The following is a 144,179-nucleotide window of genomic DNA, read 5'->3' on the forward strand; positions in this document are numbered from 1 at the left end:
GCTTCCCTTCAAATCCTTCGCCCATGAAGGGGAACAAACATCCAGAGAGAGGGAAGTGCAAACATAACTGAACAGGAGATTGACAAGCACCAGTTCGAAGAAAGGGAGCGGCTTTAGTAGTTCAAGCTCCTCCCTTCGGCTGCACCGATGCTCTCCCGTAATGATGGCTATTGGGATTTGTGGTTCATCTCACTCATCCCATCATCCTTCATGTTTAAATATGGAGACTTGAATCAGGGTTGAGTGTGTTTGCGTATGTGACCCTGCCTCAACAGAACCATGAAAATTGCAGACCACTTTAGTGTAGTGGAGAGCTGCAAATCTCGAGTTCCCCTCTGCGCCCACCTTTCCAGGAGACCGCTGCTCATGTGGGGACGGGAAAGGTAGGGAGCAGCTCCAGGTGTCCTAGCCCTTAATTTCCAGTTGGGGAAAGGGAACCAGCATGGAAAGAGATCCTCACAAGGTCACTTTTATCGAGGGGTGCAAGGAGAAACCTCCTTTACTCTCAACACTGCGATCGGCGGGGGAAGCAACATCCCCAATGAGGCTAGAGTACCCCGTATGGTATGAGAGGCAGGTTCCAGCCTCTAGTTGTGTCAGGGGGTATGGGGCTCCAGCCCCTGATGGGGACAGCACTCACTCACGCTTCTTCACTTGTGGTGGTATGGGTAACTCTGGACAGAGCCTCACACCCAGGCCACTGCTGCATCAACTCCTGCTCCCTCCCATCTGATACTCCACCATCCAAGTCCCAAGTATCCACCTTCTCCTGCCGGGTTCTCGGCAGCCATTCACCTCGTGTCCGACTCTGTACAAGGTTGGGAGTGCTCCGAGCAACAGAAGCCCTCTCCAAACCTTTAAGAAGTCAAGGGCACATTGCTCATGGGCAGCGGAGCAGCAGCTAATCTTGGACGGCCAGGGCCATGCAAGTCAAGCAGTCTACCTTCACCCAGAGCAGTCGTGTGTTTCTCCAAGCCCAACCGTGGGGAGCCGAAGATCCTAGGCTTCCAACGCTTGGGTCATCATGACCCAGATGCACACTGGAGGCTCGCCGATACCTCTCACGGCCACCTCTAGGGCCTGAGAATCATGCCGTCACCTCTGAACCACCGGCACTGTAGGCCTTGAGCCGGCCATGTTATCGGTACCACTTGAGGGGATGGTTAATAATATGATTTGTTAGCAAAGTATGGAAGCCTAGAGATGGAAAATATGTGATAGCAATTCATAACTCTGCCTTTTGTGTGTTACCACTCCACTCCCAATATGCCTTGATGTAAATGGGAATGTTTTCATATTATATTATGTTATATTATATTATGCTATATTATATATTATATTACAATATCATATTTGTATTGTTATATATTATCATTATTATGAAAAATTACAATTACAGTAATTTACAGTAAATGTGATAGGAAACAGGAGTCAAAGAATCAATGTTGTGTTTGATACATAGCATAAGACGTTGATTAAGAACAGAGAAAGGACAATCAGAGGGGAATAACTCGGGCGCCAGTTACAGAGCATCTAACCTTGCCAGACTGTCAGACAGTGGAGGAAATTCCTAAGCCACATAAGGATTAAAACAACTCTCATTGCATTTCTTGTTAATGAATGGAGGAAACCAGAGTATTTTGTAAAACTTGAGACTAAAACACTGTTTGCGAACTGAGAACTGAGAAGATAAATGCTACAAAATTACATCTGAAGGGAGCCACGAAGTGCCCGATCTCAACAGTGCACAAGAAGAAGCAGTTGGTCGCTTGTTGCTGCATGCTGTACGCGCTGCTAATGAGCGTTATGAGGCAGTAATGATAAGCTCATATGACACCGATGTGTTTATTATGTGTTTGGGATACCAAGACAGAATCATGGCTAAATTGCTTCTGAGATGCGGTATCAAATTACGCATGCGAGTCCTTGACGTTGGGAAAATAGCTTCAACTAGTGGTGAAAATGTTTGTCGAGTTATGATAGGTCTCCATACATTTACCGGATGTGACACAGTAACTGTATTTTTGGGAAAAGGAAACGTAAGTGCATTCAAAATCCTGTCTGCCAACATATATACACAGGAAACGTTTTCGCAGCTTTGAGATGAATGTGATCTCTCTGAAGAACTAATGGACAAATTGGAGCAATTCTCGTGTTTACTGTATGCACCAAAATCTTCCATTCATCACGTGACTTACTTGAGATGTCACCTATTCTGCACAAAGATTGGTGCGATAGACAGTCATCAACTTTTACCTTGAAGAGACAGTCTGAAGAAACATGTGAATTATCAAGCTGCTATAAGCAAGAGATGTCTTCTGAATTATCCACAGACACCTAGTTCAATTACGAGAGGGTGGAAGTTGGAAAAGTACGAGGGAGCAGAGCAACTACTAGTGGACTAGATGGAGGGGTAGCCAGCACCTCAGGCTGTGTTAGATCTACTTGCTTGCAACTGGATTAGGAGCTTCAAACTGATAACATGTGTCTGCTGTCTACATGACCTCAAGTGCACTGACGTGCAAACTTCCCACCTGTGAAAATCAAAAAGACGCAGAGAATGATGACCCCTATTCAGAAGAAGAAGATAATGACAACGAATGTGAATGATAACATTGTGTTTATGTTAACTCATGACATACATTGCCTATGTAAGATGTAACAACTAATATTATTTGAAATTGTGAGTGGAAAATATGCATACAATCTATATCAATGTATGAGGAATGTAATGAAGTTGTATTGTTGTTATTTAAAGGACTATATTGTTATTATTGCAATTAATAATCACAATTATTTTGAAATAAGTTAGATTTTTTTTCTACAAATTATGATGAATTTGTATGCTATTTATCAAAAATATGAAACATATTATTTTTTCTGCTAAGGTTGCTCATCCAATATTATCAGACAAAAGGCAAAGAGTCATGACTTGGTAACACAGATTTTCAATCTCTAGGCATCTATACCATGCAAAACAAACATGTTAGAAACCATCCCACCGAGTGGTACCAATGGCCTAAGTTTGGGGACCAGGCTCCTGGCCTACTGTCCGCACACACTCGGCGCACAGCGCAGCCTGTGCCAGCGGTCACCATTGCGGTCTCTGTTCTCTGCTGGTGTTGCTCCCTGCTGCGGCCACTATCACACCACGATTCTGCAATTGGGCACCCCCATCTTGGTCATTGTCTCAGGCGGCCCCTCTCCACCTAGTGGGCCACAGGATGCCAGGGGCAATCAGGATAATGTCAGCCCTCGGCTCTGAAATTAGGCAACTGTCTTTGCACGTTGATTCATCCACAGTTAGGTTGGAACTAATTGTCTGTAATAGGTAAACGCGCCATCGTCCCCATGTATATGTAAATTGATACTTGTATAGCGCACTACTCACCCGCAAGGGTCTCAAGGCACTTGTACGAATACCGCTGTGGACGCTGTGGAACCCATCCTGGCTTTACCTGTGAGGCGTCCACTCCTGGGCACCCCCAAGGTGGAGGCCAGGCATCCTTAGCGTTGTGGGGGCTGTTGTGGAGATTAAGCAAGTTATTGCCCAGAGTTGCAGAGTGGGACTCCATTATTGGAATGGCACCGAGAATTATCAGGTTTGTGGAATTTTTGAGCCCAAGACCCGCCGAGGCGGGGAATTGAACCCTGGTCCCGGGCTAGACCTCTGCATCAGGGTCTGCCGCTCTAATCATTGAGCCACACTTCTCCACCTATGCTGAATATGATTCTGTTATAACATCTGAAAACCTTTATAACTTCAGTTATTTGATGTTTCGTCTCCTGTACTTGCTTATCCCCGTCATTCACTCCGTCTTATATTCTTTGTTTTTTTTCCCCTGTACTTCTTCCATTCTGATGCTGCTTGCATTCTGGACAACACATTACATACAGTTTAAACAAAAAGAAAGTACATTCTATTTATTCGGGTTTCCTGTTCAAACCATGTATTCTAAAATATCCTCTGGATCTCTCAGGCCTGTTAAAAGTTATGGTCTTGTCAAAAACTTAATTTGGGACAAACTGGTCACTTTTTCTCTTTTTGTCAGCAGCAATGAGTACCTACGTCTACTAATAACCAAGCTTTGACAAAGCAAACGGGTCTGGCTTTTTATGTGCTAATGAAGGCTTGAACAAATTCTGTTTGTATCCATTGCACGCACAAACGCTGTTTCCCACATTAAATCCAGATCTATTGGGTTTGCCAATAGTGGGAAAAACAGCGGAAAATGATAGTTTTCTATTTAAAATGTTTCTAGCAGATTCAATATTGAAATTGTAAAACAGGGCGATGAGGATTGACTGCACTTTTCTGATTTAAACAGTCCCTTATGCTTTCCAATCAAAGCACTTCTTTGACTGCAGAATGATACATCAAACAGCCCATAGCTAAGAGAACAGAGAGATATAATGTTCGAAGAGAATTCAAAGCCCACTCTGTGTATATACCATTGATGATAATACAAAAGCAGCCAGATCTGCTACCAACCAGGCCGAGTAAAACATACCCACTAAGAAAAATGACGGCCATGACACCTGGCACCACCTAGTGTTGTGTTCATGTAAGCTGCCTCCATATTAATAAAAAAGGCAAGTTTGTTTTACATGAAAAATCTACGGCACTCATGACCGCCGTGGGATCTCATCCCCTACATAGGGTCAGATTCTGTGGGCACTTCAGTAAGAAGTACTGGAAATCTTTGATTCATGGGTTTCCAGATGTTGACTGTTGCATTGGCTTGTTGGGTTCATAACATGGAAGATCATTAATCGATGATGTCAGGTGGAGTACATGGGTAATGCCTGGTTTCATTCAGATGCCCACATGAGCCAGAAAATCAGGGGCAAAACTAAACTTGAAAGCAACCCCCTGCCAAGTTGAAGGGCCCTCTCAACCAAAGCCATAGCTGTCAAGTTTTCTGATTGCTTATGTGTGCATTTATATGGTTTCAGTTATCGTTTGATGCATTCTACTATCAAATGCGTGACGCTTCGCGATAAATTAATGACGGTAAATTTCTGTTACTGTCATCAGACGTCATACAACAATGAACATAAGCCTAAAACAATCAATCAATCAGAACATTTGTAAAAGCGCACTACTTACCCGTGAGGGTCCCAAGGCGCTGGGGGGGATGCTGCTACTGCTCGAAAAGCCAGGTCTTGAGGAGTCTTCTGAAGTTTAGCAGGTCCTGGGTCTGCCGTAGGAGGATGGGGGGACTGTGGCGAGGGCGAGGTCGGCGGAGCAGAGCTGGTGGTTGGGGGTGTAGAAGCTGAGTCGTCTGTTGAGGTATGCTGGTCCGGTGTTGTGGAGTGCCTTGTGTGCGTGGGTGAGGAGCTTGAAGGTGATCCTCTTGTTGACGGGGAGCCAGTGCAGGTCTCTCAGGTGGGGTGTGATGTGGCTGCGGCAAGGGATGTCAAGGATCAGGCGTGCAGAGGCATTTTGGATGCATTGAAGTCGTTTCAGGAGCTTGGCCGAGGCTCCTGCGTAGAGGGCATTTCCGTAGTCCAACCTGCTGCTGACGAGGGCCTGGGTGACCGTTCTTCTTGTTTCGGTGGGGATCCACCTGTGGATCCACCTGTAGATCTTGCGGAGCATGGGGAGGGTGTTGAAGCAGGAGCACGAGACGACGTTGACCTGCTTTGTCATGGAGAGAGTAGAGTCGAGGAATCCTAGGTTGCGTGCGTGGTCTGTGGGTGTTGGAGCTGTTCCCAATGCGGTCGGCCACCAGGAGTCATCCCAGGCCGAGGGGGTGGATCCCAGGATGAGGACTTCCGTCTTGTCCGAGTTTAGCTTCAGTAGGCTGTTCTTCGTCCACTCGGCAACGGCTTTCATTCCTTTGTGGTGGTTTGTTTTGGCGGTGAGGGGGTCCGTGGTGAGGGAGAGGATCAGCTGGGTGTCGTCGGCGTAGGAGATGATGTTGAGGCCGTGCAGTCGGGCGACGTGGGTGAGCGGTGCCATGTAGATGTTGAACAATGTCGGGCTGAGGGATGAGCCCTGGGGTACGCCGCAGATGATCTTGGTGGCTTTTTAGCGGAAAGGGGGAGGCGGGCACTCTGGGTTCTGCCGGAGAGGAAGGAGGTGGTCCAGACCAGAGCCTTGTCTCAGATCCTAGCATCTTGGAGGCGTGTGCGTAAGGTGCGGTGGCAGACGGTGTCGAAGGCGGCTGACAGGTCCAGGAGGATGAGGGCCGCGGTTTCTCCGTTGTCCAGCAGGGCCCTGATGTTATCGGTGGCGGCAACAAGGGCTGGTTTGGTGCTGTGGTTGCTGCGGAACCCAGAATGGGACGGGTCCAGGATGCTGTTCTCCTCGAGGTAGTGGGTCAGTTGTCTGTTGACGGTCTTCTCGATGACCTTCACCGGGAACGGGAGCAGGGAGATGGGCCGGAAGTTCTTGAGGTCCTTGGGGTCAGCGTTGGGTTTTTTGAGTAAGGCGTTGATCTCGGCGTGCTTCCAGCTATCTGGGAAGGTCGCTGTCTCGAAGGAGATGTTGATGGCTTTCCGGAGGTGGGGTGTGATGGTGGCGCTGGCTTTGTTGAAGATGTGGTGGGGGCATGGGTCTGACGGAGATCCGGAGTGGATTGTGTTCATGATTTTGATGGTGTTGTCGCCGTTTATGTTGGTCCAGGAGAGCAGGGGGTCAGTGCAGATGGTGGCCGTGGGGATGGAGGTCTCACTGGTTGTCGGGACGTTCATGGCATTGAAGCTGTCGTGGATGTCTGGGATCTGCGATGGAAGAAAGTGGCAAGGGATTTGCACAGGTCCTGCGAAGGTGGGATGTCATTGGTGTTGGAGCTGGGGTTGGAGAGTTCCTTCACGATGTTGAAGAGCTCTTTGCTGCTGTGTGCGTTGTTGTCTAGGCGGTCTTTGAAGGAGGCTCTTTTGGCGGATCTGATGAGGTAATGGTGTCTGCAGGTGGCGTTCTTGTGGGCTGCGTAGCTGTCCGGTGTCTGTTCACGGTGCCATTTCTTCTTTAGCTTTCGGCATGTTTGCTTGGAGGCCTGGAGGTCTTCAGTGAACCAGCTGGCTTTCTTGCTGGTGTGTCTGTTGAAGGGTTTCTTGATTGGTGCGAGGGTGTTGGCACAGTCGTCGATCCATTGTCTGAGGTTGCGGGCGGCGGAGTCGGGGTCGGTTGGGTCGGCGGGTGGGCTCCGGGCGAGGGTGGTGGTTAGCTGGTCTTTGGTGACTTTGCTCCAGCAGCGGCGGGGGATCTGTTGGGTGCAGTGGTGCATGGTGGGTTTCCGGAAGGTGAAGTGGATGCAGCGATGGTCGGTCCAGTAGAGTTCGGTGGTGTGGTTGAAGGAAACGTTTGAGCTTACGGAGAAGATGGGGTCAAGCGTGTGGCCTGCGGAGTGGGTGGGCGTTGTGACGAGTTGCCAGAGTCCGAGCTAGACCGGTTGGCGTTGCCAATACTGGTTAGCAGTATCAAGGCTACGTAAAACACCAGTGATTTTGCTGTGAATGATTAAACTCAAATGTGTTTCATTTCTGAGAATATTAGACTGAATTTAGTATTATTAAGTATATGAAAGGCTTAGCTGTCAACTGGTTGCATCAATCACTTGTTCTCCCCTTCACACCACTTTCGTCCACAGTCTGTCATTCTGTTATACATTCACACCCCATTTCTCCCAACATCTCTCTGAAATCATCTATCTGCATATCTCAGATGTAACACAATGTGTTTTAACTCTTTGCATGTACTTAGTTGTCTCAACCCCTCACTGTGTCACTCTGGGGCAGATTTACAAGCCCCTTGTATCGCCATTGCCTCACTTTTTTTGACGCAACAACGGCGCTGCATCTGCTCCACATTTACATGGAAGCAGATGCGTCACTTTTTTACAGGCTGCGTCTGTTTTCACCTGCGTGAAAATCACCTGCGCCGCTTTCAATTTTAATTTATGCAAGGTAGGCGTTCCGTTGGACACGCCTACCTTGAAAAGGCCACAATGGAATTTAAAACTTTTTTTTTGATGCAGCTGGCAATGCGTCAGAATCCCTACGCCGGCCAAACCCAGGGATAGGGATGATGCATTGGCTGTGCCCCAGGGACCACACCAGCTGTAGTAACTTGATTGCAATATACAATCATGTCACGAGGTAAGTATATGCACGTAATGTCACAATTTGTGACTGTGGGAGGCTCGGGCGGAAACAGAAGCGAGGAGGCCTTATGGGGTTAATAGTGGATTTTATTTATGGTGGCGTCTGGGCCAAAACAAGAAAAATGTCAGGGAACCACGTGGTGTCTATCTACATAAAATAAATAAGTACTGTCATATGGCAGAGAATTAGGGTATCCACAGTTGCTTCACCGGGCGCTTCTTTCTTCCTCTAGTCTTCTGGGGCATTCTTAGTCAGCAAGGAGAGGTCCCGAGTAGCTTGTGGTGGGGTAAAACAACAAGAGAGAGAGAGGGGCGGTAAGTATGATGATCTTTCTTCCTGGCTATCCTTTCACCACACCCAAGTGATAGTGTGTGAGGAATAGTGAGGGGAAAGGAATCTCAATGCTGTGAGACAGACCAACTCGCTCTCCCTCTCGTTCTTTCCTTGTGCCCCTTCCCACTTCTATCTTTGGTGAGGTAAGTCTGGGGTTGAGGAATCTTGTGCAGAGGTGAGAAAAAAAATAAATGAAAGAAACAGACAACACGCGTATTTAGTGCGCATTAGACCCGATGGGGAAAAAGGGGGGGTGAGTAGCACTGACTTCCAAACAGCGGATCCTCTACTCTCTCCCTCTTTCTACCTCAGCTTCTCCCTCCCCGAGTCACGTACCGTGTATGGCTGCAACTCTCCTGAGTAGCAGCGGACTGCTCACCTCCTCCGGTGACCACCACTCCTCGGACCAGCTGTCGGGAGACTCCTCGTCTTCTTCGCTGTTTCCCTGGGTGAGGTGGTCGTCCTTACTGCTCCCGTTCACCGCGTTCATCCTCTCAGCACCCTCCTGGACTTCGGTGTTCTCCTTCCGGCGTCCGTCATCCCTCGTCGTTGCTCCTACCGCCTTTTCTCCTCCCTCTCCGCCTCCTGATTGGTTCCCGTCTCATCCCTTCTTCTCCTGTAGGGGAAAACAGTAATCCGTCTTCACTTGTGGCTCCGCTATCCAGTCTCCATTGACGTCATCAAGGTCAGGCAGCAACACGGACCTCCGTGGCGTGTTTGGAGGTAAGGAAGCAGTGTGGGGGGAAACGAGGGTGTCCTCTCACATCCTCCTTCCCTAACTTTCTTGCTAGCAAGGAATCGTTCATGGGGATATCGTGACAGATAGTCTGCATTTGTTTGCTCTTTCCCTTTTCTATGCTGGATGGTGAAACAGAAGGGCTGTAGTGTTAAAAACCATCTTAATATACTGTTGTTGTGTCCTTCATTTTGTGCTAACCACTCTAAAGGGGCATGGTCGGTATATAGCAGAAACTCTCTGCCCTCCAAGTAATAACGCAGTGATTCAATGGCCCACTTGATGGCCAACGCTTCCTTCTCTATGACTGCATATTTTGTTTCTCGGGGAAAAAGTTTATGACTGGTGTATATGATGGGCCTCTCCTGGTTCTGATCATCGGTCTGAGACAATATAGCCCCAAGTCCCTTATCGGAAGCGTCCGTCTGTAACAAAAAGGGTATTTTGGTAGTTTGGGCTTAACATAAAGGGTTTCGAGGTGATGACCTTTTTTAGTTGATGAAAAGCCTGTGTTTCTATTGGGGTAGGTTGACGGAGCACTTTTTCAGTCCGTATATTCCTTTTTAGGAGGTCGGTCAGGGGGGCAGCTATATGGGAAAAGTTTGGGATGAATCGTCTGTAATATCCCAATAAACCCAAAAAGGCCCGGAGGTCCTTTCTGGTTTTAGGGAATGGTTTCTGAGAAATAGCCGCTACCTTTTCCTCTTGTGGTTTGATATGTCCTTCTCCTAGAAGATACCCTAGGTACTTCACAGATCTGGCTGCTAGATGACTTTTGGCAGGGTTGACAGTGAGACCACTGTCGTCCAAGGCACGAAGTACTTGGGTCACATGGTCCAGATGTTCGGTCCAAGAGGAACTATAGATGATTATGTCATCTATATAGGCGGCAGCAAAGGTGTTACAGGGTCTCAGTGCTACATTCATAAGTCGTTGAAATGTTGCTGGGGCCCCGTGCAACCCGAAGGGAAGAACTTTAAACTGATATAGTCCCCCTGGCATAGAAAAAGCGGTTTTCTCTTGATCCTGTTCTCTTAGGGGGACTTGCCAATACCCTTTACAAAGGTCCAAGGTACTAATGTACTGTGCTTGGCCTAATCTCTCTACCATCTCATCAACCCTGGGGAGGGGATAAGCATTGAATCGGGATATTTTGTTGATCTCTCTAAAATCGATGCAGAAGCGGATGGAACCGTCAGGTTTTGGGACGATCACTATGGGGGAGTTCCACTCACTTTTTGATGGTTCTGTAATTCCCATTTGCAGCATTTGTTGGATTTCCTTTTCTATCGCTTCTCGTCGAGATTCAGAAATACGGTACGGGCGCAATCGCACCTTTTTCTCGGGTGGAGTCTGAATTTCGTGCTCTATGAGAGTGGTTTTACCCGGCGTCAAGGAGAACACTTTCTGTAATGGGTATAGGCGGTTCCTTAATTCCTGTTTCTGGAGGTCGGACAACTCTGGATCAATGCTTTGTTCCACTAGGGGTATAGTGGTTCCCATTAAGACGGGTGTAGGCCCTTCCCATTTTTTTAACAGATTAATAAGGAATATCTGGGTGTGGCGTCTGACGGGATCCATATCTAACTTGTAGGTAACCGGGGACACTTTTTCTATGACCTTATAGGGCCCCTGCCATTGCCCTATGAGTTTATGTTCGGAGGTGGGCATCATAATCAACACCATGTCCCCTATGGTCAGGGTTCTTTCCTTAGCCTTTTTGTCATATTGATGCTTCTGGGAGACCTGGGCTTGTTCGAGGTTAGTCCTCACTATGTGTCTGATCTGGCTTAGATGGGCCTGTAGAGTGGCGACATATTCTAAGAGGGGTTTGGACTCGTCCTTCTCTTCTTCCCACCCTTCCTTGGCCATATCCAATAGCGTACGGGGTTGTCTCCCATGTAGAAGTTCAAAAGGGGAGTACCCCAGGCTCTTTTGTTGGTGGCAACGAATGGCAAATAGAGCCAAGGGAAGCATATCCTCCCATGTTCTCGCTTCCAGGTTCAACAGCTTCTTCAGGGTGATTTTTAGTGTTGCATTGTACCGTTCCACTAGACCATCTGTCTGGGGATGGTAAGCGGCGATACGGATTTGTTTAATCTGGAGCTGTTGGCAAACCTGTCTCATCAATTTGGATGTAAATGGGGTACCCTGGTCTGTGATGATTTCTTTCGGGAAACCTACTCGGGAGAAGATGGAAATCATGGCCACCTGGGTCGTGTTGGGGTGCCGTAGGCCACAGCCTCAGGGAAGCGGGTGGCATAGTCTACCAAGACCAACACAGATCGGTACCCACTACGAGAGGGAAGGAGTGGTCCCAGAATATCCATCTCTACCCTAGCAAAGTGTTCATCTATCACTGGTAGGGGTTGGAGAGGGGTGAGGGCGGAATATATCGGCTATTTTTTTGACAAACCGGACATTCTGCACAGTATTTATGAACCTGTTGGTACATCCATGGCCAAAAAAATCTGTCCAATATGGATTTTCCCGTTTTTTCAGCCCCAAAGTGCCCTCCTACTAAATGGCTGTGGGCCAAAAACAACACCTTCTCTCTGAAGGGTTGGGGTACCAGGAGCTGGGTTGGCATTGATTTTCCCCCTTTTCTATAAAGTAACCCACGTTGGATAAAAAACTGAGGACCTACTTGATGGGGGTTTTCTTTTTCTAAGGCTTGATTCCACGCTTCTCGGAGTGTAGGATCCTCTCGTTGGGCTGAATGGAAGTTTTGGTCGTGCTCCCACAGTTCATGACCAGAGTTGCTTAGGACAGGGCGCGTCCAATTCTTCTTCTCTGCTCTCCTCTGTTTGCGGTTTTTACGGGTTTTGCCTTGGTTCCAGTCCGGGTCTACTAGTTGGGAAAAAGGGGCTGTTTCTATCCAGTTATTGTTTTCTTGGTGGTTTTCCTTGAGTAGACTGTCCATATAGGGGTAGTCATTGCCCAAGACTAAAGGTTCGGGAAGGCTTGGAATCAACCCTACTCGGAGGGGTACAGGGATTGCGGTGGGCCGGTGCTGAACAGACACTTCTGTCATAGGATAGTGTTTGCTGTCTCCATGGACGCACTGTATGTTAACGACCCCCGTTACATGCTGAACCCCTCCAGGCACCGCTTGGGGTCTCATGACACTTTGGCGATATCCTGTGTCGATCAGGGCATGTCGCGGTTCCCCATTGACCGTTACTTGTCGATGATACGGGGTGTCTTCCTCTGCGGTTGAAGAGTAAAGAGCTCTGGGGTACCCTACTTCCATTGGTTCTTCTTTATGGGGGCAGGAGCAGGCTATATGACCATAAGCACCGCAGTGAAAACACTGGGGACCGGTAGGGATGGGTGGTCTGGGGAATGGGGTTATGGTTCCTGGTAGAAGGGTTACAGTCTCTGATTTTCTTGGGTTGGAGGATGGTTACGTTGTTCTAGGTGGGGGTCCCCCTGTATGCTTCCATGCCCCTTCTTCAAGTTCTCACCCTTTCTGCAGGTCCTGAGCTCTATGGAATGCGTTGGCTATTTCTACTGCCCTCTCTAGGTTAAGACATGTGTGCTGGCGTACCCACCTTTGGATGGGTGGGTGTAAGGAATTGAGGAATTGCTCCAAATATACTTTTTCCAGAATTTCCTCTTTGCTGGACTGAAGGGGTTTTAACCAGCGTTCAGCCATGTCTTTCACTCGATAGTACAGGGCTCTGGGGGTTTCTTGGGGCCCTTCCTTACTCTGCCTCAGGCGCATTCTATACGTATCCTCATCCACCCCCATTCGTTCCAGAATACTTCTTTTCACCTCTTCAAAGGGAGTGACACTTAGAGGGTTGGCGGCCTGGTAGGCTGCCTGGAGGTACCCTGCAAGAAGCGGAACTAGGTACTGTCCCCACTTTTCCTCGGGCCAGGCAGCCGCTCTGGCCATCCTCTCAAAATTAGAGAGGAAAAAGTCCGGATCCTCACCTGGGACGTATTTTTGCAATACCACTGAGGGAAGAGGTGTGTGACTACGTGGCTGTCCAAGAACCTCGGCTAATCTCCCTATTGCGGATTCTTGGGCTTGACTTTGGTCAGAGATGGCCTTCTGTAGTTTCGCTCGGTCTTCTTCGGCACAGCGAGGAATTTGGCCATAACTTTCTCTAATTTTTCCTGGCCTTCCGCCATTTTGGTCACAATGGCCTCCATTTCCCCCGATCCCACTTCTGACACCACCTGTGGGTGGGTCGGGCGGAAACAGAAGCGAGGAGGCCTTATGGGGTTAATAGTGGATTTTATTTATGGTGGCGTCTGGGCCAAAACAGGAAAAATGTCAGGGAACCACGTGGTGTCTATCTACATAAAATAAATAAGTACTGTCATATGGCAGAGAATTAGGGTATCCACAGTTGCTTCACCCGGCGCTTATTTCTTCCTCTAGTCTTCTGGGTCGTTCTTAGTCAGCAAGGAGAGGTCTCGAGTAGCTTGCAGTGGGGTAAAACAACAAGAGAGAGAGAGGGGCGGTAAGTATGATGATCTTTCTTCCTGGCTATCCTTTCACCACACCCAAGTGATAGTGTGTGAAGAATAGTGAGGGAAAAGGAATCTCAATGCTGTGAGACAGGCCAACTCGCTCTCCCTCTCGTTCTTTCCTTGTGCCCCTTCCCACTTCTATCTTTGGTGAGGTAAGTCTGGGGTTGAGGAATCTTGTGCAGAGGTGAGAAAAAAAAAAACGAAAGAAACAGACAACACGCGTATTTAGTGCCCGATGGGTGAAAAGGGGGGGGGGGGTGAGTATCTCTGACTTCAAAACAGCGGATCCTCTACTCTCTCCCTCTTTCTACCTCAGCTTCTCCCTCCCAGAGTCACATTACGTGTATGGCTGCAACTCTCCTGAGTTGCGGCGGACTGCTCGCCTCCTCCGGTGACCACCACTCCTCGGACCAGCTGTCGGGAGACTCCTCATCTTCTTCGCTGTTTCCCTGGGTGAGGTGGTCGTCCTTCTTACTGCTCCCGTTCACCGCGTTCGTCCTCTCAGCACGCTCCTGGACGTCGGCGTTCTCCTTCCGCCGTCCGGCGTCCCTCGTCATTGCTCCTACCGCCTTTTCTCCTCCCTCTGCGCCTCCTGATTGGTTAAACAGTAGTCCGTCTTCACTTGTGGCTCCGCTACCCAGTCTCCATTGACGTCATCAAGGTCAGGCAGCAACATGGACCTCCATGGCTTGTTTGGAGGTAAGGAAGCAGTTTGGGGGGAAACGGGGGTGTCCCCTCACAGTGGCATTATGTGCTGATGTCACACATACAAGTGGGCACTATGCGTCACATCCAGGGACAATGGGCCAGATTCACAAAAGTAATCTGAGACAAAATCCTATCTTTATGATTTTCAGTATTCACATAAGGCATTCAGGAGCACTAAAGTTAGGATTTTGTCTCAGTTAAACTTGAGTTTTTTGTCTTAAGTTAAACTTAAGACAAGCTTAAGTAAAACTGAGACAAAATCCTAGTCGTAAAGTTAGGATTTTGTCTCAGTTGAACTTAAGTTTGTCTAAAATTTAACTTAAGACCAAAATTTGAGATTAAACTGAGACAAAATCCTAACTTTAGTACTCCTAAATGCCTTCTGTGAATACCGAAAGTCGTAAAGTTAGGATTTTGTATCAGATTACTTTTTCGAATCGGGTCCAATATGTTTGAGTGCAAAGTGACTTTGGGCCATATGTAGGTAGAACCGAATTTACGATTCTGAAATTGCGTTTTTTAGCGAATCGCAATTTCGGAATCGCAAATTCTGATGTAGGTAAATTTCCCTAAAAATCGCAGAATATTATTGCGATTACCCTAATTGCGATTCCTTAATTACGAAATCGCAAATCAGGAATCGCAAAAACGGGAATCTGCAATTCAGGTGCAGAATGATGACATCACACCCAGGAAGTGTGACTGCCCATGCTGCACCTGATTGCCTGCAGCTGTGAGTGAGCCAGTAGCTGTGTCAGAGACTGTGTGGAGAGGAGAACAGTTTTGCACAGCTTTTGGAAACTAGCCAAATGGAGTCCCAGGGCCCTGAGAAGCAGCATGATGAACCAGCAAGGAAGAGGAAACATAAATTCAGTGACAGGGAGCTGGAGGTCCTCAGACAGGAGGTTGTCAGCAGCCATGATCTCCTTTTTGGGAAGAGTTCCCTATGAGTTCCAGAGGCCAGAAAGCGCAAGATATGGAGTGACATCCAAGAGAAAGGAAATGCTATTGGTGTCACACACCACAGTGTCGAGGACCTACGAAAAAGGTGGCATGACATGCGGCAGAGGTCAAAGGAGAGGGTTGCCACAAGACTTGCAGAGGCCAAAAAAAACTGTGGGGGGCCTTCCACTGCAACAGAACCAACGCCCCTGGAGGAGCTGGTGGAGGGCACACTGCAGCCTGAGAGTCTGAGTGGAGTGGCTGACCTGGACAGCTCAGAACACACAGACACCAGACAAGGTAAGATGCATGCAAAAACACCCTGATACATCCCCAACCCACCCCCAACCCCCATAAGGCAACCTGACTGCAACTCCAGTACATGTCACACAGCACACCCAGAAATGCATTATGGGAGATGTAGTCACATGCACTGATAACTGTGCCAGTGAGACACAGCCAGGTGGAAGAGGGAGGACTCCATCATGCAGATAGTGACAAACACAGATAGTACCCATGTGAATTTATTGTGTAAAACGAATGCATTACAAATGCCACACAGGACACAGAACTAATGTGTGCCATTCAATCCACAGCACCACCACCAACACAGGATAGTGAGGCTGAATGCGAGGCAACAGCTGAGATGGAGGACGAGGCAGGCCAAGAGGAGCAGGGCAAAGCCGGAACTGCAGGCACAGCACCATGCAGGCGCCGCAATGTTGTACCACCACTACCACTGTTGGAGGCACAGGCACCAGACACAGCAGAGGAGCAACAGCCAGTGCACAGGCAGCGTGCAGAACAGCACCAACCACAGTCCCCTGAACACTCCAGAGTAGGGAGAGGTATGAGACGCAGGGCACGGCCGTCCACCAGCACTGCTCCTGGTGAAGAGGACACGGTGTTCTCGGGCCTGGAGGGCAGCATGCTCAAGCAACAGCGCCTGCAAGTAAAGGGGATACGGTCAATCCAATGGCAAATGGCTGCACATAACCACAACATGACCGAGTTGCGCGCAGGTGTAATGGCCATGACTGGTGCATTGGAGGGCCTGTGCAGGGAGATCGTGAGGGACAGGGCAGCCCGTCGCCGGGAGAGACATCGCCTACACACACGGCTGGACTATACACCAGGGCAGTCAACCGCCAGTCAACCGCCACATCCCTGCTGGCCAGAAGATTTGTCAGCATGCAGCACGAGATGGCCCACTGCTGCCAGGACGTTGGCAGGGTCCTGGTGCAAGTTACACATGCGGTGGACCAGATGCGCGCAACTGCCACAGGTGGCATAGGCACACTTGGTGCCATGGACACTGATGAACAATCAAGCAGGAGCAGCATCACTCCCCCAATTCCACAGGACAGACGCCGGAGTGCACGCCAGGGCAGAGTGGATGATGACTCCAGGGAGGGCAGTGCGCAGGCACAGCGAGGCTCAACAGGCCGTGCACGGAGGAGGTGAAGGGACACAAGGGACTAATGGCCATGTGTGACGCAACACAGTCAATGATGACTCAGTGGCTGATGGTAGTTAGTGCACTGTGACACAAACAAGTGCATGCAGGGACTATAAAGTCACAATGGATGATACCTTTATTCCTGAAGATAAGGAAATAAACATCCCTGTAAGAAACAAATCAGTCGCATTGTGTCCTCTTTACTCACTTAGAAGTAGTTTTGTGTGATCTCGTCTCGTCTCATGCGTCCCGCAGCAGCACCATCACCACCTGCGGGACCGCGATGTGGTGCTGGTCCATCCTCATCTGATGATTCAGAGTCTGACAGGTCCACTGGGGTTCCTTTTCTGGTAGCGATGTTGTGTAACATAGCACAGGCAACCACAATTTTGCAACATGTCTCAGGGATGTACTGTAGCGCTCCTCCACTCTTATGGAGGCATCGAAAACGGCTCTTTAGGATTCCAAAGGTCCTCTCAATGGCACAGCGTGTGGCTCTGTGTGCACTGTTGTACCTCCTTTCACCTGCAGTAGCTGGATTCAGGTACGGTGTGAGGATGTAGTCTCATACAGCATATGCACTGTCACCTGCGGGGCATAAGCAGATTCAGGGTCAATAGTGTCCTGCCACTGCATCACTCTACTGCCACTGTGTGTGTTTGGCATGCATTTACCTAGCAGGTAGCCCTCTCCAAAGTCACCATTTGTAAGTCTGCGATGTAATGCACAGTGGCGAAACATAAATGAGTTGTGTGTGCTTCCAGAGTATCTGGCCACAATATCAGTGATTATATATTGGGCATTGCACACTACCTGGACGTTCAGGGAATGATATGACTTCCTGTTGCGAAACACATACTCATTATGTGATGGGGGAGAGATTGCGACATGGGTCCCATCTACGCAGCCAATGACATGGGGGAATTGGGCAATTTGATAGAAACCCTGCTTGGTCTGATCTAGTGCCTGTGGTGTGCTAGGAAATTGTATGTGGCGATGCAGCCTCTGTACCATTGCATCCAAGAAAGCGTGGAGGAAGCGTGACAGTGCACTTTGCGAGACACCACCTGCTGTGGCAATGACCCCCTGAAAACTCCCTGATGCCAGGAGGTGCAGTGAGCACAGCACCTGCACATGGGTGGGAATGGAGTGTGCCCTGCGTGTGGGGTGTTAAAGTATGGGTGTCGGCTCCTCTATTAAATCCAGGGTGCTGTGTGGGTGCAGCCTGTAGTTCACATGGATCTCCTCATCGGTCAGTTGGAAGAGGGTGATGCGTGTTCTGTAGATCCTTTCCTGACGTCTCCTTCTCTGCATGGCATTCTTGATTCGCAGCCTCCTGGCTATCACGTACAGCCCAGCCATGGTATGAAGTCCCTGTGGGATTGTGGGCCTGTTTAAATAGGTTGCACTTGGTCACCACCTTGGTGGTAATTGAGAAGTGCTAAACTGCGATTTTTGAGGAATCGCTATTAGTGATTTTTCTGAAAATCTGATTTAGCGAATACGCAATTTGCAATGTCAGTAATTGCGATTTCCGCAAATACTGCGACACAGATTGTGATTCCGCTAAATTATTCGCAAACTGAGCTTTACGCAAAATTGATAATCGCTAACTTAGCGATTCGCTCCTTTTTGCGGCGGACACCTCTCCTACATAGGTGCAGTCAGTTTTGCGATCGCAAACACCAAGATTCTTGCGATTCACAGTGTTTGCGATCGCAAAAGTGTTTCCTACATATGGCCCTTTGTCACCTTTTTACGCTCCAACACATTGGTCCCCATTCAGTAGTCGACGCGTCAGTTAAAACTGATGCATCGCCTTTCATTTTGACGCATTGCTGGAGTTACGTTGGTTTTCATGCAAACTCCAGCAATGCGCCAAAAAACCCTGCGTCATGGTGCGACATATTGTAAATTCAGCGCAGCCATTGGTGGCGCAAGAGTTTCTCACCCAGGCACAAGGAAACTGACGCATCGCTGCTTTAACGTAGCGATGCATCACTTCTTGTAAATCTGGTTCTCTCTCTTTCACACACACACACACACACACCCTCTCTTTCTCCTGTACCTCCTTAACACAAAATGGCCATTACAAATGACACGTCCAACAATTGCTCACTGCGTTCTGCCAAGAGCTACAGATTGAATTATCATGTAGTGGAAACACAGTTATTACTCAAGGACAGGCAATGTGAGAAATTCTTACTGAATTCAGTAAAATTAAACTTCTTAGCTGGGCCCAGCTCAATTTCCATATTCATAGGCATCAAGGGTATTATTGCCATTATGTGGGTACATATTTCGATAAAGTTGACACATATTTACCCGTGAACGTTATATGTTTTTCATGTCTGCAAAACAAAGCTAAGAAATATGATATTTGAGGTAAATAGCCCCAATAGCTCTGGAATGTTTCTGTCCGGCCCCAACCCTGCTCTGCTCCCAAGAATGTCTTTGAAGTCCTGACACTTTCTCTTTCACAGAGAGGACATCCATTACGTACTATCTATTTTGAGAAAAATACACCTTGTGATCATGATGTAAGGTGAGAGAAATACCATTAGAATTCACTTGCACGTGTTAACGCCTAGCAAGCTATTAGCTTTCTCCAGAGCACCATCCACCCAAATGAATACATATAATATATGAACGGGAGCATTGTCTCAAAAAAATATATAAATGCACATTTTTGCACAGTTATGAAAAAGATGGATCAGCTATTGCAAATGAATGATGATTATATGCTCTAATTAATTTAGCAAATGCACAGTATAAGAGGTGTCTCCTAAAAGACATACAAGCCAAAATATCTTATACCACCATCCTTTTCTGTGGCCTGAGCTTAATAATAATAATAACAACAACAATAACTATACTCATAATAATACAAAAGGTATTTTCCCTCTTTCTCCACATTTGCCTTTGTCGTTCTTTTACTTGGACACATATTGTAGTATTATCATTTTTATGAATTACTATTACTTTTTTTTATATAGCACTGCATGTTGCACCACTGTTGTATGTAAGCTATATAAGTGCAAACTTTTGTGTAATTAATGTAGACAATGTTGTTTTATACACTGGAGTACTAAAAATACTGCAATATATGTGCAAGTAAAAGAAAGACAAAGATCAACGAGGAGACAGAAGGAAAATATCCGATATACCCACCCTAAACTAAAATTGCAAACAGCTAGGTACTTGGGGTGAAGGAGAGAACCATAACATATTGTGGGTGGCCGTTTTTTTATTCAAATGCAAGATTGCAAGTCCCACTATGTGCCAGGCAGTAGCATTATTATTGGGCTACTCACTAAAAGGATGCTTAACCCTAACCCAGATGTGGCATGCGTCATCAAAGGATCGCTCCTTACTTATGTTGTGATATGGAGACACTAGTGGGCTCACTGTAACAGTAACAGAAGTTTTATAAGTTTGTACCTATGACCCATCAGATGGTGTGACTGAAGCACTATGCCAATGGGTCTCTTCCATCATGTGGTGGACCTCTGGAAAAGAGGGAAGCCAAACATAAAATGAAACATATTTTCTGGCAGACCCAATATTTTTATTTCAGTTGCCATTTGATGAGATTAAAAGGACAGGAAAGGAATAATTCAACCCTCCTTTTTAAGTTATATGTTTCAGTCCCAAAATAAAACCCAAACTAGGTCTAGGGTTTTCCCCAGGACAAAGGTCCCAACTAAAGACAGACTAGTGTTGCGACCTGAATGTTGAGGATTTCTATATGGTATGTGTTAAGTGGGGAGAATATTGTGCCATGGTAAGAGGTTAAAAAGTTGTTAGACTAAACCAGAATCTAAGGGCAATCATAATGGGGCTATCCACCACTATCTGGACCCACATGTACGGGAGATAGAACACACAGCGATTGCAGTCAAGAAAGTAATCAAACTACATTAAAATAAAGATTATGTCTTGTTTTGCAATGATGGGTGCTGCATATGTAATGTGCTATCGTGACTATGGGACTGATTATGAGTTTGGCGATCCCACCGCTGAGGTTGCGTCAGCGATGTATGCCCCGCCACTGACTAAGCAGTGCACACATCGCATTCCGATGTTGCCGGATTGCTGTTCAAAAGACCAACAGAGCACTGGTGACACCGACAGCCATTTACTGACCACTATGGCATTGGTCGGGGAAAAGTAGCTGTCATAGGGCGGTACAGAGAGGTTTCTCCACCATCTAAATTATGAGATGGCTTTCCGACAAGCCGACCGTTGCAGTGGGACCGGCTGCTTTGTTTCATCAGAAACAAAGGATTTTAGGTGCATACTCACCCATTTCCTTTTCTTTCTTTCCGACGTGGATCCATTCCTCCAGGTCCCCCCCTTCACAACAGCAACTTGACCCCAAAGAAAACGGCCCTTTTGGTGCCGAAATCCAGGTAAGTCTGTTTTGCACTATTTACCTATTGACTAGACCGGGCACATATGGTCCAGACACCAGCAATCGGTAGTAGGTATTTTTTTTAATGTGTCATGCCTATGTGTACATTCAACACTTGTGTAGTCAAAATATAAACACATGCTTTGACAAATATGAAAAACTATTTAACGCTGTCATAAAGATATCACAAATTGCACAATCAAGAAACCCTTCAGTCTAAAAGATAATACACAGCTGTAAAAACAACAACTTAGCCACAAAGGGATATCCATTTAAAAGGATGAATTGCCTTATCCACCAAAGGTGGCATGCTACATCATTGGGCTTCCATGCCATGATACCTAGTCCCAGCACAAGCCACAACCCCCTCTCTGAGAGGGAGGAGCTTAGGGATGTTTTCTTATAAGGGAGGGTATTCTAAATACAACAGTGATGAGCTCAAGCTAATAAGGGTATCAGAGCAAGCGAAAGCAATACTAAAACTAGCTCCAAGGCACACAATAGCCCTTTATTCATGCATCCCTGGGCCATGGTTAAAAACAGGGCACTCTTGAAAAAAACATATATCTGCAGTAAGTGTCAATATGTGGTCGACATGCCTTGTCACTCTCACATAGAGGTGTAGTGGCTTTCTTCAGGACCCATTTGTTAGTTCTGCTGCTCAGTGTGTGTAAATCAAAATAAAGGTTAAAAAATATATACAAAACCATCCAGTGATACTGTGAGCCCCTCATAGATTGGTGGATTCTCTAGTGGTACCTAGAGAGATGCACGGGAGAAATGAAATAATTTGAAGAGCTAGGTCAAACATTTAGACAGCTGCACTTGCTTCAAACTGTGAAGTTAAATATCTAGCGGCAACAAGCAGAAATATCTCACCATGCCATATATCTCTGTCAAAGTATCCAAATAACATTAATCATTGGTAGATTTAATAGAAACACATAGGACACATGAGGAGTACAAATTCTGTCACAAGAGATTGTAAAAGTGGGGCTTAACCGCTTTTTCTGGGAACACACCTCACCTCAACCTGGCATATGGCTCAGGGGGACTCAACCCCCTACAAAAATCACAAGAAGGGACACTTTGTAAAGATACACAACACCCAATGGACCTATAGGGACCCCACAAACATTGAAAGTTATCAAATAAGGCAAACCTTAAACAGGCAGCTGGACCCAATATGCGCACACAACCCAAGTGTTGGTCTAGTGTGCAGGAGGAACCTTGTTTGGCTGAAAAGAGAAAGACAGAGTAAAACTTGCGTGCCCATTCGATCCAGATGTGATATACTTAAAAAGTGCATATACAAACAATCTGCTGACTCAGTAAAGCATGTCAAAGAAACAATGGTTCTGTCGGGTGAAAAAAGCCTCTTTACACCATTTAGCACAAGTCATACGTTATTCAAAATATGCAATCAGTCATAAGCAACACACAAAGCCTGTGGGGTATTCTGAGATTTTTATATATAGATTGCGTCATTCATATATATACCCAAAAACATTTTGAAAGGCCGTCAAAGTACAAAGTGAAATACAATTTGTGACAAGGTGACAAGTGGTGCTCAGTGATATAGTGCCTGATATGTACAAAGTGCTTTAAAACATTGAAAAATTCTGATGGCCAGAAGACAAGTATTTATAGTAGATCTGCGAACTGAATCAGTTAGTTTTTCGCAGGCTCTGTTAACTGGTCCAGGGGATAGTGTCGACATTTCAACCCAGATACTGCACTACTATACAGTCAGTGCGGGTCTTCATCAGGATGGGGACACAGGGTGACGGCCTGTAAGTAGTAAGATTCCTTAGTCAGGTGTATTGTCAAAAAGGAGAAGAAAAGCACCAATGACTCACAGTGCGCACAGTGGTATTAAACTCACCTAAAGAATAATTAATCAGGACAACTCAAGTTGAGCGCGGTTAACTTGCACCATAACCTTCCTATCGGCAGTTAAAGGTTAATGCAGGACGTCTGGTGTACTTCTGTGGGGGGGGAAAGGGTTCGATTTACCACTAAGTAAAATCTTTATATGGCAGGGGGGACGGGGAGGGGGGAAAGGGAAAGGAGGGAGGGAAGGGGAAGGAGGGAGGGGGGAGAGGGGTGAGAGAGGGGGGGTAAGGATTGCTGGAAGAATTTCCAACAACCATATTGCATGCTCACCTTAGCTTAATAGTATTAATCGAAGCACTCCAATCATTAGGTCAATTGTTTCTTGTGTTGGGTCTGTGGGAAAGTAGGATTAGGTTAGGGGGGGAGCCGTATAACTATTTAGGTAAATGAGACTCGGGCGACACTGGCTGCTCACCTTCTATGATTGTCAATGGCTTATGGCAGAATCACGGGCGGCAGGCGTGAGTCCTGGCTCGTCTATGCGGATTGACAGCAGCACTCCGATTGAGCTTGCTGATGTAGCCGAGGAACGCGCCCGTGTACGTTGCGCGTTAGGAGTGATCGCTGGTTACTAGGCAACGGATGACACTGACGCTCGAGCGCATCCTGCGTCATACGTCATTGCTAGGTCGTTAGGCAACTAAGACTCGTGTCTCACTCGCGAGGCGGGAGCAATCTCGGCAAACCATGGGCCACATAGATATGTATTGCGTAATGCGCCTAGGAGTCTACAGTAGGCGATTAATGAACCCGCAAGGTTAAACATTATTACATGTGGTATGTACGATTATCCAGTATCTTAAGGCAACGGATGGTTACTAGGCAACGGATGATGCTGACGCTCGAGCGCGTCCTGCGTCATACGGCGTTGCTAGGTCGTTAGGCAACTAAGACTCATGCCTCACTCGCGAGGTGGGAACAATCTCGGCAAACCATGGGCCACATAGACATGTATTGCGTAATGTGCCTGGGATTATACAGTAGGCGGTTAATGAACCGCAAGGTTAAACATTATTACATGTGGTATGTACGATTATCCAGTCTGTTACGGAGTCTAGAGTTCAAAAACCTCAGTGCATAATTAAAGTGATAATCTTAAAACAATACAATACGTAGAGGAACAGACAAAAGTACCCTTCTGTTTTAACGATTTGTTACTGAATTCACTTATTTAACAATGATTAGGCAGTAAGCATTAAATACACTTTTGGATAATTTCTTCTTCTACAGTGTGTATCCCGTTCTTACTCTTGATTCATTTAAGCAAATTGTTCATGACGAAGGCCCTCCCAAAGGGGTCGACTGTGAGGCAGCTAATGACAATTTAAACAAAATCGTCACCAAGGCCCTGGACATCACAGCCCCAAGTCGCACCCTGTCCAATGCCAGGAGGCTTCAGAAAACTGCTCCTTGGTTTAGCCAAGAATTGCAGGCCATGAAAACGGCCTGTAAGAAACTTGAGAGAGCTTGGCGCCAGAATCTCTGTGCAGATATTAAAATATAATATAAAACAGCACAGAGAGCATATTATAAATCAGTTCGTCTGGCCAAAGCAGAGCATTATCATACCCGTATTATGGAAGCAGGCAATTCCTCCAAGGAACTGTTTCTGATATACAAAGAGATATCCATAGTGGACGCGACCTCCCCCGCTCACAATGATTCTGTGGAAGCGTGCAATAACATTGCACAGTATTTTGCAGGCAAAATCCAGAAAATCTATACTAGTTTCTCTAACCATACAGATTCGGCCACGGACTTCATAGAAAATGACAAACTTGTAAATACACCTGCATGTTTAACCTCTTTTGTAGTTCCTTCTTATGAAATCTTGTCCAAAATGTGCAACAAAATCAAATCGGGATCTCCTAGAGACCCGGCACCCCCGAAAATTTTAGCTGAAGCCTTCCCTGTATTAGAATCTCATTTTAGGCACTTATTACACACCTCCTTTACTACCTCCTGCCTTCCGGAGGAATGGAAACAGGCAATAGTATTACCCATTAAGAAAAAATCAAACATCAGCATGGACATAATGGACAACCTGCGACCTATATCCCTGCTACCTTATGTGGCCAAGTTAGCAGAGAAAATCGCTAACAGTCAACTTATGGAACATCTTGAGACCCATAATGTTCTCCATAAATCTCAGTCGGGTTTTAGAACTGGCTTCTCTACGGAGACAGCTCTCCTGAGGGCCACTGAAACCTTACGTGAGGGAGCAGATAAGGGAAAGACAATGGCCCTCATCATGCTTGATCTCAGTGCCGCTTTTGACACTGTAGCACACTCCATCCTGCTACAGTGTCTAAATAAAGCGGGAGTTACCAACAAGGCACTGGGGTGACTGAGGTCTTTCTTGATTAACAGGACCTTCCAAGTCCAAAGAGGAACTTTCCTCTCTGACAGGGTGATGCTGGAACAGGGGGTTCCTCAGGGCTCCGCCCTGAGTCCCACCCTGTTCAATCTTTACATGGCCCCTCTGGCAGAAGTGGTGCAGTCGTTCGGCGTGGAGCTTGTCTCCTACGCCGACGACACGCAACTCCTCATATCGCTGACCCATGCTCCTTCTAAGGAAGCTGATAACTTCAACGCCTGTATGTCCAAACTGGCTATGTGGATGAATGAACACTGTCTGAAACTTAATGGGACAAAAACAGAGGTCCTCATTATGGGAGGCAATGAGGTTAAATGGACGACAGAGTGGTGGCCCAGCTGTCTGGGTCCTCTGCCCTCGCCTACACGAGAGGCGAAGAACTTAGGTGTATGGGTGGACAATAAACTGTCCTTTGACAGCCACGTAAAGAAGACTGTTGGCAAGTGTTTTGGGGTGATGAAAACCCTCAACCGCACCCTCGACCTGTTACCCATTAACTCCAGGCGTACCATGACGCAGGCATTAATAACGTCCCGTATTGATTACGGCAATGTACTACTCATGGGGACATCAGTGAAAAACATAAAAAAGCTACAGGTTCTACAAAACTCGGCAGCTCGCCTGGTGCTTAGGCTTCCCCGTCGAGCTCCTTCACGTCCCACTCTAGCAGCCCTCCACTGGCTACCGATCAGTAAGAGGATTGTTTTTAAAGCTATGCTCTGGTGCCATAAAATAATTCATCACAGAGCTCCGGCATATATGTCTGATTTGGTGTCTGTGTACGAACCTAACAGATCTCTTAGATCCAAAGGAATGGGTCTACTCAAAACTACCTGCCCCAAAAAAGCTAAAATGGGTGGCAGATCATTCCGCACCTTAGCTGCCAAGCAATGGAACCTCCTGCCTCTAGATATCAGGCTGGAGAGTAATGAAAGCGTATTCAGGAAGAAACTGAAAACTTGCCTCTTTGCTGTGTGAACTGGTTCCTTCCTCTTTTTTTCCTCTACTGCTGCATTCATTCTCCATAGCGCGGGGACACACCGGGAGGTGTTACCAAGCGCTCTACAAACTCCTTTAAACTAAACTAAAACATCAAGGGGTACAGTAACAATTATTTCCATATGTTGTACACGAGTATATACAGTGTTAAAACCAACAAGGATTGGGTGCAGTTTATATGCAATGACAGTAATTCAGATTTCTGGAGGAGCTAGCATAATTACCCAGCTGTATTATTTGGCTCAATATATACAATATATACAATGTTATTGAATAGAGTGTCACAACAACCATGGTTAAGGAATAGGGCAGGTTAGAGTTGCCCCATTTGTTTCGAGGTCTCCTCCATCTCGTTTAACCCATTCTGTACTGAGTTAAGTAGATGGATCCATCTGCACTCCTTATAATTCAAAATCCTCGTAATCGAGCCACCTCTGGCATTGGGGATGATCTTCTCTAGTACCCACCATGTTATGTTGTTAGGAGAGTGGTGGTGTGTCATGTAATGTTCAACCATAGGGGCCCCTTGAACCCTGCATTTTATTCTGCTCATGTGCTGCAGAATCCTGACTTTGACTTTCTCTCACCAGACGTCCTGCATTAACCTTTAACTGCCGAGAGGAAGGTTAAGGTGCAAGTTAACCGCGCTCAACTTTGAGTTGTCCTGATTAATTATTCTTTAGGTGAGTTTAATACCACCGTGCGCACTGTGAGTCATTGGTGCTTTTCTTCTCCTTTTTGACAACACACCTGACTAAGGCATCTTACTACTTACAGGCCGTCACCCCCTGTCCCCGTCCTGATGAAGACCCACACTGACTGTATAGTAGTGCAGTATCTGGGTTAAAACGTCTACACTATCCCCTGGACCAGTTAACAGTGCCTGCGAAAAACGAACTGATTCAGTTCGCAGATCTACTATAAATACTTGTCTTCTGGCCATCAGAATTTTTCAACGTTTTAAAGCACTTTGTACATATCACGCACTATATTACTGAGCACCACTTGTCACCTTGTCACAAATTGTATTTCACTTTGTACTTTGACGGCCTTTCAAAATGTTTTTGGGTATATATATGAATGACGCAATCTATATATAATAAATTTCAGAATACCCCACAGGTTTTGTGTGTTGCTTATGATTGATTGCATATTTTGAATACCGTATGACTTGTGCTAAATGGCGTAAAGAGGCTTTTTTCACCCACAAAGAACCATTATTTCTTTGACATTCTATCGCCCAGGTTCTGAGGGATACTGGGTTACCCCATTGTTACTAAGCTGGACTCAGTAAAGCAGACATAAGTCCTGCATTCTTATTAACTTCTAGCTGAGAGAGGCCCCAAGTCAGGCATTACATTGCTGGAGACAGAGAGATCTCATATTAAAAGGGTCAAGCAGGGCAGTGTGTGCTGTTGAGAAGAGGAATTTCTCACTGAGAGAGTTTGTTCATAGGGCAGTACTAATTGCATAGTTATTAGAGAAGTCAGCCTCAGCTTTGGGCCATGCGGTGTATTCCATCAAGCGAAAGGGATTTCTCAATGTAAAATTAAACAGCAGCCCAAAAGGTGCACTTCAAAGTTTTCATCTATTGCAGACTTCAGCATACGATGCCCTCATGTCCACACACAGGCCCAGTAATAGACTGGGGAATATCTATTTAAACAACCATGGTGAGCTAGCAAGCCTGTAATTGAATTAATGGGACCCACAACAAATCAAACGACAGATGGAGAGTGACACCGAAAGGAATGATAGGCGTGTTGAAAAATAACTGTTGGCAAAGAGCAGTCTTTCATGCCACAGCGGGAGGAAGAGATCACCCGCACAGTGGCTGTAGAATACATATTGGTCCGGCACTACCTCTAGCCGGGACCGTGTATGTGGAAAGACGGTCGATTACTAAGGATTTGCAGTTCTAGAGTCAGCATGTACATATCAATGCAAATACAAATAATGGAGTGTGTTTGTAAGGTAGAGTGCGTCCCTCAGTTGAAAGAGAAAGGTTGTGTCGGACCCAGCTGAAGGCTATTATGTGTGTAAGGGAGTTATCAGGATTCAAGTTGAAAAACGCCCTCCTGTGGTCACATTCATGGAGGATATTGTGCCACCTTAAACATCTAAGACGTTGGCACAAATCATAAGCTGGGGCCAAATAGAAAACTTTTTATTGACACACAAAAAAGAATTGTAGCTTGCCAGAATGTCCACCTTTGGCACCCCTCCAGCCTCCGCCTCCACCCTTTTAAAACCAGGCTTTCTAGGACTTGGCTGAGGCAGGTCAAGAGGCAGGAGGAGACAACACCAACAAGAGGCACAGGTGCATTGGAGCATCCCTCCATCCCCACATAACACTTGGAGTATCTCGAAGAGCAACCCCAACTGGGGGCGAGCAACATAGCATCTTGGTCATAAATTTGAGCAGCTTCTTACTGTCCCCATGCAAACAGAGAGTGCTCAACAGGGGCCTTTTCATTCATTTCTACCTACAAGGGAAATAAACTTCAAGTGCATCAAGAGCTAGCACAATTGTTTTCGCAAAGTTGGATTACATTTCATCTTTGCAGAGAAGGCTACAACTTACAATGAGACCATCTTGACCCATACCAATCTCAGCAGCAAGTCTACCTTTAACCCTCCCGCCCACACAATACCACCAGTGGTGTTAACTGTTGGAAAAGCAGTAGTCAAAGAAGTGGAATCCAGCTTCAGAACCAAACAGAAACCTTTTTACAAACTGCCGAAAGAGGAACTCACAGCCTTGAACAACCTGAGTAATGATGAGTCCACTGTCATAGAAAAACCCACAGATAACTGGGGAGCCACCATTATCATTGACACTGCCAAATACAGAGCGGAATGACGATTGAATAAGAGATGTTCTTATCGTCCTCTTAAATGTGATCTGACCAAGAGAATGTCTACTTCAATTAAGAGCATGGTGGAAGGGGCCAAGGACAGCGGCTGGATTTCTTGAAAAGAAGCTGACTTTCTCATCACTACTAACACAGTTGTCCCTTATTTTGATGTCCTTCACAAAATCCACAAAACGCAGAGACCACCTCCGGGCAGACCAATCATCTCTGGCATCGGTTCCCTGTTAGAGCCCCTTTCCCAGTTTGTAGATTTGTTCCTAAGGCCCCTCATTCGTGAGATGCCTACATACCTCCAGGACAGCAAGGATGTATTTAGTTTTCAGACTGATGTGCCATTTACGATCGTGACTGACTACTCAGTGTTGTTCAGTGCTTAATCACTATATACCAGAGTCCCCCAGGATGAGACCCTGGCCACAATAGAGGCTCTATTTCGAGAGAAGGCCCTGGATACATTCATCCCAGTTTTATTCATCATGGGTTGTGCACGTTTGGCAATGAAACAAATTTCATTCGGTTTGAGGACTGCCTGTACCTCAGACGTCCGTTACTTCCATGGGGAGTACCTTCGCCTCCAGTCTGGTGACTCTCTATATGCATTGTTTGGTGACAGAGCAGGTGGGTGGTACCTGGCATCCCTTATCGCTCCCACATTAACATGTGGAAGTGATACATTGATGACATCTTGGTTATTTGGGGTGATGAATCAGACTCCATCACCATCTTCCACCAGTGGTTGAATGCTCTGAACCCCTTTTTAAAATTTACCTTGGAGATCAGCAAAGAGTGCCTCCTGTTCTTGGAATGACTAATCTTCCCCTCTGCAGATGGCTTTGAGGCAGAACTGTACAAAAAAGCCGATAGCTCACAATGCATTATTACCTTCTATGAGCTACCACCCAAAATCCTTGAGGGATAATCTCCCATTTGAGCAGTTCCTGCACCTTTGGTGGAACTGCTCCTACGTTAAAAAATACAGGGAACATGCAGCTATTCTGTCTGGACATCTACAGAACAGAGAATCTCCATCTCAGCTTATACGGAGAGCATCAAAAAGAGTGCAGAATAGCAACTGTGGACCTCTGTTTGAGATCACCCAACCTGAACAAGCATCAGCAAGATTGACCTGTCTTAACACATTCTGCACTTTGTCCAGTCAGATCAAGAAATCAATCTGTAAGAACTGGCGATCTTCAACAAGGGAGAAAGATCAATCGAACACCCACTATTTTCCCTTCAAGAAGTAGTAACCTCAAGGACAAACTAGTACCTCATAGACTCAAGACATCCAAACTGAAAAGGCAGAATACCCTTTGGGGGCTCCCAGTGGTGAAGGTACATTTTCCCTGCGGATCTTGCACACACACAACTGAAATTCTTATTGGCACTGACAGGCCAAGGGAGCTTAGACAACACACCAATAACCCTGGGCGTAGTACTACGGAGCGTGCGTAGTTTGCGCTACTACGCACTATGCGAATTGCATGTATTACAGTGCAAAAACGCGTAGCGGGCATTTGTTGCTTGCTTGCAGTCCTCAACGTCAAGTTGGCAACCGCGAGCGAGCAAAATTAACATCCTGCCAAGACTTTTTCCTCGTTCGCGATCAGCAACATCAAGTTGCCGATTGCGAGCGTGGAAAATAAACCTCCCGGCGAGATTCTCAACACTCGGGCGTCAGGTTTCTCATTACGAGTGGTTGCAAATGCTCGCGACCGCTCGCGATGAGAAACTACCAGCACGCGTTGAGAAAGCTGCTGCTCAAGTACAAATCTACTCGAGTGGCAGAAAATGATCGCTTGCACTGAGCAAGATGCCGTTTGCAATGATTGCACAGTGCGGACAAACATCCGGCACTGTGCAATCAGTGCGAACAGCATTTCCCTACCACACTACGCAGTTCGCGTAGCGTGCGTAGTGTGAAGTGCACTTCGCGTAGCTACGCGTAGCACTACTATGCAAACTATGCCCAGGGTTACACACCAATTGCAACAGTGACATAGTGATTTAACTGATCTCCTGCCCTTGCAACCTGAGTTTTGTTGGATTGACAACACTCAGGGTAAAGACTCGCATAATGGAACATAAGAGCATCATAAGATCCAAGACACAATCTACAAAACTCACCAATTACTTCCCTGTCAAGGGACATCAGACGTGGGACCTGAGATGGACGGTGCTTGATAAACTCAGCATACCTTCCTCTGTCTCTGACGTCACTAGACTTCTGTTTATTAAGGTACAGAAGTGGGTGCACAGGCTACATAGCAATAGAGCTTGACTATATGATGATATCCCTTGGGCCACCATCCCTTGATACAAGACAGCTTACTTTAGGGAGACATTAATTGACATAGAGTTGATGGCAGTGATGTTTGGGTCACTCTGGGGGTGCCTTGCATCATCATGGGTCCCCCCTCCATTTACAAGTCCCTCTATGTTTCATAATTTTTTTTCGATTTGGCCCCCTTTCTTTTGGACAACACACAAAGCTTTTTTATGCCAATAAAATATTTTATTTGGCCCCACTTTGTTGACATATCCATTTAGGTGATTTATACCAACATCTTAGATGTTTAGTGTGTCAGAATATCCTCTACGAATATGACCACTGGAGGGTGTTTTTTAGCTTTAATCCTAACAACTCTCTTACATATAAATTAGCTTTCAGCTGGGCCCAGCACCACCTTTTTCTGTGAACTGAGGGGCATGCTCCACCTTTTAAATGTGCTCCATTAATTGAATGTGCATAGATCCGTCCATGCTGACTCTAGAACTACAAATCCTGAGTGATCGGGTCATGTGACCGTACATATGCGATGCAGTCCAATAGTAGCTGACCATCTTTCTACACATCGGTCCTGGTTAGAGGTAGTGCCAGACTGGTATTTATATGACAGATACCATGTGGGGAATCTCTTTCTTCCACTGTGGAATGTAGACAGCAGACTTCCCGCCAACAGGTATTTTTCAAAATGCCTATCATTCCTTTCGCCGTCACTCTCCATCTGTCATTTGGTTTGTTGTGGGGCCTGTTAATTCAAATACAGGCTTGCTAGTTCACCGTGGTTGTTTAAATAGATACTCCCCAGTCCATCACTGAACCTGTACGTGAACACAAGGGTATTGTATGCTGGGGTCCGCAATAGATGAATACTTTGAAGTTCACGTTTTGGGCTGGGGCTTCATTTAACATTTAGAAATCCTTTTGGGTTGACGGCATAACCACCCAGCCCAAAGCTGAGGTTGGCATCTCTAATAACTATGCGAATGGTACTGCCCTGTGAACAAACTCTTTCAGTGAGAAATCCCTCTTTTCAACAGCACACTGCCCTGCTGGACCCTTTTAATACGAGATCTCTCTGTCTCTAGCAATATATTGCCTGGCTTGGGGCCTGTCTCAGCTGGACGCCAATAAGGATTCAGGATTAATTTCTGCTTTACTGAGTCAGCAGATTGTTTGTACTTGCACTTTTTAAAGTATATTGCGATTGGATAGAATGGGTAGGCTGCGTTTTCCTCTTTCTTTTTCTCTCTCTATCCTACCAAACAAGATTCCTTCCTGAACACTAAGCCAACACTTGGGTTGTGTGTGCATATAGAGCCCATCCGTCTGTTTGTTTGCCTTGTTTGGTATCTTTCTATGTGTGTGGAATGCCTAGACATCCATTGTGTGTTGTGTATCTGTATAAGGTGTCTCTTCCTATGATTTCTGTAGGGTGGCGAGTCCCCCTGAGCCATATGCCAGGTTGAGGTGAGGCGTGTTCCCGACATCAGTGGGTAAGCCACACTTTTACAATCTCTTGTGCCAGAATTTGGACCCCTGGTGTGTCCTGGGTGATTCTATTAAATGTACCAATGATTAACGTCATTTGGATACCTTGACAGATAGATATGGCATGGTGAGATTATTCCACCCGTTGCCGCTAGATGTTTAGCTTCACAGGTTGAAGCAAGCACACCTGTCTAAATGCTTGGCCTAGCTCTTACAATTATTTAATTTTCTCCCATACGTCTCTCTAGGTACCACCAGTGAGTCCACCAATCTATGACAACCTCACAGGATCACTGGGTACTTTTATATATTTGATACTTAGTTTTCACCTTTATTTTGATTTACACATACTGAGCCACCAACACTAACAAATTGGTCATGAAGAAAGCCACTACACCTCTATGTGAGGGTGACTAGGCTGAAACATGTCAACTACATATTGACACTTACTGCAGATATATGTTTTTTCCACATGCGCCCTTTTTTTAAACCTGGCCCAGGGATGTATGAATAAAGGGGCTATTGCGTACCTTGGAGCTAGATTTAGCATCTCTTCCGTTTACTCTGCTACTCTCATTACCATGAGCTCATCACTGTGGTGTATAGTACAGCGTCCCTTACAAGAAAACATACGAGCTCCTCCCTCTCAGAGAGGGGGCTGTAGCCTGTGCCTTGACTAGGTATCACAACACGAGGAGAATTCCAATGATAAAGCATGGCACATTTGGTGGGTGAGGGAATTTGTTCTTTTAAAGGAATATCACTTTGTGTCTAGGTTGTTGTTTCAACAGTTGTGGATTCTCTTTTAGACCCAGGGGTTTCTTGATTGTGGCACATGTGTGGGACAGAGAACTAACACTTGCAGGTCTTTTAAATCCCCTCAGATCCCCTCTCTTTTTGTGATGAAAAATATCACAAATTGCTCATGAGGTATATGAATGTGCAGAGAAAACCTTTTAAACAGTCTTTTCTGACAGTTAAAAGATAAAAAAAGAGATGGAAGCACTGGGAGAAGGTGTGTGGGTATGACCACTTGACCTGCAAAAATAAGGATTAATGAACACCACAGCAATATACACTGTAAAAAGATAAGCACAAAGATGAGCACCCACTATCTGACTGCGGGACATTCCCCCGATGACACACGGTGGGCTATTTTGGAGGCACACCCTCACATGAGTATGACAGGCTGTTTATAAGAGAACAACAGTGGATATTGTTTGCCCACTAATATTCATGGGCTAAACAATGATATTCAATGGTGCGAAATGCAAAACTGATACCCTTTTTATACCCCCCTGTGGCTCATGAGTCAAGAAACGACTTTTTCTAGTCGTGATTTTGGATGCTTTGTTCTGACCCCTGAAAATATGTGACCCACCAGTGCTTTCTTCTCTTTTTTTTTTACTTTGTACTATCTTAAAAGACCAATTTTTTAAATATTCTCTTCACATTCATATACCTCATAACGCAATTTGTGATATCTCACATCTGTATTACGGTTGACGAGGCTGATCTTTATCATAACATAGAGTTTTAAGTTACGCTATAACTGTATGTAGATACCCACAGGTACATTCTTACACACTTGACTATATTCCTCAATACTTTGAACCTGGGTTTGGCAATTTACCTGCTATATCGATATTTGTTTTGTAACAGTCCCAACGCAGTGGTCACTTTTTGGCTGGGCAATCTAACGGGTCTGTTTAGCGGCCCGCTCATGCGATCGAGAGCTTAAAATGGCACCCGCCCCTAGCCGCATCATGACTGAGATGGCATTCTTGTGTTTCCCTGGCTGCCTGCTCATGCGACCTAGCACCTCCTCCTCATTGTGGACTGGTGCAGGGATACTTATAGATGATCACAGGCTAGCCTCCACACTTCGGGGAGGTGGGCCCGGGTAGGTGTTCCAACTGAATGTGGCTTCGGACATAGTGAGTATGATTAGGACTTCAGAACCACCCTTGGCTAGGGGCGCTACTTGTATATTTGAAATTGGCACACAATGTCAAGAACGGCAATACGTGTTCCTACACGGTTTCCCCCAGGTCTGATCGCAAAAGAAAACTGCTCAATTACCCTTGGAGTAAGCTGTTTCACTTCCCTTCCTTCAGACGTTCCAAAAAGAAGACTAGTCTGCTAAAGACCATTACCAACAGGGCGCCCGTTCTCGGGGCGATCTTGTAGGTTAGCGGTCTAGTGTTTGAAAGACAGTTTGTTTGAACGTGCGCGCGTTCCCTGACCGTGGCGCACTTCAACTGTAGAGATTTGTGAGGAGGCTGTGTCGTTCGCGCCTCTCACAGAGTTTCCTGAAGTATTCGTTGGGAGTGTGAGATAGTTTTTTCTCCGCTGCCTAACAGATTCCGGAGGTGGAGTTTAGCAATCCTCTACCTCAGCTCGTGTCACTTGAACATTCTTGTTTGTTTCCAGCGTGTGGAAATTCACCTGAGTCTCGACCTGCGGCGCCTTTGTGGAAGGATTATCAAGGCAAGAACTTATCTCTGAGAACAAGTCTACGGTCATTCCCCGGTGAGTGACTACTATGAATAAACGCGCCAGTACAGGAGCAGCAGTGCGTAGTGAAGCATAAACGCGCTGCTACAGAGCAGCTGAGCGTAGTGAAGCATTCAACAAGATTGAGACTGTTCAGGCTTCTAGTATTCCACTTCTGTAGAACAAGTTGCAGTCCCCATAGACTTACTTATTCCCTGGATTGGGTGACTGACAGAAATTGCAAGAGAGTACAGATCAGGCTTCAAGCTCCAAGTTTCTATGAGGAACATTCTTCTCCAGTTCAGATATCAGAAAAAGAATCCACTTCATTATCTAGTATGTAAATATATATATATATATATTGCTTACCACCAATTGCCGCAGCAGTAACCCTCAAGCGCAGCAGCAACCATCAAGCACAGCAGCGCCTGCCCAGCGAGGAGTTCATTAAACAGCAACCGAACAGAGAGAGGCTAATCCACAGTAAAAGTCAGGTAAAGGATAGGGCGTAGGGAGTGGGTAGCGAGGGCCTGTTAAGGGGACTTCTCAGTAATCCTCTGTTAATTTCAATTACAGATGCCAGCGTAACCCACTCTAGTCCAGGAGAAGCAGGCATCACAGTGGAGTCTCTCTTTTTATCCAATTCCCCTTTCCCCCTTCTTGCTGGAAGTGAATTTAATTCGCTGTAGCGAGGCAGGGGAGCTGGGAAGTTATCATCAATAGAGTCCAGGTCCTCAGTCCAGCTGCTCCCGTGGCGGAAGGGAATTTCAGGTGCGTGGTACTTTCTTTCGCTTGATCTTGACAGATTGAAGTGCCATCCAACTTATTCCCACCTGAGCGGCATGGCTGAGGGTCTGGATGTTAAAACATTGGCGGTAGTGCTAGAAAGAATTCAGGAACAGTTAAATGTCACCATGGAGGCAAATAAGACTCTCAGTGAGGAGGTCAGGAAGTCTAGTCAGGAAGCGAATTTCCTTAGACAGAGGGTGGAAGAATTTGTTACCGGAGCTAGTGCTGAGTTTAAGGCCCCAAAACCTTTCCATTTCTCGCCCACGCCATCTACATCTGAACTGACCACTCAGGTTATCCATGCCATGTCTCCCACAATACCTTTGGCAGCCCCAGAAAGATTTACAGGGGACCCCCATAAGGCGCAAATTTTCCTCACCCAATGCTCTTTGCATTTTCTTTGCAAGCCAATAGTTTTTAAGGAGGATCAATCCAAGGTGGCCTTTGTACTGTCTTACCTGAGCGGAGATGCGGCAGCCTGGTCTATGCCGCTTGTGAGTTGCAATGACTCAATTCTGTATAACTTTGAGGAATTCAAGGAAGAATTTCTTCGCATTTTTGATCGTCGCACTGTGTCACAAACGACAGACAATGAACTTTTGGATCTGAGACAAGGGAGTCGGGAGTTAGTAGCTTATATTGCCCACTTCAACAAACTAATAGTGGAAACCAAGTGGCCTATGGAAAAGAGGGCGGCAATTTTTTATCGAGGACTGAGAGATGAAATAAAAGATGGGTTGGCACAAATTCCTAGGAGGCCCACAGATGTTTCAGAATTAATGGACCTTGTTCTTCAGATCGACTCGAGACAGAATGAGAGGCGGAGTGAGCGTCGCAAGGAGGTGCGGCCTTTCCTTCCGCGTTTCGATAGAGCAAGGTCTGATCCGGTTAAGTCGTCTGAGACAACTTCGGGGGAAGAACCTATGCAAATTGGGTCAGTTAGGGGCCCATTAACTAAGGAGGAAAGGGAGAGACGACGTAATGGGAAGCTGTGTATGTACTGTGGAACAGCTGGGCATTTTGTCAAGGAATGTCCACGAAAGCCTAAGAACGGCACAGGGCCAAAAGACAAGCCCCACCAGTAGGAGGAGTTGCTCTGGTGGGCGCAGGAGATAAGTCAACTCCAGAGCCACAAATGCTTGCTAATACCCTTCAGTCCGCGGCTCCTCATTTGATTATTCCCTGTGGAATTAAATTTGGAATAAAAGCTACGGAAAACATTTCCGTTATGATTGATTCTGGGGCAACAGGGAATTTCTGCGACATCAAATTTGCCAAATCCTTAGGAATCCAGTTTGTTCGCAAGATCAAGCCAGAACCGGTGCGGGCTGTCGACGGCACAAATCTCTCTTCTGGCCCCATCACTTGGGATACTGAAGAAATCATCGTGGAAGGTCCAGGGAGCCATAGAAGCATTTTAAAGTTTGCTTTGATTGATGCCCCTCAGTTTCAGCTGATATTGGGTTTGCCCTGGCTCACGGAACACAACCCAAGGATTGACTGGGCTAGAAGATCGGTGGAAATGAGCTCAGATTATTGCAAGGAACATTGCTTTCAAGGAGAGGAAACCAATCTCCAGCCCTCCCAAGCAACGTTATTGGCGGAGCCGTCCTTGGTGGTCTGCGCTTTGGAGGTTCCAGCGATTCCCAGTGAATATTTGGATTTGAGAGACGTTTTCGATGAAAAGGAGGCAAATAAATTACCCCCACATAGGGAGTACGATTGTACTATTGAATTGGAACCAGGGCCACTTTTGCCGTGCAGTAGAATCTATGCCCTCTCTAAAGCCGAGAATGTTCATCTGAAGGAGTATCTGGATCAATATTTAGCTAATGGATTCATCCGGCCTTCTCAGTCTCCGGCATCTTCTCCCTTATTTTTCATTCCTAAGAAGGATGGGAAGCTTCGCTCATGCATAGATTATCGCGCCTTGAACCAGGTGACAAAGAAGAACAGATACCCGCTACCACTGATTTCGGAACTTTTGGATCAGGTGAAGGATGCTTGCATATATACTAAGTTGGACCTTCGCGGAGCCTATCATTTGGTCAGAATGGCTGAGGGGCATGAGTGGAAGACTGCTTTCCGGACGCGGTTCGGCCTCTTTGAGTACCAGGTAATGCCATTCGGCCTGTGCAATGCCCCAGCTGCCTTTCAGCATTTTGTAAATGATATCCTTCGAGAATTTCTTGACCGCTTTGCAGTGGTTTATATTGACGACATCCTTGTTTTTTCTGCTAATTTGGAAGAACATGTACAACATGTGCGTGCCATCTTGAAGAAGTTGCGGGATCATCAGCTTTTTGTCAAGTTGGAAAAATGCGTTTTTCACACCACAGAGGTTGAATTTCTGGGATTCATTTTGTCTCCTGAAGGAGTGGCCATGGACGATTCCAAGGTAAAAGCAATAAGAGACTGGCCCCCACCACATAATGTCAAGGAAATACAAAGGTTAATTGGATTTGCTAATTTCTACAGGCGATTCATTTCAAATTTTTCTGAGAAGGTTCGTCCAATCACTCTCCTTTTGAGGAAAAAAGAACCTTTTGTGTGGGGACCAGCGACTGAGGAAGCCTTTCAGTCTTTAAAAAAGGCCTTCATTTCCGCTCCAATCTTGCAGCATCCAAACATTGAAGAACCATTCTACGTGGAGGCGGACGCTTCCGATCAGGCGATTGGAGGAATTCTGTCGCAGAGACATCGAGAGACTGGCCAACTTCATCCAGTTGCTTACAGGTCACGGAAGTTAACAGCGGCTGAAGTCAATTATTCCATTGCTGACAAGGAACTATTGGCAGTGAAGGATGCTTTCCAGGATTGGCGGCATTACTTATTAGGGGCCAAGCATGAAGTAACAGTCTATACAGATCATAGGAATCTGCAGTTCCTGAAGTCTGCTCGAACACTCTCGCCACGACAACTGCGATGGTCATTGTTTTTCGCAGATTACAACTTCGTTTTGACATATAAGCCAGGAACAGACAATGGAAAGGCAGATGCCTTGTCTCGGTTGAATTCAAGTGAGCAAAGAGAAACTTCCCGAGAAGTTCACATAATTCCTGAGGAAAAGATAATTGGTGCAATACTTTACTCAGAATTGGAAGAGAAGATCAGAGATTCAATGTCGCAAGAAGACCTGGCAAGATGAATAAATGAGGACCCAGAGAGAGAAAGCAGAGATGGGAAACCTTATCATCACGGAGTATTGTTCGTCCCACAGGCTGATCTACAAAGAAGAGTCATACAGCATTGTCATGATGATCTTTTGGCTGGCCACAAAGGGGTCACGAAGACCATTGAACTGATAAAACGAGACTTTTGGTGGCCCGGTCTGGAAGCTCAGGTGAGACAGTATGTGGCATCTTGCGCCAGTTGTGTCAAGGGAAAAGCCTTAAGACAGGCCCCACAAGGTTTGCTCCAACCTTTGCCCATAGCACCAGCTCCTTGGCACACAATCTCAATGGATTTTATTGTAGATCTCCCTTCCAGTCAAGGGTTATCCACTATATGGGTGGTGGTAGATCATTTCACCAAGATGGCTCATTTTGTTCCATTGAAATCGCTCCCAACTTCAACTCAACTTTTCACTCTGTTTACTCAGCACATAGTCAAGGCACATGGGATTCCAAAGGTGGTCATATCCGATAGGGGTCCTCAATTCATTTCACGATTCTGGAGAGCCTTCCTAGACAAATTAGGGGTGGATTCTCGTTTGTCCACCAGTTTTCACCCACAGACTGATGGGCAAACGGAGAGGGTAAATCAAGAGCTGGAGCAATATTTGCGCTTGTACTTGATGGATCAGGAGGGAGATTGGCCAGAGTTAATTTGGGCAGCTGAATTTGCATATAATAACGCAGTTCATTCTTCTACTGGATTTTCCCCGTTCTTTTTGAATTCAGGCCGACACCCCAATACCTTAGTGAACAAGTCTGAAAGTCTAGTACCAGCTGTAGAAGAGAAGGTGCGTAAATTACAAGAGACTTATAAGGTAGCAACTCAGAATCTGATTAAGGCAAAGGCAACACAGAAGGTGCAGGCAGACAAGAAAAGAAGGAAGAATCCCGTTTTTGAGCCTGGGGATAAGGTTTGGTTATCTACTCGATACATGCGCCTCAAGGGGAATCGGAAATTCCAGCCTAGATTTGTAGGTCCATATGAGGTAGAAAGGATGATAAACTCAGTTACAGTGAAACTCAAGCTTCCCACTAGTCTAAAAATACATCCAGTGTTCCATGTATCGTTAGTAAAGAAAAACCCCGTGGACATGAGAATGGAGTTGCCTCCAGCTCCAATTCACAGACAGGCTGGAGAAGAATTTGAAGTTAAGAGGATTCTAGACTCAAAATTGAAGAAAGGGGAAGTGTTTTATTTAATTGACTGGAAAGGGTTTGGTCCAGAGAATCGTTCTTGGGAGCCCAGTTCAAATGTCCATGCCCCCAGATTGGTTCGTGAATTTCATAGGACACATCCCAATAAACCAAAGGAGAGAGGAAGGGAGTTCTTGGTGGGGGGTACTGTCAAGAACGGCAATACGTGTTCCTACACGGTTTCCCCCAGGTCTGATCGCAAAAGAAAACTGCTCAATTACCCTTGGAGTAAGCTGTTTCACTTCCCTTCCTTCAGACGTTCCAAAAAGAAGACTAGTCTGCTAAAGACCATTACCAACAGGGCGCCCGTTCTCGGGGCGATCTTGTAGGTTAGCGGTCTAGTGTTTGAAAGACAGTTTGTTTGAACGTGCGCGCGTTCCCTGACCGCGGCGCACTTCAACTGTAGAGATTTGTGAGGAGGCTGTGTCGTTCGCGCCTCTCACAGAGTTTCCTGAAGTATTCGTTGGGAGTGTGAGATAGTTTTTTCTCCGCTGCCTAACAGATTCCGGAGGTGGAGTTTAGCAATCCTCTACCTCAGCTCGTGTCACTTGAACATTCTTGTTTGTTTCCAGCGTGTGGAAATTCACCTGAGTCTCGACCTGCGGCGCCTTTGTGGAAGGATTATCAAGGCAAGAACTTATCTCTGAGAACAAGTCTACGGTCATTCCCCGGTGAGTGACTACTATGAATAAACGCGCCAGTACAGGAGCAGCAGTGCGTAGTGAAGCATAAACGCGCTGCTACAGAGCAGCTGAGCGTAGTGAAGCATTCAACAAGATTGAGACTGTTCAGGCTTCTAGTATTCCACTTCTGTAGAACAAGTTGCAGTCCCCATAGACTTACTTATTCCCTGGATTGGGTGACTGACAGAAATTGCAAGAGAGTACAGATCAGGCTTCAAGCTCCAAGTTTCTATGAGGAACATTCTTCTCCAGTTCAGATATCAGAAAAAGAATCCACTTCATTGTCTAGTATGTAAATATATATATATATATTGCTTACCACCAATTGCCGCAGCAGTAACCCTCAAGCGCAGCAGCAACCATCAAGCACAGCAGCGCCTGCCCAGCGAGGAGTTCATTAAACAGCAACCGAACAGAGAGAGGCTAATCCACAGTAAAAGTCAGGTAAAGGATAGGGCGTAGGGAGTGGGTAGCGAGGGCCTGTTAAGGGGACTTCTCAGTAATCCTCTGTTAATTTCAATTACAGATGCCAGCGTAACCCACTCTAGTCCAGGAGAAGCAGGCATCACAGTGGAGTCTCTCTTTTTATCCAATTCCCCTTTCCCCCTTCTTGCTGGAAGTGAATTTAATTCGCTGTAGCGAGGCAGGGGAGCTGGGAAGTTTTCATCAATAGAGTCCAGGTCCTCAGTCCAGCTGCTCCCGTGGCGGAAGGGAATTTCAGGTGCGTGGTACTTTCTTTCGCTTGATCTTGACACACAAACACCAAACCTTTTTGTTTTACAGGACGCATTTTTAGCGTGCGTCTTCACTCTGATTCGTGGGAGTCAAGTCTGCTACCTTAATTGGGTGAGTTAACCCAGGAAACACACTATGAAATCTTTTGCCTCATTTTTTGGTTGTTGTCTGTCACGTTTATGTTTGTGTTGGTTTACACCGCACTTGTGTGCAATCACTTTATGAGGGGCATGGTTTGCATTGCTATGTATGCCACATCAAATAATTGGCATGAAGATACTTACTATGTGATTAATTTATTCACCTTGTAGGTGAGGTTTTACCTGTATTCCTGAAGGTATCTACAACAATTTAGACAGATACCCTGTGGTTGTTCATCCTTTTCAGACACCTCCACATAAGATTTCAACCACTGTGCTGTGTAGATTAGGAGATGTAGGTCCTGATGAATTGCCACTAGATCTCTACGACATAGACATGAAACACGTTGGCCCACCAGCTTTCATAGATCTTCATTTCTGATGATAGCAACCACATTTTTAATCGAGGAAGGTGGACTCGCTCATTAAAACTTTTTTAGGGGACTGCTTTACCTATTTAAATCTGCACTATCTCACTAACACACACATCAATCACACCAATCTTCACTTGTAGCACCCACATCCAGGCTTCATATATGGAAAAAAGAAAATCTCTCAAGTAAAGAGCCACCTCATGAGTGCCCGTTGGGCATTGCGGCACCAGACCAATGTGAAGCACACCCAATGATGAAGCATGACACCTACCTAGGTGTGTGAGGGTGCTTGCTACTGAAGAGTCACGCTTCCTGCTGAGTTTCCAGGCTAGCACTGACCTGTCTTCTTCAATAGGATCTGCATACCCTTTTGTCTATAGTGAAAGAGCCTACATCACTCGCAGGACCAATGGGATAGTTGTATACAGCCGCGGTCTGTGCAGGTAACAGCGGTGGGGTGGTGGGGATGGGTGGGGGGATCTCGAGGGACGATGCAGAGGAAAAATTAAATAAATAATACATTTTCCCTCGTTATCATCCGTCGGAATCCCACCCCACCCGGCCCCACCACTGTTACCTGCACTGACCACAGCCGGTTGCATCAATACATAATATACAATCATGTAACTGATTGTCTGGTGGTTCAAATGTAGTTAGAAATGTTAGCAGGGTAACGATGTAGGTATCAAACTTGGTAAAGGTGAGGCAACCAGAGAGTTCTATTGGACAATAGAGAAGACAGCACACATTGATCTCGGGAAATCTCTGCTGGATCATACAGACGTTGTGGCAAAAGTACCAAAAAGGTGTCTTGCTTGGCATGGTTGTGCCAACAAAGTACAAATGAATTAGGCTTTGTACAAAAGACACAGAGTCCTATTCAGACAGTGATCGAGATCCTAGGAAATGGAAGAAAGAAGAATGGTAAACTGTTGGCTTGTCACTTAGGTAAAATGGAGAGGGGTAGCAACTCTTCACAAAGAAAGACCTGAGACTATTGTGCAGTTTTCTATATTTATCAAAGTCTTTACAAAGGACTATGCGGTATGTCTAAAACTGACGAGTTTCTGTTTTTTCTTTACAGTTTTCCATGTTATGTGGGCTTGGATCAACCAATCACAGGTCAAGCAGTGTATGGTGTCATTGCTTCTTTAAAAGATGAATTATCACCACGTCTAGATGAGTTTACGGTTTTTTCCCACACTTTCAAACAAGGGACTCTGCTAGTTTCATGTGTAATATTCAATAACATTTGCTTCTGAATTTAAGGATGCATTAATACCTGGAATTCTAAAGAGAATTGGAGCTTGATGTGCTGTGCTAACTGAAGGCTTAAATCAACAACTACAAAATACTGACTATGGTCTGCGCAGTCATATTAAGGAAAGTTGTAAACAAAGTATTTGGGAAGGATCAGAGCAGGATTAAAAAAGGAAGAGAAGACCAATAGAGTAACAACTTGGTAGGCGATCTGCCTACTACATCTTGTGCAGCCGAGGTCCACCTCTGCCAACCCTACAGCAGACAGCCCACCACATTCAAACTGATCTTCCTGCGGCTGCTTAGCATTCCTAACGCACTTTATTTCTGGTAACATAGTAGGAGCACTTTGGTCAGAAATGTAATGCTTGCTTTGGCCTTAACAAAATATCAATGACCTTGATGAGTAAGTAGGTTTTTTCGTTTTAAGTGGGAGGCAGTTGATCATTTTCCATGCACAGATTTACCACAAACCATCGGAAAATGGATCTGAGCAGGGAAAATTCATGTTGGGAGGCTTGGCTTACAAATGGTTGGCCTTGACACTGTAAAGACCTTGTGACCCCTGCCACTGGTTGATCACCGGCTAAGCTGCCTGATACTTCAACAGCCGTCTCTCAGCTGTTCCCACCACCAAATGGGCAGCAGAATCGTGGGCTTGGTAGGGCAGGAGCTCAGTCAATGTGCTGTACTTCGCAAAACCCCAAATAACTCACATAGTTACATCAACTCACTTTTAAACACTAATGCTGAAAAAGCCTTTAATAATGTTGTATTATTAGGTCGAGCCTGCGAGGCATGGTGTATTCAGGTAAGAACTTGAAGCTCCATCCACTCTCCTCCCATATTTTACATTGGCTTGTGTCATTGTCCACTGTAATCTGCAGCTGTTCATTGGTCAATAGGCTTAGTAGTCCCTCCTTAGTACCGCCTTGTCTCATTTTGTAACCTCCCATGGCGACATCCCCTGTTAAGTGTGTTGCTACTCTGTAGATTTTAATTACAGCCTCAGAGCACATCTTTTCAAATAGCTTTGTCCTGGTGTTGCAGGCAGGACATGCTCTCCCCTAACGCTTTAAAAATGTTTTATAGCACAAACGCATTTGCAATGCAATAGGTCTCGCATTTGCAAGAGTTTAAGCTATTGGCAGTGTAAATGACAATGCCTTTTATTTATCTGTTTAAAAAACAACACATAAATTAAAGGCATTGTCATTTACAATGCCAATACCTCAAACTCTCTTAAATGCGACACTTATTGCATTGCAAATGCTTGTTTAGGTCTTGCCTATTTAGTGCGCATGCGCTGCATAGGAGGGGACCTCTTATAATCAATCAGCTTTTTTCCCCAAAAATGTGCACACTTTACATTGCTTTCAATTGCAACGCGTGCACGTTTGGCGTTTCCCTTGCGGGAGCGAGCTCTGGCAACATCTGTTTGTAATTATCTTGCAAACAGATGGTGCCCCTGCTCATTCCCGCAAGGGAAACGCTGTGTGTGTCCAGCTGGCCGTGTCAGTTTTCTTTCCTTTCCTTGTGCTATTTACCTCTGCGAGTGAAAAGGAGCAAAGTCATCTTTAGGCACAAAGAAAGAACACAGACTAATTACGCATTTTCCACAAGACTACAGACACCCCAGTCTCTAAAGAATAAACAAACAACGTGGCATATTATCAAGCCAGGCGTTAAAATTATCGCCGCTTTAGCGGCAGAAAACTGCCGCTAAAACGGCGATAATGGGCTTGATAATATGCTCTATGGAATTCCAATTGAAGCCAATGTTAGCTGTCCTTCACATCTAACATGGGCTTCAATTGGAATTCCATAGAGCATATTATCAAGCCCATTATCGCCGTTTTAGCGGCAGTTTTCTGCCGCTAAAGCGGCGATAATGTTATCACCTGGCTTGATAATATGCCTCAACATTACAGATATTATTGTTTGCTGCGGTGCCTTGTTTTACAATTGCAGGCTGCCAGTTTTTTCACTACAGCCTCTCAATATAACGTACTGTGCACCACGATGCTCCTCTGATTCGTGTCCGGGTAATATTTGTCCTCGGAGTGCACATGAAGCACACACTCTCCGCACCCTGTAGAAACCCTCAACATCCTGTGGTCCTGGGCAAAATAGTTAATCTCCCCGTGCCTAACAAAACCAATGTTCCATCTGTAACACCACTGGTGCTATGCAAAGCGCTCACATACTTTCGGTCGAGTCCGCGCTATATAAAAAACTCCTACAAAATTTTTTATAAACACCAGTGACATTATTACTTATTTGCATCGCCCCCAGTGTCATTTGGAAATTTAAATGTAAAATTCACTGGTAAAGTCACACGGAATCAAGCACACGCTCTTTGCACCCTCCCTCTGCATTGGGAGCTCGGAGAGCAAAGCTCGTGTGACTGTGAGAATCGGCAAGAGGGCAACCTTTGGGCACTTTGCTGATTGCACACCAAGCAGGGAACAATGGGGCAGGTTTTCAACACGGTGCTTCTTACTGCAGATTCTGCTGGAAAATGTTTTAATGCGATCTTGTAAAAACACCAGATGCCCAGCACAGCTTCGTAGCGCTATCTCCGATTACGTGACCCTTCGGGGGACGCGTAGGGCATTGCAGTGCCGGGCCCTATGAGGAACAAATGCCCGATGATGAAGCATGACACCTTTCTGGGGTGTGTGAGGGCTACAAGAGGCAAGATTGGTGCCTCCTCTGTGTGATGGGGTCTTTCTCATACCTACGTCTCTTGTCCTACTCTCTTTTTTCTGCTATAAGGCATGTGGGTGACCTTTGGTGCCCTGCCTTTCGAATAATGTCCTCTTTTTGGTTTAAACATTGTATTAGAGGAGCATGGACACTGGACCGTAATGTGCTCCTCTGTCCCCTCTTCTTTTGTTGATGTAGTTTTGGCACGGCGTTTCTGCTGAGGGACTTTTTTTCTATCTCTCCGTTTCTTTTTCTTTTCCACACACAAGACCTCACCACCGACATTCCGGGTGATTCTCTGGAACCCCCTCTAATGTCTCTGTCTTATTCCCAATTATGGCATGCTGATGGGCATAGGGGTAGAGCCCTTGATAACTTCCCTTTTCTTTTTCTGACTGTGGCCCCCCCTTTTTTTATAAATGTTTATAGTTCTGGTGGTACTATGTAGTTTTATAGTCCCACTGCATACCCCATGCTTCTTTTTCATTAGTCCTGATTCTGGATTTCCAACATGTAGGGGAGATTATATGATAGGTTATTTTTGACCCTCTTGGTTGGCATTACTTTCTACAATCCGGGCCTGGCACCATTTATGCAGGCTCGTGTTGACAGATCTTCTCTCCCTTTTTTTGACAGGGATGAGCATGCGCGAGGGAGTAGTTCCTCTCTCCCTGGGGTTGCACATGCGCCTATAGCTCACTATTGCGCGAGCGCAGCATCTAAGTATGCGGCCTGGCGTCCCCGGAAGTGGGCGCCACCCAGATATCCACACCGAGGCTATTTTAACCGTGCCTCGGGTTTTACTATGTTTTACGGGCAGACGCACGGACAGGGCAGGTATTCTGCAGCCTGCACCTTATATCTCTGTAAGTAAAGGTGGAGAGTCTGTTCAATGGAACGAACACGACAAGCGGCTGTTGCTCTACTTGAGGATAGTCCAGGGAGTTTTATGGGCTTTATCTCTTTCTTTTCTCATTGCTCCCTCACAGTCAGAGATAGTGCGGGGCCTCAGCATCTTTGACCTTCGTAGTCCTCCCCCCGGTAGCACTGGGTAAGCACATTATGTGGAACGTTTGTATACTTTTGGTTTGTGAACCCCGTGATTTTATAATTCACATTTATGGATGGGGATTTACCCAAGATCCGCTTTGTTAAAATCGAACTGTGGTCGAGGGTTCCATAGACCACCCTGATATACTGGCCGCCCACTTGAGTTGGTCGGTTGTACCAGACCGCCTTTTTGTGAATTTTTTATGTGTGGGCACAGACGCCTTTGATTTGGTTCCCCCGCCTTTGAGGTGTATGATACTGGTGGTGTAGGGGTAACGTTTGCTACGTCCCAAGTTTTGGCATGTGTGTCTTTTTATTGTGGCAGGTCGTGCACACGATTGTGGCACACGTTGATGCATCAAGTTGTACTGATGCACACACTGTATGTATTCTATCTTGTGTTTCTTTTCTAGGTATTCATCAGGAGCAGCTGAACGTTTTGCCACCCTGAATGAACAACAGGAAGCTGGCCCGCCCTGACTGATTATGAGGGCATCTTTTTGTTTTCATCACTGTTATCACGTGCACTTCACATATTTTATCTTTGATCCTGAAGAAGCGCCAATGACCTTTTGTGACGACAGGGGTGCAAAACATGTTGATCCATGAGTTACCAAAGGCACATGAAGCCTGCCAGGGCATTTTTTACCCATGGGGTTCTAATTCTAGTTTCTGAAGGTCTGAATCCCGTTCTATCTGTTTGGTTTAGTAACCCCTGATTGAATTTTTATCTTGCACGCACTTTTTCACCCTCTGTACTGGACACACACCCCACACACCCACAGGCACCATCCGGCATTTCTCTTAAAAGATCTCCGATAAAGTGACCCTTCGGGGGACCCGTAGAGCATTGCAGTGCCGGGCCCTCCGAGGAGCAAATGCCCGATGATGAAGCATGACACCATTCTGGGGTGGGTGAGGGCTACAAGAGGCAAGATTGGTGCCTCCTCTGTGTGATGGGGTCTTTCTCATACCTAGGTCTCTTGCCCTACTCTCTTTTTTCTGCTATAAGGCACGTGGGTGACCTTTGGTGCCCTGCCTTTGGAACAGTGTCCTCTTTTTGGTTTAAACATTGTATTAGAGGAGCATGGACACTGGACCATAATGTGCTCCTCGGTCCCCCCTTCTTTAGTTGATGTAGTAAGGATGGATATATACAGCATGAGCTCTTGTGATTAACGTGTCCTGCTGGGCCTACACACAGCAATAGGATGTGGCCTAACGGCTAGAGCGGTGGACCTTGAAGTTGGGGGACCGGGTTCCAGCCTCGGTAGAAACCCTCAACATCCTGTCGTCCTGGGTAAATTAGTTAATCTCCCCGTGCCTAACAAAATCAATGTTCCGTCTGTAACGCCACTGGTGCTCATGTAAAGCGCTCAGATACTTTTGGTCAAATCCGCGCTATATAAAAAACTCCGAAAAATAATGAATAAACACCAGTGACATTATTACTTATTTGCATCGTCCCCAGTCTCATTTGGAAATTTCAATGTAGAATTCACTGTTAAAGTCACACTTAATCAAGCACACGCTCTCCGCACACTCCCTCTGCATTGGGAGCTCGGAGAGCGAAGCTTGTGCGACTGTGAGAATCACCAAGAGGGCAGCCTTTGAACGCTTTGCTGACTGCACACCAAGCGGGTACAATGGGGCAGGTTTTTAACACGGTGCTTCTTACTGCAGATTCCACTGGAAAATGTTTTATTGAGATCTTGTATAAACACCAGATGCCCAGCACAGCTTTGTAGCGCTATAGTTTATACATTACAAAGACCTTGTTTAATATGGTCGTTCAGTTGTACAAATATGCTTACTTGGTCATATATAAGGTGACAAAAATGCTTCTGACACTTCTTTATTATACCTTTTCAGCATGCTGCACACTTCTCTGCAGTAAAGAAAGGAAGGTCCCAGAGCAGGACAACTTATACAAAGTTAATAAATTCAATTCACAACAAAGATGATTGAACAATTGCGTAATAGCACAGTGTTATTTAATCACACTTGGCATAAAACACATTATTGGACATCAATCTTAATCAAAGTGAAGGGTGCCAAAGGATAGGGCAAGGTAGTGAATGGAGTGAGGTAATGGGGTAAGTGACATATAGCGTTTTGGTAACACAAATCGATTGTAAGGCATGAAACTTAATGCCACATAATCAAAATGAAATGAATTCATTAAACATGCATTGATTTACACGACCATGTACATGTATAAGAACACAGTGCCAAATGCACTATTGAGAGTACTGGTAGAGTGGAATGTCGACGTTTCGAATCCTTGACCCAGGTAGGTTGATTGGATCCTTACTAACGGGGTCTTCATCAGGACAAGAGTGTAGGAAGGAAGGAGGGCACCTAAGAAGATATTAATGAATCAATGTTACACATAGGTGGTGAATGGAGTCCCAAGTGGAAACAGTTTTAACAGGGGACTGGGATAGTGAAAGCAATCACTATAATTACCATGTTGGAAAAGTAAACAGAAACTGGCTTGGCGTACAAAGGCGCGAGGGCCGTCAGGCTCCTAATGAAGGTGGAAGCGGGGGTACACCTAAGAAATATATAGAAAAAAGTTTGGGTGTAACTGTGAACCACAAATCAATTAAATGGATTCATCAGAAAATTGAACAGGTAAATCTAACTTACTCAGGAAAAATCGTCCAGGAAGTAGTAATTACTCCTGCTTCACTCGCCGCGGATAAACCATCACGGGAGGACCTGCACACTTCTCTACAGCACAGCTCAAAGACATAGGCAAAGTCAATATCTCTGGCCAAACACACGGTCCCAAAGGTGGGACCTATTGGCTATGCCAATGCTTGTTTTGATAAAGGTATTGGATGGATTTCATAGCTCGTTTTAGGATTTCATTGCAGGCTCTGTACAAAAGGATCTGTATCATGTTGTGTGCTGTCAGTCGCGTGTTTTGACGTTTGTGATTTTGATAAAGGGTTTTCTGAAAGCTGCAGATAAGAAAGGATTACAAAAGGGATATTCACTTTCTCTGCATCCAAATCAGATAATATTTTCTGTGACTTAACCATCCTTTGTGCAAAGCCCTGATTATTAAATGTTACTGAGAGTTTGGATTGGTGTCAAGATACAAATTTAATTGGGCATACATTGTAACACCTGTAGATGTATAGGGATCTATTTAGAAATGGTTTCACACGATGGGATTTTTCGTTTTTGGTCCAATGACATTCGTTATCTTTGGTACTGATAAAAAACAGACCCAGGGTAATTTCATGTACAGAACACAGAAACTGAAAGACGAATATATTAACCGAGGATGTCTTGTCTCTGAGATCATTAAAAGTCCAGGCATAGAAAATGCAAGATGTTTTAGACAACAATATTCTGTGGGATTGAGAAAAGGTTGGAACATTTCGCGTCTTCCTAATTTAAGATAATAATGGATTTTGTTTTGCGCAATCATTTTTTTAATAGAGTCTCTAAGATATAGTTTTTGCTGGCGAAGGAGTGACAGGTTTTAATTACAACACATTTAAGATCCAGGAGGTATGGCCTTTGAAAGCTGATGTAATGGTTAATTCGTTTTTTATTAAATATTTTATTGCAAGCACATACCACAAAAATAAAATAAAAAATAAATCATGCAGACGCATAAACTTTACTCTTGGTGACCATATGCTTGCAATAAAGTCTTGAATAAAAAAAAAAAACAATAACATTACATATCATTTTAACAAGGCAGTTTTTGTTGGTGCCTCCAACTAGCTATAACCCCTTTTCTATTTTTAATGCATTTCACAGAAAAATATGATCCTAATCGTGCAAAGAAAAGGCACTGTTAGTTTTGGATTACTGTTACCTGAGGCTTTAGCAAAGACACTCAACAATGACAAAGAATGGGAAGAAAAAAGAATTGGCAACGTAAAATATTGGCCCACTAGCCCTCGTACTGAAGTGTACTTATTTTTATACGTATATGCATATGTGACGGGTAAAATGCCATCTCTCAAAGTGCCTGAGAGCCACTGGATCAAATGGTCTAACTTGTTGACTCATGCTGTATGCTGTGGGGGTGGAAGTAAAATCTGAATGCGATTTGCAGAGACCAATGGACGAACAGTGCTGACCCAAAGCCCTCCTATGTATTTATATATATATGTATTTTTATTTACTATTTTTTTGTTTACATAGAGCATCCAAATACTCTAAGATGTCTCTATGCCAGACCTAAAAAAAGAGGTTTGAGCATTAGAATAACAATTGCTTTACGTTAGGTTCTACTAGTCCATTAACAAATTAACCACACTGAAGATAGCTGCAGAAGGTGTGGGGAAGGAAATGAATGGTGAACTATTTTTCTCGTTGGTGGAATTTAGGATCGTAATGGATTTTTGGTGATTTTCACAAATACAGCTCACTCTTGGGACGGAATTCAGGCAAAGAAAAGAGGATCTAAAATTCAAATTCTTTGTTGGCTTCCATGAGTTAGAAATTCAGAGGCAATTCATGTTTTTTAGTTGGATTTATGGCCTGTAGGTCACTTGTATTAAATACTTGAGAACTATGTTTAAACCTTTTATGGAATCGTGGTTACATGAGAGGTTGAACCTAGACAGATTTGAAAGAATTATAAAAATATCAGTCAGATGAGAATATTTGAACATGTTTTGGGTTTATTCTCTGCCGGAAGTGGAGGAAGAAATTAGATTCTGCAAGAAACAATCTGCATTTGAACAATCTTTTTCTTTGGCCTCGGGCGTTCGGCTGGTGTGGCAGGTCAGAGTTTTATTTGTCATTTCGAGTAGATTTCATCATTCAAGGCATCAGAGCAGTGAACAGCTTGAAGTCAAAGCAAGTTAAATATAAGGGGTGCATATAGGTCTCCCTAAATCCTCAGTAGATTTTGTGGCAAACAAATGATAAGTGGCAATAAAATCAGGGTCTCGTCTCTCTCTCTCTCCGTGTGTGTGTGTGTGCATGTGGGTGTGTGTGTGCCTGTGTCTGTGTGTGTGTGTGTATATATATCCTGCAGTGCATGCATGTGGGTGGTGTGCAGCCACAGCGTTGGAGGTGCTCGTCGGATGCCCGCAGCCGGGTGTATTCTTATTCAAAGAGCTTCCATTAGTTCGATAACAGCCTGCGCAGGCATCGTAAACAAGGCTGTCGAAGCCGAAACATGTCTGACGCTACATATGGTGATAAATAAACGTATTTTCCTGCACTACACAGAGTGCCATTCTGTTATTGAACTAACGGAAACTCTTTAAAAAAAAATATATATTTGCCAGTAGGTAGTTATAGTTAGGAACTAGTTTTCAGAGGAAAGGCATATTTATGATTGTTTATAAATTTGTCTAGTTGTCCATAGAAAGTTTTTGGGTGATCTGTCAAGCAAGGGCCGAGAAAAAGGGAAGGTAAAAAAAGTGTGTTTCCCATGTTCATGCCCATAGAGATTTTACACACGACTACAGCCCAAACCGCTAAACTGAATTACAAACCAAATTTGGTAGAAATCTAGTTCTTGGTCTAGAAAGAAATCTTTTTGTGATTTTGTGTTTATCCATTCAGTAGTTTTACAGATATTAAAGGAAAAATAAATTTGTTTATCTAGAGTTGTGGACCCTCCGCTAATCTAACCGGTCTGGTGCTGAGATGTTATTGGCTGCCAACACTTCAACTAGGAAGTTTTGGCATCATTTTGAGACTCAGACTCAGCTGAGTTCCCCCCCAAAAAGTTAAAAATAAAGACAAGGGGGCAGGGTAGGACTACCCTGACCCCAAACCCATAGGCCTGATGCTGGCATCTCCCAGGGACCCTGCCAGAGCCAAAAAGCATTATTGAAAACTTTTTGTGGTGAAAATTACAAAGATTTGTGAATCTCAGTGTAAATTTAATTAAAAAAACAAATGCGATGTCCCGTGCATGTTTGTATTTGAGCCGATGGGTGGGCCAGTACTCCGGGGCATATTTTTGTAGGTATTATGGGGAGGGTGGCACATGCGGTCCCTCTCCCCACAGCCAATCTTGGCCCCGGGGACCATCACCTCCCTGGGACAGGCCGATATTCATTATTAATGGCGATGGGGCACGCGGCCCCCTCCTGAGGATCTTAAGCGCCCTGGGGACATCACCTCCCCTGGGCTTCATTAATAAATTGTAGGGGGGTCACGAAGACCTCTCTCCATTGCCCTTAAAGGCCCCAGGGACCCACCACTTACTCGGGGCCCAAATTCTATTTAAAAGGTGAGGAGTCCACATTCAGCTCCGGGGATCACCCCTTCCCCTGGCCATGGCTAAATTTAAACTGGGAGAGGGGCCACATGGCTCCTCTTCCCTGCCATTTTCGGGCCGGGGACCACCACCTTTCCGAGGCAGGCCCTAGCAGCACAAAGGAGGGGGTGCACACAGCCCCTTCCTGGAGCCATTAATGGCCCTGGGGACCGCCACCTCCCAGGGTCGGCTCCCTGTGTCTCAGGTTGCCCAACACCAGGATATAGCTGTTTGCTTTTACTTGGCAGGAGCAGGAAAACAGGTCCGGCTTGCTGGGAGTGGACTTTTCATTTCTCTTCCTGCTCGCTGTAAAGCGGGCTGAAAAACAGACAAAAGGATTGCTCCCACACACCGGAAGCAGCATTTTTGGTTGCTCCCTACATGCGAGAGCAATGCTGGCTTCCAACTGAGGAAGGGAGCCAGCAAGGAGTGAAGGCACATTGCGGCTCCCCCGGTGCTGCAAACAGGGTGCCCTGGGTGGGCTCCAGGGCACCCAGGATCAAGTGGCTGGACCGGGGTTCACGGGCCCCCTGCCCTTCTTTAAAGCACAAATGATCCTTAATTCTTGGGCTTGAGGAAGGCAAGGCAAGTGTGTTTCCTCTGGTATTCCACATTGAACAACAAGTTGAAATCCTTAATGGAGGTAAATGCATTGTTTATCTATGGGAGAGCAATCTGATCAGTAGTAGCTGTGACAAGTGGTTTCTTTCTTGTCATCTCCTAGCTAGAGCAGAGTCCTTAGTTCTCCCTTTTAATTACCCTGAGCATGCAAATGCCCCAAATCATCTGCAAGCTCTGCCCATTTGGTCAGCCCCGTTTTCCTTAGTAGTATGCAAAGATCTTCCTGCCTTTTCCCACGTTGATAGACAGCTTATCAAAAGACCCTCAAGAGCATTTCCCGACAATTTTGGTGACGTGCTCTTGATGCAGCGAAATACAATGCCATTTCCACCAAACAAAGAAGCACTTACTTCTCAAATTTCAGAGTAAGTATCCTTGTTAGATGGAGATTCCCCTATTTGTTGTCTCGTCCTCTTCTCTCGCAAAGATTCATGTTATCACAGATTTGTGGATCAAGACCTTGAGGAGCAATCACATTTTTTGAAATTACATGTACACAAGGTCACTGGAGACATTTGTTTGTTGTCCATTACGCAGGTGCAGGATAGATTATGCACAATACATTTACCCAACCACATAGTACTTACTAATTAGCCAATAAAAGTACTCTTGTTCAGTAGACGTTTTGTGCAAACCTGTGGAATCTTGTTGGATAAAGTGGCAGGTCAGGTTCCATTCTGGCCCAGTCACTCACACAGCTACTGCCACACCCACACAGACACCCACCCACACACCCATGCATCCACTCTCACATACACTCACAGAACCACACAGCCACTCACACAGCAACTCACACAGCCATTCACACACCCATAAAGTCACTCACACACCGACTTATCTACTCATATAACTACTCACAGACCCATACAACCACTCACTCACACACACACATAACCACTGACGCACCCATTCACAGACCCATTCAGCTACTCTCACACCCAAATATAGATCCATACAGCCTAGTTTAATTTACCTTATTTCAGCTAAAGACCATAAAAGTACACACATAAAAGAAACAAGAATACATTACATTTTTGTTCACTTATACAGGGTATATATGGAACTTTAGTGAATCTCAACAAAGTACATAATTACAGACCAATTGCTTATAAATATCCATTAAAACTGTGCATTTAAAAATAGCATAAAAAAAGAAGAGTAAAAACAATACGATAAGACCATACAGAACAATAAAATATTAGAAAAAATCCTAAGAGTGCTTAGGATCATGGGAATGGCTAATCAAAACTAGCGTATAGTTAGAATAAAATAAGGAAATTGATTTTTCTCCACACACACCAGACACTTTCTAGGTATTTGGCAATGGAATAAACAATAATCTGGGACATGTCTGATCTACATATTCTCATAGCTACCTGATACTGTGTAACACCTAAAAAGTGGCATAGAAGGGCTATCCAACGGGAAACAAATTTTTACCCCTACACTATCCAACACTTACCCTACTGTTGTAGTCACTGGAGTTAGAATAGTAATTATTACCCCTATACTATCCAACACTTAGCCTAAATACAATGTAATGGTATGCATTGTAATGGTATGCGTTGTAAAGGTATAATGTGATGTAATGGAATGCGTTGTAAAGGTAGTTTCTGAAAATGCGATGTAAAAGAATGCATTGTAAAGGATGTTGCGATGTAAAAACTGTGTTATAGAGGCATGCATTGTAAATGTATGCGTTGTAACGTCATATATTCCTATCCAACGCATCCACTGTTTGCGGTAATTGGGACAAAATAACAATGGTTGATGATCTGTTTCATCATTCCCCAGCTGTGTGACCCCACCCTTCCCAAGCCTCATTAGGCTCTGGGGACCATGGCATTTAAAAGTGGAGGGGCGCCATGCAACCCCCTCCCTGAGCCTCATTAGGCCTAGCGGTCCCCGGGCTAAGTTCAATGAAAAAAAGAGGAGAGGGATCCTCAGCCCCTTTCCTGAGTCTCATTAGGTCCAGAGGACCCAATCCCATCTGGGCAAAATTCAATTAAAATAGGGGCGGTGGGTCAGGGGGACCCCTCTCCCGAGCCACATTAGGCCACAGGGACCCACTTACCAGGGCAAAATTCAACCAAAAAGAGGGGCAAGTCCATGCGGTTCCCCTCTCCAAGCTTTCTCAGTCCCCAGGAACCCCATCTCTGGGCAGTACCTTAAGTTAAAGGGGAGGGTGCTGCGCGGGCCCTCTCTCCAGCCTTCACAGGCCCTGGGAACCACATACCGTAGGGCACAAATGGGTTCCCTGGGGCCAACCCCAGACACACACACACACACACACACACATATAAACAACAGATTGGGGGCCGGCCCCAGCCAGCTCCTCACAATGGAGCAGGAGCTGACATTGCTCCCGACTGGCAGGAGGAGCTATCTATTTTTGTTTCCTCCGGGCTGGAGCAATATGTGTTCTGTTTCCATACCTGCAGCTAGGTCCTGCTTTCAACATTCCACAGGAAGCCAGCCCCGATACACACCAGGGCACCCACAAACAACACATTGCAGCCACAGAGGCAGCCTCAGGCCCCCGCAGCCCCAACCCTCTCCCCTCATGGTACGAGATCCGGCATCGCTATCTATGCAGAAGTGCAGGCAGGGAAACAGAACAGAAGTCTGCTCCCAGCCAATGGGAACATTTTTAAACCTTCCATCGGGTGGAAGCAGACATACATTTTTGCTACATCTGGTGGGAAAGTTATAAATGCTCCCACCAGGCACGAGCAAACATATGTTTTCTTGCTCACACTGGTGCGGGCAGGCAAACTACTGTGTCCCGGGGGTGCACTCAGTGGGACACAGTTATTGAGGCAACCCCTCGGGATTATGTCTCTGTGGCCTTTAAAAGCTAAGGGAGGAGTTAACACCCCCCTTCCCAAAATGAATACAAGAATAGCCCCCCGGCCCACCCCCTTTTTATTTAAAAAAAATAAGCACAAAGCATGTGCTTGTTTTATTTCAACATTTTGCAGGTCCTCAGTGACTTTGCAGCAAATCTTATTTTTTAAACAGCCTTTTTGGCTCCAGGCGGAGTCACTCTTGGCCCCACCTTCAGGCCAAGGGGTCAAGCTATCCCTACCCTGCCCCCTATATCTGTGTCTTGAGTCCTAAGATGGCTGCCACCACTTCCTGGTTTATGTGATGGCAGCCAGTCAGATCTCAGCATGAGCACTGTCTTATCCGTGGAGCCTGTGCGGGATGAAACATACAAAGTTTTTGAGCATTCATTGCTCAAAAACTACTAAACTAATTTAAACCAAGTCACAAACTGCACTCTTCCTGGACCAAGATCTAGCTTTCTGCCAAATTTGGTGTAAATCCGATCGCAAGTTGGGCTGTAGCTTTGTCTAAAGTTCCTATGGAACTATGAATGTGGAAAATCTGTTTTAGGGCACCCCTTGTTTTATCAGCCCCCGCTTGATGGATCGACTCAAAACTTTCCATGCCCACACTAACTAACATGTATCATTTTTTTGTAAAGTCTCGTGGATATTCATCAAACGACACCAAAGTTATTAGCAACACAAAAAAGGCAAAGGTTCTGAAGAAAACAAACCACAGAAATGTATCAATTATAGTTAGCAGGGTTAACGCAGACTATAACTTGCGTCCCACCGTGCACTGCTTATGACCTCACATATGACATCATTCATGATATGTTCTATGACATTTATGAGATCACTGATGATATCTCAAATACCATCATTTGAGTACTTTGTGGTGTATTCCTCATGTCTTCTCATTGTGTGTTTTTTTACTTCGAAACGTTAACGTTGTCACTGACAAATTCACCTAACTATAAAGTTACTTTGTGTGTATATTGAACAAATGGTGATTGTCGGCAGAACACACTGAAGGGTAAGAGTACACGAAGGAACACTTCAAGTCCCAGCATGCCGTTTCATTAATATCACCGGAGCCAGCCCACCAGGGGGCAGAGGATTGCAATTTTAAATCAGGTGACTTGATGCCCTCGTGAAATCTGCCGAACACTAAAGTACCAGCCCGTGATCAAGGTGCAGGAGCACCGAAACGCGTAGGGCTTTCTGAAGAAATTTGGAAAAAAATGCCGGTTTTGCTTCATTAAAGGACTCTGTTACCATCGATGGGGTCCTGCTTGGTTATTGAGTGCCTCTCCAAGCAAGGGATAGAAACAGTTGGAGGACATAATAACGGCCAGTCCTTGGCTGTGGAGATTGCACCGCCATCAGAATGTAAGATGGGCCGCTGCGAGATACTGGAATCTCAGCATAGCGGAATAACAAGTTCATAGCGCTATTGGAAACCGGAATCCTTTCCAAAGACCCACTGGAGGGAATAAAAATTGTACAAATGGTGATTGTCGGCAGAACCCACTGAAGGGTAAGAGTACACGAGGGAACACTTCAAGTCCCAGCATACCGTTTCATTAATATCACCGGAGCCAGCCCACCAGGGGGCAGGGGATTGCAATTTTAAATCAGGTGACTTGACGCCCTCGTGAAATCTGCCGAACACTAAAGTACCAGCCCGTGATCAAAGTGCAGGAGCACCGAAACGCATAGGGCTTTCTGAAGAAATTTGGAAAAGAAATGCCGGTTTTGCTTCATTAAAGGACTCTGTTACCATCGACGGGGTCCTGCTTGGTTATTGAGTGCTTCTCCAAGCAAGGGATAGAAACAGTTGGAGGATATATCTATATCTATATGTATATATATATATATATATATATATATATATATATTCACTTAAAAAACCATAGGTTTCACACATGTTATAGTTAGCTGTACATTTCACTCGTAAAAAACCAATGAAATTCCACGTTATAGTTAGATCAGGTAACTATAACTTGCGCGACCGCAATCCACAATGTGTAATTTCAGATGTCATCATTGATGTCATGAGTGATGTCACTGACCATGTCATGAGTGATGTACTATGTGACGTCATCAGCAGTTTATTGTGGGCGCGCAAGTTATATTTACCTGATCTAACTATAACGTGGAATTTCATTGGTTTTTTACGAGTGAAATGTACAGCTAACTATAACATGTGTGAAACCTATGGTTTTTTAAGTGAATATAGATATATATATAGATATATACCACAAGGAATCGTCTCACAACTTGCACACGTCCACGCACAAGAGACGAACACGGACCCAGGAGTAAGTGCTAGTTTCTTTAATTAGTCCAATACAGCACCACCGCAATGACGCGTTTCGGCCTAGCAGAGGCCTTTATCATATATATATTCACTTAAAAAACCATAGGTTTCACACATGTTATAGTTAGCTGTACATTTCACTCGTAAAAAAACAATGAAATTCCACGTTGTGGATTGCGGTCGCGCAAGTTATAGTTACCTGATCTAACTATAACGTGGAATTTCATTGGTTTTTTACGAGTGAAATGTACAGCTAACTATAACATGTGTGAAACCTATGGTTTTTTAAGTGAATTTGCAAGGTTTTGTAAATGATAATTCCTAACTATAACGTGTGTGAAACCTATGGTTTTTTCAGTGAATTTGTACGGTTTTTTAAATGCTAACTTATGTATTTATTTATTTATTTATTTTCTGGTTTTTCACTATTCACCGAGCACCCACGTTGCGCAGTCCATGCCGTGCGCGCCTCGCCTTTTTTTACGCAGTAACATTTGTTTTTTTCTCCCTTGTGGGTCCTTTAATTTATTTAATAAATGTGATTGTTACTTCTTTTTTTTTGCCGTGCGCGTACGGTAAGCTTACCGTACGCGTACCCCGTGATTTTTTTTAAAAATTATTAAATTTGTTTTTCGTACTTTTGGGTCCTTCTTGGACCCCCTGACAAACACTAGGGGGTCTGCAACTCTCTTCGTTGCCCACGTTTCACGTTCCCCACCTTTGTTTCTCAGTGCGAGAGACAGAAAATGGCGGCCGACACTTCCTGATTTCGACCGATTCGAATGTTTACAGTCATGTAACCACCAATCAGAATTGAGCTCGCGCACGGCACCTTACGCGTACGGTAAGCGCACGGAGCGCGCTTACAGATATATATATTGATTTGAATGCTATTTCCTCAGGATCTACTGAACAGATTTACACCAGACCTACAAAAGGCACATCATTGACCTGAGGACTACCTCTCTGCCAAATTTCAAGTAATTCTGTTCAGCCGTTCGGGCTGTAGCTGTGTCTAAAGGTCCTATGGAAAAATGCATAGGGAAAACGCGTTTTGGGACCCCCCTTTTTTCTCTGCCCCCGCTTGACGAATCCCCCCGAGACTTTCAGGGTAGGAGCGGAGCGTAGCGCCCCATTAGTTTTGAAAATTTCGCGAGGATTCGTCGACCGGCGCCAAAGTTATTCCAAATAGAATGTTGCGGATTTCCTATGGAAACACGGTCCTAACTATAACTATCTACTGGCGACCGCCAGTAGATAATATATATATATCCAGGACGTGCAATTTAGCATAAATGGGAGCAACCGGAACAGCACGCTTTCCCTACCAAGCCTTTGAAAAAGAAGTCTTACCTTCGAAACACGTCAGGCATAATAGAGGAACTGCTTTTAATGGACATTTGCGTGTGTGATTACATCCATACCATTGATGAGCTTGATGCTTATAATGTGCTCGAGTGCTTCTCGCCGATGGGAAACTGGTGTTTGGAATATATATATATATATATATATATATATATATATATATATATATATATATATACACTATATCTCACACAGTGGCGGGGTTGCCACTGTGCAGTTATGGTTCAGCCACAAATTCCAGTGAAAAGCTATGTTTTTGACTTGCCTTATCTTTTGAACCTATGGATGAACTTGCACCAAATCTGGCAACCTCTTGCCATACTCATTTTGATTTATGAAGCCATACAAGGCCACCCTGCGTGGCTTTGAGTGGCCTCATAAATCATGAGGAAGGTGACTCAGAGCAAATTGCTGCATGGTCATACTCTGCATTCGGGAGGCATTCCATGGATGTTGCGGTTGCTTTTCCCACTCAGAAACTATGGAATTTGATGCTGCCTCAGATTTACAAAGTGATATGGACCTGGGAAGGTGACAAATCCATGTGCCTCCAGCGGTGAGGCGTAACAAGGAGGAATGTGTTTATTTCTCCTCGTTTTTTCCTCTTTCTATGTTTGCTGCTCTATGGGGCATATTCTCAAGGAGCTATCGCGAGTTAACAACACTTTATCGCAGCCAAACTCGTGATAAAGTTACCGCCCCATTTACAATCTGGTGCTAACAGCCCATATCACCAGTTTTCCGGCGATAGCACCCTAAAAAAACATGGCCACAGATGACCCCGGCAACTATCGCTAATGAGATGCAGAGTAGGCGTTCCCGTGCAGAAAGTCGCGACAACACCACTCCACAACATTCTCAATGACCAGCCAGATCAGGGATAAGATCACAAACATGCGATAAGGCGCATTAGTAGCAGGAATATAACACTTGCCCTGACCTGGAGCAAAGTCGGACAACAACCAGCACCAGACAAGGGAGCACAGCCCATTGCCAAACATGAACAACAGATGCCCCCGGGCAACTGAACATGCAGCCTGGAGACCCAATAGGGCAACAATGCACACATCAGGACACGACAGCACAACTTACTCTGGCAACCTGGGTCAGCCATGCACATAAGCCATCAACTGCATGGCACCTCAGCCACACAATAGCAGATTGTGGGAAGAGGTGGGGACCAGGCATGTGGGAAGGAGGCACGTGACCGATGAATGAGAATGTACACAATGCCAAGTGTGGCGTGGAAGCGATGGCCAGACTGCAGTATGCAGACCACACACATATCCATGTCGACATACACCGCAACCATGTCACCCCAGCCAGTGGGGAAGATCCTGGAAATGTAGCTTGTTACGTCCCCCCCTGTAAGCGTGAGCGGAGTGGGCTGGCCGGGCATACGCCAGGCCAGCGTAGGGGTGTGAATAAAAAGCATGTAGCTCTGGGTGTGGTCCTCTTCCAGAATGCCCAATGTCTCTGCCAGGGCGGCACCCCTCACCCCGCCACGAGGCCGACACCGTCGCCGTGAGCGGTGTTGCCTGTATTCCTGTGCACCTGCTGCACCCCGGGCCGCAGGTCCCCGTACCAGTCCTGCCAGGCCCGGCGCACCCAGGCCTCAATGGACACCTGCCGACACCGGCATGTGTCGAAGAGGGCCCACCACGTGCCGGTGCAAGCTCCAAGCCTGAGTGCCGCGAACCTGGCAGCCTCCTCAGACCATCACGGCCTCCGTGACACAGGCCCGCAGTACTCCCTTCTTGTTGACGTACTCCACCGGCATGCACAGTGGACAAGTAGGTCACACATTTGGAACTGAGTCTTGATTACACTATGGCAGAGAACATCAATTATGGCTGATTTTATCTCTCTATACTCCCTTCGATGTGGTGCCACCAAGTCTGTGCATAGCATTCCATCCACACGTGTCCATGGGCCCACACGGACTACTGCCCTCTGGCCACGCTGCGTTAGAGTCAGTTGCACATGTGGGACTGAGTCTTGATTTGTCAATGGCAGAGTACATATCATTGCAGGCAAGGAGAGGTGTGAGAGGAAGATGCATTTCAGTCAGGAGGAAAAAAGGATCATCGTTACGGAGGTGATCTAACACTACCGACAAATGCCCTGGTGTCACTATCTCTGTGCATCGCAAGACAACGACACGTGGTTGTGGGCCCTTGCTGATTGCTGCCTCTGGCCAACACTGCGTTCGAGTAGGTCACACATTTCGAACTCAGTCTTGATTTATGTATGGCTGACTTGATGTCATTGTACAGGCCTCATCGCAGACTGCATCCCTTTTCAGCCCCGGTGCCACTAAGTCTGTTCCCCGAGACCCATGGACACTTTCTGGTTGAACTTTGGTGGCGACTGAGTCCATGGACTTGGGGTTGTCGTCATTATCATGTCGGTGATGCTGACTTTGTGGCAAATACGATGCAGTGGCATTCCACTCCTCCATTTGCTGCTTCCGGACAGCTTCCACCCTCTGCTTCATGCCTTGGAGGACACCTTCCACTGTCCCCCACAACCCTCCGCCACGTTCACCTCGGACATCGATGAGGACCCGCTCAGCTCACATGGCCCATCTCACAGCACCGCAAGTCACCGTCCCATGGCGGGGTGCCTGTGCCGGCCGCAGTGCATCCGGGGCCACTAACTGTGTGCAGCTCAAGTCAGGGACCCTGTCTTCTGAGATACTGGATGGCCTCTGAGATGGTGGCCTTGGGATCATCGACGCCATGTGTCTGTGGCCCTGCACTGTCCGCTGCCTCTGGCCTTAACTGCGTTACACCAGGGCTCACACATCAAATTGAGTCCTGAGCGGCCAGGATGACGCATCACCGCAGGAGGCACACACCGCCACCGCCAGGTCCACCTCCAACCGCCAACCGCAATAGTCAAAACAGTCGTACTGGCAGACTAACTGAGTTGCTCACACCTATGGTGGATGCCATCATCTGCCTGATACCCTGCTTGGCACTCCGGGTGCCCCAACCTCATAGCACTGCAACTCACAAACACATCTGTTTGCATATTGGGTGACCTCTGTACTTGCTCGGGCTACCTCCATGATGCTCTGCAGTTGTCTCTGTTATGCTGGTTTTCCTGTTTCTGTTTTACTACTGTTCACTGTTCAAGTATTTGCCAGCACCAACAACTGGCGTACACTCACCCTACACACATCCAGCACAGGCATCACTGTACATGTGGCCCTGCCAATAAAGGGACCGCGCGCACGTGCCCATGGCCAGTTCCACGAACTATCTGCGTTTATCCTTGTGTTCATAATGTATGCATGAGGACCCTGGGCACGACAACATTACATTGTGTTGTATACAGCGGACGCCATAATATCACCACAGGCAGCGTGTTAGACCTTAGACATGTAGCTTTATCGTCACCCACTCAATACGTTAGAGGAGCGTACTGGGCCGTCGTACGCAGGTCCAGCGTGGGTGTGTGAATGATAATTGCGTGCCTCTGGGCGTGGTTCAGTACTGTAAATGTGCACATGCATGTGTCTCTGTCACAGTGTGGGTCTCCTTGGTGTGGTGTAGGTGGTCCCTGAGGGGAATTAGACAACCACACATGTGGTCTGTTGGAAATACTCCACTCCCACACCGGTAAGGGTTGGTGGTAACGGAGTATTTCCGGGGGACACACAGTGGTAGCTTGGCTCGAGTGGTCAGGAATCAGGCACCGTGCTAAGCATACGACATACCCATACAATAACCATGCGTGCATCCGTTCCAAAAACGACTCTACACCGTAAAAATTATGAAAATATCTCTGCTTTATCTTCTTTTTCTCTTAGTTGCTGATTAGATAAATAATAACACAATCACAATATACAAGCTTTTTAAATAGTGCAGGTCAAATAAATACTGGCTTAATGATTCAATAAATAGGGGTGATCATAAATAAGGAAGGTATAAATATAAGTGCAATACATACAGGCAATTAAATATTCTGAGGCAATAAATACTGTAAACCAATAAATATTGTGCATCAATAAATACTGTGGACCAATAAATACAGTGAAGCAATAAATAGGTTAAATACAATAAATACAGTGCCCCCAATAAATAATTAAAAGCTGACAGTGACACTCATAGAATCAGATCACATTTGAATTCCTATGGGCTAATTTGGCCCAGGCACAGCTTGTGGGGATGTGGAAGGATTGAGGGTGTCTACTCCCTGGCTTGGACAAGGCTGAGGCCTAAACTGAGGTAGATCAAGGGGGGAATACCAGAGACCTGGCTCTCTCACTCTACACAACCCCTCTAAATTAGTCTCAGCTCACCCCTGGCACAGTCCAGCTGGTTCCAGCACCTCTCTAACCCCTAGAGTAGTCTCTTAGGATTCCACAGGGCCTTTGGCGCCCTCTACTCCACTTACTGCCCTTTTTCCGATGCTCCGACGCCGCTGGAGTCGGGTCGACGCCGTGCGGCGGTTCCGGTTCGATGTCGGCGGCCTCGGCACAATGTCAGTTCTTGATGACGCCGGCAGGCGGTTCCGGTTCGATGTCGGCGGCCTCGGCTCGATCTCGACCTCCGATTCGATGGCGTCGGGCAGTCTTGGCTCGATGTCGACTTCGGGCGGCTCCGGTCCGACGGCGACCTCTGTTTCGATGATGTCGGCCGGCCTTGACTCGATGTCGACTTCCGGCGGCTCCGGAGTGCGATCTCCACTCCCGACCTCCGGTGCTCCTCTTCTCAGGTTTCCAGCGACTCCGGAGTGCGACCTCCACTCCCGACCTCCGGCACGATTCTCTCAGGTTCCGGCGACTCCGGAGTGCGATCTCCACTCCCGACCTCCGGCACACTTCACCTCGGTCTCCGGCGACTCCGGAGGGCGGACTTCACTCCCCCGTTGACGCCGCTCACTCGACCTTGGGTGACTTCCTCCTCGACCTCTGGGACTCCTCACGACCTCCGTCGGTGCCCTTTCTCGATCTCTGGCGGCTCCGGGTACAACGTCTGCTTTTCCAGTCAGCGCCGCTTCTCCTTCTCGGGCTCCAGGTCTCCAGGCTACTCGACGTCCGGCTCCAGGGAAACCAGTAAACAGGTCAGGTACTTGCTTTCTTGACTTCTAAGGCCTGTTCCTGCTGTCCAGGTCCTTAAGATGGTTTTTCTTGCTTCTTCCCACACAGGGCTCCAGGCTGGGCTCAGTCAGTAGGGACTAGTATCACGGGTGGGTTTATGGACCCCACTCCAGGCACAAGTTTCCACCCCTGCTGCCTCACTCCTTCCTCCTTCAGGTTTCTGCTGCTCTCTCTTCACCAGTCAGGTGCCAACTGCCAGCTCCAACTGCCAACTCTCTGTCTTAGCTTCCCAACATTCTAAACCGCCTCCAACTGTCACAGGGTTCTGGAATGTTCTGGAATGTGCTGGTAGGTTCCAGTGGATGCTGGTGATGTCACAGGTGGCCACCATTTTGTGCTCCAGGCCCTCAGACAGAAGTTTCAGGGGTAGATAAAATGGCTCCCTGAATCTGCATCAATACTACAAAAACGAAAACAAATGAGGGAAAAAGGGCCAAGTCCTACATAACCCCCTTCCAGCCAAAAGCCAGGGTAGACCGATCAATGCCTTGATGGTCTTCCCTGCTTGGGGCGAGAAAAGGTGGACGCCGGCCCGCAACGGCAGGAGCTCCCGCAAGTTCTCCTCCGCTCTGGAACCCAATGGTTCCCTAACAAGCCTCCCTGGACCAACAAAACCACCCCACTGGGGCTCCCCAGCTAGTTGTGGCCAGGACCGGCCCCTGGGCCGTCCAGATGTCTCTGGCCCGGGTGATCTCGCGGAGTGGGGGGCAGTAGCCCCAGGCCTGTAGTGCCCGTTGACCACTCCGGTCCTCCTCCTTGCAGTCCTAAACTGCCTCTGGACCTTCCTCCTGGGGTTCACACCCTTAGGCTGACCAGCCTTCAGGGGCGAGGCTCTCCTCCCCCTAACTCTCCTTCTGGGGTTCCTCACCCTACCCTGCGAGGCACCCTCAGACCACCACTTCCTCCTCAGTCTAGGGCCTTGACCCCTCAACTGATCCTTCAACCTAGGGTCTAAACTCTTAGGCTGAGTCGGTGCCCGAGGCGAGACCTTCCTCCCTCTGCACCCCCTTCCAGATTTCAGCACCCTCCTAACGGGAAAAGTACCCCTGGAAGTCAATTTCGGGGGGACCCGGTGAACAGAGGCCCCACCCGCCAGGTCAGGCAACCCCTGAGCCTGGCATCCCAGCCCAGGACCTAAACCCTGAAACTGGGCCAACCCCAGAACCTCAGGCGCGCTGGTTACAGTCGCCCTGGGTCCTCCTGACACTAGGGGCTCCCCTGCACTGGAGGGCACATCGGGACAGCCTAGGCTCCCAACCTGGGGCTCCCTTGTGGAACTCTCCAGGCCCTGAGACTTCGGTTGGGGCACCTCGGGACACCTCCCCGTCTCACGCCTTCCTACAGATAGGTCGTGAGGCCCTACAACCCTCTCTCCCTGGGACCTAGCTGGGCTATCTGCCACTTCTCTCACCTCGCTGGGTTGGGAGATCCCTGCACTACCCCCTTCAGGTTCCCACCCCAATGCCTCCTCAGACACCCTGGTGATGTCATCCTGGGGTAAATAAACTTCTAGCTCCTGTGGAGCTTCCGGTATGCTGCCACCAGTGTCCTCGCTGGACACACTCATCTGGAGGGCACGCAGCTCCAACTCCTTCATCCGAAGCTCGTGCGCCATCCTTCTCCCCTCCATCTCTTTCTCCAGCCTTGCTAAGTCCCATGTGAGCTGTCTTTTCTCCCTCCGGTCTGTTAACTCCACTTTAGACAAGCCACCGCTAGAGGCACTGCTGCCCTTCCTGGAGAGTGTCCTGGGCCCCGCTGACAGGTTCCCCACCTCAGGTTGGTACAAACCAGCTCCCTCACTGTCGGGCTCTCTATCCCTGTCCTCCTCCTCAGCCTTGCTTTCTCGGCGTGCCTCCCCCCAAGCCCTTAAGCTGGTTTGGAGTGCACCCTTCTTTGCTCCTGGGGGACAATACACCCCCTCCCGCTGGCAAAACTCCCTGAGTTGGGCCACAGTGTACGTTTCTAAATTCTCCAGTACAAACTCCATCTTGCCCACTCAGGTCAGAGGACAGTTATTTGCAGTAACAATGCAGGGGGGTACCTTTAATAATACCTCCTCCCACCACCAGAGTAAATTTGGAAAAAACAAAAACCCACAATTAGGAAGGCCGCTTTGAGAAAACTCCCGGTGTAGGCCTATGGACTACCCACAGTTATTGTTGAGTATACGTAGGCACAGCTCTATCCCACCACTGAACACCAATTAATGTTGGAAATACTCCACTCCCACACCGGTAAGGGTTGGTGGTAACGGAGTATTTCCGGGGGACACACAGTGGTAGCTTGGCTCGAGTGGTCAGGAATCAGGCACCGTGCTAAGCATACGACATACCCATACAATAACCATGCGTGCATCCGTTCCAAAAACGACTCCACACCGTAAAAATTATGAAAATATCTCTGCTTTATCTTCTTTTTCTCTTAGTTGCTGATTTGATAAATAATAACACAATCACAATATACAAGCTTTTTAAATAGTGCAGGTCAAATAAATACTGGCTTAATGATTCAATAAATAGGGGTGATCATAAATAAGGAAGGTATAAATATAAGTGCAATACATACAGGCAATTAAATATTCTGAGGCAATAAATACTGTAAACCAATACATATTGTGCATCAATAAATACTGTGGACCAATAAATACAGTGAAGCAATAAATAGGTTAAATACAATAAATACAGTGCCCCCAATAAATAATTAAAAGCTGACAGTGACACTCATAGAATCAGATCACATTTGAATTCCTATGGGCTAATTTGGCCCAGGCACAGCTTGTGGGGATGTGGAAGGATTGAGGGTGTCTACTGCCTGGCTTGGACAAGGCTGAGGCCTAAACTGAGGTAGATCAAGGGGGGAATACCAGAGACCTGGCTCTCTCACTCTACACAACCCCTCTAAATTAGTTTCAGCTCACCCCTGGCACAGTCCAGCTGGTTCCAGCACCTCTCTAACCCCTAGAGTAGTCTCTTAGGATTCCACAGGGCCTTTGGCGCCCTCTACTCCACTTACTGCCCTTTTTCCGATGCTCCGACGCCGCTGGAGTCGGGTCGACGCCGTGCGGCGGTTCCGGTTCGATGTCGGCGGCCTCGGCACAATGTCAGTTCTTGACGACGCCGTGCGGCGGTTCCGGTTCGATGTCAGCGGCCTCGGCTCGATCTCGACCTCCGATTCGATGGCGTCGGGCAGTCTTGGCTCGATGTCGACTTCGGGCGGCTCCGGTCCGACGGCGACCTCTGTTTCGATGACGTCGGCCGGCCTTGACTCGATGTCGACTTCCGGCGGCTCCGGAGTGCGATCTCCACTCCCGACCTCCGGTGCTCCTCTCCTCAGGTTTCCGGCGACTCCGGAGTGCGACCTCCACTCCCGACCTCCGGCACGATTCTCTCAGGTTCCGGCGACTCCGGAGTGCGATCTCCACTCCCGACCTCCGGCACACTTCACCTCGGTCTCCGGCGACTCCGGAGGGCGGACTTCACTCCCCCGTTGACGCCGCTCACTCGACCTTGGGTGACTTCCTCCTCGACCTCTGGGACTCCTCACGACCTCCGTCGGTGCCCTTTCTCGATCTCTGGCGGCTCCGGGTACAACGTCTGCTTTTCCAGTCAGTGCCGCTTCTCCACCTCGGGCTCCAGGTCTCCAGGCTACTCGACGTCCGGCTCCAGGGAAACCAGTAAACAGGTCAGGTACTTGCTTTCTTGACTTCTAAGGCCTGTTCCTGCTGTCCAGGTCCTTAAGATGGTTTTTCTTGCTTCTTCCCACACAGGGCTCCAGGCTGGGCTCAGTCAGTAGGGACTAGTATCACGGGTGGGTTTATGGACCCCACTCCAGGCACAAGTTTCCACCCCTGCTGCCTCACTCCTTCCTCCTTCAGGTTTCTGCTGCTCTCTCTTCACCAGTCAGGTGCCAACTGCCAGCTCCAACTGCCTACTCTCTGTCTTAGCTTCCCAACATTCTAAACCGCCTCCAACTGTCACAGGGTTCTGGAATGTTCTGGAAGGTGCTGGTAGGTTCCAGTGGATGCTGGTGATGTCACAGGTGGCCACCATTTTGTGCTCCAGGCCCTCAGACAGAAGTTTCAGGGGTAGATAAAATGGCTCCCTGAATCTGCATCAATACTACAAAAACGAAAACAAATGAGGGAAAAAGGGCCAAGTCCTACATGGTCTAGTTCATGTTCCATTGGTTTGGGCCCCACCTGCACCTGTTCGGCCACCTCCTTTTGTCATTCTGACACCTGGCACTGGAATGTGATGTGTGCCTAGGTGACGTGTTGGGAGCCAGCCGTGGTGGAGGGTGCTTCCTGCTGTGTGGTCTGTGCAGGGGCCGGGGTCTCCTCTGTGTGGCTTGGCTGCCCTGCTCCTGGGGGTGGGTTGCCTAAGATGTCCATGGGCTGTTGCAGGGCATCGGTGCCGATGGTGGGGTGGTCCTCTCCAGCATCTCTGATGGGTAGTCTGGTCTGCTCTGCTGGAGGTGTTGTTTGTCCCTCTGCAATGTGAAGGGGAGATGCATGTTGGCATTGTGTTGACATGTATGTTGGCGCATTGTCCTTGTTTACATGCAGACTGTATAACTATGTACATTTTGACTGTTTGGGAGGTGCTGGATTTTGATGCGGGACAGTGGACATTTGAACTACATGACGGATGTGGGTTTGTATGTGTACATTTCCTTCTCACAGTTTCTTGCTCTGTTAGATGTGGGTGGCCTGTTTCAGCGCATGAGCGCAGCCAGTTGTGTCCTCTGTTCTGCAGTGTCAGTGTTGCACTTTGTGCCACATTGTCGTCAATGTGGATGTGCTGTTATTGCTATGTGTGTGTGCTGCTGTGTGCCACGGGGATGAGGGACATGTTCCAGAGTCATTGTGGGTGTGCAGTGTGCTACACATCGTTTTGCATGTATGCCATTGTGCCCATCTCCCCCCGTCCCCCAGTCCCTGGGCGTTACTCACCCTGTTGATGTTGTGTCAGGTCCTCTCGAGCTGTGTCCTGACTCCCACCTCCTTGCAGCATCTCCACACTGATGACTGTGGCCTCAGTTTCCTCGAGCTCCTCCTGTGGCGCAGGACTCCCACCTCCTGTTGCCGTTGCTGCCTTCCTGTTGGCAGTGGGTTTGTGCTTGGTTTGGCTTTTCACATCATGCCAGTGCCTCTTGTCCTCCTCCATTGACCTCCTGGACACTCCAACTGCATTCACGGTGGTCTAATTGTGTGTCAGTTGATGGTAGTATTCTGTCACCTTCATGACGCTGATCTGTGTTTCCAGCGGACTGCACCCCGTCTTCCTCTCACTCTTCTCCTTGGCCTTCCCAAACCCCGTTGCTCCTTGCTGGTGGTTTGTGGGGCTTGTGGGGTTCGCGTTGGCCTCTGCACTCGGTTCGGGTGCATCCATGGTGCTACGCAGTTGCTTTTTATCTCCCTTTTATTTCCGTGGCTTTTATGGCGCATTTTCCTGCATGACGCGTGGGAATTTGTATTTTCTAGTGTAAATTTGCCTCGAAATAGTTTTTTTTGTATTTTTACTGTGCCCCCCTTTGGTTCTTTTTGTTGATGGCAAGTCAAATCATGACATTTCCCTTCCATCCTGCCCTCCAGTGATCCCATTGCTAATACCTTACTTGTTTGCTATCAGTGCTGTAGCATTTACTATGACATCAACAAGGCTTACAAACCTGCACTCTCCCACAACCCATTCCCAGAGGTTTAAGGCCAAAAGATTGCATCTTACTCACAGAAATAGGTGATTTTATGGCCGAAATGTAATTTGTGAGCAGGACAATGAACGTCTCTGGGTTGTGATCGAAAGGGGATCATCTCAAATTGTTTTAGGTGTGAGGAAAGAATGAAAACAGGGGCAGAGTTTAAGTGGGTGACAAGAATGACAGAATAGCTGGGTCTATAACCACGACAGAGTGGGTGAGCAGGGCTGAAGAAAATAGATGAACAAACTGTGAAGTTCATGAAAATTATGTTTCTGGAAGTAAAAGTCCCAGACAAGCCGTGGAGGGACATTGACACTTTTGCTGTGTCAGCCACTTGACCACTTAGGTACCTTAATGGCATATGATGAAAGAGTATCTCCAGTCGCCAGTAGGTAGTTATAGTTACAACCTAGTTTTCATAGGATAAGCATTTTTTGATTTGCTAATAACTTTGGCGTCGGTTGACGAATCTTTGCGAAATTCTCCAAAAACAAAGTCTATGCAGGTCAGCTCCTAACCTGAAAGGTTGGAGGTGATTCGTCAAGCGGGGGCTGAGAAAAAAGGGGGGTCCCAAAGCGCGTTTTCCCCATGTTAACTTCCATAGGAAATTTTGCGACAAGCTACAGCCCGAACTGCTGAACGGAAGTGCCCCAAATTTGGCAAAAAGACAGAGCTTGGTTCAGAAAGAGACCTTTTTTTAAATGGTGTAAATCCGTTCAGTAGTTGCTGAGAAATTAGAAAAATAAAAGTTTCTATAACTGGGCGGAGCCTAAGTCCCTTGCACGAGCTTCAATGTGATTGGCTGTCAACACACCAAACCAGGAAGTGTTGGCAGCCATCTTGTGACTCGGTAGAAGCGAGTCACCAGAAAACAGAGAAACAAAGGTATAAAACAAGAGAAGGGGGCAGGGTAGAAACACCCTGGCCCCATAGGCCTACTCAGGGGGTTTCAGAAGGATCCTTAGGGCCAAAGAAAGCCTTTTAAAAAAAAAAGGCACAATTTGCGCTGGGGTCGCGGGTTCCTGCGTTTTATTTTAATGAGACCCCGGGGTGGGCCAGGTCCCCGGGGCATTTCTTAAAAAATATTAGCGGGGGCTCGCTGGGACTGCGGGGGCCCATTTGGGTCCCCGCAGACCCGGGGCTTCACTCATGTTGGGAGGGGTGTTGCGTGGCCCCCCCCCCGGAGTACTCCGTGTACTTATTACTTTGGCGTCGTTTGACGAATCTTTACTAACTTTTCCAAACAGTTTCTCTTTTTTGATCAGCTCCTATCTTGAAAGTTTAGGGGGGTATTGAGGACGTACAAGGTTGGATGTTGATTGAAAGCAAGTTTATTGCGAGATATTTGCACCTACGACCGGGGCTATCCAGCTGTTAAGACATATTACAGGATGATTGGTCAAGGGGGGGCTGAGAAAGTGTTTTCTCATTGCATTTTCCATAGGAAACTTTAGACAAGGCTACAGGTCAAACTTCTGAAATGAATTACACAAAATGTGGCAGGGAGAAAGGTCTTGGTCCAGAAAGCGCGCTTTTATTGAAATGGTGTAAATCCGTTGAGTAGTTTTTGAGATATTAAAGGAAAAACAGTGTCTAACTCCTGAACACGAGCTTGCCTCTGATTGGCTGTTAACACTTCAAACCAGGAAGTGTTGTCTGATTGGCTGCTAGCACTTCAAACCAGGAAGTGTTAGCAGCCATCTTGTGCCTCGCATTGAGTGAAAATATAAAAGAAAGGTTCTGGGGGCAATTTAATATACCGGAGCTCTGTCTGTGCGAGATACCCCTTTCACACTTCGTCTCCCCAGGTAACATACCCCTTTCCCCCATCAACAGCATACCTCCAACAACATTCTTGGGCCCGCAAGTCTCCCTCTGCGAGCCACTTGTCGGCTTACAGTTATTCGGGTGCGAGTTCTCGGGTCCACAGATTATCTGTGAAGCCAGGACTGGAAATATACCACAGGTCTCTCTGTGCGAGATGCGCTCTTCACGCTCCCTCTCCCCACATCACTGCTCCGCAGCTATCCCTTTGGAAGCCGATAGCCCGCACCTTTCCCTATACCAGTTGGCCTGCAGGTGTTCCTCTGCGAGCTGGTCTGCAGCTCTCCCTCTGCGAACTGATGGGCTGTGGTTCCCCCTCAATGAGCCTGCCAGTCGGCTCGCAGTTCTTCATCTACGAGCCAGCCCGCCGGCTCGTAAGTCTCTGAAAACAGATGAAGTGGAGGCAACGATCATGCAGGTCGGACACCCAACACTGCTTCGACATCCCCCAGCAGGAACTCCTTGTCCTCCATCCCCCCTCACCCCTACCCCCCACAAACAAATGTGACGGTCACGTTAGGGAATCAGGAACGTGAAAAATTGGGTAATGCCGTTTAATTATTAATAAGAAGATGCTTGTGAGGTTGGACAAATAAGAATCTTAGTCATGTATGGATTTACATAAAAAATTTTTATTAAAACAAAACAACAACTAAAACTATGTGCAGCCATGTCGTGTCATCGCTGGACCATTTGTGAATCACAGCCTGCAAGACAAAAAGGAAGATAAGATGGTGCGTCATGCGTCCAGCAAATGAGAAAGAGAAAGAGATTGAGGGAGAGAGAGAAACAAAGAAAGAGTGAGAAAGAGAGGAAGACAAAGAAAGAGAGAAAGAGTGAGAGAGAAAGAGTGAAACAGTGAGAGAGAGAGGAAGAGAGAGAGAAAGAGTGAGAGAGGAAGAGAGAGAGAGAAGAGTGAGAGAGAGGAAGAGAGACAAAGAGTGAGAGAGAGGAGAGAAAGAGTGAGAGAAAGAAAGACAGAGAAAGAGTGAGAGAGAGGAAGACAGAGAAAGAGAGAAAGAGTGAGAGAGAGAAAGAGAGAAGGAGCAAGATGCAAGGAAAAGAGAGAGAGAAAAACAGTGTGAGAGAGAAGTAGAGAGAGAGAGAGAAAGAGTGAGAGAGAGGAAGAGAGAGAGAGAAAGAGTGGAAGAGAGAGAGAAAAAAAAGAATGAAAGAGAGGAAGAGACAGAGAAAGAGAGAAAGTGTGAGAGAGAGAAAGGAAGAGATGGAGAGGGAGAGGAAGTGTTGACACTGGAAAAAAACTTCGCAGCTCACCTTTGTGCCACCGGTGTGTCTCCAACCACGTGCCGGGACATAGTGCACCCTCAAGTTTAGTCATCTGAAAGATAGTTTAGGATTAGTAATTGCAGAGTACATACAACTGCACACGCCTAATTCTCTGTTTTGGCAATGCGCATTCAGGCTGCTGCAGCCCATCCACTCCCACTGCTGTGAGGTGTCTGTGCACTCTTATGCACCCAGGCTGCTGCACACTATCCACTCCCACCGCCCAGAGGTGACTGCCCGCTGCTACAGAAAGAAATCTCTTTGCTCACCTTCTGCCACTGTCGTGTGTGTAAGAGGGTGCACCACATGCCGAAGCAACTTTCTCAGGCGTTGTCAGGATGGCCACGCATCATCGCAGGTTCTACACGCGTTCAGCTGTGGTGGTGTTGGGGGGGACGTCGATTCGTGAATCACAGCCTGTTAGATAAAAAGCAAGATGAGATTGTGTGTCATGCATCCATCAAAGGAGAGAGAGAGAGAAAGAAAGAGTGAGAGGAAGAGAGAGAGAAAAAGAAACAAAGAGTGAGAGGAAGACAGCAAGAATGAGAGAAACAGTGGGAGTGAGAGGAAGAGAGAGGGAAAAAGAAAGAAAGAGTGAGAGGAAGACAGAGAGAAAGAGTGAGTGAGATGACAAGAGAGAAACAGTGAGAGAGAGGAAGAGAGAGAAAGAGTGAGAGAGAGGTAGAGAGAGAGAACGAGTGAGAGAGAGGAAGAGAGAGAGAGAAAGAGTGAGAGAAAGGAAGAGAGAGAGCAAAAGAGTGAGAGTGAGGAAGAGAGAGAGAGAAAGATTGAGAGAGAGGAAGACAGAGAAAGAGAGAAAGAGAGAAGGAGTGAGATACAAAGAAGAGAGAAAGAGAGAAACAGTGTAGTAGAGGAAGAGAGAGAGAAACAGTGTGAGAAAGAGGAAGAGAGAGAGAGAAAGAGTGAGAGAGAGGAAGAGAGAGAAAGAAGGAATGAGAGAGAGAGGAAGGGACAGAGAAAGAGTGTGAGATTGAGAAAGGAAGAGATAGAGAGTGAGAGAGAGAGAGAAAGAGTGTGAGTGACAGAAAGGAAGAGATAGAGAGGGAGAGTGAGTGTTGACACTGTGGAGAAAATCCTCACAGCTCACCTTTCTGCCACCACTGTGTCTCCAACCACGTGCCGGGATATAGGACAGCCTTCAAGCTTAGTCATCTGAAGCATAGTATGGAATCAGTAATGGATGAGAACATACAACTGCGCACATGCCTAAATCACTGTCCTGCCTTTGTGTATCCAGGCTAGTGTACCCCATCCACTTCCACTGCCCAGAGGTGTCTACCTGCTGCTGTACACCCAGGCTGCTGCACCCCATCCACTCCCACTGCCCAGAGGTGTATGACAGCCGCTGCGCACCCAGGCTGTTGCACCCCATGCACTCCAACTGCACGGAGGGGACTGCCTGCCGCTGTGCACCCAGGCTGCTGCACCCCACCCACTCCCACTGCCCGGAGGTGACTGCCCACCGCTGTGCAAACAAGTCTCTCTGCTCACCTTCCGCCACCGGCATGTGTCAAAGAGGGTCCACCACGTGCCGAAGCAACCTCCTCACCCATTGTGTACATGCGGCGCAGCCGAGCTCACAATTCCGGTTGAGTGTTGATTGCAGGATGGCCATGCATCATCGCAGGCCTGCTAGACAAAACGCAAGATAAGGTTGTGCGTCATGCATCCATCAAAGGAGAGAGAAAGAGAGATAGAGAGAGAGAGAAAGAGTGAGAGGAAGACAGAGAGAAAAAGAAAGAAAGAGTGAGAGGAACACAGAGAGAAAGAGTGAAAGAGTGAGAGAGACAAAGAGAGAGAGAAACAGTGGGAGAAAGGAAGAGAGAGAGAAAGAGTGTAAGTAATAGGAGGAGAGAGAGAAAGAGAGAAACAGTGTGAGAGGAAGAGAGAGAGAAAGAGTGTGAAGGAGGGAAAGGAAGACATGAAAAGGGACAGTGAGTGCCCATACTGTGGACAAAACCCTCACAGCTCACCTTTATGCCACCAATGTGTCTCCAACCACGTGCCGGGACCTAGTGGAGCCCTCAAACTCCCACATCTGAAATATAGTACAGAATTAGTAATGGCAGAGTATATACGACTGCGTACGCCTAAATCGCTGTGCCACCTTTGTGCATCCATGCTGCTGCACCCCATCCACTTCCGCCGCCCAGACGTATTTGTCCACCGCTGCACACCCAAGCCTCACTGCTCACCTTTTCACAGACAGGGCACCCTCCACATCATGCAGCCGCGCGCCGCAGGCCTACAAGTCTTACATTTGGTGCTGCGTCTTGATTTTTCCATGGCAGAGGATATACTAGTGCACCTATCATCATCGCAGGTTGCACACCCGCTCAGTCCTTGCGGTGCCACTAACTCAGTGACCAGTGAGGCCCCCCTGTTCGATGGCTCAGGCCTACATGAGGTGTCCGGACCACCGGGATGGGCCATCACAGTGCATGCGGTAGGAGCAACTCTAAAATGGCGTAGAGCACGTGCGCCCGGTCTTAATTATTGGTAGGGTCACATGTCCTGTGACGCCTGTGCTGGATGGGTGTGGTGTGGGTGTATACCAGCCATGAGGGAGTGGCGGTGACATTCTGACAACTAGACCTGGGACCAGCAGATCACTACAATGAAAATCTGGGTTGTGTATAGGGGTGGGCGGAATTTGCGGAATTAACCTTCGCAAATTATCGCGAAAATGTTTAAAATTATCGCAAACAAGCAGAAATATCGCGAAGATGCGGAAGTTTTTTTCCGGCATGTTCGCGAGATTTTCTGCATGGTTGCGGGTCGCCAACTTACCCATGTGGTTGCTTGCGGGCGCGGCCATCTTGTTTTGAGTTGTTCTCGCGGTGCATGATCGCGAGAAGAAAGACGTGATCGCGCGACGCATGACGTCACTGCGGGCGCGAACTGTCGCGAGACAGCGCAAATGGCTAAAAACAATACAACATCTCATGGAGAACGCGACCGGATCAAGAAAACTTGTCGGCGAACGCAGGGATTCAGGTAAGGCGATCGCGCGCGCGCGAGAATGTATTATTTTACAGCGCGAGCAAGAAACAAATTTTCGCCAAGCTGCGGAAACCGGAATTTTTGACATTTTCGCGCTCTCCGCGGAACGCAAAAATGTCAAATTATCGCAATTTCCGCGAACGGAACGAAATTTTCGCCCAGGCCTAGTTGTGTAGAGTTGTTGTCCTACCCTGTAAGCGTAAGCAGAGTGGGCTGGCCTGGCGTATGTCAGTCCTGCGTGAGGCTGTGAAGAATGACTCCGGAGCTATGGGCGTGACTCCATCGTGAGGTGTATGAGGATTAAACTGATGTCCCTGCCAGATTGGGCTAGATCACGCACAATTGGGCTATATTTTTCCCGGTTGTGCAGTAAAATTTTGGTTTGTGCTAGTTGCCAGATTATAAATATATATACAGAGCTCCAGCAAACTAGTATGTTAAAGCGTTTTATTAGACAAATTTTAACTTGGCAGCCTGCATTCACCGCCTGCTTGATAATGTCCCTGCCCCTCCTTCCTTAAAGTAGCAATATTGGGCTACTTTGGGCTACTTTTTGGTTGGCTTTGGGCTAGAGAATGCTTAAAACATCTGGCAACACTCATGCGGGTGTTCTTGTTGTAGTGCTGCCGTCACCCGGGTCGCAAGCTTCAATGTGTCACTCTGTGAGCCAAGTCCCACAATATGGCCAACATGGAAGGTACGGGGAATCACTGACCCTACATTGATCCATATTTCCACAAAAGAAAGATGGTGGACATGACACATCTGTGTGGATGTGAATATTTATTGCACATTCAGTGGAGCATTGCAGCTGTAGCAATACAGGGCCATGCAAAGACCAAATTTCTGTTTTTGGGACATGGAGGGCAGCCAATTAGAGACAAGCTTGTTGTCGGAGTTAGGCTGCGCCAACATACGTACCTATACAATCACTCCGCCAATCCCCCCGCACTTATAAATTCACTATACACTCTCCTTGCAGTACTCTAATCATCCAGTCTCTACGTACGTACTTGTACAATGACTGAGACAAAGTTACGTAACTAAAGTTTTCTCCCACTTTCAATGGTAGGTTGATTGCATACACTGTCCAGAGCACAATGTAATGTGGTAGAGCCCAGGGACAGCATGTTGCATAAATAATGAACACACAGACACAGATAGATAGTGGAACTGGGTACGGGCACGTGCAAGCAACTCCCTTTTATTACCAGGGTCACATGTCCAGTGAGTTCTGTGCTGGATGCGTGTGGGGTGAGTGTAAGTCAGCCCTCCGGGAATGGTTGGTACTGGCAACAAGTACAACAGTAATCATTGGATCAGACACAGAGAATCAATCATAAAGGGTCAATGATTTGTGCTGCACTAAGATAGGGGCACCAGATGTGAAATAATACACAAAAGATTCTATCGTAAAGGGTCCAAGACTTGTGGTACACTAAGGTAGGGGCACCAGATGTGAAATTATTCACAAAATATTGTATCATAAAGGGTCCATGAGTTGTGCTGCACTGAGATAGGGGCATTAGAAGCATTCCGCGTGTGCACAGCCAGCGATGATGCGTGGTCTGGGCGGGCTACACTGGGAGCAATGGCTCTTACCTACTGGACTGCGTCATCTGCAATTGTGACTCGATGTGAATTGTGAGCCCTGCTATCCGCAATGTAGATGGAAGGCAGTAGTCAGCATAGACATCGAGGAATGATTTTTGTCACTTCCTCTTGACAAAATCCATGGACATAGAGTACAATTCTGTCTGCAATTAATAAATCATGTCTCAATGTAAATTGTGAGCTCTGCTCACCGCAGTGTAGGTAACAAAAGATGAAATGTGTATGGAATACATTGTCGAAATGTGTAGGTTTCGTGGACTTTATAGTTAGGATTCTAAAATTAATTAATCAAGACTGAATTTGAATTGTGAGCCCTGCTTACGACAGTGTAGGTCAGAGGCAGCGGTCAGCAAAGGCCCACAGCCATGTAGCGTTGACTTTAGCTGCAGAGATTGGGAGCATTTGGCTTTCTTTACCGATTATAGTCTCTTACACAATTTGCATCAGTACTAACCTTGAATTGTGAGCCCTGCTGACTTCAGTGTAGACCGAAGGCAGTAGTCAGCACAGACATCGAGGAATGTTTTTTGTGACTTCCTCTTGAGAAAATCCAATGACATAGAGTGCAGTTCACTCTGCACTAAATAAATCAAAACTGAATTTGAACTGTGAGCTTTGCTGTCCGCTGTGTAGACTGCCATTCATTTGGACTTGCAAGATGAATTTGGTCATTGTACTAAAGCTATAATTGATATAAAAAAAATCTTGAAGCAAGGATACCAAAATGATGACTTGTGATGCTGTGAGTTAGTGGCACCTGAGGCAACCAGTGTGTGCGCACCTTGCAATGATGCATGGTCCGGGCGGGCTGCACTGGTAGCAATGTCTTTTGTCTAATTAATTCTGCCTTAATAAGGCTACGTGGCGATGACTTGTGGTGCACTGAGTTAGTGACACCTGAAGCAACCAGCGTGTGCGCAACCTGCGATGATTCGTGGTCCGGGCGGGCCGCACTGATAGCAATGTCTTTTGTCTAATGAATTCTGCCTCAGTAAGGCCATGTGGCAGTGACTTGTGGTGTACTGAGTTAGTGGCACCTGTAGCACTCAGTGTGTGCACACCCTGCGATGATGCGTGGTCCGGGCGGGCCGCACTGGTACCAATGTCTTTTGTCTAATGAATTCTGCCTCAGTAAGGCCACATGGCGGTGACTTGTGGTGCACTGAGTTAGTGGCACCTGAAGCACTCAGCGTGTGCGCACCCTGCGATGATGTGTGGTCCGGACGGGCCGCACTGGTAGCAATGTCTTGTGTCTAATGATTTCTGCCTTAATAAGGCCACGTGGCATTGACTTGTGGTGCACTGAGTTAGTGGTACCTCTGGCGCTCAGCGTGTACGCAGCCTGCGATGATGCGTGGTCTGGGCAGGCCGCACTGGGAGCAATGTGTCTTGCCTACTGGACTGCGTCATCTGCAACCGCGACTCCATCTGAATTGTGAGCTCTGCTGTCCACAGTGTAGATTAAAGGTAGTAGTGTGTACAGACGTACCTCTGTGGTGCTGTGCCACTGTGTTTGCAAGGGGCCTGTGTCAAGGAGGCCCGCGGTCATGGCGGCAGCCACATGGCAGGGTGAGGGCAGCCGCTCTGGTAGACGTGTTGGCCTTCACACAAGTGAACCACGCCAAGAGCCCCAGCCTATTTATTCACACTTCTAAGCTGGAGTGGCGTACGTTGGACCAGCCCACTGCACTTCCACTTACAGGGGATGACGACACTGGTACATGACCGAGATCTTCCTGTATTAGACTGGAAGCAACCTCCTGAGGCGGAAAGCCGGGAGCGCTTGTTCATTTTTAATCAGAATTTGAATCTTGTGTATTAACTTACTTGTGTGGTGTTCCCTCTCCTTCCACTCGCTGCGGAGCCAGAAGCGAGTTGCGCCGCCATTGTTTTGGGATTCCCTGGGCTGAAGACACGCCCATTAGCGCCAGGCCACACCCCCCTTCTTGCCCTATTTCCATCATGTGCCTGGCCTGGCCGCGCAGCGGACGTGCGCCGAAGGCGCGCCCAAGGCAAGCCAGTCTGCGCCCGTCCGCGTCCAGCCGGGGACAGGGGCCACCCCCCCTGATTCTTCCCTCAGAACGCAATATAACTCCGCCGCCCTTGTCTCATTGAAACCCCCCACGAAGGACAGTTGCCTTCACATATATCATCCCCTCAATCTTCCCCTCTATTGCCAGCATTGCAATGCTAACTTAAAATCTGGTCAATCTAAACAGCTACAGCAAAATTTCACCCTATTGCTTCTAAACTGCAGGTCTATGTCAAAACACAAAGTAGAAATCTCACTTCTTCTAGACGAACTATCCCCTGATGCTCTTTTCCTAACCGAGACTTGGTTAACACCAGACTGTGACCCAGACGTAATTCAAACCATGCCATCTGGCTATCAAATTGAACGCCGAGACCGCATATGCGGGAAAGGAGGAGGCCTCGCCATTATCCATAAGTCCATCTTTCAATGCCACTGCACCTCTGACCCAATCCCGGATTGCGAAAGTCTGTCCTTTTGCCTCAAGCTCACTTCCAACGACAGCTTAACAGGGGCTCTTATATATCGCCCGCCAGGCCCACTGAACCTTTTTCCCTCCTCTTTACCCTCGTTCGCTGCAGACATGGCCATGTCCTCCTCGAATTTCACGCTATTGGGTGACTTCAATATCCATTTTGATGTTAGCACCAACTGCACTGCCAACGAGCTCGTCTCTAGTCTAGCCGCGATCCAATTACGACAACTGATAAAGCTACCGACTCATGATAAAGGTCACCTGCTTGACCCAGTTTTTACCAACTGCTCCACTCTAACAGTTGGTTCCGTCACCCCCCTACCATGGACGGATCATCATTTGATCCTCCTTAACTGGTCGACATGGAAAGCCCCGTTGCCCCCCTCCCACTACAAGGAAGATGAGAAATTGGTCGAAACTTCCGCCAGAGTTGTGGTTTAGCCTTCTCTCTAACTCCAAACCCACCCTTTCCGAAAATCCTGAACAAAATAGCACAACTTTTAACAAATGGCTAGAGGACTCTATTGATACCATCCTCCCCGTAAGAAAGACTATGCTAAAAAGAGCCAGAGAAACCGCCCCCTGGTACTCAGACAAACTCAGGGAACTGAAACGACAGTGCAGGAAAATGGAGAGAAAGTGGCGCCTGGGATACGCCTTTATCGATAAAGAAAGATACAGAGAAAATATTAGAGCTTACAAAACAGAAATAATTTCTGCCCAATCCATATACTACAACGAGAAAATCATGGCAGCTAAGTCCAAACCCAAAGAAATTTATCAGGTAGTCAAAATCCTTTCCAAAATCCCCTCACTTACAACCACAACCCACGTCTCTACCTCCCGTTGCAATGAATTAGCTGAGTTCTTCTTTCAAAAAATAAATATAATATATTCCTCATTCACAACCCCTAACTCAGAAGTTGTCACATCACAACCCACAAATGCCATTGAACACCCTACGCTAGTTCACCTGAATGAATTTCCATTATTAGATCTGGAATCACTCAAATCTTTTGTTCTCCAGGTAAAATCTGGTTCTCCCCTTGATCCTGCACCCCCTAAAATGATGAATATGGCCAACTCTATCATTCTTCCCACCCTCCTGGATTTACTCAACAGCTCCATTTTATCAGGGATGGTACCTCCCGCCTGGAAACAAGCAATGGTGAAAGCTTTGTTAAAAAAACGAATCTCAACCCATCAGACCCTAATAATTACCGTCCAATTTCCCTGCTACCATGGGCAAGTAAAATTTTGCAAAAGTTCATTAACCGCCATCTTACCAACTATCTTGAGGAGAACCGCCTACTGGACGCCACCCAAACTGGGTTTCGCCCTAGACACGGCACAGAAACAGCGCTGTTAGCCGTTACGGAAGAAGCCAGGAGGATCTTGGATCGAGGAGGGACAGTGGCAGTGGTCTTCCTCGATCTAAGCGCGGCATTCGACACAGTATGCCACAAAACCCTGCTATCCCGACTATTTGATCTTGGCATTTCAGGAAATGTCCTCGATTGGCTGAGTTCATTTCTCAGCAACAGAACCTTTCAGGTCTTTGATGGCGATTCTTACTCCACAAGCCGACTCCTAAACTGCGGCGTGCCCCAGGGCTCTTCACTGAGTCCCACGCTGTTTAATGTGTACATGAGGCCACTGGCAGGGGTCGTCCAAAAATACGGTATCAAAATTATATCGTATGCGGACGACACACAGCTGGTGGTCTCCCTGACACAGAAAAGCAATGCGCTTCCCCAATCTAATCTGGTAGCATGCATGGAGGATGTCATCCTTAAAACTCAACGGTGATAAGACCGAGATAATGATTCTCGGCCCCTCTCCTCTCACCTCTCATGACCAGCTATGGCCCGCAAGTCTAGGACCAATGCCAATACCGAAAGAAGATATAAAAAGCCTAGGAGTATGGTTAGATAACAAACTCACACTAAATACTCAGGCAACGAAAACAGCTGCAACCTGCTTCGGGATTATCCGAATGTTGAAAAAAATCCTGCCAATATTACCCTTTGAAGCCAAGCAGGTGGTTATTCAAGGCCTTGTACAATCTAGGCTGGATTTAAACAATGCTCTATACTTAGGAGCCCCAGAGTATGTGTTGGAAAAACTGCAGAGAACACAGAATTGTGCTGCCCGCACTCTTCTCCAGATCCCTCGCAGACAGTCAGTCAAGGCAGGGATCAGATCTCTCCACTGGCTCCCAGTCAGAGAGAGAATAAAGTTCAAAGCCCTCTGCATATCGCATCAAGCATTTCATAGAGTAAGCCCGGAGATCAATCACTCACTTCTCTCCCCTTACTGTCCCGGTAAAACCCTTCGTTCCACCAATGCTTTTTTCGCCGTAGTCCCAAGGATTAAAAGAGCTAGAGTAGGTGGTAGATCCTTTTCTCTGAATGCTGCCAAACTCTGGAACTCTCTTCCCTTTTCACTTAGATCCAACCCCACCCTCTGTCACTTCCACAAAGAACTGAAAACATTTTTATTCAGAAACTAATCTTCTCCTGCCCCCTCTCACATATCCTCCCTGTTCTCTCCCGGCCCCTCCTCAGAGTTTCCTTCCACTACCAGCGCTTGGACACCCGCGTGCAGCAGGCGCGCTCTATAAAAACCCCTCACTTCACTTCACTTCACTTCCTCACTGCCTGAGGTAACATGATTGCGTTCACTGTCCACAACACTACAAGCACAAGCAGTATATGTACACATGGAGAGGTTTGTGCTCTGTATAGTGAGGTCTGTCCAGCACATCACGGCTACACTTGGTATTGTGTGCATTATTATTGGTGGGTGACTTGCGTCCCTCACACATGTTTGGTTGCCACATCTCACAACATTCAGCTATTGTGTGGTTGAGGGGCCGTGCCATTTTTGGAAGGTTCACTGTACTGTTGTGCGCTGCCTCAGTGGTGGGGTGGTGGTCCGGGGGGAGGTCCTGAGGGTGGTGGCAGTGGGTTTTGTGGCCTTCTTGGGTGTGGGAGGTGCATGATCAGTAACTCTATGACATGAGTTGGTCTTCAGATGTGATTCTGGGCTGGGTTGGGCTCCCTTTCACACTGTAGGTAGTCGTCCTACTTTACACCAGTAAAAGGCACATGTTACATTCCTACTGCTAACGCAGCCTATTGCCTGTTTTATTATTATTATTAGCGTTAGTTGTTGCTCTCATTTGTGGTGATTTGTTTTTGCGAAAGCTATTGCTGGAAAGCAGGCGATATCGGTTGTTTTCACCAGGTTGAGAATGGAATGATAATTTAAAATCACTGAAAAAAACATAGGTTTAATGAACATTATAATTAGAAATTATAATTTAAAAAACCTTTGAAATTCACTAAAAAAAACAGGTTCCAGGGATGTTATAGTTACAAATTATAATTTTAAAAACCTTTGAAATTCACTGAAAAAACCATAGGTTTCAGGGACGTTATAGTTACAAATTAGCATTTCAAAAACCTTTGAAATTCACTGAAAAAACAATAGGTTTCAGGGACGTAATAGTTAGTTGCACATTTCACTCGTACAAAACCATAGAAATTCGTCCGTTATAGTTAGTTGAGCTAACTATAACTCACGTCCCCGCCATGCACTGCTGATGACGTCACATATTACATCATTCATGACATGGCCAGTGACATCACTGATGACATCACTGATGACATCTCACAAGACTCAATTCAATATCCTGCCAATTCATAGACGATTTATTTATCATATGGAAAGGCTCAGAAAGAGATGCACAAGAGTTCATTAAGAAATTGCAAGTGAATGATTTGAATCTTAAATTCACAAGCACAATCAGTGCATTAAGTGTGAACTTTTTCGATCTTACAGTATTCATAAAAGATGGAAAACTTGAGACAAAGCTGTTCAGGAAACCTACAGCTGCAAATACACTTTTACACGCAACAAGTTTCCATCCCAGAAATCTGACCAAAAGCGTCCCATAAGGGGAGTTCCTGAGAACGATAAGAAACTGTAGTTCCAAGGAAGAGACAAGTAAAGAATTGAAGTGCCTGAAAACCCGGTTTAAAGCTAGAGGGTATTCAGATGACTGTATATCAGCAGCATTATACAAAGCTAATAAGAAGACCAAGGAAGAAATCTATTTTAATAAAAGCAAAACCAAGGAAAAGCTGGAGATAGAAAATACAAATCAATGCAGGATGATCACAACTTTCAGTAGGCAGGCAGAAAAGGTATGAAGCATTCTCAACAAACACTGGCATATAATTAGGAATGATCCTATACTACGTAAATTAGTTCAACGTCGACCACAAATAACATTCAGACGGGTAAAATCACTCAAACAGTCACTTGTGAGGAACATGGTGACAAAATCAAAAGCAGGGAGTGTAACTTCAAATTGGCTAATTGAAAAGAAAGGCTTCTTGAAATGCACAAAGTGCAGAGCATGCACTTTAGGTAAAAATACATCAACATATACCTCAGGTTTATCGAGAAAAATAAAGAAAATAAAAGGGGAATACACATGAAAGACGGAGTTTGCTGTCTATGTGCTTCAGTGTCCTTGTGGCCTGAGGTACGTGGGCAGTACAATCCTGCCTGTGCATAATTGTATTTTGGAGCACCTCAGGGCAATAAAAAATGGATACAGGTCATATCCAGTGGCCCGCCACTTTGAAAAGTCCCACAATATATGTGAAAAAGGATTAACATATTTTGTAATAGATGCAATCCCTCTGAATGTAAGAGGAGGTAATAGGGAGAAACAATTACGCAAGTTAGAGTCATGTTACATCATAGAACTCGACACAAAGACCCCACAAGGGCTGAATATGGAGGAGGACTTCTATACTTCTATATAAATGAACGACCGCTCTACCTCTCAAATCATGGTTTTTATTATTTTGAAACACAATTCACATTTTTTCACTTTATTTAAGGATGACAGTGAATATGTATATTTATTGCACACTTGGGCTGAAATGAATAGACAATGGGTCATCTATGGATTTTTTATTGTATGAATTTAGTATACGGGAACAATGAACAGCATATTTAAGTTGATTATTAAGAAACAATGCCTTGACCTCACCCTAATAAATTCTTAGATGTGTGATTTCTATGCCCACTTGGGCAAGAGTTTGACATATAAATATAGGGTTGTTAACGGAAATGAGGATCTGGCCATCGTTACCGATACGACTGTAATTCTTAATTGTCAAAAGTATTTAGCTTGTAAACAAGTAAAGTGTACACATCATGACCAGTATGTGTTCTCAAGCGGATATATCTAAGATGGTGTTTTATGGGCCCACTGGGGCAGAATTTGTAGGTTTCAGTAATGAGATTGTAACCGGAAATCAATACAAGAACAGAATGTATAAAATACTATCTGTATTCTGGACGGCGTATTGGTACTAATTCAATTCCAATAAGTTTGACAGGTGTGGCAATAAGCCAAGCACGGCATGCTTGAATGAATTTAAAAGCTTTAAGCAAACCTTGTCAAGAATTTGGTATATGCAGAAAATTTAGGTCTTTTGAAACTACAATTCTGTCATCCATGCTAGTCACTTTTTAGTTTATCACATGTCACGGAACAGAAAATGTGTTAAAAGAGAAGGCAAAACTTTATTGAATCGTTGGTGAGCAAGCCTGCAGGTCAGGTGAAAAGCGTTCAATAGCGGCTGACGAATAAAGAACTTGAGCTCTACACATGGCGTCGTCATCCTTAGTTTGCGAGGTTGCTGAATTATATATATATGTCCCTAGGGTTTGAACCTCCTGGCAGCCTTTTTGGGGGAATGGTTGGGAGGGTTCTACTTTTTTTGTATTTTTCATATTTTTTTGCCTCCTCCACTTGTAAATGGAGTACAAGTTCCTGCTTATTGTGAGAAGGGTGGGAAGAGCTTTCTGTTGCTGGATCCTTTCTGCGCACTTGCAAATTCCTGAAAGAGGCGGCCTTGTACTCCTTGATGGGCCACCTCATAATTATGTGTTTTCGATCACTTGTGACATCACTCACACATGGAAGCGCCTGGAAGGGATTCCCTAGCCCTCTAAGGTTGATCAAATGATCAAGCTAGGTGGCAGAGCTTTAGAAGGAGCGTAAGGACACCCATTACTGCCTGCCCTATTTGTCCGTTGGCCATATCCACCAGTTCAAGACACTTTTTTTCTATTTTTTCTGTTGCTGGGAAGGAGGTTGGATAAAAGGCGGAGCAGCCCATCCCTCCAGCAGAAGAGACAAATCAGGATATGGGAATTGGGTGGATATGGACTATGATTGTTTCTGATGCCTCCCCTCCCAGTACCCACCGCTAGATGTAGTTTCATACAATTGCTTTTTCTGCCAAGGGTTCGCTGTCTAGGAAGAGGATTGTAAGAAGATACTGTGCATCTGTGCCAGACATTTTTTTTTGGCTAAAAAAAATCCCCATAGTCTATCATTTCTTTTTGGAAAACAGACACAGTTGTGCCTCGGCAAGTCGCTGGACATTGTTCGGTTTTTTGGCGGGGCTAAGGCAAAATCTGTACTTTCCCAGACTAATTCACTACTAATCCTTTTTTGGTGTCGGAGTAACATGCTACTCTCTGAAAAGTGCCACAACACCTCATCAGGGGTAGCAAGTGCTATATAAATGCAATTACAGTACAATACAATAGTTAGTTAAGATCCAGTATGCCAATTTTCATGTTGGTCTGTGCAAGAGAAAAAGATTAAATGGGATGAAAAAAGATGTGTTTTCTTATTTTGGCTCCCAAATGAAATTGTGCTTGCTCCTACAACCCAGACCGCTGAGCGAATTTACACCAAACTTATCATGACAGTAGAACTTTACTTAGAAACATGCTTTTCACTGGTTTGGTGTACATCCATAAGTAGTTTCAGAGATATAATCCTTAAAAAAGGTAGGCTTGAAAGGGTTGACACTTTTATATGTCCCTGCCATTTAAAATCAAGAGTTAAAAAATTGAGACTCCTGTCATCCCCATTTGAATTTTTTTTAGCATTTTTGATTGGCTAGAGATGACCTGAGAATCATTTTGAAACTTGTGGTTATAAACAAAATCACAATTTTACGCTGTGGAAAAAAAAATCTACAGGCAAGGGGGCGCCATGAAAGGTGCTTGACACAAGGGGTGGACTGGGGGCAGGTAAATAGTAACCCTGGGCGCGACACTACGCTTCGCCCACGTAGTGTACGTAGCTCTGCCTGCTTCGCAGTTTTCGAAGTAGGCGAAGCAGGCAGCGCCTACGCACACGCGAGGGCGAAGCGTAGCTGCCTGCCACCCACCACCCGCCTCCCACCCGCCCTACTTTTAAAAGCTAAAATTAATTTGTAATAAAGCAAATTAAAGGCACTTACCTGACGCGCGTCGTCTCCCGGGGCTCCCTCTTCCTGGTTTTCAATTATCCTGACAAATGCGCATGCGCGGTCGCCCGCGCATGCGCATTTCTCGCAAGAAATGCGCATGCGTGGGCGGCCGCGCATGCGCATTTGTCAGGAAAATTGAAAACCAGGAAGAGGGAGCCCCAGGAGACGCCGCGCGTCAGGTAAGTGCCTTTAATTTGCTTTATTACAAATTAATTTTATCTTTTAAAAGTAGGGTGGGTGGGTAGCGGGTGGCGAGTAGTGGGGCTACGCGAAGCGCGTAGTGTGCGTAGATTCGGGCACACTACGTGCTGCTTCACGTAGCCCCACTACGCCCACTACGCCCACCCTTAGTAAATAGACATAATATCGAAAAACAAATATCGACTGGACAGAATATCGAGTTTTTAATATAGAATGGACAGAATATCGAATTGCCAAAATATAGTGGTGAAGAATATCGAAAATCAGGTAAGAAAGATCGATTTAAATAATATAGAAGTAAGTAATATCGACAGTCATAATATAGTAGTTAAAAATATTGAATTTTTTTATAGTGTTTTAAGTGTTAGTATATGTGTTAAAAGTATGTATGAATATTGGAATGCATGTTAGAATATTTTTAAAGTAATGAATTTTATGTTATTTCATTTTTGTGTAATATAATTCCGTAGCGGGTTGTGGGTTTATAGGGGAGTAGGGTGGGAAGTAATTTAATGATAGTACACTAAATAATAATTTATAGGAATTATTAATTATTTTTAATTTAATTTTGCGTTTTACTTCTGTAGCGGGTTGTGGGTTTATAGGGGAATAGGGTGGGAAGTAATTTGATTGTTATTAGTTAATTATTAATTAGTATTGAAAATTAATTGGTTGTTGATTAATTATTAATTGGTAAATAATTTGTATTAATTGGTAATTAATTTGTATTAATTGTTTAATTGATAATTATGTTAATTGTATTCATTTAATATTTGTAGCGAGTAGTGGGTTTATAGGGGAATATGGTGGGAAGTAATATAATTCTAAAAAATTAATTATTTAAATAATTTGTGTATATTGATAATTAATATATTAATAATTAATTATTAATTGGTATTATTTGCATTTATTAATGTTTGTTATAGAAAAATAATTGGTTGTTAATTAATTATTAATAGGTAATTAATTAATCAAATATGTATTGGTATTTATAATTTATTAATTATTAAATATTGTGTGATTGGTAATTAATTTTAAAATAAAATTTGTGGTATTAATAATTCATTTATTTATAATAAAATATTATTTTATTATTTTCCCTACTATTGCACTCACTGGAGTGGGAATAGTAAATTTTACCCTCCCGCTATCCAACGCTTTCCCTACTGTTGCATTCTCTGGAGTGGGAATAGTAAATTTTTACCCTCCCACTATCCAACGCTTTCCCTACTGTTGCACTCTCTGGAGTGGGATTAGTAATTTTTAGCCCTACTCTATCCAATGCTTTCCCTACTGTTGCACTCACTGGAGTGGGAATAGTAATTTTTATCCCTACGCTATCCAACGCTTTCCCTACTGTTGCACTCACTGGAGTGTGAATAGTAAATTTTACCCTCCCGCTATCCAACGCTTTCCCTACTGTTGCACTCTCTGGAGTGGGATTAGTAATTTTTAGCCCTACTCTATCCAATGCTTTCCCTACTGTTGCACTCTTTGGCATGGGAATAGTAATTTTTACCCCTACGCTATCCAACGCTTTCCCTACTGTTGCACTCACTGGAGTTGGAATAGTAAATTTTACCCTCCCGCTATCCAACGCTTTCCCTACTGTTGCACTCTCTGGAGTGGGAATAGTAATTTTTACCCCTACGCTATCCAATGCTTTCCCTACTGTTGCACTCACTGGAGTGGGAATAGTAATGTTTACCCCTACGCTATCCAACGCTTTCCCTACTGTTGCACTCACTGGAGTGGGAATAGTAAATTTTAGCCTCCCGCTATCCAACGCTTTCCCTACTGTTGCACTCTCTGGAGTGGGAATAGTAATTTTTACCCCTACGCTATCCAATGCTTTCCCTATTATTGCACTCTCTGGAGTGGGAATAGTCATTTTTACCCTCCCGCTATCCAACGCTTTCCCTACTGTTGCATTCTCTGGAGTGGGAATAGTAATTTTGACCCTCCCGCTATCCAACGCTTTCCCTACTATTGCACTTACTGGAGTGGTAATAGTAAATTTTACCCGCCTGCTATCCTACGCAGAAAATATTGAATATTTTTTATAAATATTACGTTAATATATATGTATAAAAATTCTTTTTTACTTACATTAATTATTTATTAATTTTAATGTTATTTAAGTATTTTTAAGTATGTGTCAGTTAATTATATGTATTATTTCATTCATTTTACATTACTTTTAAGACATTTAAAAAATTCGATATTTTGACTAACTATATTTTTAACAACGATATTTTGGATACTATATTTTTGTACTTACCTGTTTGGAGATAGGGATTCGATATTTTGGCATTCTATATTTTGGCATCGATATTTTTGTATGTCTATATTTTGGTAGTCAATATTATGTCAGTGATCCCTGGGGGCAATCAGATATGTTGGAAAAGGTCCAAAACACCCCCCAAAGAACAGATTGAAGACATGAAAATCACAATTCAGCAGAGGCAATTTTGTGAAAAGCAAAAAGGAATCACTTTGAGCTGAACATCAATGATTTTTTTAAACATATGTTTATTGACATTTAGCTGGAAATAAACATACAGTAAGCAGAATTGTAAATCTGCGAGGTCTGTTAAACAATATGCTTGTGCACTCAGGATGGAGCAATATAATTGAATAAATCATATAGCATATTCTCCCAGGAATAGTCCCATGTGGGCTGAATTGACAAGAGCTTGATTATACTATACCCCTGCATATGCCCAGGACCTCCCCAAGATATAGCTGTTCAACCAATCTAAGCAGGTAAGGATGAGTGTTACACCTCAGTTAGCCTACAAAACCCTGGGATTAAGGGAGGTGCTTTGGGTCGGGATAATGCCATTCTGATCTCTATGGACCAGTGCTGTCATATGGGGCAACAGCCGAGGGGCCAGGACTTCACCAAGAATCTTGGAGTCCATATTGAGCTTGAACAGGGGCCAGAACGTGGGATTTGGGGCCCCAACAACCTTGTTCTTAGACAAAATTACCACAGTGGCGCTTCTTGTGGTTTCGGGCAGAACGCCCAGCCTTAATGATTCTGCATAGAGCACCTCCAGTTTTGGGGCTAACTGACCCGCAGATGTAAAATAAAACTCCACAGGGAGTCCACATGGTGCCGGGGTTTTGCCTGTGGCTATTTCTTTGTTGGCATGCCGAATCTCCTCTACCGTCACTGTGCTCCCTATGTCCTCCTGGGCCCAATAGTGCAGCATCCAGAGTGGTAGCCAGTCTGGGGAAATCTCTCTGTAGTGCCTCTGGGAGAAGCTCCGGGTAACGATATACCACCTCATAGTAGGTCCTAAATGCATCATTAATGGCTGCTGAGGAGTAAATCCAGGCACCATCAGCAGCTTAGATCTGGGTGATAAGTGCGCCTCTAATCTCTAGTCTAATAAGCTAGGCAGGGAGTCTCTCTGATTGACCCTCCTCTGCATGAGCTTGTGCAACATGGTGCAGATAGTCAAGACAGCATAGGTCTTTAGTGCAGTGTTATATTCCTCCCTTGCCTCAAGGATGCTCCAGAGAGCCACTGGATCTGGGCATTATCTAATCTGTGGAGCTTGTCATCCAGTGCTCATAGTTTCCCATCTAGTTCCTTCCTGATTTCTACCGATTGATCCAGGTAGTGTCAGCAAACCACTACTTGAAACACCTCCCATTTCACTTGGCCAGTGATCGCCTAGCCCTGGTTAAGATCAAAGTACCCTGTGATAGCATTTTGTAGGGAGTCTTCATAGCAGGTGTCCTCAAGGGCCTTTGGGTTAAGGCACCAAACGAAAATTACCGGGTAATCATTAAGTGGCATACATCCCAGAAGCAGTGGGCGGTGGTTAGATAGGGTGGGACCAAGATATTCAGAGTGCTTCGTGTATTGGCTTAACTCTGCTTTTTAATCTGTATGTTCAACCTCTGGCTGGAGTAGCCAAGAGCAGAGGGCTGAACATGGTCTCTTACGCCGATGACACACAGTTGGTGGTGGCTCTTTCAAGCGACCCTGAGCGGGATGCCACGAGATTTCAGGGTGATCTCGTGGCAGTCGCTGAATGGATGACCACCAACTGTCTCCAACTGAATGCTAACAAGTCGGAGGTGTTGTTGGTGGGAAAGAACCGAGACCGTTGGAACGAGTTCTGGTGGCCTAAGAGTTTAGGCACCGACCCTGCCCCAAAACCTGTAGTGAAGAACTTGGGGGTTTGGATGGATGCTTCCCTCAACTTTCAGACCCAAACCAAAAAGGTGGCTGGAACCTGCATTGGTCTGCTTCGTGGACTCAAACCCATTTTGTTGTTTTTTATGCCCCACCTAGGCAGATCATTATCCAGGCTCTGATTATGTCAAGACTTGATTACGCCAGTTCATTGTATCAGGGAGCCAATAAGTCTGAGATACAAAGGCTACAGAGAGTCCAGAATGCAGCCGCTAGAGCTCTACTCGGCCTGCGCAGAGCATGCTCAGTGACATGCACCATTCGTCGTCTTCACTAGTTGCTGGTCGCTAGGCGTATTGAGTTCAAGGCACTCTGTATAGCCTTTAAAATCTTGAAAGGTGAATCTCTGGAAATCTTAACTGATTTACCTCTTCCCTACACTCCCACGCGTCTGCTCCGCTCTATGGGACAATGCCTGGTAGTGGTCCCTTGCGTGAGCAGGGTTCGTGCAGGAGGTCATTCCTTTAGGAGTAGAGCTGCCACCCTTTGGAACTCTTTGCCAGCCTACATCCGGGGAATCACCAACTACCTTCAATTAAGAAAAGCTATCAAAACCTTTCTCTTTCCCCTTCCGTAGGCCTTCCTGTTGCTGTTCTGTGCGTTGTCATCTCTCTGCCTTTTAGCGCCGGGAAGCCTCTTCGCTGGGGCAGCTGTCACGCTCTATATATTCATATAACATAACATAACATATAAATCTGTCCATCTGAATATGTAATATGGGAGTGAAAGGAATAGTATTTCTCTACTCCGTGTTGGGCCACAAGATGTCGGCAAGGTCCTAGTGTTGTAGGCAGTCACGGAGGCCTGTAGCCACTCTAAGTGCCTGAGCCCCAGGTAGAGGGTGGGTAGAACGATCCTACAAGATGTGACACAATTGAAGTCCTTTCCCAGGAGCAGATCATCCATCACTAATTGCGCAGTGGCACAGAAAGAGATTGGAAGAAAGCAACCTGGTCCTGCTTTGGGTGCAAGCTACTCCCTAGAGTGATTTTTCTACCCAACAATATGCCTTTGACCAAAATATACCTCCTATATTCATCTGTGGACTGGTGTTCCAACTCGAATGGTGTCCCAGCTTGAAACCACACCAAGGCCCTGGTCAAAAGCAGAGTAGAAGGTGGCATACAGCTGGCCTCTCCTTCGGCGCCTCAATCGCCCCACCTCCACCCCAGGAAAGTGGGCTTCTTGCAACACTGTGATGTGTAAACCCCTGCGCCTAAGCAATCTGTGGATGTTATGATGTTTGATTGGGACCCCATCACCCGGATGTTCCATGTCACAATCATGAGACCCTGATGTCCTGTGGCCATCTATATAGGCAGTACTTGCACCCCATGCAGTCGACCCTAAACCAATTCCACGTCCGCACCCCCCACCAGAGCACCCACTGCAGTCTCTGAGACAAACACCCAACTTCAAATTCCCCAACCCAAGAGCAGCTCAGCAACGGCTGGCCACCCAAACATATAGTAAAAGAACATTGTCATAGGCATGATTCCCCCAGATTCATGCCAAGTGTAGAGTGGGAGGCAAAGGTAGGCTGAGTCCTCCATTCCTGCTCCAACCCAGGTGGAGTTTGTCATCCAGGCACAAACCATGACCCTGTATTGGTCCTTCAAGAAATCCCTTTAAGAACATTTCCAGGCCAACAACCAAGTCACTCGCCGAAAGTTCCACTGTCATGTCTGAGGCGGACAAACATCTGAGGTAGCAGGAGGAAGGCGACAGAGGCAGAAACCACTGGTATCATACCGCTCCCAGGTGTGGAGGGTTAGGAGACAAGCAGAACCTAACTAACCACCTCGTCCGAGCTGTACTACAGCAGTTCAGGTCTTCCGAAGTCTGCTGGGTCACATCTGGAGGTCCTCCACCATTGATCGCCGATCCCTCAGCAGACTGCTGTTCCAAAGGGGAGCCAAGTTCTGAGTCAGACACAAGAGACATCATGATCTCTTCCACAGCCTGAAGGCCAGCAGTCCTGTCCCTCTGGAGCCTGTTCGGTTTCTTGAGGGTCACCCTGCAGTATGCACCCCAAGAGCTCTTCCTGGCTCTGCACCCGGTCTGACTCCCCGAGGCCTGAGGAACTAACAAAGCCGATCCCAATCTATAAGCATCCAGCCATTCCCACACCTTTTTGGGATCATCACAGAAGTGCGTGGTGCCAGCCAACATTATTTGCAATTTGGCTGAGAACATCGGCAAGTACTGTAAACCCTCTTCCCGGAGTGCTCTCTTCACCTTCAAGAAGGAGGCCCTTTTGGTTTGCACGGCAGCAGTGAAGTCCAGGAACAGCTATATTTTCCCATTGCCGATGGTGAATGGGCTGTCTGTTCATGCCCTCTGTGGTATCCCATCCCTGTTTCTAAAGTGAAGCAATTGGGTCACCACAGGCCAGGGAAAGCACCCCGGTGCCGTTGGCCAAGCCGGTACTCTGTGAGCTCACTCCAGGGCAAAGAATGGCGAAAGGTGATTCAGGGCAAATCCATCTGCAACTATTGCTCTAGTTAGGACATCATGTCCCCAACCTCAGTATCTTCGGAGAGCCTCAAAATTCACACATTGTTCTTACAGTTTCGGACCTCAGCATCCTTGGCACTGTGTTCTAGGATGCGTATTCTGTCGCTCAGTTCAGTCATTTGTTGGGTCAGGACCTGGTGGTCTGGTTGCAACTCCCCCACCGCATTCTCCACATCTTTCACCCTATTTGCCAATTTGTGGTGGTCAGCAGTCCAAGGCCAACAAAGACAGCACTAATATACTGTTGAAGGTTAGATTTAGTATCCGCAATGGCTGCAATGATCCTATTCGGTTGCAGCTGTATGGGAGTTAGTAGGGGCTTAGTAGGGAAGGCATGGCACCGCGGCCAGGGCGACTGACTCTGGAATCTGGGGGTCCCGGTTCGATCCCCAGCGCCGGCAGCAGATTAGCCCAGCACCATGTGACTCTGGGCAATAGCTTGCTTAATCTTCCCGACGGCCCCCAGCGCCTAGAGACCCTTACGGGTGATTGTTCGCGCTTTACAAATGTGGATTATTACAAATGTGGATTATTATCAGTGTCCACAGTCGTTGGTTGGGAAATATTCTCTGCTTCAGAATGAGCGCCTGGAGTTTTAGTCCTAGGTTTCCCCAAAGTGGTAGAGGTGTCTCTTATGGTCAACGGATCTGCAGCTGAAAGGGCAGGGCCTGCAGGACTCTCAACTCTAGCAGGACCATCATGGTAGTCTACCACTGTGCTCAAGTATCCAAGAGCGACCATTGTTATAGTCTAGGGCAATCAACCCCACAGCCAGCAGTCCAGGAGCCAGGGGGTCCAGCACACACCATCAGTAATCAAATGTGGCAGGATTACACCAAACTAACTCCACCAGGTGTTGCAGGATCATACAGTTGCGTGAGCCACAGGCATCAGGTGGCTTTTTAGGCAGGCCTACAGCCACCAGTTGTAATCACACTATACATACCTCATGTAACATCTTGAGGGATATGAGGCCCAGCAATGAGGTAACCAGGGCAGACCCCGCCAGGTAGCACCACAGTGTCAGAGTGAGTTGAGGGCAATATATAGTCACTGGGTTAATAGGTGATCCCAGCTGGACACTACAATTCCAGTCACCAGTAGCAATATCCTCTCTACGCAGTATATCAAAGCTACAATGCAGGCCTCCACAAGCACCAGAAACCGTCCCAAAACTTCAACCCAGGCCCCACTTGGCCGCCAAACAGGACCTCAGAGTTACGCTGGCTGCAATACCCTCAGAGGCCACGTGGTATCCAGGCAAAAGCAAGGGAGCACAGGAAGACAAGAGAGTCAGGTGACCCCACTACCAAAGGCCAGTGCTGGGCACCGATACATGCCATGAAAGACTCACTTGCACCATTCCAGACTCCAGACCCCCCTGTGAGGGCACCTAAACCCTTCTCCTTACCTGTGATGGCACCGCAGCAATATGTAGAAGGCTGGGGGCACAACCTTGTCTTCCAAGCCCCCTTAGCATAGGTATGTCCTTCAGCAGGTGCCTCAGTATCCAGAAGGCACAACCAGTTCTCTCCACATTGGAGAACTATAGCCAGGGTGAATAGCCTCATGCGGGGACGCCATGTAGCAGTCCAAGCGGCTGGCACTTAGCACTCCAGTGCACTCCCGGCGATGCCGCCAAGCATTCTTCCGGCCAGGTCAGGGCTCCCAAACCTTCACAGGGCCCAGCCGTGGCCAACAGTCACATGGATATTGTGGGGAGAGGGGTACGCTTTCAATACTAATAGTTCTCTCTGGGGCCCGCAATCTGCAAGCGCGAACAGCAGCTCATGCCGCGGCGATCTTCCGCCATTTGCCATAGGTCAGGCCGTCGATCTTCCGGCTCACAGGGGTTCGGTCGGCAGGGGCCCACCGCCTCACTTGAGTCACGGGGGCTAAGAAGGGATCCCCAGCAATGTCACCCCTTACCTTTGGCCCATAGCCCATCACTGCCGTTTTCTGTGCACTCCCGGGCCTCCAATCATCTAGTGGGCGTGCCCAGTGGCAGCCTTTCTAGCCTTCCGGGTGTCTGTGGGCAGGAAATTACCCTGCAACACAGGGGAATCAGCTTTGGGGGCAACAGTGGTTAGTCCTCACCTAGTTTGGGGGCCACATGTGTCTGCACATGGTAGGTTGGGTGCAGGGCAAGCATTGCCCGCCCCCATGGCTGGGTGCCAATTTACGCTGTAAAGGGCCAAAGGCAATGCCCAATGAGTGGTAGCCAAACTCAGTAAGTTGCATGTAGGTAAGGCTCTGCTGCTAACCCTCGCTGTGCACATCTGAAAGCCATGTACTGCTGGGGTTGTAAATTATGCACATAATAAAAAAACATGAAATTCACAAAAAAGAAACACAGCTAAAAAATGAGTCATAGTTCTGGCTCAACTGCCCAAAAAACACTGAAAATCACCACTTATGGTCAGGAACACCCCCAACACATACCATACCTAGCATTGTGTGACATGCTCAAACGCTGACCATGCAGAAATACAAGAAAAACTAAGACAACAACATGGTGGACAGTGCAAGTTATGGTATGCATTGTGTGTTATGAACCTTAACTGGGGAATTTTGGTGGCTTTATTCAGTTGAGTCAGAACCATAACTCAGTTTTTAACACCGAAAAAATCAGGTGGTGAATCGTAGGGAGATGGCACCTCAGAGAAGTACAAAAGAACTGTGTTTGTAACTATGAAATGAAGGAATGTTGTTCTAAAGTGGTAGGGAGACACAGCCCCACTCACTAAAATGTAGTCTGAGACAACATAACAATATGCAATTTAACGCTAACACATACTGTCAATAAAAATAAGAGATTAACAGTTGTCTTTTTCTTTGTTTAGTCTTTTTATGTGTCTTTTTCTTGTTCGATTGTTGTAATCTTTTAGCTTCACAAGTCAATACGTGTTTTGTCGCATACAGGGAAATATCCCGCAACTTCCTCAGGGCTACACTCTTCTTCCAAAGCTCCTTATAATCAGTTTTAAATCTGTCCCGCTTTTTTAGTACCATAGACAAATATTTCTCTTTCTCATAGACTCAGTATAATTTCAAATACAAAATGCTATTGTGTGAATCCATCAATAACTTGCTTCATATACAAGGTAAACCACTCAGGTGTGTACCCATTCCCAGTACAGTGTGTCAGTTTCAGGAGCGGTGTGCAGCGAGTGCGCTGTGTCTCAAGCGCATTGAGGCTCTCCTAATTTACGCGCACAAGACTATAACCAGTAAAATAGTCCTCTTTTGGTGTAAATCCGTTCAGTAGTTTTTGAGATATTTAAGTTTAAAAATATAGATATGCGGGGACGAGAGTCCTTACAGTGGACTCACGGATCCTACTGAAATTTGATTGGCTACTAACACTTCAACCAGGAAGTGTTGGCAGCCATCATGGGAATCTGCTTGAAGCCCGGGGGCCACCATCCCCCCGGGGCTCTAACTTTAATTAATGAAGCGGCTGCACAGACCCTTCCAGCTTTGGGGACCTCCACCTTGCCAGGGCTTTTGTGACATTAAATGCGACCACCATGTACCAGGGCAAAGTAAAAAAAAAAGAGGGGGTCCATGCAGTCCTAGGGACCACCCCCCCCCCGGTCATCTCCTGCTGCTATGTCCTGGGTGCCCACCCCCAGGACATAGCTATTTGCTATGGCATGGCAGGAGCTTTACCGCTCCCCACTAAGCCATAGCAAACTGTGCTCCGCTTTCAGCAAGCAAGAGCATTTTGTTCTCGCTTGCTCAAAGCGAAGCACAATTGCTTTGACAGAGAGGGAGCTGCATGTGTAGCAGCTCCCTCTTTGTCAAAGCAATGCCAGGTACCGCAGGAGTCGAGGAGCCGGAAGGGACCACAGGGGCCTGGCGCTCCTCCTGCAGTATCATTATTTTTAAGTGGGTGCCTCCACCATTCTGCAAATGCGCCTAGTGGTGCACTGCTGCTTAAAGGATGAAGTCCCCTTGGCTGCAGAGGGTCATTGGGGGCCAACAAGCCCTCCTGTTACCTCCAGTAAGTCCCACACCGCAGGAATGCGGAGAGATCTTTGGAGATCACACCCCTTTCTCCACCTCCCCGAAAATGTGCTTCCTGATGCACTGCTGGTTGGGGGATGAAGTCCCCATGGCTCCAGAGGGTCCTTTGCGGCCTACTACCCTTCGTGTTAGCTCCAGTAATTCCCACACTGTGAGATTGCTGATAGGTCTTCTGAGGCCACGCCTCCTTTCTCTACCACTCTGCAAACGGGCCAACTAACCCTCCTGTTACCTCCAGTAAGTCCACCACGGCGGGACTGCTGAGAGGTTGTCGGAGGCCCTCCTCCTTTCTCCACCACTTTGCAAATGAGCCTCCTGGTGCACTGCTGGTTAGGGAATGAAGTCCTCTTTGCTCCCGAGGGTCCTTGGGGGCCAACTACCCCTCCTGTTACCTCCAGTAAGTTCCACAGAGCAAAATTGCAGTGAGGATTTCGGAGGCCACGCCCTCTTTCTCCACCATTCTGCAAACACACCTCCTGGTGCAATACTGCTTGGGGTATGAAGTTCTCTTGAATGCTGAGGGACCTTTTGGGCCCAGAAGCACTCCTGTTAACTCCAGCAAGTCCCATTCAGTGGGATTCCTGAGAGCTGGTCATAGACCCAGCCCTCTTTCTCCCCCACTATGCAAATGTGACTACCATTTAAACAAGCATTTGCAATCCAACAGGTCTCACATTTGGAAGAGTTAGAGCTATTGGCGTTGTAAATGGCAATGTCTTATACATATGTGTTTTAGTTTGGAGTGCAGTGCGTGTATGTGATGTGGAGTGGAATTATGTGGGTTGTATTGGAATTGTGTGGTGTGGAGTGGATTTGTGTAGTGGAACTATGTGGCATGGTGGATATGTAGGAGTGAGAGCTACAAAGAATAGACGGAAAGGAAAAGAGAGGGATATGTAGTTTGTGCTGGAAGTGGAGAATGAACTCAAGACAGAGGAGCAGAGAGTGTGTGAGAAAGAGAAAAAGAAGGGGAGAGAAGGCGAGAGACACATAAAGAGGAAGAACCTGTGTATGCAGAAGACACCCCAAGAAGAGGAGAAGAGCGTGTGATTGGGGGACGGAAACTTTGAAAAGGCACGGGAAAGAAACTGTGCTTAGTATGTGTGAGCAGGCAGTATAGAGCAGAGATAGGAATTTTGAGGATTGACAGGGGTCGGAGGGATTGCGAGATGAAAGGGGGTGAAGCAGTAGACAGTTTTGTTTTCAAATGTATCTCTTTAAGTTACCATTCCTGACTGTAAAAAACTTTCATTTTTCACAAGTGGACTGAGACCACAGATTGGAGAGCCTTTAAAATGTTGCCAGGTATTGGGTCAAGAGGACACACTCAAATTAGTGGGCGTTGGTGGAGGTTGAAAAGGGACACTGATTTTATACGAAGGTTTGAGAGGCAAGGAGAAATCTCCAATATGTGTGACCTGTAGAGAATATATTTATTTGTAAAAAATATGATGCAAAGAGCTGATTTTCTGAAAGTACTGTACTGCAAAGCGCTTTTCTGTTTGTATAACGGTGTCCTACATCATAGTTTGGCAAGTTAACAGCTTTCTCAGAATTCTGAAGATCATGCAAACAGATGCACAACAGTCAAGATGTGTGCCGAATTCTTTTAATGAATAGTAAAGCAAATGTTCATATTGCTTTACAATAAGTCAACAACTCTGTATGGTTTTAATAAAATCTACTTTTAAGAAGTATATATGCTGGTTTTGGCACATGGGGAAAATTATTCTGCTAACATTGCGGAATTAACGCATTTGTTTAGGCAGTGACACACATATACTGATTTTCATGCATACTCTTTCCAAGCGCAAAAACTGGAGAATATTTTGACAGTAATTATTCACATGCACACACTCTCAATTTTGAGCGTTTGAGACTCGGGACACACCACGTATGACGAGGAAGAGAAGACAAAATCCCAGAGTTAAGGAACAGATTAAATTGGAATCTACACGGCAACTATACACTTAATGAGCAGCCTTGTACTTTGAGAGAGAGACAAATTTATAATAAAGGAAATTATTTCCCTATAAGAGCCTCGGAATCCCTTGAAGCAGATTTCTGAGGAGTCATGTGTACAACAGATGCACCAAAGTGCTCAGATTGAATATTCTTTCAGAGGCACCCAGTGTGGACCTCTAATCTTGATACAGACTACACGCAACCGACTGGATTCAATTGTGCGGATCTCCTTACTGCCTCCGCTGCTTTAAATTAAAGAAATTGAGTGGTCCTGATGAAGTTGGACTCAAGTCTAATAATCCACTGAAACGTGCGTCGGCCTGATTTACTTTCCAGCTGGCTGCATAACCTTGGAATACAAGTGAAGGATTTTCACCAAGAGTTATCTAGTGCAAGCCTTGCTAGCTGGAACACTATGTATGGGATGTGTATATGAGTATGATTGTGATGTGGTGACTGTATGTGAGGTTGTATAACTGTGCTTTTGTAGGGGGTTTTATACATTTGCCGATTAACTATATGTTGAATATTGCATTTTTTTGGTTTTTCGTGTACACTGTATTCATATTGGTCTTTTGTTGAATTCTGCATGATTTGCACTATGTATTGTAATACGACAAGTTCATGACTTGTATTTTAAAGAAAAACTCAAATGAATTTTTTTTTACCAGCAGCATAATTAAATTATAAAAATTAAAAGAAAAGGAGTTATACCACACTTGAAGTCATGCATTGCATGTGTATCTAGTAACGTTACTACAAAGGAACAGCCCGTGTGAGCTATTAGCCAGTGTTAAAACATTAGTTGGTCGAGTAGGAGGTTTTTTCTAAATTATTGTTGTTTGATTCCCCTTTCTCCCAGACCATATAAAGCATCACCTAAGGGGTACCTTCGACCTTATGTGTCACACTCTCACCAAGACCACTTACTTGATATGGCAATAGTAACATGTATGCTGAAATGTGTCCCCCTACTAGTAGTGCTGGAGTTCAGAAACAAGTGAAAAAGTGTCCATCCCGCCTGCAACGCACGCTGGGAATGGAAGTTCCGCAATGATGTTGGTCAATAATCATATATTAGCAAGCATATGTTAACCCTATTTATATAACTGTGCATATAGAGGGTCGGCAGTAAAAGTCAAGCTCTGTTTTCTAATACTGCAGTGATTTTATTTGATGCCGCACCTAACACTACGGCAGCTCTTGATATTACGCAAACAAATGTGAATCCTCCACCCTTAAAAAAATCAAGCAAGGCAAGGCAAAGCCTGCAGTTCCATAATAACAAACCTGCCAAACTTAACAACAAGTTTAACTTACTGCTGACTGAAAAAGTGCAGTGCCGATTCATTTGAGGGCTGCCCGGTGCAGTCAATGCTCCTATCTGGATCATGTTGTCAATAGGCATCACAAGGTCCCTGAGAGCATGTGAGGCTGAGCAGTGATCTTAGTGTAAAACAAAACACTCCACCTCTCAGCTGCCTGGCTCGATGAAAAAGGAGATGAGAAAGAACCTCCTAGTCTCATATACTAAATTAGGTTTTGCACTCGTGAAAAACTGGGATGCATACACCTCCATCAAGGATTACAGCTAACTTTTCACTGTGGCAATGCGGAGAAAACACACTTGCTTAGCCTTGACCACATGAAGAAGGTTAGGCTGATTAATAAGTTGCAAAGGTTTTGCTCTTGAGAAAAGCAGGGATGCAAACACCTCTATCAAGGATTACAGCTAACTTTTCACAGTGAAAATGCAGAGAAAGCACACTTGCTTAGCCTTGACCATGAACACGAAGTTAGGCTGATTAATACGTTACACACTCACTTATACAGTGACTCACACACCCACCTATTTGCCTACAGTCACTTACACACCCACCCACTCACCCATATAGTCTTTCAATGCAGCCACTCGCTTACCCACACACACTCACACAACCACACAACCATTTACATTCTCACATCCATACAAGCACTCCCCATCCGTTCACTCTCCCATACAGCCATTCACACAGACACTTGCTAATACAGCCACTCACACACCAACTCATTTAACCAATCAGCCACTGACTCACACATACATCCACTTACAAACTGAGTCACTCACTCATACAACCATTCAGATACCCACTCACTCACCCATACAACCACTGACACATCACTCACTCACCAATATAGCCACTCACACAGCATCTCAACTCCCACACAGCTACTCACATATCCACTTATACACCCATACAGCCACTAACACACCCATACACACAAGGAGACAGTCACAAAGCTAATCATACAATATATGTTAGAAGCATTATCACTCAGTAGTAGTGCACCTAGTATACTAATCTAACTATTGCAGTAGATTAGTATATATGTTTAACACCCATAAACTCTTAAAAACACTCACTTGATGTCATCAGTGATGTCATTTGAGATGTCATCACTGAATATTGACTAAATGATGTATTGCTTGAGTAACAACAATAATTGCAATTAAACCATTTTAAGAACAAAACAGTATATCAAACATTATCACATTCCTATAATTAGCAGGCACCTATAAAACAAGGCTAATATTACTGGCCATACCATATTCATAGACCCATTTGTAAGCTTCTGTGTAAAATAACCATATAAATATCCTCAACAATGTATCATTACATTCATAGTTATGCATTACAATACAATCACCCTTATAAATCAATATCTAAATCATCTATGAAATCTATTAAAACATAGACTGGATCATTATACATGAAAGTGCAGAAGTGCAGTAAACATTAATTCCATTGTGCAAACAAGCTGTCAAAGTGCATCTGTATCTTCCAATATGCAGACAGATTATAAAGGTGCACCAGTATCTTTATTATTTGAGTTTTTAATAGATTACCACAGCAGCGTAGACAATAAATCTTTCTAGAGTCCATAATGTGCGAAAATAAGCAGTTAAAATATATTCCTGTATTCATTATTTCTCTTAAAATCGTTTAATTTAATTATATTATGCCTTAAGCAATCAATCCCAAACATTTTTCAACAGCAGTTAAAAACGTTATTAATTGACATAGAAGCGGAATCGACTCACCAGATAGACTTAAAATAGGAGCCTGATGTGCCGATCTTACCCCAAACTTCAACAACAAAGGTTTTATGCAAAGTATTTTAAGCAAATGTAGGCACACACATACTATATGCAATAAAGACTCAGGTGGCCAACCACAAAATCTACAGTTGGTACTAGGCCACTGCTGAATCCAAGTTGGCGAGCTCTCCTTATTTGAGTTTAATCAATTACATTTTTAAAAGCGTTTTTTTTTATTGAAGCTGAAAAGTGGGCATTGAAGTATGGCTGAATATGCAGAAACTGATATGAGTTAATAACAGTCCATGCATGAGTTTTTGCCTCTAAGACAGTTTTGTATGCATTAAAAGAGTTAATTTTGATTTGTTTTTTTAGGATTAATTTATAATTAGGCATAATCAATTCATTGAGCCCGACCTGTAAGCCAATTTCATGTAAACAAGTTGAAATATAGTATCTCCAGCTAGCAATATAAACAGATTTAGTTATTTCAAGCCAACAGTTGTTCGCTAAAGAGGCTGGGTTGGACAAAAACATAGCGTACATACATTTCAAAAACGCCACTTGCGACACAATACACTATCTTTGGAGACAAAACTCTAATCCTATTTCTTATTTCAGCTTGACCCACGGACCTGGGGATCCCCAGTGTTGCCCATAAGCCTTGATTACTAATAACGTCACATCTTTCCCCCTGGTAATCGATGAGCCGTATGTTATAGTAGGCTGGAGCTTTGCTCTCATGACTTTAAGGAGATGTGCATATGACTGGCAAGTCAGTGATTTATGCAGGCATTTAAAAGCATGAATTAAGGTTACAGTTTTTGCCCTTAGATCCTTATAATGATTTTAAACCACACTGTATTATCAAATAAAATACCTAAATATCTATAGGTTTTTACAACTTCAACCGGCCCGCCTCTGGCCCTCCATGAATTAGTCTTTCATTTTGCTGGAACAATTTTCATAATTATAGTTTTTTCACATTCAATTCCAGGCCATTCATAAATATATAATCGTCAAAAGCATCTATCAATCTTACCTACAGGGGTTTGACTTAACAGAATAGTATCATCTTCATATTGAAGACAACTAATTTGCACCTCACCTAATCTTGAAGAATGGGCATTAACAGAATCCAAGTGCTGCAGAAGATCTGATAAAGATAGATTAAAAGGGCAAGGAGCAAGGACACAAACTTGCTTTAAGCCATTATAGGTTTTAATTTTTTGTGATAAAGTGCCACCATCACCCAGCCTAACCTGAACCCTGACCATGTCATGAGTGAGGTCATAAGCAGTGCATTGTGGGGGCGAAAAGTTTTAGTTAGCTCAGGTAACTATAACTGCTGAATTTCACTGGATTTGTAAAAGGGAAATGTGAACCTAACTATAACGTCCCTGTAACCTTTGGTTTTTTCAAAGAATCTATATATAAATATATATATATATATATATATATATATATATATATATATATATATATATATATATATATATATATATATATATGCACACATGCATATATATACGATCGCCAGTAGGTAGTTATAGTTAGGACTTATTCTCCATAGGAAATCCGCAACATTCTCTTCCCAATAACTTTAGCGCTGGTTGACGAATCTTCGCGAAATTTTCAAAACCTTTGGCCAGCTCTGTTCCGCTGCTATCCTGAAAGTCTCGGGGTGATTCATCTAGCGGGGGCCGAGAAAAAAGGGGGGTCCCAAAACATGTTTTCCCATGCAATTTTCCATAGGAAAATTTAGTCGCAGCTACAGCCGAACTGCTGAACGGAATTACACCAAATTTGGCAAAAAGGTAGCCCTTGGTTCAGAGTCATGCCTTAAAGTTAAATGGTGTAAATCCGTTCAGTAGTTTTTAAAATTTTAATGGAAAAAGAAATATATCTAGGCGGAGCCTAACCACACATCTCATCATGAGATCTGATTGGCTGTAAGCACTTCATTCAAGAAGTGTTGGCAGCCATCTTGGGACCAATATACATGATAGCACCTCATTACAATGAATTGCAGCCAATAGAAGGTTTAAAGACTTTTGTTACATTATAAATCATTTGTTGATGGTACCATACTCATTTTAGGAATTGTGGTGTGTTCTAAGGTGATTTTACCATGTGAAAAAGCCTTCTGCTGGGATATCATGAATCATGTTTGAGAGAAAACTATTTTCTCATGCTTTTCCCACAGAGGTTTGAAAGGTGATCTATAAGCTAAACTGAGAGCATATATTTGTAAATTCACATAATCTTTCTCAGTCATGTGAGAATGAAGGCTGACATTCTCAGTAAAACATGTACATCCAACAAGGGCAGAGACTGTCAGTTGATTCCTTTGTGTTCTACTGCAGCTTCCCAGAGTGCTAACAGTCCTACTTATGACAAATGTATTGCACACCTGAAACCATCTTGATTGGAATAAAGTGGTAACTGTTAAAACATTTAATTTAAAAAGGAACAAAATGAGGGGGTTCATTTGCCATAGAAAGTATGATTAGTGCTGCAGAAAGAAAAATTAGGGCACATTTAGAGTGACTTCTCAAATCCTCTTCTCATTCATTAAACAAATCTGACAGGCAGACTGAAACATGCACTTTCAATACCAGCAGCAGACTTCCCTGGTGAGCAGTAGCTTCACTACAGTGATCTAATGAGCAACTAGAGTGCTAACATGCAGAATGTATGGCAAATGTGTGACACATCTGAATGCCTTCTTGATGGAACCAAAGTAAAAAACTGAAAGTATTTCCTACTGAGGAGACTGCAGTAAATGAGGAAATTAGGAAACTTCATAACAAATAAGTCTCCCAAGATGGCCACCAGAGACAAAAGAGCCCAAATGTAGCACAAATATCACCCAGGTGTAGCCCAAGTATAGCTCAATGACAGAATGTCCCAGAGTGTTCTTAAGAACAACTAGAGCGCTTACTGTCTTACTTATGACAAAAGTATGGCACACCTGAAGCCATCTTGATTGGAATAAACTGGTAACACTTAAAACATTTAATTTAAAAAGGAACCCAATGAGGGGGTTCATTTTGCCATAGAAATTTTGATTAGTGCTGAAGAAAGAAAAATGAGGGCACATTTTGAGTGACTTCTCAAATCGTCTTCTAATTCATTAAAAAATTCTGACATGCAGACTGAAACATGCACTTTTAATACCAGCAGCAGACTTCCGTGGTGAGCAGTAGCTTTACTACAGTGATATAATGAGCAACTAGAGTGCTAACATTCAGAATTTATGGCAAATGTGTGACATATCTGAATACTTTCTTGATGGAATCAAAGTAAAAAACTGAAAGCATTTCCGACTGAGGAGACTGCAGTAAATGAGGAAATTAGGAAACTTCATAATAAATAAATCTCCCAAGATGGCCAACAGAGACAAAAGAGCCCAAATGTAGCACACATATCACCCAGATGTAGCCCACATGTAGCCCAATGACAGAAGTTTGCAAAACACTTTTTATTTTTTGTGTTTTTGAAGTTTTGTATAGTGCAGACTTGTCAGGTATTGGGGAGTTTTACATGAGCGTTGGATCATCACACAAGAACAAATTCATTTTGGTTGTAGATATGGGGAGATTAAGTGATTTGACCAGAATCACAGAATGTCGAGCAGAAGCAGAAACTCCAACCTGGTTTCCCAGTTGCAAAGTCTGCAGCTCTGGAAGTAACACCACATACTCTCCCCTAAGTGCAACATGTAATCAAGTGGTCAACTGGATAAAAAAACATAAAGATAACAAATAATTTAAAAGTGCTTTGTCGCTATTTGAAAACTCAGAAAATATTTCCTCATTTTTGTTTTTTAGTGCACTAACCATAATTTTGATGCAAATAAGACCCTCTCATATATGTAATTTCTAAAGGAAATGCTCTAGGTATTGCAGTTCTGATTACATCAAGATGACGTCAGGCGTTCCACACTTTTGTAATAAATATAGAATGTTAGCAATCTAGTTGTTCATTAGGATACTGTTGAGAGGCAGAGGCCCGGGGCACGGACTCTGAAAATTGAAGGCAGGTAGGAAGGTGCAGAGGCAATAATTTGAGCACACTGGGCAGGCAGGAAGGGCAGTGGCAGCACAACAGACTATGGGGGGCAGTGGAAAGGGGGGCAGGGGCAACAAACCAACAATACAGGACTGGCAAGAGAGGCTGTGGCAATATAATAGACCATTGTGGGTAGAAGGAAGAGGCAGTGGTAGTACAACCATACATGCCAACAGACCCGATTCAGCCAGGAAACATCCAATGTTTTTAAACCCAAATGGGCTTTATTTGATCTGTCTCCTGTCTACAATCGCCTCTTTTTCAATGTAAGTCAAAGGGGAATATCCATACCCCAGTTGTTTTTCAAAATCTCCCTCTTACCAAGGTCAAAATGTTAGCAAGTATGGTACATTGGATCATGGAAGGCAGGAGGAATTGGGGTAGGGACATGAACTCAGATAACAGAAGACAGGAGGGACATGGAGAGGTGCACCAAACTGACCCTACAGGGCAGGCAACAGGGTTTGCAGCAGCACAATACACGACACAGGGCATGCGGGACGGGAGTGCAGCACAACAATCCATAGAAGCAATAGGGAGGGGACAGGACCATGCACATGGACAACAGAGAACAGAGGGGAAAGAGGCAATGGTAGCTAGCTGACCATAATGGACAGACAGGAGAGAAAGCTGCAGCATAACAGATCATAAAGGGCAGGAGGGACAGATCAGGGGCATTACAATGGAACAGACAAGCCAGGGGGAGGGAATAGGGGTCTGCGCATGGAAACAGAGGGCTGAGGGCAAGGGGGCAGGGCAGGAGCAGCAAGATGACCATGGAGGTCAGGCAGGATGGGCACTAGAAGCAAGAGACACTATGGAGAGCAAAAGTGAGACTATGATGGCATACACACAGACCATGGAGGGAAGGTGGGAGGGGCCGTGGCAGCACAGAAGACCATGCATGGCAAGCGGGAGGGTTAGTGGCAGCACAATGGCTATGATGGGCAAGAAGGAGGGTGCAGAGGCATGCACAAAGGACCATGGAGGATAGAAGGGAGGGTCAGGACCTGGACACAGACAAGAGAGTTCAGGGGAAGGTGCCTCACAACAGACCACGCGGGGCAGGCAGGAGGAGCATTTGCAGCACAACAGACCAGGGAGGGCAGAAGGGTGTGGCAGTAAAATGGACCATGGAGGACAGGAGGAAGGGGATAGGGGCATGGAATGTGGACAGGCAGGGTGGAGGTGGCAGGGACAGGTCACAGTCATCTGACAATGCTAGGCAGGTGGGAGGGGAGTGGTAGCTCAACAGAACACTCAGAGTAGATAGGAGTGGCAGGTCCATGGAACATGGTGGGCAAAAAGGATGGAGCTGGGGCATGCACAAAGACATCGGAGGGCAGGGGGAAGGAGAATAGGGGCAGCAAACTAAGCACAGAGGCTAAGCAGGAGGTCAATGATGGGGCATAGAATTGGGCAATGGAGGGCAGGAGGAGTGGACTGGTACATAATGCTAAATGGAGGGCAGTGGCAGCACATCAGACCATGCATGGCAGGAGGGAGGAGGCTAGTCCATGGATTCATACAACAGAGGATAGGGAGGAGGTGGATGGGGCAGCAAGCTAACTGTTCAGAGAAGGCGGGAAGGCCAGTGGCAGAACAACGGCCACACAGGGCTGTAATAAGGGAGCAGGGACATGGACTTGGACAATGGATGGCTAGGAGGAGGGAAGGCAGGAGCAGGAAGCTTGGGTGGGGGCAGCACAATGCCAGGCCCTGCTTCCAACCCCCCACCATCCATTGTGATATGCATCTTACTTAACGTTAAAAAAAAAAGAAATTTGCTAAAAAAAACAAAGATTACAGGGACGGTATAGTTAGACTCAGATTTCACTCATACACAACCAGTGAAATTCAGCAGTTATAGTTACCTGAGCTAACTATAACTTACGCCCCCGCAATGTACTGCTAATGACCTCAGACATTACATCATTCATGACATGGTCAGTTACATCACTCATGACATCACTCATAACATCTCAAATGAGCTGTGAATGGAATGGAACTATAATCGCTAGAATTTTATTTAGGCATAGTGTGTGCATATTAACACCCTTTTTTTTCCTTTTCTTTGTGTAAGAACCATTATAATATGCATTGTTTATGTTGATGTTTGCAATTCTAAGTATGTTTATTATGAATAAGTCACGTTGACGAACATACAGGTATGGCGGTCACGGGGCAAGATATGCTGAAATGACATTGTGTGCATATTAACACTTGTTTTCTTTTCTTTATTGTATCAATTCCTGAATTTTCACATCGTGACCAGGCCATTATGGCCACCAGCTTTTTGGATTAAAGTAATGCACTGCTGATGACGTCACATATTACATCACTCATGACATGGTCAGTGACATCACTGATAACATCACTGATGACATCTCAAATGACATCACTGATGACATCATCTACGTGATCATCAGATGCACCTCCTCACACCCTAAAATACAGACTACCATTCTCGAAACCATAGACACACCAATACTAGTACAGCTACAATATTTTGGTCACTATGCATGCAGACCTCTAGCTACATAGCTTTGATACAGTCTTTTAAATACTCAGTTAGTACCTATGCAGTCTAGGAATCCTTCTGTCTGTCCCATGCACTTCTCCATTCAACCATCCAGCACTATCTACGTATCCTATCACTCTGCCAATACCTAAGCACTAATAAATTTAGCATGCACTCTCTGTGCAGCACTGAAATTTCTCCAGTTTTTAGTCATATACTTAAGGAATGGCCTAGCCACTAACACAAGTGCAGGTACAATATTTTGTACACTATGCATGCAGACCTCTAACCAGCTACATACTATTGATACACTCTTTTAAATACCCAGTTAGTACCTATGCAGTCTAGGAATCCATCTGTCTGTCCCATGCACTTCTCCATTCACCCATCCAGCACTAGCTACGTATCCTATCACTCCACCAATACCAAAGCACTTATAAATTCAGCACGCACTTTCTTTGCAACACTGACATTACTCCAGTTATTAGTCATATACTTAAGGAATGACGTAGTCAAAAACACAAGTGCAGGTACAATATTTTGTACACTATGCATGCAAACCTCTAACCAGCTACAAACTATTGATACGCTCTTCTAAATACCCAGTTAGTACCTTTGCAGTGTAGGAATCCTCCTGTTTGTCCCATGCATTTGTCCAATCACCCATCCAGCACTATCTACTTATCCTATTACTCCACCAATACCTAAGCACTTATAAATTCACTATACACTCTGTTTGTAATACTGTAATTATTCTAGTACTAGTTATGAACTTATGGAATGGCCTAGCTACTAACACAAGTACATCTATAATATTTTGTGCACTATCCAAGCAGACCTCTAATTAGCTACATACTATTGATACACTCTTCTAAATACCCAGTTAGTACTCATGCAGTGTAGGAATCATCCAGTCTGTCCCATACAGTTCTTTAATCACTTATCTACCACTATCTACTTATCCTATCACTCCACCAATATGTAAGCACTTATAAATGAAGTGTTCACTCTGTTTACAGCACTGTCATCATTCCAGTTACTAGTGGTATTCTTATAAAATGACCTAGGCACCAACACAAGTACACATAAAATATTCTGTGCATAATCCCTACAAATCTCTAAGCAGATACATACTATTGGTCCACTCCATTAAATACTGAAGTAGTACCCATGCAGCGTATGATTCCTCCAGTCAGTCTCATGCAATTCTTCAATCACCCATCCAGCACTATGTTCTTATTGTATCAGTCTGCCAATACCTAAGCACTTATGGGGCAGATACACAAGCACCCTGCGCCACCAGTACGTCACTTTTTGTAACATAGTGATGGCGCCAGGCACTCCTTCATATTTACAAGGAGAGGAAAAACCACCCTGCGTGGTTTTTCCTCTCCTTGTAAATACGACCCCTTCATACACAGAACTTTGCGTTGAAGGGGCGTCCCGTAGGTGTTGCTGTGGGTGTTCCCACGCAACACCCATATTACAAGACACATCTCCAGATTTATGAGAAATCGTAAATCTGGAGATGTGTGTGAATGCTGCGCCATCCTAGAGCTGGTGTAGCAAGGCGCAACGAGGAGAATTGTTTTCATTTCTCCTCTTTTTTTCCTCTTTCAATGCATGCTTCATTCCACAGCATACATTGACAGAGGAAAATGCCTTTACTGATTGTTTTTGTGCAGGAAGGTGTCCCTTCCTGCACAAAAACAATCTCCACACGACACAGACATCCTTGCACCATGCCTGTGTCACCGCATGGCTGCAGTTTGTGCAGCAGTGCAGGGGAAGCACAGAGTTGCAACATATTCATGTACATATGTCACATCCCTGTGCTTCGGAAGTGCCACAGTGCAGTGCTTGCAGTGTCACGCTGCAGTACTTCCTCATAAATCTTCACCTATAAATTCACTATACACTACAAATGCTTTCTTTCAGTCAATCATGCTGTTTACATATATTCAACCAAACTTTCACACATTACCTTGCAATTATGTTTTTTTCTTTAACCAGATAAGGTAGTTCGGATAAGAACTTTTTTTTCCTTCTTTTTTCTTTTGTATTTTTTTTTTTTTTTTTAACAATTTTGTATTTTTTGGGGTGTCTTTTCAAAAAATGAACGAAAAAATACAGAGTACCATATTTGAAACCATTGACACACCAATACCAGTTACTACATACCCACTCACTGATTCCTAAGTCTACACACACAACTACCAATTCAACAACAGAATCACTTATACATGCAGTCACTAATTAATAGAACACTATCAAATGCACTTATTCACATATATAGACATTGACACATCAGCAGTCATCTTAGTCGGTTATGCTGTCATCTTACTCACTCTTGAAACAAATTGATCACACTTACATTTACTCACTTACACAATTATACACACAGCACCTCATTTATTCAAACACATAGTAACTCATAGTTAATATGTTTAAAAAATCACCATTACAATTATACACTCATTCACATAGTTACTCTCACAATCACTGACTCTTATATCTACTTCAAATCCAATTGGCCGCAATCTGCTCGTCTTACCAGCAAGTTGCCCCAAGGAATTATGGTCCATGTAGTGGCGACGGCGAGTACGCCTGTGCCACAGTGTTAGAAGAAAGTAAGTGTCGCATTAGCCATCCCTGGACACGTGTTTCGAGGTAGTTGCCTCTCGTCAGCAGGGACTAGGTGAGTGTAAGGGGGTGCCGCGTAGACTGCCAAAAACGTATTAACAGGTAACGTACCACTCATGGCGCGCAGGTGCTGGTCCAGGGCTCGTCAGCCCAATGGCTCAAGGGAGCCTTAATACAACAAATCCAATTGGCCGCACTCTGCTCGTCTTACCAGCAAGTTGCCCCAAGGAACTATGGTCCATGTAGTGGCGACGGCGAGTACGCCAGCGCCACAGTGTTAGAAGAAAGTAAGTGTCGCATTACCCATCCCTGGACACGTGTTTCGAGGTAGTTGCCTCTCGTCAGCAGGGACTAGGTGAGTGTAAGGGGGTGCCGCGTAGACTGCCAAAAACGTATTAACAGGTAACGTACCACTCATGGCGCGCAGGTGCTGGTCCAGGGCTCGTCAGCCCAATGGCTCAAGGGAGCCTTAATACAACAAATCCAATTGGCCGCACTCTGCTCGTCTTACCAGCAAGTTGCCTCAAGGAACTATGGTCCATGTAGTGGCGACGGCGAGTACGCCTCTGCAACAGTGTTAGAAGAAATTAAGTGTCGCATTAGCCATTCCTGGACATGTGTTTCGAGGTAGTTGCCTCTCGTCAGGAGGGATTAGGTGAGTGTAAGGCGGGTGCCGCATAGACTGCCAAAAACGTATTAACAGGTAACGTACCACTCATGGCGTGCAGGTGCTGGACCAGGGCTCGTCAGCCCAATGGCTCAAGGGAGCCTTAATACAACAAATCCAATTGACCGCACTCTGCTCGTCTTACCAGCAAGTTGCCCCAAGGAACTATGGTCCATGTAGTGGCGACGGCGAGTACGCCTGTGCCACAGTGTTAGAAGAAAGTAAGTGTCGCATTAGCCATCCCTGGACATGTGTTTCGAGGTAGTTGCCTCTCGTCAGCAGGGAGTAGGTGAGTGTAAGACTGCCAAAAACGTATTAACAGGTAACGTACCACTCATGGCGCGCAGGTGCTGGTCCAGGGCTCATCAGCCCAATGGCTCAAGGGAGCCTTAATACAACAAATCCAATTGGCTGCACTCTGCTCCTCTTACCAGCAAGTTGCCCCAAGGAACTATGGTCCATGTAGTGGCGACGGCGAGTACGCCAGTGACACAGTGTTAGAAGAAAGTAAGTGTCGCATTAGCCATCCCGGACACGTGTTTCGAAGTAGTTGCCTCTCGTCAGCAGGGAGTAGGTGAGTGTAAGGGGGTGCATCTTAGACTGCCAAAAATGTATTAACAGGTAACGTACCACTCATGGCGCGCAGGTGCTGATCCAGGGCTCGTCCGCCCAATGGCTCAAGGAAGCCTTAATACAACAAATCCAATTGGCCGCACTCTGCTCGTCTTACCAGCAAGTTGCCCCAAGGAACTATGGTCCATGTAGTGGCGACGGCGAGTACGCCTGTGCTACAGTGTTAGAAGAAAGTAAGTGTCGCATTAGCCATTCCTGGACATGTGTTTCGAGGTAGTTGCCTCTCGTCAGCAGGGAGTAGGTGAGTGTAAGGGGGTGCCACGTAGACTGCCAAAAACGTATTAACAGGTAATGTACCACTCATGGCGCGCAGGTGCTGGTCCAGGGCTCGTCAGCCCAATGGCTCAATGGAGCCTTAATACAACAAATCCAATTGGCCGCACTCTGCTCGTCTTACCAGCAAGTTGCCCCAAGGAACTATGGTCCATGTAGTGGCGGAGGCGAGTACGCCTGTGCCACAGTGTTAGAAGAAAGTAAGTGTCTCATTAGCCATCCCTGGACACGTGTTTCGAGGTAGTTGCCTCTCATCAGCAGGGAGTAGGTGAGTGTAAGGGGGTGCCGCGTAGACTGCCAAAAATGTATTAACAGGTAACGTACCACTCATGGCGCGCAGGTGCTGGTCCAGGGCTCGTCAGCCCAATGGCTCAAGGGAGCCTTAATACAACAAATCCAACTGGCCGCACTCTGCTCGTCTTACCAGCAAGTTGCCCCAAGGAACTATGGTCCATGTAGTGGCGACGGCGAGTACGCCTGTGCCACAGTGTTAGAAGAAAGTAAGTGTTGCATTAGCCATCCCTGGACACGTGTTTCGAGGTAGTTGCCTCTCGTCAGCAGGGAGTAGGTGAGTGTAAGGGGGTGCTGCGTAGACTGCCAAAAACGTATTAACAGGTAACGTACCACTCATGGAGCGCAGGTGCTGGTCCAGGGCTCGTCAGCCCAATTATACTTATTTATACTTATTTATATGCACCAACTTTCACATACAATGCCTTTTATTTTTTTACTTTGTTGAAGATGTACAACTAAAACATATGTTCGCTTACCAACACACAAATAAATACACTCAGTCACCCAAACAACTGTTTCCACATGCATTCTTAAACCTATACACCTGGCCAATCAACCATTCACACATATATGCATAGAGTTACACACACCCCATCCAAATACACACAAACTCAGTGTCCCATACAAATACTCACCCAACTATTCAATAACTAATATACATACTCATGTAGTTAGTGACCAACTGATTCAGCATGTTATACAACAACAGAGACAGTGATGCACACATTCACATAGTTTAGTTACTAATCCATGTATTAAGTGAGACACTTTTAATTACTCACTTAAACAGACAGTCAGACAGCTACTAAATCCTCCATCCAGACAGTTATATATCCACTCAATCTTCAATACAGATTGGTATATATATAATACATATTTAAATTTCAAACTAAACCACATTCACTGGATGATGTGATCAGTGATGTCATCAGTGATGTCATTTGAGATATCATTTGAGATGTCATCAGTGATGTCATCAGTGATGTCACTGACCATGTCATGAATGATGCAATATGTGACATCATCAGCAGTGCATTGCGGGCGCACGAGTTATAGTTAGCAAAACTAACTAAAACGGAGGAATTTCTATGGTTTTGTACGAGTGAAATGTCTAGCTAACTATAACACCCCTGAAACCTATGGTTTTTTCTGTGAATATATATTATCTACTGGCGGTCGCCAGTAGATAGTTATAGTTAGGACCGTGTTTCCATCGGAAATCTGAAAATTCTATTTTGAATAACTTTGGCACCGGTTGACGAATCCTCGCGAAATGTTCAAAACTAATGGGGCGCTCCGCTCAGCTCCTACCCTGAAAGTCTCGGGGGGATTCGTCAAGCGGGGGCCAAGAAAAAAGGGGGGCCCAAAACGCGTTTTCCCCACGCATTTTCCCATAAGACCTTTAGTAGAAGGTACAGCCCGAACGGCTGAACAGAATTACTTGAAATTTGGCAAAGAGGTAGTCCTCAGGTCAGGGATGTGCCTTTTGCATATATGGTGTCAATCTGTTGAGTAGTTCCTGAGAAAATTGCAGTTAAAAGCACATACATATCTATAGCCGCACACCGTGCGCACACCGTACGCGCACGGTGCGCGCACCCTAACGTGCGCGAGCGTAATTCTGATTGGTGGATTCATGACAGTCAACATTCGAATCGGTCGAAATCAGGAAGTGTCGGCCACCATTTTGTGTGTTGTGTGTGTGACAGGGAAAAAGAAAGGTGGAGAACGTGAAAAGGGGGCAGGGTAGAGAATTCCTGACACCCTAGCCTTTGTCAGGGGGTCCCTGAAGGACCCTTAAGGGTGAAAAAAACATTTTATTTCAAAAAATCGCGGGGTGCGCGCACCCCCAGCCGCCATTTTAAGTTTTAGAGGTAGAAGAGAGCTAAAAACACAAGTGGAGAACGTGAAAAGGGGGCAGGGTAGAGAGTCCCTGACCCCCTAGGCCTTGTCAGGGGGACCATGAAAGACCTCTTGTGTGTCAAAAAAATTAAAATTAAAAAAATATCGCGGGGTGCGCGCACGGTGCGCATATGGTGCGCGCACGGTGGCAAAAAAAACATTAAAAAATAGATTAAAAAATCAAGTTTAAGTGTTTAGATGTTGGTTGGCTCTAAAAAGTGCCGTTGTGTTAATTGAGTGTTTTTTTGTACCTACAAGTAAGTACCGATGCAGAGTCTAAAGTTCAAGAGGAAGACTCTGTTGCCTTCATCTGTGAAATGAACACCGTCTCCTCTATAAATGCCTTTTATGTTGTAACGCAAGTTGTTGTGGTATATAGAACCCGCACCATAGTCTCTGAGGAAAGCAGAAACAGACTTATTGACGTGCTTTCTTGCTTTGTCAACCTGTGGACAATATTGGTTGGACCAGTTCCACTTTTGCCTTTGGCATATATTAGAATATACAAAGGTAGATTGTGGAAAAAGTGACATCAATTGCACAAAGGTGTCCTTAACAAGCATTTCCAGACCTACCCCAGTTAATGTGCCTAGGTCATTTCCACCACAGTGCACAATTATAAGGTCAGGCTGTGGAAGATGTAGAAAGAATTTCACCAAAGGCATTAATTGGTGCCACTTTAACCCTCTCTGACCAATCCATTTAATGTCTACATTTGGCAAAGCCAGGTCCTTCAAAATACCTCTTTTTTCTGCATACTTTTCACTCCAGAAGACATAGCTATGACCTACAATCCACACTGTGAACATCTTTCAAGGAGATCTGGATGCACTCAGAAGGTGTCTTTCAGTAGAATGGCAATATGAAAAGAAAGATAGTTGTAAAATGGAGGCTTACAAACTTTTTTTTAATAAAAAGAGCTCATTGGCTGTTTCAGACCATTCTACACTAACAACTAGGCTGTATGTTTAAATTTTTAAAAGCATGTTTTGTATTGGTTCAGAAAAATGTGTTCCCACAGAACATTACTATGGATTTGCTGTTAGGTTTGAAAAGTCAAGCACTCTTGCTCTTTGGATTAGAAACATTGTGTGCTGAACTTCTGACCTCTCTGCCCACACCAGTGTTCCATGACCTGTTGCTATGGTAGGAGGCAGAAGTCATGTGGGGGGTAGGGATCATTTGGAAAGGGTTGAAATTTGCAACCAATAGAAATGTGTGTTTCCATTTGAAAAAAATGTGGGAAGCACTGTGATTTGAAGTTAACATGTATATGTGTGAAAAAAGAGAGGGAAACATTGCCATTTACTGGTTCTGCTGAGAGGTGTACAGCTTAGAGATTCTGGCTCTGATAATCTGCTGTGTGAATGCCACATTTCTTCCTCAACCAACTACTTTTAAAGGTGAGTTATGAATTTGAGAGTGGATGTATGAGGTGCATTATGATGTAAAAAATAGAAATGAGATTCTTTTTTTAAAGTTGTGTTTTACATTTTATGTTTTGGAAGATATTTGACTGCCTTTAACTTGTCAGATATTATGGAGTATGTCTTCACCATAAGTAAAGGTGTACTGGTATCACCCAGGAATATTGTTTTCTGCCTAGAATCACACCATGAGTCTGTGTGCACACAGGAATTTGTTGTCAGAGATTTAATTTGTGGTGGTGTGGTTCTGTAAGACTTGCATTCGTAGGAAAGGGGCAGCTTGTTTTCTTGAGGTGTGATGGCTAGCTTTCAGCACAAATCAATATCTCACAAAAGAGAGGCAAAGGCTAACACATTTGAAAACAACAGGGTAGATTTTCCTTACAGTCCTGCAATGGGTGAGGTATATCCTACATGTTCAAAACTCAAATTAACCCTTACCACACATGTACTCTTACATACATCTGTGCAGTCTTCATGCAGTTGTGCAAGCGTCTATGCAGATCTCTCTTGCACCTGACAATACACAGTCTCTAGAAGCATGCTCTTATCACAAAGGCAGTAGCTTCTCCTGCACTCCCATGCTAAGTATTCAGCACTGTGTGGTATTTTAGATAGTAGTGTGTAACGCTAACACATTCAATGTCACCAAGGCTCATTTCCTTTGCTCTAGTCTAATCACTCACTCAGCTTCCACATGCTCATGGTCTCAAGTAGCTGTTAGGACATGTGCTCTTTTCTGCCTCTCTAAACTATAAGGAAAATGTGTCAGGCTCTTACAGTAATTATCACTTGTAAAACCACAGCGGTAAATGTGCTTTGGAATTGCCAATGAAAAATCGTTTTCTGCCTGGAATCACACCATGAGTCTGTGTGCACACAGGAAATAGTTGTCAGAGATTTAATTTGTGGTGGTCTGGTTCTGTAAGACTTGCATTCGTAGGAAAGGGGCAGCTTGTTTTCTTGAACTGTGATGGTTTGCATTCAGCAGAAATCACTATCTCACAAATGAGAGGCAAATGCTAACACATTTGAAAACAACAGGGTAGATTTTCCTTCCACACCTGCCATGGGTGAGGTAGATCCTACATGTTCAAAACTGCAATTAACCCTTACCCCACATGTACTCTTACATACATCTGTGCAGTCTTCATGCAGTTCTGCAAGTGTCCATGCAGATCTCTCTTGCACCTGACAATACACAGTCTCCAGAATCACGCTCTTATCACACAGGCAGTAGCTTCTCCTGCACTCCCATGCTAAGTATTCAGCACTGTGTGGTATTTTAGATAGTAGTGTGTAACGCTACCACATTCAACATCACCAATGCTCATTTCCTTTGCTCTAGTCTAATCACTCACTCAGCTTCCACATGCTCATGGTCTCAAGTAGCTGTTAGGACATGTGCTCTTTTCTGCCTCTCTAAACTATAAGGAAAATGTGTCAGGCTCTTACAGTAATTATCACTTGTAAAACCACAGCGGTAAATGTGCTTTGGAATTGCCAATGAAAAATCGTTTTCTGCCTGGAATCACACCATGAGTCTGTGTGCACACAGGAAATAGTTGTCAGAGATTTAATTCGTGGTGGTCTGGTTCTGTAAGACTTGCATTCGTAGGAAAGGGGCAGCTTGTTTTCTTGAACTGTGATGGTTTGCATTCAGCAGAAATCACTATCTCACAAATGAGAGGCAAATGCTAACACATTTGAAAACAACAGGGTAGATTTTCCTTCCACACCTGCCATGGGTGAGGTAGATCCTACATGTTCAAAACTGCAATTAACCCTTACCCCACATGTACTCTTACATACATCTGTGCAGTCTTCATGCAGTTCTGCAAGTGTCCATGCAGATCTCTCTTGCACCTGACAATACACAGTCTCCAGAATCACGCTCTTATCACACAGGCAGTAGCATCTCCTGCACTCCCATGCTAAGTATTCAGCACTGTGTGGTATTTTAGATAGTAGTGTGTAACGCTACCACATTCAACATCACCAATGCTCATTTCCTTTGCTCTAGTCTAATCACTCACTCAGCTTCCACATGCTCATGGTCTCAAGTAGCTGTTAGGACATGTGCTCTTTTCTGCCTCTCTAAACTATAAGGAAAATGTGTCAGGCTCTTACAGTAATTATCACTTGTAAAACCACAGCGGTAAATGTGCTTTGGAATTGCCAATGAAAAATCGTTTTCTGCCTGGAATCACACCATGAGTCTGTGTGCACACAGGAAATAGTTGTCAGAGATTTAATTCGTGGTGGTCTGGTTCTGTAAGACTTGCATTCGTAGGAAAGGGGCAGCTTGTTTTCTTGAACTGTGATGGTTTGCATTCAGCAGAAATCACTATCTCACAAATGAGAGGCAAATGCTAACACATTTGAAAACAACAGGGTAGATTTTCCTTCCACTCCTTCCAGGGGTGAGGTAGATCCTACATGTTCAAAACTGCAATTAACCCTTACCCCACATGTACTCTTACATACATCTGTGCAGTCTTCATGCAGTTCTGCAAGCGTCCATGCTGATCTCTCTTGCACCTGACAATACACAGTCTCCAGAAACATACTTTTAGCACACAGGCAGCTGCTTCTCCTGCACTCCCATGCTAAGTATTCAGCACTGTGTGGTATTTCAGATAGCAGTGTGTTACGCTAACACATTCAATGTCACCAAGGCTCATTTCCTTTGCTCTAGTCTAATCACTCACCCAGGTTCCACATGCTCATGCTCTCAAGTAGCTGTAAGGACATGTGCTCTTTTCTGCCTCTCTAAACTATAAGGAAAATGTGTCAGGCTCTTACAGTAATTATCACTTGCAAAACCACAGCGGTAAATGTGCTTTGAAATTACCAAAGAAAATTCGTATTCTGCCTAGAATCACACCATGAGTCTGTGTGCACACAGGAATTTGTTGTCAGAGATTTAATTCATGTTGGCCTGGTTCTGTAAGACTTGCATTCGTAGGAAAGGGGCAGCTTGTTTTCTTGAACTGTGATGGTTTGCATTCAGCAGAAATCACTATCTCACAAATGAGAGGCAAATGCTTACACATTTGAAAACAACAGGGTAGATTTTCCTTCCACTCCTGCCATGGGTGAGGTAGATCCTACATGTTCAAAACTGCAATTAACCCTTACCCCACATGTACTCTTACATACAACTCTGCAGTCTTCATGCTGTTGTGCATGCGTCCATGCAGATCTCTCTTGCACCTGACAATACACAGTCTCCAGAAGCATGCTCTTAGCACACAGGCAGTAGCTTCTTCTGCACTCCCATGCTAAGTATTCAGCACTGTGTGGTATTTCAGATAGTAGTGTGTAACGCTACGACATTCAACATCACCAAGGCTCATATCTTTTGGTCTAGTCTAATCACTCACTCCGGTTCCACATGCTCATGCTCTCAATTAGCTGTTAGGACATGTGCTCTTTTCTGCCTCTCTAAACTATAAGGAAAATGTGTCAGGCTCTTACAGTAATTATCACTTGCTCAACCACAGTAGTAAATGTGCTTTGAAATTGCCAATCAAATATTGTTTTCTGCCTAGAATCACACCATGAGTCTGTGTGCACACAGGAATTGTTGTCAGAGATTTAATTTGTGTAGCTTTTATTGTGTAAGACTTGCAGTCGTAGGAAAGGGATGGCTCATATGATATGTTTTGAAAAGCTCATAAAAAATATAGTAATATATATAAATTACATAAAGGTATTTTTTTTTAAATTTCTTTCAGGTATTGCTGAACAAGACTGAAATAAATTAAAGATGCCTATAAAATCAAGAAAGAGAAAAGAACAGCAACAACATCTATATTTGAAGACAACTGGACAAAAAAATTAGTTGAAGAATCTCATGTTGGAAAAAAGAAAAAGCCTTCTGGTAAGCAGACTAAGGATTTTTTTTAAAATATCCTCGAGCAAAGAAAAAATGTAAAAAATATATCCACTGGAAATAGTGTTTCAAGTAGAAAACAACAAGACAATCGACAGAATATACTAAATGCTAATGTACAAACAGAAGTAAGAAAGAATGACTTAAAAAGAAAAATAGATTTTAAAAACATTTGTAGAAAAATGTTTGAGAGAAGAGTGATGTTCAATTTGCTAAAGGATGTGAAAAAATATAGGAAGAAAGCCAAATTTTATAAAAAAAAGAAACATATTGAAACAATTGTTGCCAAGGCTTTGGAGTTAAAAAGGAAACTATTCATTTTAATTTTGAAGAGGATCCGTACATTAGATAAATGCGTGAATGTAATGAAGTCAAAAAGCTAAAGAAAAAGAGAAGTGAAAAAAAACAACTTTTGTAAAGTGTTCTTAGGAGAATGGTAGCTTAGTTCAAGTACTGAACCATTTTTTAATGAAGAGAGTTATCTTCAAAGTAATAGTTTGCTGCATGCAGTTGACACCAGTGGTCGAGCATATGAAGTTAAGGATGGTTGTGTAATGGAAAAGGAGAAAATGGTTCCAAGAAATGAGGAAGAAATGTTAGCTGATGAGGTTATGGGGAGACGTAGTGAAGCCCCAGTGTACACTTGGAATTGTAGTAGTATTTGTACTGTATGACAGGAATCTATTGATAATTTTCGTGACTTTCTAAGAGAATATAGTAAAAAAAAGTGTTAAACAGAAGAATAAGGTGCTTCAAAGACTAGATCCATGCAGAGTGAGAGAGAATACTGGTTTGCAAGGACATTCTCTGGCTTGTCTTTCTAGGAAAGTTTGTCAAAGTGTTTTTCACCATTTTAGGATGCTGGCAGTTCATCATACTGAAATGAGAAAGTTTGTGAGAAGATTGTATTTTGCTAAAAGTCCAGCACTAAAGTTACATGAGTTGAATAGTGCTCTGTTCCGTGGATCTGTAACAGATGTGAAGAAGGTTTGTGAGGATATTGAGTTTTGTTACTTTGGTCCAGAGCAAGAAAGTGCAGGAAATGACACAGTTATTGAAGAAAATGTGGAAGAGAATGTAGAACCCACTGTTAGTAAAACATTTGAAGATCAAATGACAACATTTACTATCATCTCTAATGAAAGACCAAATATTTGGTGTATTTGTTGCCGCAAAAGCCATTACAAAAATCAAACAAGGAATGATGATCTCTATAAAAAAAGTGAAAAACAAAATAATTCTAAGTGGAAGGATTTTGCTACATATTTGTTTCTGGAAAATTGTTTTGATTTAGGTGAAGATCAGCGTATTTGTAAATACTGTTATAACAAGTTAGAAGAAAATAAAATGCCTGCTAGAGCTGTACATAATAATTTAGAATTGGTTGATATTCCTGTAGAACTTAGTGATTTAAATACGTATGAGTCTATACTCATTCAATGTGTCCATCCGTTTCAGACTATAGTTCGTATGGAGCCCAAAACAGGCAAATTACCTCCTTCAGATTTACAAAGAGGTTTAAAAGGAAGAGTTGTCTATTTGTCATTGGATTTGAAAAAAAATATTGAAACAATTGATGCAGATAGTTTGGAAACTGAACCATTAGTTATTCTGGTTAATGGTGTACCTACAAAGAATAAGAAAATTTGGCAGGAGCTGGTGGATGTACGAAAAGTACAAAGAGCAAATTTATATTTGAAAAGAAATATTAAATGGTATGAATCAATTTATATAGATGAAGAGGAAGAAGATTTACTAGCAAACACAGGAATACCAACTGGGCAAATTGAAAAAGTGGATAAGTCAAAAGAAGAAGAAATTTATGAACATTTCAGCATACATCCTCTTCATTCTAAAGAAGTTATGGGAAACACTATTGATCTCTTTCTGATGAAAAAAGCAAAAGGAACTCCCGTGAGTGTATGGGAGGAGAGCTTGGAAGCTCGTTGTTTTCCCCAGCTGTTTCCTACAGGAAAAGGTGGACGATATGATGAACGTCCAGTACAGATTCCTGCTTCTGAGTATCGGACTACAAGATTATATGCAGAAGATCCAAGATTTCGCCAAAGTATTCCTTATTTGTTCCATCTTTTATTTGAAAGTGACTTATCAGCACTATCTTATGCAGTAAATCACATTTTGAAAACTGGAGTACATCTACATAATGTGTCTGCAAAGGATTTTCTGAACAAAGTGCAACAGCGAGATGATCATTTGGAATCACAATTGATTAATCTGATGGCTTGTCAGCGTGGGACTAATGAATATTGGTACCAACGCCATGGAGAATTTAAATGTATGTTACAGAATTTAGGAACTCCAACATGGTTCCTTACCCTAAGCTGTGCAGAGTACGCTTGGGATGATTTACTGGATTTTCTTCGAGAGGCAAATTCAAATATTGAAAACATCCAATACAAGACAGCAGGAGAATTGTGCTCATTGGATCCGGTTAATGTTTGCAGATATTTTAATCATAGATTTGAGGCTATGATGTCCTTCATCAGCAATAAAAAAAATCCACCCCTTGGAGAAGTTGTGTATTTCTTTTGGAGAAAAGAGTACCAAGCAAGAGGTGCTTCTCATATTCATATGCTGGATCAAGGATGCCCAAAAATTTGGAACAGATTCTGATGATGCAATTTTATCTTTCATTAAAGGATATGCAACATGTGCTATACCTAAAAGCACAGAAGAAAAAAACTTAAAAGAGCAAGTTTTACTTTTCCAAAGTCATCGGTGTGGAAAATACTGTCGACGAAAGTACAAGAGTAAAGATAAATTCTACACAAAATGTCGATTTGGATTTCCACAATCTGTTCTTTCAAAAGGAAGAGTAAACAGTTTTATGTCAGCTGTGCGACATACTATTACAAGAAAATCGACTAAGAATACCTACAACCTAAGAAGAAAAGAAGAGTCAAAATATATAAATGACTACAACCCAGTTATTTTATCCATGTGGAATGCTAACATGGATATTCAGTATGTAGCTGACAATTCTATTGTTGTTGCTCGGTATGTCACATCTTACATCACTAAATCTGAGAAAACGGAATTGAAAGAAATGTGGGAAGAGATTTCTCACGAGAAGACTGTCAGTAAAAAGCTATACCGTTTCAGTTTAAAGATGTTATCGCATCGAAAATTGGATCCTACGAATGCTCAGATAGATTATCATCTGCAAGTCTGTACTCCAAATCCAGAAGAATAATTTGGGTAAGTTTAGGCCTTGCAGGAATGCGAAATCGGGTACTGAAATCTATTCGAGAAATTGAATATTTAGCAGAGTACGAACCTGAAAGTACAGACATTTTAAGAACAAACATGTTGGACACATATTACCCAAAGCGAAGTCATCATCTTGAGAACATGTGTCTCTATGAAGTGCTGCAGAACTACATTTATAAACGGAATGCCACAGAAGACATCAACAATGGGAAATATAAAGTCATTGGTGAGGAAGGATGTTTGGTAAAACAAACAAAAGGAAGTTTGATTAATCACAGAAAGCTGTGTTGCGACACTACTGACAAGACGGAATTTTACCACTTAGCACTTTTACAGTTGTTTAAACCATGGCGCTCAGAGGATGAATTACTTGGACATTTTCAAAGCTATGAAGATTCCTTTAATGCATGCAAAGATACCATCGAATGCAGTACTTTCACAACTTATGTACAAATGTTAAATGAAGAAATTGAAAAAGAAGCAACAATTGCAGCTGAAGTAGCTAGAGACAGTTCTCAAGACAGTCAAAGCTCTGGGACACTCAGTCAAGATCCCCTAGGACAACCAATCGTAGAAAATGAAGCTGCTATAGCCATGACTGAAGTGGAAACAGCTATGAATCAAGCTCGGGAAGATTTAATAAACTTACCAAGTTTGGAACAGCAACTGAATTATGAACAACAACAAATTTATGAGGAAGTTAGAAAACAAATTGATCATGGATTACTACATGATAATAAAGAGTGCTCATGCACATCATTTGAACCAATCAGAATGTATGTGAGTGGACAAGCTGGAACTGGAAAAAGTTTCTTGATTAAAGTAATTAGAAGCTACCTACAGAAAAAAACTGATTCAACTTTGTCTTGTGTTGTTACTGCTCCAACTGGGTTAGCAGCATATAACAGTTTACTCAAAATGTCCAGCAAGATGAAGGGGTAGAAATAGAATATATGTTTGGTCTCTCTTATAAATGGGAACATAGTTGTGAAAACTGTTGTGAAAACTGTTTGATCACATGCAGCTCTAATGTTGATTCTGAAAGGTTCATATATTTAACATTACCAGAGAGTAAATCAGTGACTTTTAGTAAATTAGTTAAAGATGCAAATCACAACATGGAATCTTCTCAATGTAAATCAGACATGTTATCAACGTTATTTTTAAATAAATATGGACAGTATGTAATTTTAATGATGCAACGTTGTAGAGCTGATGGAACAAAATTGGACACTTTAATAAAGAAGTTTACAGGACATCAATTATCAATATCTGGAAAAACTTTTGTTGCAGTTGCAATAATTTTCCATGATGGACCTTCTATAACTTCGGGTCATTACACAGTTCATCTAAAATGTGAAAAAGGCTGGACACTGTGTAATGATTCTCAATTGATTGTCAAGCAATGTTTGCCTACAGAATTACCAAATTCCTACTTAATTTTTCTAAAACCAAAATTTTAGATACAAATTGCAGCATCTGAACAAACCATTATTTCGATTTTATTGGATTACCATTGGTTATTTCACCAGAAAAGAATTTAAAAATTACCATTTGGCCTCATGGAAAGGTAAAAATTTCTATTGTGGACTTCTTTGACAGATATTATTTTGGTGTATGTGCTTAAGCAACAAGATTTACAGACGTTATTTATTGCAAATAGTTATTGTTCTTAGAAGATATTTTTAATATATATGTTACATTTCTATCAAGGTATGTTTTACTGAGAAGAGATTCAGGGCTTTTTTTAAACAATCTTTCAGATTGTTAATTTTTTTGCCCGCTGTTAAGTGATGAATGCAATTGATTTCACAATTTGCAGTAAAATTCAATATATTCTGAAAACAGCAAAAAAAGGGCAAAAAATTACTTTGTTAAATATGAAAATATGTGTACTGTATTCTAAAATGTATTGTTAAATATTAATACTTTTTTCTTTTTTTTCAGATCGAGAAAGAAAATTTAGGAAATGTAATCCTTTTTTCTAGCAATTAAAAAAACCCATTTATTTATAATTAAGTTATTTTGTTGGTCAGGTAAGTTTGAAATATCTGTATTTCTCACCCCTTCACTTTCATGCTCCCTTTTCTTCACTTCTCCTCACTCTGCTTTTCTCATTCCCCTTCTCTCTGTCTTCTTCCTTTACTGCTCTTTCGTAACTCCCTCACTCCTTCTCTACTACTCCCCTAGGTTTACTGCCTCCATCACTACTTTTTCGACCATGTATCTCTCCATGTCTCCATGTATCTCAGTCATTCTAACTGCCTTACTCCTTCTCAGTTCCTTGCTCTCTGTCTCTGTTTCTCTCTCTCTCCCTTTGTCTGTCTTACCCTTAATTTCCATTACATCTCACGGGGCAGATTATCAAGGCCTCAGCGCCACCACTACGTCACTTTTCATAACGTACTGGTGGTGCAGGGAGCTCCTTCATATTTACAAGGAGAGGAAAAGCCACCCTGCGTGACTTTTCCTCTCCACATAAATACAGCCACTTCACACGCAGCAGTGTGTGTTGAAGGGGCAATCCATGGGTGTTGTTGTGGGTGTTCCCACGCAACACACAAAGAACTAGACACATCTCCAGGTTTACGAGAAATCGTAACTCTGGAGATGCGTGTGAATGCTAAGCCACCCTAGAGTTGGTGTTGCGAGGCACAACGAGGAGAAATGTTTTTATTTCTCCTAGTTTTTTCCTCTTTTAGTACGTCCTCCATTCTACAGCACACATTGAAAGAGGAAAAAGCCTCTTGTGATTGTTTTTGTGCAGGAAGGTGTCCCTTCCTGCGCAAGAACAATCTCCCCACCATGCAGGCATCCTTGTAACATGGTGCAAGGGAGCCTGCCCTGGCGCATGGCTGCAGTTTGTAGGCCTGCGCAGGGGAAGCATAGAGATGCGACAAAAGAATCTTTAAAAAAATAGAATTAAAAAAAAAGTTTAAGTGTTTGGGTGTTGGTTGGCTCTAAAAAGAGCCATTGTGTTAATTGAGTGTTTTTTGGTACCTATAAGTAAGTATCGATCCAGTGTCTAAAGATCAAGAGGAAGACTCTGTTCCCTTCATCTGTGAAATGTACTCTTGCTCTTTGGATTAGAAACATTATGTGCTGAACTTCTGACGTCTCTGCACACACAACTGTTACATGATCTAATGCTATGCTAGCAGGCAGAAGTCATGTTGGGGGCAGAAATGATTTAGAAAGGGTTAAAATATGCAAAAAAAAGAAATGTGTGTTTCCATTTAAAAAAAAGGTGGAGAACGTGAAAAGGGGGCAGGGTACAGAGTTCCTGACCCCCTACCTTTTGACAGGAGGTCCTTGAAGGACCATGAAGGGTGAAAAAAACATTTTATTTTATTTAAAAAAACAAGGGGTGCGCGTACCGTGCGGGGAATTTTTTTTTACAAAAATTATAAAAACAAAAAACATTTTTAGATGTTAAGTGGCTCTAAAAAGAGCCGTTGTGTTAATTGAGGGACAGAGGAAGGAAAGAATGGCAAAAATTATAAGGTTTCGCACGTATGCTGCTGTATCTTGATATCTATTAGGGGAATGCTGGTCTCCCCCAAAGCAAGAAGATCATTACACGTATTGCACCGTATATGCACCCTCTCAAACAGAGGGTGAATGTCCAGAGGAGCAGAAGAAGGTGAAGCTGCCACCGCAGAGGAAGTGCTCGGCTGAGCTGCCGATGATGTACTCGGCTGAGCTGCTGCGGATGTGCTCGGCTGAGCTGCAGGAGGGTTTTCTCTAGCAGCTCGAGCATAAGCCACAGGATGTACATCCCTAATGTGCCTGATCATAGTGAAGATACTAAAAGAGTATTTCTTATTAGGATCTCCTCTTGATAAGACACGTCTACAAAGAGTGCAGGTGAGTTTGGGAGCATTGACTTTCTTCTGCCCCTCTGGAAATGTAAAATATTGCCAGATAAAAGAATCTTTCTGTTTCCTCTGTCTCTGTCTCACAAGAGTCTCCTGCTCACTCCCAGAAGATGACTGCTGCTCTGCCATTGTATCACAAAAACAGTTCAGCTCCTTCTCCCAGGGGATCAGAAGAAATAATGAGGGGAGTGGGAGTGGTGTTGGAAGTTTCTGGAACTGAAACTACTTTAAACCAATGAAAAGTGTTGTTTCTTGATCACATGACCTACCGTGCGAGCCCAGTACGCTTACGGTGCGCGCACGGTACACGCATGCATGCGTGTACGTAAGACGCGTGCATGCGCGTACGGAGCACGCGTGTACGACGCACGCGCGCCTGCGCATTCGGAGCACATGCGAATGCGCGTACAGAGCACGCGCGTACAGAGCACGCGCGCATGCGCAAAAAGAACACGCGTGCATGCGCGTACAGAGCACGCGCGTACGCATCACAGATGAAGTACGCATGCGTACGTAAATCACGTACGCATGCGCACACGGAGCACGTACGCATGCAAACCACGTGCGCGCACCGTACGCGTACCGTACCGTGCGCGCACCGTAAGCGTACGGTGCGCGCATGGTCAAAAACCCTTACAAAAAAAACAATGTTTAGAGGTTTGTAGAAGATATTAACTATGCTGTTCAACTATATCTAAAAAAAAAATTAAAAAGGTGAGCCCTTCCATATTGCAGGATGCAGTAAATCTATAATTATATACATAGGTAGCATATTGTAAAATAAATAAATAAATAAATTATATAATAGTACATTCATAAATTAGCATTTAAAAAACCTTTGAAATTCACAGAAAAAAACATAGGTTTCACACACGTTATAGTTAGGAATTAGCATTTAAAAAACCTTGCAAATTCACTGAAAAAACCATAGGTTTCACACACGTTATAGTTAGGAATTAGCATTTAAAAAACCTTGCAAATTCACTGATAAACCATAGGTTTCACACACGTTATAGTTAGCTGGACATTTCACTTGTACAAAACCAATGAAATTCCCCCGTTATAGTTAGTTCAGCTAACTATAACTCGCGCGCCTGCAATCCCCTACTGATGACGTCACATATTACATCACTCATGACATGGTCAGTGACATCACTCATGACATCACTGATGACATCTCAAATGACATCACTCATGACATCACTGATGACATCATCCATGTAATAAATTAGTGCATCTTCTCACACCCTAATATAACCTTTGATACACCGACTCAAAATTACAGAGTTCAATTTTCAAAACCATACATACTCCAATACCAATAACTACATACCCACTTATTAACTGTTAGGTCTACATACACCTCCACTCATTCATCTGTACAGTCACTCATATTTAAAGTCACTCCATACAAGACTATCATATGCATTTATACACGTATATAGACACTCACACACCACCAATCAACCATTGAGGTACTGACACACCTAGTCAGTCGTACAAGTAATTAAACACAGTCCAATTTACTCACCTATACAGTTAAACACACTCAAATTCACTTACTCATAAAAATAGTAACACATTCTTACACTCTTATAGAATCATTGATACAAGCAAATAATCATCCGTACAGTCACTGTCACAATCACACACTCTCACATCTACCCACTTATATACTCTTACACGCATATATACTGCCTTTCACATATGTAGTTAGTCACACATGTACCACTGAGATATACATTCAATCCCTAACACACCCATACATACACTCACCCAACCATACAGTCCATCACAGATGCACTCTTAAAACCATGCACCCATAGAATCACCCACTCACACATCTAGTCACACAGTCACACACACCCTACCCACACAAAAACACTCAGGAACCCATACAGATACTCAGATAAGCAATCAATAACTCATATAGACACTCATATAGCTATTCCCAAAACCATGCAGCCACTTATACACCAACATAAAGACACAAACAGACATTTACACAGTTTAGTCAGAAGTCTGCAGTAAGATACATTTAATGACTCACTTATAGAGTCACTTACGCACCACAGAAAATCATCCATTTACACACTTGTACACCCACTTATTCTTCAACAGGCCTTTCCCTTTAAATATTAAACATATTAAAATTGTTCAGAAACACATACTCAATGGATGATGTCATCAGTGATGTCATGAGTGATGTCATTTGAGATGTCATCAGTGATGTCATGAGTGATGTCACTGACCATGTCATGAGTGATGTAATATGTGACGTCATCAGCAGTGGATTGCGGGCACGAGAGTTAGAGTAATATGAACTAACTATGACGGGGGAATTTCATTGGTTTTGTACGAGTGAAATGTCCAGCTAACTATAACGTGTGTGAAACCTATGGTTTTTTCAGTGAATATATACTCAGGATACTCTTGAAGGTGACAGTACACTTTACAAATATACATAACATAAAAAATGTTATTTAGAAATTTTAATTGTTTTAGGTTTATTAAAAGTATATTTTTTAACCTTTTATGGGTTGTTACTTTAAAAAATGTGTATCATTTTAATGAGTTACATATTAATATACCATATATTTTAATACTGGGTTGTTGGGTATGCTAAGGAGTAGGGTGTGTGTTAATTTTATATATTATCTACTGGCGGTCGCCAGTAGATAGCTATAGTTAGGACCGAGTTCCCATAGGAAATCTGAAAATTCTATTTTGAATAACTTTGGCGCCGGTTGATGAATCCTCGCAAAATTTTCAAAACTGATTGGGGCGCTCCGCTCAGCTCCTACCCTGAAAGTCTCGGGGTGATTCGTCAAGTGGGGGCTGAGAAAAAAGGGGGGTCCCAAAACGCATCTTCCCCATGCATTTTCCCATAGGACCTTTAGTCGAAGGTACAGCCTGAACGGCGGAACAGAATTACTTGAAATTTGGCAAAGAGGTAGTCCTCAGGTCAGGCATTTGCCTTTTGCATATATGGTGTCAATCTGTTCAGTACTTCCTGAGAAAATTGCAGTTAAAAGTACATAAATATCTATATGCGCGCACTGTGCGCGCACGGTGCCGTGCGCGAGCGTTATTCTAATTGGTGGTTAGATCTCAGTCAACATTCAAATCGGTCGAAATCAGGAAGTGTCGGACGCCATTTTGTGTGTGACAGTGAAAAAGAAAGGTGGAGAACGTGAAAAGGGGGCAGGGTAGAGAGTTCCTGACCCCCTAGCCTTTGTCAGGGGGTCCCTGAAGGACCCCGAAGGGTGAAAAAAACATTTTTTTTTTTTTTTTAAATCGCGGGGTGCGTGCACGGTGAAAAACCTTTAAAAAAAAATGAAAGTATAACTCGCGTGACCGCAATCCACTGCTGATGACGTCACATATTACATCACTGATGACATCATACAGTGAATATGTGTCTTTCTGTAAAATAAATATTTTATATATATGTATATCTAAAGGTTAATGGAAGAATAAACGGTTAAATAAGTGTCTAAATGGATGGTTTTTTTTTTTAATTAATTGTATAACTGACTTATTAACAGTATCTTAGTGAATACAGTGATGTAATATGTGACGTCATCAGCAGTGGATTGCGGTCGCGCGAGTTATAGTTACCTGAACTAACTATAACGGGGGAATTTTAATGGTTATTTATGAGTGAAATATCCAGAGAAGTAGCAGCAGATCAAGCATTTCTCGCTATTAAAGCATGATTAAGACATATTAAAAACATTCATGAAAACAGTAAAAGCATCTTTTTGGTAGAAATAGGTGGACAATGGGAGGCAGGTGGGGCAGTGAGGAATCCACGGGCAGATACTGTAGCCACCAGAAAAAGTGTTACTGAAGGTAAGTAACTTGCTATTCTGATGGATACTTCTGCCTGTTGATTCCTCACCTTTTGAAAAGAATCCTCAAGCCCTACCTCACCCAGAGGAGGGTGTCCACCTGACTAGAACAAAAAATCTTGCAAAACAGATCGAGCAAAATGGCCATCCCTCCTAACCTTCGAATCCAATAATAATCGAATAATTTTTAGTCGAAATTATATCGAGAATAATACTTTAAAAATACTTTTACTAATAAATTTAGACAAACACTTAAAGGAAAACTTTTATTTATAATTCATTTAAAGATATTTCATACTTTACAAACTACGCCTAAGTCGCGACCCCAGCGCGACTTTTCAAAATGGCTACCGGAATGTGCGCAGCCATTGTGTAGGGTGCGCGAAGTGTGCACGACTTCTGTATAATATTTTTTTTTCAAAAAAGAATGAATATAGTTTTCCTAACTAAAAATTATTCACAATTTTTTTTAATATATATATGTGTATATATATATATATATATATTTATATCACAGGAGAGACCACTCGATTCAGAATGACCCAAGGACACAGCGGGGATTCTTTCAGGAGTCCTTTATTCACCCATTGCGCGGCGTTATGCATTTCGGCCAGAGCGGCCTTCCTCAGACGCCATTGCAACTAGAGGGTACCGTCTCCCTCCTTCATTTATTATTGCGGTGCTCCCATTGGTGGGAGAGCAGCTGGTCCTGTTCAACTGACGGCAGCTGTGATCACATGCGAGACCGCAACTCCCAGAATGCACTGACATGGCAAATGCGTTGACAGGAAGGTAAGTTCAACTTTTGTGCTGCAATTCCGTGTGAAGGGGGGGCTGTGTAGTTGCAGGAACCCTCCTAAAATAAAAGTGTCAAGGCTCCCTCGGGTCCCCAACGCCCCAGCCTCAAGTTCAGAACAAATCGGGCCGAAGAGAGCACTGCAGTGAGTCCTCTCTCCCGTGCAGTCACGGTCTGCCTTCTGACAGCAGCCTTAGGCTTGATCCGTTCTCGTGGCGGTCCCGGTAAACACCAATCCCTTGGTAGCCACAACAAAGATGCCAGTAATATCCGGGACTCTTGATAGGGCGGGTCCTTGTACCGCACTTCTGGCTTGTGCAGAAAATATCACAGGAGAGACCACTCGATTCAGAATGACCCAAGGACACAGCGGGGATTCTTTCAGGAGTCCTTTATTCACCCATTGCGCAGCGTTATGCATTTCGGCCAGAGCGGCCTTCCTCAGACGCCATTGCAACTAGAGGGTACCGTCTCCCTCCTTCATTTATTATTGCGGTGCTCCCATTGGTGGGAGAGCAGCTGGTCCTGTTCAACTGACGGCAGCTGTGATCACATGCGAGACCGCAACTCCCAGAATGCACTGACATGGCAAATGCGTTGACAGGAAGGTAAGTTCAACTTTTGTGCTGCAATTCCGTGTGAAGGGGGGGCTGTGTAGTTGCAGGAACCCTCCTAAAATAAAAGTGTCAAGGCTCCCTCGGGTCCCCAACGCCCCAGCCTCAAGTTCAGAACAAATCGGGCCGAAGAGAGCACTGCAGTGAGTCCTCTCTCCCGTGCAGTCACGGTCTGCCTTCTGACAGCAGCCTTAGGCTTGATCCGTTCTCGTGGCGGTCCCGGTAAACACCAATCCCTTGGTAGCCACAACAAAGATGCCAGTTATATATATATAGAAAATAAAAAAACATAGGATTGAGGTACATTAGAATTACAAATTTTCATTCAAAAAACCTTTGAAATTCACTGGAAAAACCATGGGTTTCAGGCACGTTATAGTTAGAAATTAGCATTTAAAAAAACATAGAAATTCACTGAAAAAACCATAGGTTTCAGGCACGTTATAGTTAGCAATTAGCATTTAAAAAACATAGAAATTAACTGAAAAAACCATAGGTTTCGGGAATGTTATAGTTAGTTGGACATTTCACTTGTATAAAACCATAGAAATTCCGGCGTTATAGTTAGTTCAGCTAACTATAACTCGCGCCCCGCAATGCTCTGCTGATGACGTCACTTATTACATCATTCATGACATGGTCAGTGACATCACTGATGATATCACTGATGACATCTCAAATGACATCACTGATGACATCATCCACGTGAAAATCTGATGCACCTCCTCACACCTGAATATAAACTTTGATACACCCACTCTAAAATACAGACTACCATTTTTGAAAAAATAGACACATCAATAACAGTTACTAAACATGCACTGACTGATTCCTAGGTCTACATACATACATCCACTCATTCACCCATATAGGCACTCATACATGCAGTCACTGATCTATACAACACTATCATATGCACTCATACACTTATACAGACACTCACACACTGCCACATATCCAGAGTTACTCACACACTTAGTCAGTCATGCAAAGAATCACTCATCCTTCGATTTACTCACCTATACAGTTATACAGACACAACCTCACTTATTCATACAGATACTAACACATAATTACTCTCTTATAGAATCACTGATACAAATACACACTCATCCATGCAGCCACTCTCACAATTACTGACTCTCACATATAGTTATTTATATACACCATCACTCACATATACTGCCTTTTACATATGTAGTTACTTGCACATGTACCACTGAGACATCCATTCACTCACCAACACACCCATACACACACTCACCTACCCATACAGCTGTTTCCACGTGCACACTTGAACCCATACACCCAGTGAATCAGCCACTCACACATCTATGCACAGAGTCACACACCTCCCACCCACCCACACACACACTCAGGCAGCCCTACAAATACTCAGGCAAGCAATCAATAACCCATATGTACAGTCATGCAGCTACTCACCAACCCATGCAGCAGCTTACACAACAACAGACAGACTGATACAGACTTTCACACAGTTTAGTCACTAACCCATGAATTCAGAAAGACACATTTAATCACTCACTTATACAGTCAGTCACACACCTACTAAATCCTCCATACAGACAATTATACACCCACTCATTCCTCAATACAGCTTGGCATATATGTAAAACAAAATGTAACTTTACAGAAACACACAGTCACCGGATTATGTCATCAGTGATGTCATCAGTGATTTCATTTGAGTTGGCATCAGTGATGTCATCAGTAATGTCACTGACCATGTCATGAATGATGTAATATGTGACGTCATCAGCAGTGCATTGCGGGGCGCGAGTTATAATTAGCTGAACTAACTATAACGCCGGAATTTGTACACATTCTGGTCCCTGTCACAGACTCATGTACACACTCACAAACTCACTCAAACACTCATACACCCATTCACATAACCACCTATAAACTAATACTTCCAGTCACATACCCAATCAGATACTCATGCTCCCACTTACAGAATCACTTGGAGACTGATGTACCCATGTACAGACCCACTCAAAGACTCACACACCTACTTAGAGACCCCGTCATAGACTCATGCACAGTCTCATGTCCACTTAGAGACTCTTACACCCAGTCACAGACCCACCTAGGTAGTCATGTACCCACTCACAGACCCACTCAGATACTCATACACCCGCTTACAGACTCACTTGGAGAGTCATGCAACCATGTACAGACCCTTTCAGAGACTCACACACTCACTTACAGATCCACTCACAGATGGATGTATGTACTCACAGGCCCACTGGACACTCATGCGCCCACTGACAGACCGATTGAGACACTCATACACCCACTCACACACCCATACAGTCACTCATACACTCTGTCACAGATCCTGTCAGAGAGTTATGCACTAAGTCACACACTCATATACTCAGAGACTCTCACACCCACTCATAGATCCACTCAGATGTACACACATCCACTCACTCACCCACTCAAAGACTTACACATCTACTCACACAACCACCCAGGCACTTTCCCTCCTAGTTACAGACCCACTCAGACACGCATGTTGTACCCGTTCACTAACTGACTCAGCGACTTATGCTCATACCCACAGACCCATTAGGGCACTCGTACGCTGACTCATAGATTCACTTAGACATTCATACACCCACTCACAGACCCACTCAGAGACTTATGCACCCAGTCACTCATACACTCAGAGACCCCTGCACCCACTCACAGGTGTACTCAGTGACCCATGCACCCATTCATAGAACCAGTCAGATACTCACCCTGCTAGTCATAGACCCACTGAGAAACTTATGCACTGATTTACATACACACTCAGACACTTGTGCACCCACTCACTCACCCACTGAGACATGCACTTAGACACTTATGTATCCACTCACAGATTCAGTCAGACAATCATATTTAATTAGACATGTTAACAGTAATGTCCCTGATCAAGTCATGAGTGATGTAATATATGAGGTCATAAGCAGTGCATTGCGGGCGTGCAAGTTATAGTTAGCTCATCTAACTATAACTGCTGAATTTCTCTGGTTTTGTACGAGTGAAATGTCAGCCTAACTATAACATCGCTGTAACCTTTGTTTATTTTAATGATTTTTAAAGTTTTTTTAATTCTATTTTCTAACAATAACATCACTGCAACCTTTGGTTATTCAGTGAAAATATATATATATATATATATATATATTTCTCCAAAAGTTCCCCAGATATGAGGCCGCACTCCTTGGCAGGTAGGTGTCACCACTTTTATTGCAAAAACGGATTGCTTCTCACCCCCAATATTGCACCCTGGCCTGACGCGTTTCAGGGAATCCTTCCCTTTCCTCAGAGGCCAAACACGGACATACAGTGTGCTGCTACAAACTCCCCTGCTTGCTTCCTTTTAAATGGCCTCAAGTGTGCCACTTCAGAGATCCGATTTTTCAACATTGCCTGCTGGGATTTGTAGTCAATTGCACCAATCACGACCCTCCAGTGGGTTGGGTGCTCATGTCATATTTCAGGGGCCAATCGTAGCTCTCCATTGAGCCTGGGTAGGACTCAGTCCGTTTTAAATCTCAATACCTGCCACGCCGATCACGGAGACATAATTCCTCCGCGCAGACCCTTCATACAGTGCATGGGCGGTGCGTCGCCTCCACGGCCTGGAAGCGCCGCGTGTGAATTTCTCCAAAAGTTCCCCAGATATGAGGCCGCACTCCTTGGCAGGTAGGTGTCACCACTTTTATTGCAAAAACGGATTGCTTCTCACCCCCAATATTGCCCCCTGGCCTGACGCGTTTCAGGGAATCCTTCCCTTTCCTCAGAGGCCAAACACGGACATACAGTGTGCTGCTACAAACTCCCCTGCTTGCTTCCTTTTAAAAGGCCTCAAGTGTGCCACTTCAGAGATCCGATTTTTCAACATTGCCTGCTGGGATTTGTAGTCAATTGCACCAATCACGACCCTCCAGTGGGTTGGGTGCTCGTGTCATATTTCAGGGGCCAATCATAGCTCTCCATTGAGCCTGGGTAGGACTCAGTCCATTTTAAATCTCAATACCTGCCACGCCGATCACGGAGACATAATTCCTCCGCGCAGACCCTTCATACAGTGCATGGGCGGTGCGTCGCCTCCATGGCCTGGAAGCGCCGCGTGTGAACTTCTCCAAAAGTTCCCCAGATATGAGGCCGCACTCCTTGGCAGGTAGGTGTCACCACTTTTATTGCAAAAACGGATTGCTTCTCACCCCCAATATTGCCCCCTGGCCTGACGCGTTTCAGGGAATCCTTCCCTTTCCTCAGAGGCCAAACACGGACATCCAGTGTGCTGCTACAAACTCCCCTGCTTGCTTCTTTTTAAATGGCCTCAAGTGTGCCACTTCAGAGATCCGATTTTTCAACATTGCCTGCTGGGATTTGTAGTCAATTGCACCAATCACGACCCTCCAGTGGGTTGGGTGCTCGTGTCATATTTCAGGGGCCAATCATAGCTCTCCATTGAGCCTGGGTAGGACTCAGTCCGTTTTAAATCTCAATACCTGCCACGCCGATCACGGAGACATAATTCCTCCGCGCAGACCCTTCATGCAGTGCATGGGCGGTGCGTCGCCTCCACGGCCTGGAAGCGCCGCGTGTGAATTTCTCCAAAAGTTCCCCAGATATGAGGCCGCACTCCTTGGCAGGTAGGTGTCACCACTTTTATTGCAAAAACGGATTGCTTCTCACCCCCAATATTGCCCCCTGGCCTGACGCGTTTCAGGGAATCCTTCCCTTTCCTCAGAGGCCAAACACGGACATCCAGTGTGCTGCTACAAACTCCCCTGCTTGCTTCCTTTTAAATGGCCTCAAGTGTGCCACTTCAGAGATCCGATTTTTCAACATTGCCTGCTGGGATTTGTAGTCAATTGCACCAATATATATATATATTTTTTTATCACTGAAAAAACCATAGGTTTTAGGAAAAGTTGTAGTTAGTTGGACATTTCACTCATACAAAACCAGTGAAATTCCCCCGTTATAGTTAGTTCAGCTAACTATAACTCACGCCCCCGCAATGCACTGCTGATGACGTCACATATTACATCACTCATAACATGGTTAGTAACATCCCTGATGACATCACTGATGACATCATCCATGTGATAATTTTATGCATCTTCTCACACCCTAATATAACTTTTGATACACCCACTCTAAATTACAGACTGCCATTCTCAAAACCATAGACACTGCAACGCCAATAACTACTTACCCACTCACTGATTCTTAGGTCTACACACACATCTACTCACTCACCTGTACAGTCACTCATACTTACGGTCACTCAGTACTGGACTATCATATGCACTCATACACCTATATAGACACTCAAACACTGCCACTCATCCATAGAGGTACTCACACACCTAGTCAGTCATGCAAATAATTAATCACAGCCCCATTTACTCACCTCTACAGTTATACACACACCAGCTCACTTACTCATACAAATATTAGCACATTCTTACGCTCTTATACAATTACTGATACAAGCACACATTCATCCATACAGCCACTCTCACAATCACACACTCTCTCTTATAGCCATTTTGTACTCTAACATACATATATTCTGTCTTTCACATATGTAGTTACTCACACATGTACCACTGAGATATACATTCACTCACTAACATACCCATACACACACTCACCCACCCATACAGTCCATCACAGAGGCACTCTTGAAACCATGCACACAGTGAATCACCCACTCACACATCTATGCACAGAGTCACATACACACCACCCACACAAACACTCAGGCACCCATACAGATACTCAGACAACCAATCAATAACTCATATAGACACTCATGTAGCTATTCACAAACCCATGCAGCCGCCTACACACCAACAGACAGACGGATACAGACATTCACACAATTTAGTCACTAACCCATGCATTCCGTAAGATACTTTTAATCTATCACTTATAGAGTCAGTCATGCACCTACTAAATCATCCATTCAGACACTTATACACTCACTCATTCTTCAATACGCATTTGCCTATATATATTAAACATATTTAAACTTTACAGAAACACACAGTCTCTGGATGATGTCATCAGTGATGGCATCAGTGATGTCATTTGAGATGTCATCAGTGATGTCACTGACCATGTCATGAGTGATGTAATATGTGACATCATCAGCAGTGCATTGTGGAGGCGCGAGTTATAGTTAGAATTTCTCTGGTTTTGTACGAGTGAAATGTCCAACTAACTATAACTTTCCCTAAAACCTAAGTTTTTTTCAGTGAATTTCTAAGGTTTTTGAAATGCTAATTTCTAACTATAACGTGCCTGAAACCTCTGATTTTGTTCAGTGAATATATATTCACTCGCGCGACCGCCACTCTATCACAAGGATGATGTCATCAGTGATGTCATGAGTGATGCCACTGACCATGTCATGAGTGATGAAATATGTGACGTCATGAGCACTGGATTGCGGGCGCGTGAGTTATAGTTATCTGAACTAACTATAACGGTGGAATTTCATTGGTTTTTTACGAGTGAAATGTCCACCTAACTATAACATGTGTGAAACCTGTGGTTTTTCAAGTGAATTTGCAAGGTTTTTTAAATGCTAATTCCTAACTATAACGTGCCTGAAACCTATGGTTTTTTAAGGGAATATATATATGTATATATATATATATATATATATATATATATATATATATACACCTTCGAAGGTCTTTTATCGACACTTTATCTTGTCAAATGAACTCTGTTTTATATCAAAAGATTTGAATGTATATGAAAGTATTTACCAAATCAATTAAACGCTATGCCAAAAAACAGAAATGCACATTCGTTAACTTTGCACTCCCATGTAGTGGCAGGAGATGCAAGCTTGCCAATGGAGAGTAGCCTCCTTATCACTAGATCAGTGCTGTAGTGCAGGAGGACAGCGAAATCCAGGGGAGCCACTTAGCACACTACCCACACCCGGGAGCTCCTGAGTCTATGTCCCTTTATGTCCTGTTGGAGGGAGGACCACCGGGGAGTCGGGGAGACTACTCCGGGGCACCTTCCTACCGCAAAGTTATAGCCGAGCGCCGCTGAGAAGCCCCCTAGGGGAGGTCCTTCTCCTATGATCGTACCAGGCCCAGTAATACCACCACACAGGACTCCGTATCAGTTGCTTAACTTGGTTCTTTATCAGTAGTAGTACGTTCAGTATTTACAGTGGGATCGAGGGATCCAGTAAGAGTCTCAATGTCTTTGGAGGGATAGGGTAGCGGGACAGTCTTAGTACCAGCCAGGTACGGGAAGGCTCTGCGCCAGACCTTGAGTGCTGGTCTCGGAGCGGCTCGGACGTGGAGAGCCGCGACGGCGTCTGCAGGGCTCGGGTGGTAGTTCCGCTTGGGTCGAGCCGCGACACAGTCAGCAGGGCTCCGGTGGTAGGTCCGCTTCGGTCGAGCCGCGACGAGGTCAGCTGGGCTCTGATGGTAAGTTTCAACAAGGTCGGGCCGTGACAACGTCAGCAGGGCCCCAAAGGTTCGTGAAGGTCTTTAAGCACGGTGGAGCCGCGACGTCGTCAGCAGGGCTCAGAGTATGGGTTCAGGATGAGTCTTCTTCCGTAGGGTCAGCCGCGATCCGATCAGCAGGGCTCTTGACTCCAGGATACAACTGTTGTCTTGTTGTCGGGTCGCCCCAGATATAGGACTGGAGCCCTTTGATATCCGGACCCTTGCGCCCGGGGGGGGGGGCGGAGAGGCCGGGTAGGGAGCGGCCAGATGCCCAGCAGGAGAGGCGCCAGGCCCCAGAGAGCTGTGGGGCGATCGCACCTAGGTGTGGAAGGACGGTTGGGGGTCCCATCGATACTGCCCTCCGCCGGGAGTGGGAAGGGGTCACGTGGTATCCCCCGGGCCAGGGGTTGGCGCCTCGATG

Source organism: Triturus cristatus, chromosome 9 (assembly GCF_964204655.1).
Source record: "Triturus cristatus chromosome 9, aTriCri1.1, whole genome shotgun sequence".
Lineage (NCBI taxonomy): Eukaryota > Metazoa > Chordata > Amphibia > Caudata > Salamandridae > Triturus > Triturus cristatus.